This window comes from Pararge aegeria, chromosome 12 (genome assembly GCF_905163445.1).
Source record: "Pararge aegeria chromosome 12, ilParAegt1.1, whole genome shotgun sequence".
NCBI classification, from domain to species: Eukaryota; Metazoa; Arthropoda; class Insecta; order Lepidoptera; family Nymphalidae; genus Pararge; species Pararge aegeria.
The window spans coordinates 13,517,849-13,662,027 of NC_053191.1; the positions used below are offsets into that span (position 1 = coordinate 13,517,849).

At 34.8% G+C, this 144,179-nt stretch overlaps 7 protein-coding genes across 8 annotated transcripts in view; 2 read left to right on the forward strand and 5 right to left on the reverse strand.

The window, feature by feature from the left end:
• The first annotated feature begins 4,229 nt into the window (after positions 1-4,229).
• LOC120627938 lies at positions 4,230-60,734 on the forward strand. Its single transcript, XM_039896066.1, has 24 exons — positions 4,230-4,486; positions 32,710-32,913; positions 33,003-33,160; positions 33,880-33,970; positions 34,987-35,132; positions 35,604-35,713; positions 37,088-37,171; positions 37,823-37,931; positions 39,340-39,416; positions 40,032-40,194; positions 40,742-40,892; positions 41,275-41,381; positions 42,434-42,519; positions 54,386-54,480; positions 54,559-54,675; positions 54,998-55,155; positions 55,743-55,833; positions 56,381-56,526; positions 57,450-57,559; positions 57,668-57,751; positions 58,151-58,259; positions 58,607-58,846; positions 59,546-59,803; positions 60,540-60,734. The coding sequence occupies exons 2-24, from the start codon at positions 32,716-32,718 to the stop codon at positions 60,703-60,705; spliced, it is 3,054 nt and encodes a 1,017-aa protein (XP_039752000.1). The 5' UTR covers positions 4,230-4,486; positions 32,710-32,715; the 3' UTR covers positions 60,706-60,734.
• A 381-nt stretch (positions 60,735-61,115) lies between these two features.
• On the reverse strand, positions 61,116-93,113 carry LOC120628384 (fatty acyl-CoA reductase 1). The gene is made up of 14 exons (XM_039896730.1): positions 92,944-93,113; positions 78,260-78,403; positions 72,708-72,801; positions 68,239-68,405; positions 68,049-68,139; positions 67,820-67,965; positions 67,228-67,337; positions 66,814-66,885; positions 66,396-66,516; positions 65,994-66,116; positions 64,719-64,838; positions 64,040-64,191; positions 62,403-62,508; positions 61,116-61,562 (listed from the first exon to the last, which is right to left on the reverse strand). Exons 2-14 carry the CDS (start codon positions 78,394-78,396, stop codon positions 61,427-61,429), a joined length of 1,575 nt encoding a protein of 524 aa, XP_039752664.1. The 5' UTR covers positions 78,397-78,403; positions 92,944-93,113; the 3' UTR covers positions 61,116-61,426.
• A 4,736-nt stretch (positions 93,114-97,849) lies between these two features.
• On the reverse strand, positions 97,850-103,360 carry LOC120628388 (BLOC-1-related complex subunit 5). Of its 2 annotated transcripts, none has more exons than XM_039896737.1 (7): positions 103,176-103,360; positions 102,451-102,561; positions 100,959-101,128; positions 100,715-100,790; positions 99,847-99,959; positions 98,418-98,552; positions 97,850-98,191 (listed from the first exon to the last, which is right to left on the reverse strand). In XM_039896737.1, exons 1-7 carry the CDS (start codon positions 103,267-103,269, stop codon positions 98,102-98,104), a joined length of 789 nt encoding a protein of 262 aa, XP_039752671.1. In that variant the 5' UTR covers positions 103,270-103,360; the 3' UTR covers positions 97,850-98,101. The 2 variants fall into 2 exon arrangements, with proteins under 2 accessions (XP_039752671.1, XP_039752670.1); XM_039896736.1 differs by having other exon boundaries at positions 102,451-102,564.
• A 453-nt stretch (positions 103,361-103,813) lies between these two features.
• On the forward strand, positions 103,814-106,474 carry LOC120628389 (ubiquitin-fold modifier-conjugating enzyme 1). Its single transcript, XM_039896738.1, has 4 exons — positions 103,814-104,045; positions 104,826-104,957; positions 105,839-106,006; positions 106,121-106,474. The coding sequence occupies exons 1-4, from the start codon at positions 103,923-103,925 to the stop codon at positions 106,205-106,207; spliced, it is 510 nt and encodes a 169-aa protein (XP_039752672.1). The 5' UTR covers positions 103,814-103,922; the 3' UTR covers positions 106,208-106,474.
• A 20,056-nt stretch (positions 106,475-126,530) lies between these two features.
• LOC120627939 lies at positions 126,531-128,693 on the reverse strand. Its single transcript, XM_039896067.1, has 2 exons — positions 128,414-128,693; positions 126,531-128,293 (listed from the first exon to the last, which is right to left on the reverse strand). The coding sequence occupies exons 1-2, from the start codon at positions 128,691-128,693 to the stop codon at positions 126,531-126,533; spliced, it is 2,043 nt and encodes a 680-aa protein (XP_039752001.1).
• Positions 128,694-130,017: 1,324 nt separating this feature from the next.
• On the reverse strand, positions 130,018-134,514 carry LOC120627941 (probable pseudouridine-5'-phosphatase). The gene is made up of 7 exons (XM_039896068.1): positions 134,381-134,514; positions 133,947-134,029; positions 133,322-133,457; positions 132,345-132,475; positions 131,742-131,840; positions 130,673-130,732; positions 130,018-130,188 (listed from the first exon to the last, which is right to left on the reverse strand). Exons 1-7 carry the CDS (start codon positions 134,397-134,399, stop codon positions 130,018-130,020), a joined length of 699 nt encoding a protein of 232 aa, XP_039752002.1. The 5' UTR covers positions 134,400-134,514.
• A 1,115-nt stretch (positions 134,515-135,629) lies between these two features.
• Positions 135,630-144,179, reverse strand: part of LOC120628386 (putative fatty acyl-CoA reductase CG5065) — a 13,223-nt gene continuing 4,673 nt past the window's right edge. The window contains exons 6-12 of the mRNA XM_039896732.1: positions 143,246-143,329; positions 141,826-141,934; positions 141,015-141,091; positions 140,629-140,791; positions 139,305-139,455; positions 137,970-138,076; positions 135,630-136,307 (exon numbers count right to left, since the gene is read on the reverse strand). Of these exons, the coding sequence (XP_039752666.1) occupies positions 136,211-136,307; positions 137,970-138,076; positions 139,305-139,455; positions 140,629-140,791; positions 141,015-141,091; positions 141,826-141,934; positions 143,246-143,329 (788 nt within the window). The 3' untranslated portion in view covers positions 135,630-136,210. The remainder of the gene's footprint in view (positions 136,308-137,969; positions 138,077-139,304; positions 139,456-140,628; positions 140,792-141,014; positions 141,092-141,825; positions 141,935-143,245; positions 143,330-144,179) is intronic.

Genomic DNA, 144,179 nt, shown 5'->3' on the forward strand with positions numbered 1-144,179 from the left:
AGTTTTAGATTTTTATTTATAAATATTATAGCAGATTGGGTTAAATTAATAATCTAGAATTTAAGATATTATTTATGTGAAAATAGTATTTTGTCCGTTATACTAAATCGGTGGTAATTGCTATGGTATGCGAAGGCCTTAAAGCTGAAATAATAGTCCGATTCAGAGCATTTTTTGACAGAATAATAAATCAATGTTATTACTGGCGCGTGCAAATATAGTTTTTAATACGATCTCGGTGAATTAGTGCTGCGCTCCTAGTATTACCTTCCTAATTCATTCAGTTCCGCCGCTGTTCACCTAAACAGATTAACCAGTTAAAACGAGTTCTTGGTTTCATCTTGGACTTTATTTCGGACGTCAACAGATATAATATCAGAGTCTCTGCTTTCTTAGACAGCAAGCTAGGAACTGTGAAGCGCGTCTATTTTAATTTACGGTTCCGGTTGTCCGGTTTTTTTTTACTTGTAATTGTCGGACTAAGCAGATGGCCTACCCGAGGGTACTACTTAGAAAACGGGTAGGGTTTTCTACTTAGAAAACCAACTCTTATAAACAGAGCCGAGGAGCACGACCTGCAACATGCTGCCCTGTGTCCATCAATTTCTGACGTAGTTGTTAAGCTAGCAGGCTTGCTATGTGGTATGTGGCTACATACCACGACCTTCAGATCGGAACACAGCATTGCAGTAATGTTGATAAGCAGCAGAAATAAGCATGGCGATAGTACCTACTTACCCTACTAGTACTTGTAGTAGTACAAAACCGGTTCTTGGAAAGCCTTGACCTGTCCTTGGTAAAAGCAAAACTCAGCCCGCCAAAGTGTGGAGGGTTTATTCTCCATATGAAAGGAAGCATATGCCAACCAGTTGTACATAAATAGGTTGCTGTTATACGATAATTTAAATTTTTAAATAAATAATTAAATATGTATACAAATTTAAACACGTTAAACTGCAGACAAAGAACTCCAAAATGATCACCGAGGGCTTTAAAAAAAATTGCGTGAAAATTGCAAAAAAAAAATCGTCAATTAAAATGTGCCTGGCCAGCATGGATTATTGGCATAAATCCTTTTGGGAGAGGCTTTTAGTCCAGCAGTGTCTTTTTAAAGACTATTGATAAAATTAAAAAAGCCTATTATTTAAGTCTCTTATAAGCATCTAGCACAATGACGCGAACTAACTCACATGCACCTGGTAGTAGAGTTTAAATGTGAATATTGTTTTTTTAAATTACATTACAAGTTAGCCCTTTACTGCAATCATCTGGTGGTAAGCGATGATGTAGCCTAAGATTGTAACGCTAAATCGCTTAGCGGCACTTCTTTGTCGGTAAGGTGCTGAGCCACGGCCAAAGTCTCACACCAGACTAGAGAAAATTTAAAGATTATAAAAAATCCTTAATTGCCCCTCCCAGGAATCCAACCCGAGACTTCCAACTTTAAACCACAGTGGTCACCGCTGCGCCAAAGGAGATCGTCAAATTATTGTACACAAATGCAACGTCAGAGGCGTGAACGAAATGAATGTGCGTCAGTTATCGAACGTGTTCCGAAATAAACAAACACCAGTTTTTAATTCAGTCAAACCTTTTTCCGTGATGCCCTATTTTTAATTCTTATGAAATATTTTCATTAACATACAAACAATTCCGTATTGCTGGGAACGGACAATTATTTGAACAATTTTCTTTTTTTTTTTGCGTCTTTACTATTCGAATTATTGTAAACAAATGCAGCGTCAGAGGCTTGAATAAAATGAACGATCGTCAGTTACTGAACCTGTTCTGAAATAAACAAACGCCAGTTTTTAATTCAGTAACACCTTTTTTACTTGAATAAACAAACAATTCCTTATTTCTGGAAATGGAGAGTTATTTTAACAATTTTCTTTTCTTTTTGCGATTTTTGGCATTGCTTGATTTAATATTTAACGCTTAATATTTAACGCACTTTTTACAAAAAAAAAATTATACTGCTGCATAGGCTTGTCCGGGATTGTACTACCGCCAAACTTGTTTCTGTCGCCAAGAAGCATTGCTGTGTCCGGAACACATTGAAGGGCGTATTTGCCAGTGTTACTAAAGCAAATGAGGCTCAACGCCTACGCCTCAGGTTGAAAGTCCATGCCCTGCATACTGCTGATATGTTTTGCAGGGGATGTTTCTCCACATACATCAGGCGGGTAATCTGCTTGGTCTGTATTACTATAAAAAGAAGACAGGCAAATTATATCAAAATGTCATCATTATCAATTATCATCATATCAACCCATTACCGGCCCAATACAAAGTCAAAGTCAAAGTCAAAGTCAAAATCAAAGTCAAAGTCAAAGTCAAAGAGAAAGTCAAAGTCAAAGTCAAAGAGAAAGTCAAAGTCAAATATTTTTTTATCCAAATAGGCACATATATGGGCACTTGTGATGCTTAAATTATGTAAAATATAACATAGAAGTGAGTTGATGCCCATAGCTAAATTCCTCAACTTAAAACTAAAGTTACGAGGGTTCCAAACGCGCCCTGGTCTAAGAAGCCCACAACAAACTTAGCCGGTTTTTTTTTTTTTGTTATCACCATCTCACATTGTCACTTAAAAATATTAAAGAAGCAACCTGGTTAGAGCAATAATTTACACCCAAAAGCACGGGTTTTGCACATTTCCTCCCACAATTAGAAGTGATGAAGGCCAACCGGAATTCCGTATGTATATGTAATGTTTGAAAATATGTTGTTTACTATGACAACTACTATGACTGATTGGGATCAATTTTTTGCTGTCATTTGAGGAAAAGCAATTGCATATAACACGCAATCAATGTAGTCCAGATTCAACTATCTCTGAATTAGGGGATATGACTGCCATACTCAAGTTTGCCCGCTACCATCTTAGACTGCATCATCACTTACCGCCAGGTGAGATTGCAGTCCAGGGCTAACCTGTAGTGGATTAAAAAAGTGTGGTTTTATTATATTTTTAACAATTTAAAATAAACTTTACACAAAAAGCAACCAAAGATTGTATCTATCTATATATGTAAAAGAGAAAGTGTGTGGGTATGTTCCGTATAGGCTCCGAAACGGCTGGACCGATTTCAATGAAACTTTCAGGGAATCTCCGGATTGACCTGGCGAGTAATCCTATAAAGTTTGGCGACGATCAGAGCACTCCTAATTTTGAACTGTCAAATACAGCTTTTATTAAAAATTTAATGATGTAAGTTTATTGTTTAAATAAAACAAAGCAAAATCTAGCCCGGCGAAGCGGGCTGGGTACGCTAGTTATTTATAATATTCATCAGTCATCTTAGTATCCATAACACAAGCTACTGACGTGTGTATTGTGGTAGTATATTTATTTATTATTATTTATTTCTGCTGCAGCATTGCTGCAATGCTGTGTTTCGGTCTAAAGGGCGTGATTGCCGGTGTAATTACAGGCTTTAGGTTGATGGAAACAGGGCATCATGTTGCGGGACGCGTTCCTTGCATGCCATGTGAAGCTTTGCTCTGTTTACAGGCAACGGTTTTCCACTTACAATCAGGTGGGCCACCTGCTTAAGTATATTATTAAAAAAAAATTAAAAAAAAAAAAACTTCGTTATTATTGTCTTAACATAATTCGCAATTTCTAAACAATCAGTGCACTTGCAGACGTAATAAAGGTAATTGCGTAGTACTTGCGTCGCGCGATCATAGTTAGGCCGCGTTTTCATAGCGCATGCTATTTACATGCAAGTTTATTTTTTTTACAACTACAAGGTAGCCCTAGACTGCAAGTGATGATCCCGTCTAAGAATACACATTGCATGTTGCATCTATTTATTTATTTAAACTCTTTATTTGTTTACCACTACACAGTTAGGAAAATAAAGGACGAATAGAGAGAAACATAAAGACTGGAGTAGAATACAAAATTCGGCCTTAGGATTAGGACAACAAGAGCAAGAAAAGATAGGTGGTGTAAAATTATTATAAACCTACATTCAAATAACTACATACGAATACATAAACAAAAATTACACAAATAAAAAAAAAACGTAACATCTAAGTTGTTTTGGGATTTAAAAAAGTAGCCTGTTTGATAATACAGAATATAAGCTATCTCCATTCCAGATTTCAGCCAAATTGACTTATTAGTTTTGCGTAAAAGAGTTTGTTACATGCAACATGTAGCCTTCGCAATTAACGTTTCCACTACTTAACTTAACTTGCATGCGACAATTGCACATTGGGAACTCGGCTTAAGTACGTCCATGCATTTGCCATTTACATTGACAGGTTAGAATTAAAAGCGGTGCAGATAAACGGTTCTCATCCAGCCATTCAGCCGCAAGACGTCGCGGATCACGGTCCGAATAAAAACAATAAATACATACAATAAATAAAACTTAAATAAAATTTATAATTAAAATAAAATTAAGTGTAAAGTAAGTGTGTTTACAGTGTGTGTTATTGTGTTCATCGTTTCGGTGGTTTTTATTTGCGGGTAAGTTAAATTTAACATGTTTTTATGTATTGTTTACCTGCTTTAATACATATTAATCACGACTTTTTCTTTAATGTAATTTATTTCGAAAATTTTAAATGTTTAATGTTTTACTGCTATAAATCTATAAAAATAAATTCAATCAGTCGTAAATGGGGACTTAGGAACTGAAGTTTCTAATGCACTTATGAACAAAATTAATAAAAACATAATAAATCAACTCTACACTTAAAGTTGAATTAATTAGAAATTAAGATTCGATCATAGTTTTTTTCTTATACTTATTTAAGAAGCTATAAATTGTTAATTCCAAATTTTAAGATTCCAATTGTTTAAAATTATTTGATGTATTTTTTTCCGAATTTCTTTGCAATTATTTCACAAAGTAATTTAAATTATTCAAATTAATATATACGCAATAATGCAAATATTATAACTCAATATAAATTTACATAAGTAGATAAATATAATGCATACGTCCTTGACAAGGTTGCCAAATTTCTCTGAAAATATTAAACTTTATACATATATAATTTTGAATGCGAATACATTGCTGGTGAATGAGATATTTCGAAATTTCGAATAGAGTAAGTTATGGCGAGAAGGATCAGTAACATTTTATTATGCAGTTATGTGATTTCAAATAAATACGTTTCCACTGCTTTTTTGTTATCTACACATAAAATAACTCAAAGCAATATAATTTTATACAATGAAAGTTACAACTAACTTTTAAACTTATTGACTACCCAAATTATGCGTGCGTAGAATATTCCAAAGAATAACGGGTGGTTGTTCTTTTTCGCAAAAAAATAACTTACTGTCATTGTTTCTATAACCGTATTAGCTAGCATAGTCCTACTACAAAACCTTTTGAAAATTGAATATTCATTGTTAGCTGGCGTATTATTAGGCTCTTGATACGATCACTCACAGATATTTTTAAGGTTGCATACTACTGAATTATGAAATTACAAGTGTTGTGTGTTCAGAGTTTCTTGGTATTTTTATTTCACTCGGAATTATATGTCATATGAATATGAGCACGACATTTGAATTTATTTTTGTTGGTCTAAAAGTGTAGATCGCCAAAAGTTTGTGTAACATCTTTTCGTACTAAAAACTATGAATTTATGCATGCTGCGAAATTTAGAGTTTACTAGCTATTGGTGGCGTTCTTAGTCCGCGTTTATTACGGTTTTTTTTAAATCAAGTGGGAACTGTTAGGTTTTATGAAATAAAAATTAGCCAATGTACTGTCCGCCCATTTAGATTACACTATGCCAAAATTCAAATCGTGGCTTAGTAAAGTAAGGACAAACAAACAATCAGACTTTCGCATTCATAATATTAGTAAGGATAAGAGCTGGTGTATCATATTTCCTCACTCTCCCCGAGGCGACGGTTTCAAGGTAGCTCAGTATTGAGCGTTGCACAACGATCACGTTACAATATTTTGGTCATGGTTTAACTGCCGGTCGGCTAATGTAAAGAATTTTGATATTAATAGATATAATCTTTACCTACCTAACTCAAGCGATGTTATTTTCTGATTATATACATTTTTGAGAATCAATTAGGATGATTCAAAAATTTTATAATAGCGCAAGCCGGTAATAAAAATCATTAAAAAAAGAGATTTTTTATGGTAACGTATGTTATTATTATTTTAAAAATATAATTTACTCTAAAAATAAGAAGCGGGATAGCCCAGAGGTTAGGACATCGACTTCAATTTCGGGGGGCAGAGTTCGAATCCCAGTATGCGCCTCTAGGTATCGTAAGTTATGTGCGTTTTAAGCAATTAAAATATAACTTGCTTCAAAGCTGAAGGAAAACTACCGTACTAACTACTACTACTACTACTACTAAACTACTATACTGCATACCTGAGAGTTCTCCATAATTTTTCCAAAGGTGTGTGGAGTCTACCGATCCGCACTGGGCCAGAGTGGTGCATTACGGCGTACGTACTTTGTGGGATGAGAACCGTACCCTGTTGATATGATGACGATGACCTTGTATACAACCCAAAAATTTATTTGCTTTTTGTCTACATTCCAAGGGCCAATATTTTTTTAGTAATCAATGTATTAACTTTTACACACGATGACGCCTAGGATAAGCACGATATAAAAATTGTATCCTCCGATTATATCGCATAATAGAATAGGATGGGAAGGATATAATTTGACAGCCGATTGGCACAGTAACCCTGCTTTCTGAGTCCAAGGCCGTGGGTTTGATTCCCACAACTGGAAAATGCTTTTTTTTTTAAATATAAATGTTTTTCAGTGTCAGGGTTATCTTATTACACTATTATATTTATGTCTATTATATTCATAAAAATATCAGCTATCTTAGTACCCATAACACAAGCTACGCTTACTTTGGGGCTAGATGGCGATGTGTGTATTGTCGTAGTATATTTATTTATTTATATTTATTTAATTTATGTCTCCACCTGCCAAAGAATAGATCATAGGACAAGTTTACTTCCGTTTATAATTAATTATATGTATTTTATTTGGATATTATATCCACAATTGCGCCAATACTCGGAGAGTTGAAGAAACAGTGGGAGAAGATAAAATTGTGTCCTTTACCCGGTTAGAAATATTTTGCCCATGCTAGCAGTGCAGTAATGCGTGTGATGTATATAATAAAGGAACCCGAAGTTTTTGCGAGACAAAAATTTGCCGTTGTCGCGCTCTTATTATTAGGCTAGGAAAAGAAGGTAGCTACTAACGGTCCCGTTTTACCCTTTGGGTAAGGAACCCTAAAAATGTAAATAGAATAAATAAAAAAACAATGTAAAGCCAAATTGATAACAATAATTCTGAATTTCAGCAATATCAGCAGTTTTAAATTACGAATGCTAATATCGCATTAAAATGAATCAGCATAAAACAATTATTTCAGCAAGTATGAAATTTAGGGCATGAATTTGTTATTTATGCTTTTTTGCTAGAGTCACTACAAACATACATACTTGACGTTTCAAAAGTGCTTATAAAGTAGGCCTACTTTAAATAAATGAATTTGAATTTGAATTCTTGATCTTCAATAACGCGAATTATCTTTAATGACAATGACTTTTATATTTAGGTAGGTATATATAATAGTAGGTATATTCTCTGAAAGTTATACCTAATTGTCCAATTCTTCTCCACGACTTTCCTAATCTCTAAGCGGCACGTCTTTATCAGTAGGGTGATAACTAGCCATGGCCAAGACTCCTTCTTGGTAGAACAGACCAGAGAAATTCAAGAATTATATTTCCACTGTTTACCTCGCTGGGAATCAAACCCGGAACCTTTCGCTTAATTCCACAGCGCTCACCGCTGCGCCAAGGAAGTCGCCGTGATTGTTTGAAATCCACTCAATTATTAATAATAATCGTGACATTAATAATATTGGTTGTACCAGATTTATTGAAGTGTACCTTTGATTTCAAGCGGTGATAATCCGGTTGGTCTTCACTTTCGGGGGGCCGAGTTCGAATCCCAGCTTGAACTTTTATAAGTTACGTGCTCACTTGCTTCAACAGTGTAGGACCTCACATTTTGAGGAAACATGCATGTCAACTCTGCATAATGTTCCCAAAGGTGTGTGGAGTCCACCAATCCGCACTGGACTAGCGTGGTGGACTACGGCCTTAACCCCTTCTCATTATGGGACGAGACCCAGGTCTTGTAGTAGGCCGGTAATGATGACGATGACCTTTTATATAACCCAGCTTTTTGTCTACATTCCTAGGGCCAATAATTTTTTAAGTAATAAATTTTTTTACTCTTACAATCGCTCCCATTCTTGCGACGACAAACTTAAAAAATGTTCTTATGACATTATCCACGTTTATTTTTGATTGCAAAACCCCGCCAGAACCTTTTGTTTTCTCTGGGAAATATGTATCCAGTTTATTTCCATGCAAATATTTAAATTTCCAAAATATAAGCTGAAGGGTCAAGCCATGCATAGACAACGAATGCTTTTTTAACACCAGATTTGTTCAAAAATGAGGCCAACAAACGAACAAACGCACAGACGTACTTTCGCAGTTATAATATTAGTACAGATTATTTGCATTCATTGATTCTAATTAAACTTTCACCTAATATATGTTTTGCATAGCAATAATCGGGTAATTTATTGTTTTTTAATCTGGGGTATGAAGAACATTCATTAATTTACATTACTGTACATGAACAAAAGAATTAATTAAAATAATAAATTACACACATATAGGTTAAACCATACATATAAAATAACTTGTGTCATCAACGGCTGGACATATCTGGATCCTGGACCTGGATCTAACAAGTTGAAATCCCTATCCCTACTAATATATCCCTATAACCGATCCTCACGAAACTTTGTACACATATTCTTGGAAGTGTTAGTAGTAATATAGGATACTTTTTATCCCGACATTAAGCTCGGTTCCTTTGGGAGAGGAGATGAAGTGTTTTACGCCTGACACCATAACACCATGACAAATTATAACCGATTTAAATAATTATGTTTGTACTATAGAGGTTATAATATGTGTTTAATTTGGCCCGAACTTTGTGTAGATCTGAATGTGGTTGGAGATAGAGGACAGAACTCCTCAGCGGACAGCAGCAAACCCCTCATTTAAGGCTTAGCGATACTGAATACTTTAATTTTTTTTAGAACTACAACTAAATTGAATGCCACAAAAAACAAAATCAAACGCAGACGAAGTCGCGGGCAACAGCCAGTTATATTATAACCTAAATAACGGTTAGAAATGTTTTTTCCCTTAGAGGTAGAAGAAGAAAGGCTTTTAAAATTGAAGAGATAATTTGAAGTTACAAATTATCTCTTCAATTTTAAAATCAAGAAATCTTTTAAGGAGTACTAGACGGGTTTAGAATAAAGGAAATTTGAATTTGAATATAGCGGTCGATAGCAAAACGGGCATCTCAATTAGTTTTTCGATGATTCTACCTAGTCGTTGTATACTGTTACATATTTTCATCGTACGCATAAGTAAGATTTATGTTTCCTTTAAATTTAAGTTATATTATAATAAAAATCATAAATAAGAATAAGAAACCCACACATATATACCAAATTAAATAAATGTAATATTGATCTATAGTATTACGTATAAACCCATTTTATTAATTAATACCGAAATATCCAATCTATTTTTATTAACCAATTCTTTTTAGTAATTTTATCATAATTCATTTAAAAGACGATAGCCATAAAAAGGGTATACCAAAAAAGGCCTCCGATGACCATGTTTGAAAATTCTACCTTCTTGAAATTATGAGGTCATTAAAACAATTTTTAAATTATATTTATATTGGATTATCCCTAACGCACGCGCGTTGAACTCTTTCATAGGCATGGATATTTCGCACCCAATTTTAATTTATGCAAATTCTGAGCTGAGTAGGTAAGCAACATAACATTAGGATAAATATACACCCTTTTAGAGTTATGTGCGTTTTAAGCAATTAAATATCATTTGCTTTAACGGTCACAAATAGTTGGGAAACCGACATGCCTTAGTGTTCCCAACAATGTTCTCAATGGCAAGTGACGTGGAAGAATCCACACTTAGCCAGCGTGGTGGGCAACGGACTAAGTTCTTCTTAAAGTCTGTTCAATCTCATAGTGTCAGTAGGCATTTTACATGCATGCTTTTATTATTATTTATGAATTTTGCTTTATATGTGTTTTTCTATTTTATTCTAATGGTAGTATTTATTCTAATAAATACGAATATAAATAATGGTTAAATAAATAAATATAAATATACTGCGACAATACACACACCGCCATCTAGCCCCAAAATAAACGTAGCTTGTGTTATGGGTACTAAGCTAGCTGATGAACATGAATGTTTTTCAGGGTCTGGGTGTGTATATATTCATAAATATATATATATTTATGAATATATACACACCCAGATATATATATATATAAATAATATATATATATATATATAAATACAGATAAACACCCAGACCCTGAAAAACATTCATGTTCATCACACAAACATTTTCCAGTTGTGGAAATCGAACCCGCGGCCTTCGACTCAGAAAGCAGGGTCGCTGCCGACTTCGCCAATCGGCCGTCTAAGTTAAAGGAAAATTTAAATTAAAAATATGGGTAAACGAGAGTAAAATAGACACTGCTTTTCATCATTCGAAGTGTTGGGTTAATATATTAAGAATCAAGGAATCAACCCAACTAAAATACTCTCTATGTCTGTACCCATACTAAAATATCGATACCTAGCATAACATCTGTTCGACGTAGGTACTACCCAAAGTACGAAAAAACATTTTCTACCAAAGTCAACAATCAGAAACTTTCACTACGGCATGGCACTTCGACATAAAATGACAAATTCTCCTGCGGATGGACGCCGCAAGCGGCGGCCTTTGATAAAAATGTATAGGTTCTCCAAAATGAAGTTAGAAAAACTTAAACTATTTATGATCTAGGTAGTTCTTGACGGCGCGAAAAAGATATGTTATTCTCGACCAATTATCTAACTAAATGGAAATCCGTTCTGCGTTTTAAAAAAATGACATACTCGTACTTACCAACAACGAAAATTTCAAATACGAAAGTTTCTTAGCTATGGGGTAATAAAACTTTAGAATGACGTTTACTGAGAATTTAGATTATTATAACTTGTTTTTGCTTCTGATATTTTCTCTTAGTGTAGGCTTCACATACCACTCTTTATTCAAGTGTGGTAGTGGTAGGTGAACTGAGGCTGACGATTTGTAGTAATCATCAAAAATTACAAATTGCCACTTGAATAACTCATGATTTGTTGAAAATTACAAATTGCAAAGTCGCATACTAAAATCGAAGCTGATCTTGTTACGCTCTTGAGACAAGTTTCGCAGTAATTGCACAATTCCAATATTGTAAAATTTAGCAAAACCAGCAAAAATTTAGCATGATTGCGATAATCGCAAGGTGCTAAACGTGTCAATCCTCGGCCCCTAGGTTATGAGCACTATTCAGTTTGCAACGTATATTTTGGCACCTCATGATACAAAAACTGTCAATATTAACACTAGAAATTGCAGTAACAAGAATAGAAAATGCCCGTAGCTTTAAGTAAAGCTTTAAGGAAAACAAAATTCGACATTATTATTCTGTAATCTTGTAGGTAAACAAACAGTGCCTTGTAACGCAAGATTTTCGTTAACCATGTAAATTTGTATAGCGGTCATAATCGTTGGGATGAGTATATTATTCTTTTATAATGTATGTATAAATGTAATATGATACCGAAGGTAATATTAGATCTACCTTGAGCCAAGTTTAAAAAATGTTTTAAAAACATTTCATAAAAATCGTGGTTACTACAAGATTGATGAATGTCTTACAGACAAGGCGGCTTGGAATCAGGTCGTTCCGCTCTCAACCCTCACAAAATAGAAAAACTGTGAAGGTTATTAAACTGTAAAAGGATGTTGAAAAAGAGCAATCTGCTGAGTTTCTTGCCGGTCCTTCTTGGTGGAATATGCCTTTCGAACCGATGGTAGAGTCACTATAAACAGACTGACTTGACGTTACAAAATTGCTTATAAACTATACTTGAAATACATGAATTTTGGTTTGCGTTGAAAGGAAAATATTTTTGTGATATAAGCGTAACGCAAATAAACTTCCTATTTATTGTTTTTTATTTAATAATCAGTTGATATATTTATTTGTTGTTCGACTACGGGATATGACAAACATAATAAGTCGTTATCAAAACCCTACAGCTACACCACTAAAGGGCACCGATCTCCTCTCAGAATGAGAAGGGTTTATCAAGCTGGCTAAGTGCGCCTTTGAGAATATTATGGAGTACATACCACGATAATATTTTGGATTTGTTGATATTTCGACCAAGTTACATGGAACGTGGTTATGACGGGACTGCGCAGGTACGAGATGTCAAGTTGGATGTCGTGGGCAGAATCTGACTAACAAACAATAAGAACACGAAAGCGGGTAGTCAGTCCCGTCGTGACCACGATCCATGCAACTTGGTCGAAATATCGACAAATCCCAAAATATTATCGTGTTATGTACTCGTTGAAATCTATTTAAGAAATTTCGATTAACAACGAAAATCTTAGTACAAAATCTCTATTATGGAGAACTCTCTGACGTGCAGGTTTCTTCACCTTTGCCAGTGCTTATTGTAGTTATATAAAATTGCAGATTAATTTAATAAATTAATAATTAATTTAATAAATTAATAATTAATTTAATTAATTTAAAATTAATTATTAATTAATTTAAAATTAATTATTAATTAATTAATTAATAATTAATTCATTAATTATCAGAGACGAACGTGAATTAGAAGAGTTTAGATGCGTGGCGTGCCTGTTAGCGAACTCATACCCCAGAACGGGAGGCCGAAGTAACCACTGTGTTTTAATAATTCATCATTACCTCATAAGAAGGCTCAGAGTCACTCAGCGGGTGACGGAGAGAACTATGCTCGGAGAATCTCTACGTGATCATATTTAGATAAGAAATATTTAGACCCGTAGAAGAACAAGAGTTACCGACATAGCTAAACGAGTCACGAAGCTGAAGTGGCAATGGGCGGGGTATATAGTTCGGAGTATAGTCTACCACGCAAGTGCGGATTGGTAGACTTCACAAGCCGTTGAGAACATTATGGAGAACTCGGGCATGCAGGTTGTGTTAATAACAGGCTTTAATAATTCAGTACTAATTAATTAATTTACAAGTTTTATTTTGTTTAAGCGTTTCACATAAACTTTGAGGAAATAGCCGATTCTGTAATTCTTATATGCATTTTGAAATTATATATTTCATTTAAATAAAGGTTGGTTTTTGAAATGTAGCAGTTTTGTTATATTTTGATTGTTCCACTACAAGTAAGCCAAGTGCTGCAATCTTACCTGTTAATATCTTACCTGTGTAATAATGATGCAGTCAATAAAGGTAGTTAGCTAGCCTGTTGGGTTTATCGGTAGGGTGGTAACTAGCCACGGCCGAAGCCTCCCACCAGACCAGGGAAAATTCAGATATTTTAAGTTCCTTAATAGCCCTTGCAGGGGATCAAACCCGGGATCTCCCACTTATAAGACCACAGCTCTCACCATTGCGCTGCAGAGGTTGTCAAAAATAGAGCCTTTACAAGTCTACTTCCTATACTTCACTTGTAGATACGTTTCCATATAAATATCGTATTACGTTTCAAAGATCAAGTTGTTACTCTTTCAAGTTAAATGTTGGTGGACCTTGACTTAGCGAAGTCCATTAATGTAAGGTCCATCAAGTCAAGGGCTATTCATAAGCGGTCGAGGTCAAGCCCTTTTCCGCCATCAAATTTCTAACATTATTAATTTAATGCCCTAACGTCGGCCAAGGCAATGCCTAAGTAAGTATCGCGTAATTAAAGAAGGTTCCCAGACAAACGTTGATTGTGAAAATCAACGTTTGCAAGCAACTCATATAACCTCACTTATCTATGGTTCTTGCCACTAGGTGTGGTATTTTGTGTTTGTATCATCATATTTTTCATTTTTCGTATGGATTTAAGGTTATTAAAAAAAAAGACTATCTTTCCCCTACACTTTATGAGCCGCCGAATCGTCGTAAATTTAGACGGCACCTAACGTCGTTAGACATCATATAAGAGTTCGTGAAACGTTTTTTTTTCAATACCTAAATCACTAGGCATTTAATTAAGGCGATGACTAGGTTTTGTTAAACGGGTATCATAGTTTACTTGAAGCGGTGATAGCTGTGTGGTTAGAAATTCTGATTCACTTTTCAGGTAGTTAGAACCCCGATGTAACTATTAAGTATTACTTGTTACTCTAATTTGTAAGTGCGTTTTAAAGCTATGTTATTTATTGCTCTAAAACGCATGTTTTAAATGGTGAAGGAAATCATAGTTCGAAAACCTGCACGCCTTAGAGTTCTGCATAATGTTCACAAATGCGTGTAAAGCTATGTTATATATAACCTCCCCTGAATGGAGATAATTAAGGTTTTAATAATTCCTTTACTTAATAATCATTATTAACATCGTTTAAGTTTAGAATACTGTGCTTAAATATATTTCGATTATCAAACAAAAATATCCCTTCAAAGTCTACATAATATTGTGTCAGGCGCGAACTTACGGAATCCTACAATGTCTGTGGCTGTTCACGCTTGGGAACTTTTTTATAATAAAAAAATTGTAATAGTCAGCCACCAAGCTTATATATTATGTTCCTTTAACAAAAAAGTTAATCAAAACCAAAAATTAAACCCTAATTGTTAGATTCGTTTCTCAGATACTTAAGATATATTAAGATATTTTTAATGGATATGAACTGTATTCATTTAAATAAAAAAAATTAATGCAATATTTTACACAAGCAATCAGATAAGATTTTTTTTTCGTTTAGCACTTTTTTTTAGGAAAACGGTTTTCCGCGTGTATTCTTTCTGAAACACACGAAATTATTTATATAAAGATACAATTAATTATATACGAGTACGTCTATGTAATACATATCTGCTCAAATAATTTTGAAATTCCTGTATAATCTGATAAATAATTAGTGCAGAATAATTTAATCATTGCAGTAAGCTAACAACCACCCAATCATAATCAACGCCCGAGCCTAAATCATAACAATAAAATATTATACCTTTTAATATTAGGCAATTGATAGAGGTCGTCGTAAGTTGTGATGAATGAACACATTTTTGTGTTGCCACATCCGTATGTGTGTCAAGAACGATTCGTATACTCAACTGAGTCAAGGAGTGCTTTTGCACAACATTTTTTTAATGCTTAATATAGGCTTAATCATATTGATAGACTTGCGCGAAAAACGGATCCGATCGATCGAAAGCTGTACAGCCTTTAAAAGCGCAGACCTTGAAAAGCGCAAGTCTCATCTCCATCTGTGTAAGTTTAGGATCGAATTCAAGCTTTCCTAAAAAGGTTGGACCAAGATTTTGTTTTTGCGCAATCAGGTTGTACAAGCTCCATCTATTGTGGACACTGAGTTGATGTCGTTATTTCAATAAAAAAAACATCCATCTTTTAGATGTAACTTTTCAAGATATTATTCTCGAAGACAACAGTCTTTTTACATCCCAGATTTAGTAGATAATTTAATAAGGTTTTTTTTTATATATAAATAACCTCAAAATAATATGTTGTGGTAACATTAAAGTTTCCTGTGAAAGGATGATCACTGGTTTTTCCAAGTCTGTGTCACAAATATAAGTATCTCTTGAAGATATTACAAAATAATATTTTATTATTATTTTAACTTGTACTTATTATTTTAACGAACTTACACACGTTTCCTAAGGAGGTGGCAAACGAATCGTGGTAAAGGTAGACACAGTTAGATCGACGAAAGTTGTACCATCTAAAAGGAAATAAAATTCAATATAAATCCTATATAGGAACCCCGGTACTACCCCAAGAATTTTATCATTACGTACAGATTAGATTTATTTTCGAGAGTGTACCTACGCAGGACCTGAGTATTAGACATAGTTCTACCCACACCTTTCTACTATCGAATCGCAACGCAGCGTATGTTACATACGAGTTCATATCCTATAGTCAAGTTAGAAGCTATAATATAACAAGTTTCTTGTTAATCAATAGAGAAAAGACATCCTTTAGACAAGAGCGCACCACTATCACGTTTGATGATGATGCAGTCAAAGGATAGTCATTATTAACAAAAGCATGATTATAACAAAGAAAAGGTTTTCCATAAATATCTTAACTGTATGACGTCATTGCACACTCAGCTAATGAGTTTTAAATAGATCGTTTGTAATCGAATTTCCTAAGAAAACAACACCCAATAATTAAAAAGCAATCAACGTTACGTAGGAAGTGATTACCGAATTACAAAAAAAAATGCTCTTTAAACCTTTAACATGTACTTACTCGTGAAATACTAATGACTATCTTCTACAGCATCTGGAAAGACAGCAAACTTATCAATAAAAACTTACCTATCTTATTCTTGCTTGTATTAATATCTTGTTTGAAAAAATTCCACCTATTCGTAAGCATTTTCATACCCATTTTGTTTTCAATATTTTCAGTTTTTATTCCAGAGTGTGCCAAGTTATAAAGTCATTAATATTATTTTTATAAAAACTAATAATATATGCTAAGTACATAATAATACTATTAAATTTAAACCTTTATTATTTATTTTTACCGCTTATTATGGGGATCATAAATCACAAACTAAAAAGTTATTAATATTTTATTATTTATTTTTAAGTTTTATTTTATTAAAAACTTAGTACATTATGGAAATTAACTCTTCTTATTGGTGTAGACTTTACTATAAAAACAATTATAATTCAAAACATTTTTTTAAATCTCTATATACCTACTGCGTTGTTACAACGTTATGACATTTTTTTTTATTATTTTCAATGATCACATTATCAAAAAGAGAAACCTATTCTTTCATGATACAAACTTGATATAGTAAGTCTATATAATTGTGTGTTTTTTTTCAAAATTTTAACACTTCATTTTTAAAACAGGAACGATGGCATACCTGTTCACCATCTTGTCTGTTTGCGAATGAGTATGTAAATAAACGTGTTTTCAAAAATTATGATTTGAAAGAAGTTCGGCATAAAGATTTGGGTTTTCGTATTTACGTCAGTGATTGGTTCTTAAAAGGCTTTTGTTGTATATTAAATAGGAAAGAGTATCCTGTTTTCGTATTCTATGACGTTATAACTCGTATTATGCGACTTTTAAACTAAACAAGAAGATTAAAGGAAAACCGTTATAAAAATCTGTATAGCATTGTCAAATAGTCTCGAGCAAGTTCTGGGTTTGATTTAGTATCTTGATATTAATTTACTCGTTTCCATTTAAGTACAAAGAGTGAGTGTTCTTCTTCTTAATAAAAATTGTATCTGAGCGAGCGTCTTTTTGTAATAACGTGTATTTTTGGATAATACACGTTATTAAGTTATAAGTTGACAGCCGATTGGCGCAGTTTGCAGCAACCCTGCTTTCTGAGACCAAGGCCGTGGGTTCGATTTCCACAACTGGAAAATGTTTGTGTGATGAGCATGAATGTTTGTCAGTGTCTGGGTGTTTATATGTATATTCTAAGTATTTATGTATATTATTCATCAGTCATCTTAGGACCCATAACACAAACTACGCTTACTTTGGGGCTAGATGGCGGTGTGTGTATTGTCGTAGTATATTTATTTATTTGTTTATTATATTTATTTATAATATATCTACTTGAAATTTAAAACGTTATCTGACCATAAATGTTCATACCAATTATCAACGCCGTTTTCTGATTACCAGATACAGATATAAAAAAACTTATTATGAATATAAGCAGCACTGTTTAAAAAAAAAAAGAGTACTGCAAATTCCTCCAAACTTACAAAACGTTATTTAACAATTTAAAACTTTTTCAAACTATGAGCGAGCATTATTTATAACTACGTCAAATTAAAAGTCGATAGCAAAAATAATTATTATTGTGCTGATATACCGGAAAACAAAGTCACACAAAAACACATAGTAGTTTTATAAAAACCATTTTGTTAACGGACCTTTAAAAATAACATCAAAGGTCACACCCATAAATCTTTGCTATTGAATATTATTTTATTAGGTTTAACTTTAATCGTATGTTAGGCTGATTTCAATTTCATATAGCTATTGGCTATAGTTTTTGTATAAACCACTTATGTATTCATACATTAACGGAGTAGCAGAACAACGCGCAGCACAACTTGGCTCCTCAGCAACACTCCATGAAACACTCGGCGAACAGGGCGCCCTGCTACGCTTCTGGAGTGAGCTCGGCTGGCAGGAGTGATCCAGCGGGGAGCCGCATCAGTGACCATACGTACAACGGACGGTTCCAGACCAACCAAGTACGGAAAAGGCTCAGGAATAGAAGAAAAAGAAGACGTATTCATACAGATTAAAAGATACTAAAACAGTTCCTTGTTTCTCTATGGCCATAGTCAATTTAAGGGTAGAGGTATACAAGGATATATAGCTAAGACTAGAGGTACTCGTAACCGTTAAAACAAGAAAATTAGATTTTAGACATATGATGAGGAATACCAATAAATATGAACTTCTTTACCCTATCATACAGGGTAATGTGACAGGGAAAAAAAGTCCTGGCCGTAGAAGAATATTCTGTCTCAAAAACCTACAACAATGGTTTGGAAAGAGCACCAAACCATTATTTAGAGCAAGGGTCTCCAAAGTTGAGATAGTCATGATTGCCAACCTTCGTAAGACGACGGCAACCTAAGAAGGAGAAGAGTACTTTTATGTGGATTTGTGGGTTAACTCATGTAACAAAAACCTTAGTCAACGATTATTTTAAAACCCCGACTGACGAATTACTGAGCTCTCAGAAGCACTGAGGAAAGGTTAAGGACAAATACGATTTACATTGCTCCACAGAACCCTGAAAAGCTAGGTGGCCTACCCCCACGCGACAAAGATGCGAATCAAGCCATATATCCATCGCGTAATTAATTTACCTCGCATGAAATAGCGCCGAAACCTACAGAACCGGTTCTTTTGTAATATGTACTTAGTGCGTACACCGATGTTTAATAAGTTATACGAAAATAATTATCAAACAGATGGCACCGTTTCAACATTCTTTAAATCATAAGTAAAATAAGCTCTGATAGATCGGTTTATCCTCCGAGTACGGTCCCCGTTACGTACATCAACTTTTCGGAGTTATGTGCGTTTCAACACTTGCATTTACGTTGGAGGAAAAACATCGTGATATCTGAGAGTTCTTTATAATGCTCTAAAAGGCGTGTGAAGTCTACCAATCCACACTTGAGAAGCATGATGGACTACGGCCTAATCCCTTCTAATTCTAAGAGGACATTCGTGCTCTGTGATGGGTTGGTTAAGGGTTGATAATAATTATAGGGTAAGCAGTGTCTGGTCGCCTAAACGTGCGGTCTACAGCTAGGAAACAATAGATACAATGTCAATAACACTACACGTCTTTTTATAGTTGAATATTATGTAAACACACGCAGGCACTTAATGTGGACCTTGAATAATTCTGTGTTTATATAACTATACAACACAGCCTTTATTCAAGCGGAAAGAAAAATAAGTGTCCTTTGTCCTTACAATAGGGATGCGGATTCGAATCCTGTTGATAAGGATTCTTAGGGCTAGTGCGAGGTCGTTCAGAATACTTAAATTCTTACAGATTAGTATATGCCGACGGTAGATCCATCTTTTTTTACCACTACAATCTTTCCTAATGGTAAGCCATCGCTTATTCAGTCTAAGATAGTACGGACTTACCTGTGGGAGGTATGGCAGTTATGTTAAACCCGCCTTAATTGGTTTCTATGCAGCATTGTACTGGACCTACCTTGAAATGTTTATCAAACCAAATATTTTTATTTTTCTGATGACGAGGATAAAAACTTTTAGTATCTGCAATAACCTACCAAGCAAGGCCCCATTTTGCCCCCTTGTCCGTTGCCTTGTGAATTATTTCTTATACAGTACATAAATAAATAAATAATAAATAAATAAATATACCACGACAATACACACATCGCCATCCAGTCCCAAAGTAAGCGTAGCTTGTGTTATGGGTACTAAGATAACTGATGAATAATTTTGATGAATAATATAAATAAATACTTATAATATATAGATAAAAACCCAGACACTGATAAACATTCATGTTCATCATACAAATATAGACAATATTTGTGGGAATCGAACCCACGGCCTTGGACTCAGAAAGCAGGGTCGCTGCCCACTGCGCCAATCAGCTGTCAGACATGTACCAATCGTGTTCAGTAAACGGGCCGCATTAAGCACAAACAGACATAGATCCGCATTTATAAGATAAGAATGCTTTCGCGGTGAACTAAAGCTGTGTAACGCTTTCTTACTCCTGGCCTAAAGAAACCTCCAGCAGAAATGATTATGACCCACTCTAAAAATCTATAGCTAAATAAAACTTAACAATAGTTCATTGTTAAGTCAACATCTGACGAAGGATCCTCAGCTAAGAGACAAGAGGACTTGTCTGCGCGGCACGTGCGTGGAGAGTTAATTGCCGAAAGCCTGTTTGATGTGTAGTATAAGGATTGAAAATAATATAAATGACACCATACAGATTCTCCTGCTTTTCGCGGAATATAGCAAATTAAGCTTAATTTTCATTGTATTAAATAAAACATCATAAAAAGTGGTCATGCATGTTGATGCAAAATATATTGAAGTTAAGAAAGTAAAGATGTTAATATATTTCCATTTTTTTCCTCTTTCACGAATAAATTGTTCATTTTTGTCATTAAAAGAATGACATTAAAGAATGCCGTAAGTTTTGAATCTCTCAAGGACTAGTAAAAGCAGGGAAGTTTGCGACTTCCTTTTCATTAATATGAATTGCATTATCGAGTATCGGTTTAATTTCCTTTATAACTACGTCATAGGGAAACAATGAATGACGCGGGAGGCCATTTTGTTCTACGTCAAGTTCACGTCATTTTACTTCTACGTCTAGGTCACGAACTCCTTGGTAATATAAAACTACCCAAAACAAGATTTGTAAGAGTGAAAGGATAGATCGAACTTTAAACTCTTAGCAAAGGTTTACCTTCAACTGATTTCTGTCAGTCTGAGCAATTTTTTATACTTAATAACTGCATCGTTGGTGCAGAAGTTAGCACATTCAATAACGTATCTCGAGATCTGAGGTTCGATTTTCAAATCTAGCCAAAAACTAATAGGACCAGAAAGGTGTTAGAAAATTGGTGAGCATCCGTTCCTCAGAGGGCAGATTTCGAGCCGTCAGTCGCGTTTATTATCGCTAACATGTGATCACAGAATTAAGAGCATACAGAAACCGAGTACACGACTAATATTGAACCACTCCACTTTAGTAGAGATTCTCGCACAAGCGGTTAGTCACTTCATTCCATTTTACAGTTGACAGTAATTATTTTACCTCTAATGTCCTAAACATACACCATGAAATGGGAAAATGGGAAAATTATGTAAGCTAGGACATTCCGAAACGGGCGCGTTGCGTTTTCACTGTTTTCAGACACAATGCACTGCAAGCAATAATGGCTGAATGAGTGTTCTGCATGTTCTTAACTCTAGGTTTGTGATAATAATCGTTATAGCCTGCCAATCCACATAGAAGCAAGCAGTGTGGGGGACCTATTCTCCAAAGTTCTCTCTCCCATACTTTCATGGGCTAATAATGGGTTTTCTATACCAAGTTTTCAATTATCGAAATCTTATGAAATGTTTGTAGATAAACAACTGAATGATCGCAAATAAACAGGTCTGCTAGTAAAGTAAAAATTGTATTGAATGTAGGCACTTACCTGCCGTTGTATTTCCCACGTGCTGTGAGAAACAGTTTGGAGGAATCCAGAGCGTGAGAATTATTGTTTTTTTTTATAATTCATTATGTGTGTTGCAACTACGCATATATATCTCGATATCATAGATAATGCCCCATATGCCCCGGTCTTCTCTCAGAATGAGAAATGCTTAGGCCGTAGTCCACACGCTGGCCAAGTGCGGATTGCTAGATAGTTGCTAGATAGTTCGTAGATTTAAGTTTAAGTTGACGAACGAAGTTATCCATATAGCTATTGGCAATACCCTTACCCTTACAATTATATAAACATATATCATGTATGGACGCTTTACATAAATAAAGAATTTTTGAATTTGAATTTGAATTTGTTCACACGTCCTAGAAAGCGTTTTGAAGAACTCGCATGCAGGTTTCCTCACGATGTTTTCCTACAAGGTTAATGCAAGTGTTTAAAACGTACATAGCTCCGAAAAGTTTAAGGGGCGAGCGGGAATCGAACTCAGAGAATAAACCGATCTATCGGAGGTTATCCTACAAAATTCTGTGTCAAAATCTACATTTACCTACCAAGCAAACCTACCAATGTAAACTAATAAAGTGCCTAAAAACTTTACACCGTAAAGGATCAACAAAAACTTATGCGTAGCATCACCCATACCGACATGACGGAGTTATGTCTGAAACAAATATATCACGGGAATTTCCGTGCACATCAATTAAATCGTAGCGGAATGCCTCCGGAAACAAGTAGGTATATTAGTTCGCTGTAGACGTAAATGTTTATTTTAAAACTAGCGGATGCCAGCGGATTTCGTTTGCGTGGATTTTATGATATCCCTAAAATTAACAAATTTCCCTGCGGCTATTTTGCCTCCTCCATTATATCTCCTCATCGCACACTGCTTTTCTTTTTGCAAGGCACAAAAATAAATCTTTCGTTGGAGCAGGAAAAGAGCAAAAGGTGGTAGCCTCAGTAAGTTTAGAAGTAGAATATGAATACTTAGGTTCTACTAGATTTCAGATAAAAATGTTAACATAACCTCAAATTTTACCAATTTTTTTTCTGGAAAACACAACACAAACACAGTAGTGAATTTATATGTTTTAATGTATCTATTTATTGTCCCTCATGCCATGCATCTTCAGCTATTTCTTAATACACCTTTTGTTGCCTGTACGATCTCGCTGTGTAGCGATAAGGCCGCTAAATTGTACCTTCTATTTTATCCCTCTCTTGTATTTGTATTTTTTTTTTGTTTTCTCTGAGACCTATCTGTGTTTCTGAGTAAACCATTGCCATAGGTTTTACTGAAAGAAATCAGATACAGCCCTAACATTACATGTAAGAATTTCAATCATGTGACTTCTGTCACTATGTAATGTACGCGTCGCGTAGCGTAGGTACCCATGCGAGGGCGCTTCAATATTTCCGTAGCTTATCTGTGTCCGTCAATCAGGACAAACCGTTTCATAGTTATAAAACCTGCATTATATACATATTCATTATATACATAGAAAATCATTCTCGTGTCCAACACGAATAGTAAGTAGATTTGTTCAAATACTGTGAAAAGCAAGTCTTTTAATTTGAGAATTTTATCAACCCGACCCGATGACAGGCGACGATGAAGTCGCGAAAAAAATGAGTTTACTGACCGAGGTATGCATACCTACTTACATAACTCATTTGTTTTTTAAAACGAGGAAAAAAGCATTTCTATTGTAATTAATGTCTATTTAAAAAAACTTACAATTATGTAGAATTAAATCTTTCCTGGTATATTTTCAGTATTTGTTTGAATATGTGGGATGATAAGTATATGTATCCAGTACATTTATTGTGAAATGAAGATAGCTCCAAAGTATAGAAATTTCCATACAATGGCTGTGATCTAGATAAAAACAATTAAGTTTTTGGCCAGCCAGTGCATCTAGTCCGCTTAGTCTTAACATAAATTAAAAATTAATTACCGATTTTTACACGACTGACCAAAAAAGTAATGATTCAAGCATTATTTATATATGTAGGTACATACTACATATAGTAAATTTTACTAACTTATCTTATTATGTAAACCATCATCCATCAATCATACTTTTTACTGTACAGTATGTTTTAATAATAAAAGAAAAACAAATAACTTAAATAAATTCAAAAATTCGGTACGATGCCATATGATTAGTAGAATGGGTTTAATATAACTGGTATAGCCCTAACAGGTTAACCAGCCATCTACTGAGCCTGTATCATCGCTGACCACGAGGGCCAGTAGTTTGCTTTCTAGATACAGGCAAAAGCATCGCGGGGAAATCTTAGCTCATCACAAGGCGAGATTGCAGGTATAAAAAAACCTTGCCGAATGATAAACCCCACGTATTCATATATTTATGTTGTACCACCGTTGTTTCTGAGTTTTCTCTGGTCTGGTCTGGAAGACTTTGACCGTGGCTTACCACCCGCTTAGCCATTTAGTGTTCCGGTACAATGTCGCGTAGAAACAGATTAGATGCATCATCACTTACCACTAGGTGAGATTGCAGTCAAGGGCTCACTTGTAGGGAACTAAAAAAAAATATATTAATCTATCTTAAATAGCATGTTTCTCATTGGGCGTTAAATTCAAACAATATGGCGGCATAATTAAACGTGGAAATTCGTGTTTGGCATTCATGTTTTTATATTTTTTGTAATTTCGAAAGTAGATTAGTTAGGAGTTTTGCGCACGCTTCTAGAACAAACCAACCAAACCAAAACAACCTTTTAATCCTTGTTTTGCCTTTGTCATGATAACAAACATATCTCTCAAGGTTATTGACCTCATAATACGTGCGAAAAATACATAGGTACAATTTATGAAGTGGGTAATTTAGGTACTGATTGCTGATGCAACGTTGTGGGCGTTTCTGTTTCTGAGCTAATCTTTATTTATAGTGTTTTCATAATAGTGCAGACCGTGTTTCATGCTTAGCGTCGACAGCGTGTGCCTGGAATGGAATCCCAAATAGCTGATCACTACCTATTAGCTGATCAACGTCCTAATGCTGGTGAGAGGGTTTCTCTCATGAAAAACAGATTCTTAGAGCATGGACCCACAATTCCGCTCCAATACTAGTTTAAGGGCTATTCGGTTTAACGGTGCTCAGACGCCATCCTCGGTGCATCCTTGGACCCTCGCGTGGCACGGATCTCCGAGCTAATTACTCAGCTGTAATTTCAGCAGGAAGAGAAACACACAGCGTTCAATAGTTAGCGATGGTCTGGTTGGATCGCTTGGTGTGTAATTGGAAGCAGTCGGATTTCATATGAAAAACGTTGATTTTTGACTAAATCAACTGCTGAAATTTCTAGTAAAAAGAATTTACTTTTTAGTAGAATTTGCATTCCAAAGTGCACCGTCTCAACATTCAACAATACTTAACTCTTTAAAAGGTTTAAATTCAAAGTCTAAAATGTTTTATTTATGTAGACCTATCACCAGTGGCGGGCATTTCATACATGCACAAAAGCACTGCATACCCAAATTATTTAATATAAGTCGTATTGGAGGGGAATTTTTCCATTTTATGCCATGTACCGGCTTTATGCATACCCTGGTCAAAAACGCTGTGCACGCCCACTGCCTATCACAGCCACTTATAAAGCGTTCATTCATATCATATTTTTACATGTATGTTAACATTAATGTTAACATAAATGTTAGGTGATGGTTATAACTATATTCGTTAACTTAAAACCAAAGCTAGGGGGTTCCAAACGCACCCATGTTAAAGAAGAGTCTACAGCAAACTTGGCAGGGGTTATATATGTTATCACTATCTCACAGTCAATTTTGTAAAGTATAATAATCTCTATGTATCTAAGTAAGCATATTGATGTAGTTTTGGTATCTAGGTAAACATATATATATATCTTGTATTCACGCCCGTGCGTGAGAATAAATTTCGATAATAATAAACTTTATTTAGGACCAAAAAAGTTTGTAGGCAGACAGACAGTTCTAAATGAAGTATTTAAAAACATAGTAAGTATATAAGATCTAGCAATAAACAAAACTTCTTAAAACATAAGATTTGGTTGGTATCTGTTGCTTAAATTAGGTTTCTCTGTTTTATCAGTATCAGTAGACTTTATACAATGAATTATACCATGATTATAGGATATAACGGTAGTAACACCTCACTGTTGTAAGCAGATTAGAATAATTTTGCAATAAAAATGTCTACCTCGTACATCACCGTGTATTATATATTCATGCTACTACGCATCATGATACTATTGTATCTGATCAGTATATGCGTCTGTTACGCGTAATTTTATTTAAACTATACGCATGTCTCGATTTGGTCAAGAACAAAATTCAGACATCGACTATAATTCTGGTTACTTCTCGTAAAACCGTCTAATTATATATTTATGTTTATTTCGAAGATCAAACAACGAAGTCCATAGCGCAGTCATGAGGCTCATTTTAATGGGAGGACCTAGGTTCGAGCCCTGGCAATAAGGAAATTTATAATTTCTGAATTTTCTCTGGTCTGGTACCACCCTACCGACAAATCTATGCCGCGTTAAAATCGATTAGTGTAATATCTTAATATATATAAATCTCTTGTCACGATGTTTGTCCGCGATGGACTCCTAAACTACTTAACCGATTTTAAATTAAATTGGCACACCGTGAGCAGTCTGTTTCAACTTAAGAGATAGGATAGTTTAGTTTTTTAATTATAGTCGCAATTTTATTTTATTGCAAATAATTTTTCTATAATTAATTGACAGTCACATGTTATATATATATATATAATACTACTATACTAATTTAAGGCTTAGCGATACTGAATGCTTTAAAAATACAAAATCAAACGCAGACGAAGTCGCGGGCAACAGCTAGTAACTATATATATATATCTGCTATACCCCTTAAAATCCGCTAACAGCTGACGATGTCTGCATCATCACAAGGTGAGATTGCAGGTATAAAAAAAACCTTGCCGAGTGATAAACCCTACGTATTCATATTTTAATGTTGTACCACCTACTAAGCATCTAGCGTTAAATTGAACTTTCTACCTAAACGTAAATTCTAAGTATTTTTTTGTAAATTGTCCTTGTGGTGTACAATAAACATTCTTCCATGCATTTATTCATCCGCCATATAGTTTTTTTAAACTGTGATCTCAACACTCGTTTCGTTCTGTTGCATCGTCAACACACGTTGATCTTACAAAGTCAAACTGCAAACAATCGAAAGAAAAATAATTAAACCACGATAGAAGTTAAAACAAACATTATTTCGTCAATACGCATTCTTAAACGTATGCACCACTTTGTCGACCCATTACCAGCCAACTACAGGGCACGTGTCTCCTCCTAGAAGTACGGATTGGTAGACTCCACAAAGATTTGTCTGCATAGAGCGCGCAAGATGTCGTGACAGATAAAAGAGCGTACTCATGAATAATATAACCATGTGCTGATGTTACTTGCATAATAGATAACATGTCATACCAGTATAACTGTCCGTTGAATACTAAGACCAGTAGGTAGTACTTTATCAATTGCGTATATAGATGCATGCTTTTATCACCATCCACAGGATATTACATCCCGTAGCTGAGCAGTGGGCGAAGGCCGCCTTTGGAAAAAGGATAAAGGAATCAAAGCTAAGCCCCTAAATACTGTTCAAAGCTCTCAGTTCTTTTCATTGATAAGGAAATGGACCACTTCAATTTCGAGAATTTTACTCAGGACCAAGTGATCAGTAGTTGAACAAGCTAAACATTATACCCAATAAAATGAATGGGTAATGGGTATATTTAATTAAAACTATCGACATTTACGGCATAACAAACTTATTTTCTATCAGAGAACTTATTACATAATGAATGTTTGACAATGCAATACTTCAACTTTTATACGGCTCATATACCGTTAACAATTTTGACAACAAACCAGAAAGAAATAAGAATCTTTTTAGGAAATTAAATGTTGATGATGAATAAATGAATGAAAACACTTTTATTGCACACCACACCAAAAAAAAATTACAGAAAAAAAAGTAAAAACAACACTGCGTTGACAGTTTGGCGGCCTTAATGCTGCATAGCGATCTTTTCCAGGCAACGACACATATAGTAACGTCACAACATGGCGTAGCTGTCACTTACACTTGGTGTATCCAAGGTTTATCCTATAGATGCTGATATAAGGTCGGCGTCGAACGAACGTCGCGGTGGCCCGGGTGCCTGAGGGATGTAGTGTGTCTAGTGCCTTGGATGTATCTATGTTTACTTAAATACTTAATAATAAAGCGGCCTAACATAGCTAGCTGAGTTACCCACAACAATTACAGGCAATTATCATTTTATTCTCACAATTACTCAATCATTATTACAGAATCATTACCGAGATATATTTGAACGCGGCTTTGCGCACGTGTATCGTATCCAAACTAAGATACGGTATTCTTGGATGTTATGAATCCGGACAAAAAACTCAATTTATAATAATCATTTTCATTTATAATAAATACCTAATCGATCAGAAAATTGAAGTACAAAAAAAATATATTTATATTAAAAATATATCGTATGCAAGAAAAATAGTACGAAAAGGAGTTTTAATGTTCCCAAAACTATTAACCACTTCTCTTCACGATTAACCTGCTTGATTGGAAAGGACTTGGCATCAATATCAAAAATTTTTACATAACTCAACTACGTTTGGCCGATGATATGATATTTTTGACACTGGAAGAACGAAATACGATCCTCAGTGACCTCAGTAGAGTTTCTCAAAAGGTGGGCCTTATAATTAAAAATGTAATCATTTTTAAATTATGTCCAATGCCTATGTTTCGAACTCAGTAATATATACAAACTAGCGTTTAATTGAAGTTAAGTGATTATATCAGAACTTAGTGGTAGCACCACTGATAGAAGCCGGTTCAACAAGTGGTATGTGTGTGGTAAACAGTTGGTCGAGGAATACGTTCAGTCATCCAGGTAATGGGAATTAAATATGTTTCTGCCATCAGAGGATTCCCGCCATACCCGGTCGAAGGCCTTTATACGGCTATATCCGAAATAACTGCTCGAGCCTCTTCTTTACTATTAATTGCCTCCGTCTAAAGGTGGGTGAGATAGACCACAAGGCTACCATATGATTGACTATGTCAAAATCCATATTAGCGAAACCTATATAGATATAGATATTTATATATTGGTTTTTTTGCGAACCAGTGTAATATATAATAGATGTTTGTCTTATAAGTGTGTAGAAAGGTAACATTATTAAGGTCGAGCCGTTAAATTTATAGTGCACAGTTTATTATTAACAAAGATGCGCAATCCTATTAACTTGATTTGCAGTTATTATTTATGAATGAAGATTATTATTTCTGTTGGTTCCTCAAATATGGTAATGTTTTTATTACAGTACATTTCTGATGTAATTTTTTTAATTTTTACCTAATACTGTTAGAGGTTTATTTGTGTTGCAATAATTTGTTTAACGATGCTATTAAACGAATTGTTAAGCTTTATTGTAACATATATTTGGTTTGATTATGATCATAAGCGTATACGTCTATAAGTTTTGCGTCAGATGTCGTCCGAGTAAGTAATACCGCCATGCTAAGGTAATTATGCCACAAAGTGGCATTGTGTTGCGGTGTGGTAACCAGTAGGACACAGGACGGCACTTTGAAGGGTATGTTTATTTATAATCGACAGTTTTTCCACTTACTTTCCATTAGATGGCCCATCTGCTTTATCACTTAAACCGATTGAAGTCCTACGCTGGACATAGGCCTTTTGTAGGGAGTTCCAAAATCCACGGGCGGCTTGTTTACAGCGACTCCCAGCAACTCGTTTGATGTTGTGAGATACTCCACGCTACTCCAGCTCATGGTTATTATCAGACGTTAGTTATAGTAACCGGGACAATCGGCTTCATACGCTCTCTGTTTGAGAACCGCATGTTTTTAATAGCACCTACTGATAATTTTTGAAGGAAAACTTGACAGTCAGTAAGTAGGTATAACCTGCGCAAGCAAATGATAGATTTATAAAAGATGGCCGATGTTGTGCTATCCCATGAGATGTGGATTTACCATTACATAAGTTTAAAGAATGTATAAAAACAATGATTGTTAAATTGTAAAATGATGTTGTAAAAGAACAACTGCTGAGTTTCTTGCCGGCTTCTTCTAGAATCTGCCTTCCGAACCGGTGGTAGAGTCACTACCAACAGACATACTAGACGTTTCAAAAGCCTACTTGAAATAAATGAATTTTTATTTTTTTTAGTCTCGTTAATTTGCACGTTGGCACAACATCCCGTATGTTGTGCGAACGTTCTAATATTGTAACTTTGGGGGTGCTTGCTAGCCACGGCTGAAGCATTCACTAGCCCAGGTTTCCCAATTTAGAAATTATTATAAATTCCTTTATTGCCTTTACCGGAGTTCAAGCCCTCAACACTTATAAGACAGCGTCCACCACTGCGCTAGTCGGATACCGTCAAACTTATTGATTTATCTTACAAATTGTTTAAGTAAGAACAAGTGAATCCCACGCTGTAATCAACTGGTCTTTTAAACTAAGTACATAAGTCTGTAATCCAAAGGAATTTCCACGCCGATTTCAAGTAACCAGATTTAGTTTAGTTAATGGGTCAATCTAATTAGCCGTCCCTAATTTGCTAACACGTGTAAGTTAACGACATCGTTACTATGCAACACAGTAATGTAAAAGTTATATAAACATGAAATGCCAAGGATATCTTTCGACACGCCGCCGTCTTGTACCGGTCTGGTCAACGGTCGGATATCTCAAATTGTTTGTCGCAGAGATATCACAATGTCTGTGATTTCACGAATTTCCTGGATGAATCACATAATATTTAAAATATAGAATAGGTGCTTAGCTATTACCCGCGTTCTTCGAACGCATTTCATTTTTACAAATTCCATGGAAACCGTTTGTTTTCCTGGAATAAAAATTAGTTTATATTATTTTCCGTCGTTCCGTCCAACTCTATGCCAAAATAGACTAGTAAAATAGAATTACTATTTTATAATATAGCATATAGCAACTTATAAAAAGCGAATCTAGCAGAATGCTAAAATGATTGTTTAACAAAAACTATACCTTCAGAATTTGATCAGGTATCATGGAACAATAAATAGTACCTATTAAGTAAGGTTAGCGCAAAAAATAAATCATTTTATTATATTCAGGTCGTTTAATTACGTTGTGAAGTTTTTTTGTAATTACAAGGGATTTTTTCAAAGTAAATGTAAAATCAAAATCAAATTTCTTGATTCAAAAATGTCCATATATTGTTCTTTTGATGCATTAGGTACATGCAAAATGTGTACATGATAGTGGTAACTTCATTCGTTAACTTAAAACTAAAGTTACGAGGTTTTCAAACACGCCCTGGTCTTAGAAGAAGCCAGTGGCGTGCACCGAGTTATTTACCAGGGCATGCAAACAGCAGGAAGATTGCATCAAATAGCAAAACTCCTCCGCGTATACGAGTTATATATAAATTTTAGGGTAGGCAGTGCTTTTGTGCATGTATGAAGTGCACACAACTGGAAGAAGCGCATAAGCAACTTAGTCGGCTGTTCTTTTTATCAACACCATAACACTTCCTATTGTCACTTAAAATTATTGAAAGTGTAACCTAGTTACACCATTAATTCATACCCAACTTTTTTGTTAATCCTTTATTATTATCATTTCGTGGCTTCATATCCTCCGTGATTTCGTGATTTTCCTAGTTATATCATGAAATAACTGACATTTTCGTATAGCTGCAACAAATTCATACGTAGTTGAGTCGAACTTGATTAATGATTAACAGTTTCGTAAATCTGAGCTACACGTGATTTGGATCGATAATATTAATACGACTGTATGAATGTAATGCCTCGTATTTGTTTATAATTTAAATTAGTTTTAGGTATGCGATCGATTGCTTTATTCTTTTGCGTCATTGGTCTAGTGGTTAGCATGCCAAATTTGCGGTTCTGGGTGCGATTCCCAAGAAACGTTAAGTATTTGGTTGAGGTTAATAAACTCTTAATACAGGCGGTGTCCAATCGCGTACTTCGGAGAGCACGTTAAAGCCCACAAAATTGCATCGGAGCAGCATGGTAGGACTATGATCTGAAACCCTCTCTCCAATGATTTAAGCTGATAATTATGATGATAATTCCATCGATTTTATATTAAGTATCAATGCGTCGCGCGTATTTTTCTTTTGAAAATCTTATTTTGTCTGTGTGTACTATTTTTTAATGTCTAGGTTAATAAACATTGGGTCTTACATGTCATAATTGCGAAATTTACTGTATTTAGTTAGTGAATTTTGGGTGGTGGTTGAAAGAAGTTTTATTATTAAAAATAATCTATATTTTTCTTCACATCGCAAAAAAAGATTATGTTATGCTTAGACGTTTTTCTGACTAAAATATAACTGCAAATTATTTTTCTCGTCGCCTAATGGTCGTATCTTACTGATGTTATAAGTTAAAGGTTATAGGCTAAAGTTCTCGTAAAAAAAAATTATTGCATTTTAATACCCAACTCATATAAAATACAAAAAAAAATTATGTCCGAGAGAAGAAGTAGAGATTAAATGTGTTCAAATAAACTGTTCATAGAAAAAAATATAAAGAAAATAAATAAAATTAAATTAATAGAGAAGCATCCTATATGTAGTGACGAATTTATTTGGCTATAGAACATATAAAATATATTATACTAAATTTTTTATTGTTTCAGGTCAAAATGGCGCCATCTATTGGCGTCGCGGAGTTCTATGCGGGGAAAACAATTTTCATCACCGGTGCCACAGGCTTCATGGGGAAAGTTCTCATAGAAAAACTGCTGAGATGCTGCCCGGATTTAAATAAGATTTACCTATTGATGCGACCGAAAAGAGGTCAAAGTACAAAAGAGAGACTAGATGACTTTATGCATTGTCGGGTAAGTTTATAGATAAGATGCCCTAGTTCATGTTTTACAGCGCCATCTGTTGTTGAGTAGCACTTTATCTACAAATTTTATAATTCCAGGTATTTGATCATCTACAAGAGCAATCTCCTAAGTCCTTCGACAAACTCCATGTTATCAAAGGTGACGTGCTACAAGAAGAACTGGGGATATCTAACCAGGATTGGGATATGCTGCAGAGGGAAACTCAGATTGTTTTCCATTGTGCTGCGTGTGTCAGGTAAAGCTTTATACAAAAACCTACTAATTTGACAAATCAAAACCAATCATATTTTTTTTCTTTTCTATGGTATAATTTTTAATTCACTATTAAATTCTTAATAGATTACATACTAAAGTTTTTTTCAACACATTTTGCTATATTGCTGATAGTGTTATTATTTTTATGTTTTCTGACTACAGGAAAATGTTTTAGTGATGATCACCAATATTTTTTAGAGTCTGGGTTTCTATCTGTATATTATAAATATTAATGTTAATTATTCATAAAAATATTCATCAGTCATCTTAATGTCCATATAACACAAGCTATGCTTTGGGGCTAGATGGCGATGTTTGTATTGTTGTATTGTCGTAGTTAAATTCAAAAAAATTCAAAATTCGTTTATTTCAAGTAGGCCTAATATAAGCACTTTTGAAACGTCAAGTCTGTCTGTTTGTAATGACTCTACCACCGGTTCGGAGATGTCGGTTCGGTTCGGTACCGAGAAGAAGCCGGCAAGAAACTCAGCAGTTTCTCTTTTCCAACATCAAAAATTTACATTTTACATTTAACCATTCATTTTTTTTTCTTGTGAGAGATGAAAGCGGAGCCGGATGCTTCCAAGCAACCTTGTCATTAGTAGATTTCGAAGTATATATTTTTGGGAAACCCATTGAAAAATTGCCTAGGATATTTGGAATAAGCTACAGCAATAAATTGCTAATTTCTGTTCACAGGTTCGACATGTTCATCCGCGATGCAGTTGATATGAACACGGTTGGAACAATGAAAGTACTCAAATTAGCAGAGGGAATGAAAAAACTGGAGGTAATTTTCCATAATACTGTAGTAGTAAATTAAGGACACGCGATGCTGGTGGTTAAAACCTCAGCCTCCCTTGTGGGATGCACATAGTTCGACTCCCGCCACCACTTCTAACTTCTCTAAATGATGTGTGATTTAATCTAAGCTATCATAAGGTATCACTGTGAAGAAAAAGTTCGTGACGTAAGCTGAATACCTGAGAGGCCTCTGTAAAGTGTAAAATGATGCTAAGATAGGGCAAACTGCTGAGTTTATTACCGGCTCTTCTCGGTCTCTAGGTAGAATCTGCCTTCCGAACCGGTTAAGGAATGTAGAGTAATTACACTACATTCCAAAACCGTAATCAAGACTCAAATCAAGTCAAGAATGACTTGACTTGAGTCGTCAAGTCATTCTGTTTGAAGTCTACAAACAGAATGACTTGACGACTCAAAACTCAAAAGCTAAGACTGGTTGAAAAAAGGGATTTGTGGTCAATGGTCTGAAACCTAAATCGTCCACGCTTCTTCAGATATCTATCGGGACAAACTAGCACGATAAGTGACTCTAAATAAATTAGATAAAGGAAATACTTTTACGTCATACCTTTCCGATAATCAAAAACGCTTCGATGATAGTGTGCGTGCAAAACTTTATATCATAGAGGCCTTATTAATAAAAATTGCATAGCGTTGGAATAATTGTTATGTCACGGTATGAAAAAGCACTGCGTTATGCCATGTTAATTAATATTTCACCCCCTTAGGGTACTACTAATCGTAATTTAAGATCTACACTACTGGATGTCACGGTATGAAAAAAACACTGCTTTATGCTACGCTCGTTAAGAGATAAGCCCCTTAGGGTACTTCTAATCGTAAACTCATACACTACTGGACGTCACGGTTTGAAAAAACACTCCTTTATGCCACGTTTATTTAAAGATAAGCCCCTTTGGATACTACTTATCCTAAATTAATACCCTTCTGGAATTACCAACCGTCTCCTTTTAAGTAATAAATTTGAAAACATTTTTTCAGGTATTTCTCCACGTGTCAACGTCTTACTGCCGCTGCGAAGTCAAGGTTTTAGAAGAGAGGCTATACCCTGCGGTGCACAGACCTCAAAACATTATGCAGTGTGTCAAATGGATGGATGACGACCTCCTCAGCTATTTGCAACCAAAGTAAGATTCTTAATTTTAAATTAATTCCAGAAAATTATTAGAATTAAATGTGACAGTTATCTGATAACTTCTTGATAAAGACTTTTATTACCATGAAACAATATTTTAGCAAATTCATACATTTATTTTAGTTATTAAGAAATAGTTATTAGCTTCTGTGAAGCTTTAGAGCTTATTTCTTAGAAACCCAGACAATAATAATTATTGGAGTTGATACCAGAACTTTTGTCTGAAGATCGCTGCAGTGGGCAGCAACCCTACTTTCTGAGGCCAATTACCACAGCTGGAAAATGTTTTTTTCATGAACATGAATGGTTCTCAGTGTCTTGGTGTTTATCTGTAAAACATCGTGAGGATACCTGCATGCCTGAGAGTTCTCTATTACGTTCTCAAGGGCGTGTGAAGTCTACCAATTCGTACTTTGCCAGCGTGGTAGACTATAGCCTACTAAATGTAATTTTGTTTTTTCAGGTTGATCGAACCCCAACCGAATACATACGCTTACACCAAATCACTCACAGAGGATCTAGTGTCACAGCACGCAGGGAAATTCCCCATTGCAATTGCGAGACCCTCGATTGGTAAGCCAATCTTTTGTATGGGATTTTAATTACTTAACACTTACGAATGTACGATATCAAAAACTAATACCTCAATCAATCATGATTGTTTTTCAGTGTCTGGGTGTTTATCGTTATATTATAAGTATTTATTTGTATTATATTCATAAAAATATTCAACAGCTATCTTAGTACCCATATAGCTACGCTTACTTTGGGTCTAGATGGCGATGTGTTTATTGCCGTAGTTATTAATTTATTTATAATCACAATAACCAGTTTGGAAGAGACTCTTGTGATTGGTGGCAAGTAGGATGCTTTTTTTTCAACGTTATAATTGACGGAATAAGCAGATTACCTTTCTGTGGAGTGTTGCTCAGCACGTCCTGCTACATGCCGCCCTGTGTCCATCAATTTGAGGCGTAGGCTAACACCTAACCTCATGTACCTGTAATTACACTGGCAACCACGCCATTCAGACCGGAGCACAGCATTGCAATAATTCTGCTTAGCAAAAATACCTAAGCATGGATATAGTACTTCCCCGGAGGAGCTCTGACACAATAAGCTCTACTACTACAAGAATGTGCTCTGTCGCGGACGCGGTATGACGCTTTAAGGCAAGACCAAAGCGCAGTTCCTAACCTACGTTAGCATTATTCAAGATTGCACTGAGCAAGCGACCAATCACACGAAGCGCCTGTTCGGGCAGGTGTCTTGTAATTGGTCGCAAGTAGGATGCTGCACTCTACCGGGTACGCGGTAGGACGCTTAAAGGCAAGACCAAAACCCGATATAGATATCGGGTTTTCGTTGTTAAGAGTGTTCAAAAGTGCAATTTTGAACACTCTTAACAACGTATTTAAGAGTGTTCAAAATTGCACTAGTGCCAAATCACAAGAAGAGCCTGTTCGAGCAGGATTCTTGTGATTGGTTTGCAAATGTGATGCTGTACCCTACCGGGCACGTTATAGGACACTTTAAGGCAAGGCTCAAACCACGGCGTACAACCTACCTCCTTAGTTGAGGTCCAGGTTCTGCCAAGCTTAGAACGACCAATCACAAAGAGGGACCTTTGAAGTTTCATACAGAGGTGAGCGCTGTGGTGTGTGGTTTAAAACCTGGCAGGGGATATTTGGGAATTTATTATTTCTGAATTTTCACATAAAACTACTTTTGGGGATGGTTAATGTAACTGCCTTACTCCCTAATAGATTAGACCGCTCGCATTACTGACTGCATCGTCACCGACTACAATGTGAGCTTGCAGTCAAGGGATAACTTTTGGTGGTAATAAACACGCCACTTGAAAGCGTACGAGCAATAAAGTAGGTAACAATATTAAACTTATTCCCTGTGAGAAGATAATTGTATAGACTATTTGTTTTCTTTTAGTGACTGCTGCATACAAAGAACCTATGCCAGGCTGGGTGGACAACATGAACGGACCCACAGGGCTACTCGTTGGTGCTGGAAAAGGTAAGGACAATTAATTAACTCTACCCAAACTAAAGCCAACTTAAATAAACAAACAAATTAAAATAAATAAACAAACAAATTAAAATCGTCAATATTTAATTAACGATTAGGTATATTATTCTAGCTGCTGCCCAAATCTTTTTTCGGTTTTTTTAAATCTTAATCAAGTCGTGAGTTGTTTTAAGTATAAGAATCATGTTCATAATACACTTGCGCCTGCGACAGAAATAACATGAAATGTGTGCTGAAAATATAATTAATCAACTCTGTTGTAAACGTGCCCCAAAATATCCACAAAAAAACAAATAGTTCGTTGTCCTTTATTGTGACACTGTTGCACGAAGCATGGCACCTATGCCACTTTCACTGTCGTCAACGCGCTCTTGAACAGCAATGCTAAATGGGAGTTATTCCATTAAGGATGGACAGCATTGTTCCGAGAATGGTTGAGATACTCTGAGAATATTGAATGACATGTATATCAATATTCGCAGAGTACCATTATGGAACACTATATTCTTCTTTTATAATGTATAATGTCATCTTTCATTCATTTGTGATCTAGTTTTCCATAAATTATGTAGTTATATCTAGTACCTAAGTGTTCCTGCCGTACTAACAAGATGTATAAATAAATAAATGTTGTTACAGGCGTAATAAGAACTATGCATTGCAACGAGGACTATCTAGCTGACGTGATTCCCGTGGACATGGCGGTGAACGCTTGTATTCTCTTAGCTCACATCACAGCTCTGGAGAAGTGAGGACCAATTTTCTTTTTTTTCTATTGATGGACCAAGCAGATGGTAATTGAAAAACCATCGCTTATAAACAGAGCAATACTTCACAGGTCATGGAAGGAACACAGCTTGCAAACTGTTGCGCCGTGTCCATAAATTGAGACCTCTTGTGCCTTGTTCACGCCCTTCAGACCGGAATACTGCATTGCGTCAATACTGCTTATTTTTGCACAAATAAGTATTGTGGTAGTACTTCTGCGGAGGAGCAGTCACAAAAAGCTATATATATATATATCTATATTATATATATACTCGTAAAAGAAAAAGTGTGTGGGTATGTTCCGTATAGGCTCCGAAACGGCTGGACCGATTTCAATGAAACTTTCAGGGAATCTCCGGATTGACCTGGCGAGTAATCCTGTAAAGTTTGGTGACGATCGGAGCACTCCTATTTTTGAACTGTCAAACTGTCAAATACAGCTTTTATTTACTATAATGATATTCTATTGTTGGGTGTACATGGGTGTAGATAATGATCTTCACCCGCTCGAGAAGAGAATAAAAGAGAATGAATACGGAGAGAAATAAATAATTTAATATATTATAAGACTTAAATTAAAAATTTAATGATGTAAGTTTATTGTTTAAATAAAATAAAGCAAAATCCAGCTCGGCGAAGCGGGCTGGGTGCGCTAGTATTTATATATATTAAACCGATAGTCATTTAAGACAGTCTCATCGTATAAAATTGAATACAATTCAAAATTCATTCATTCTAAGTCGGACTAGTTTATAAGTAACCTAAAACCTTGCTTTTGAAACGTCCAGTTTGTCTGTTTGTAGTGACTCGTAATACCATCGGTTTGGAAGGCAAATTCTACTGGGAAGAAGCCAGCAAGAAGCTAAACACTTGTTTTTTTCCAACATCAACATTTACAATAATTTTTCTATCTTGCGGGAAATGAGAGCGGAGCTGACTGCTTCCATATAAAATATAGATAGGCCGATAATGTTGTGTTTGCATTGTTCCAATGCTGGGCAGAGGATCTTATCAGAACAGGGGAATACTGAGCACAAGCCCACCACGTGGTTGAGTGCTCCAACGATTTTCATCAAGTTCCGTTCAGAACATGCTTCTTGCGGTGACGGCAGATCAGAATATAGTTGTCAATTTCTCTCTTCTACCTGAGTGTGAGTTGAAATATAACGAAGAACATGCAGCGTTTTCTGTGCTAGTACGTACTGCATGCCCAGCTTGTGATTATGACTTCTCCCAACAGGAGGCTTTCAGTCCACCAGCGAGTTTTTATAGGCTATTGATGAATGAACATCTAGCAAGTAAACATACAATAATCGTAAATACTTTACGCGTACTTTCTTTGAATCTAGATACGGTGATTAAGAATAGTCTTGTTTTTTTTTTTTCAGACCAAAAGAAGTCAGAATTTGCAACATTACGCAGTCCGGCCAGAACCCTATAACGTGGGGGCAAGCACTCGATATGGGTAATTATAATATTTAATACTAACATAGCCCTGGATAACACAAATTTCATTGAGTGTTTTCCTGGAGGCTGGTATATTTTCCTTCATTGAAAATTCCTTGCAATAGCATCCCATCTCTCTGCATGCAAAAGATGAAAAACGCTCTCCCAGCACCTGTTTCTTTTCATTACAATCTTGTCAAGGCAAGATTGAAAATGGCTTATCAATCTTGTCTAGCCAAAAGTGTCAGCTTAAGTTTATCAATTTCTACGATTAGCCTGGACAAATAGAAAGGCAAAAGAATTAAGAGGTTGTTTAGGTTGTGGGAAACTAACTGACAATTATATTATCAATTGGCACACAATTCACAAAAAAATCCAAAATAAATAATTAAAATTAGTGTACTTTGCAGATTTTGCACAAAGTATTGCAAAGTATCATCTGCAGCACTTTGCAGATTTCTTTTTGACACTGTAAATTGGTTTCTATTAATGAGAAGCTAGAAGGAGGCTTGATTTTATGATTGAATCAATATCATCAATAAAATGTATAATCTAATCTCGTTATAATAAAGTAAGGATCATATTATATCGTATTTTGTAGATGATATTAGAAAAACACTTATTTTATTTACAGGTCGAGTCCACGTTCAGGAGTTCCCATTTTCAGTGTGCCTGTGGTATCCAGGAGGCTCCCCAAAAAGTTCAAGAGTTCAACACTTGCTGTCCGTCTTCTTCATGCACTTACTTCCCGCATATTTTGTCGATCTTCTTTTATTCTTAACGGGCCAGAAGACTTTGTAAGTTTTGACTTGAGACAATTGTTAATTTAGTATTAGCGTCACAATTAATAAAGGATTTTTTCTTGCACACTTGTCCTCCCTGGTGCAGTGCTTAACCCTGTGGTCTTATATAAATCTATAATTTCTGAATTTTCTCTAGTTTAGTATGAAGGCTTTGGTCGTGGCTAGTTAGCTAGCCACCCTACTCCAAGTTCTTATTTGCTACAAAATGTGAACGAGCCAGATTGACCATATTCAATCTCGAAGGATCTCGTGTACAAAGAAAAGGGTTAAGGCCGTAGTCCACCACGATGAGCCAGTGCGGATTAGTGGACTCCACACGCTTCTGAGAACATTATAGACAACTCTCAGGCATGCAGGTTTCCTCGCGATGTTATCCTTTACCGATGAAGCAAGTGATATTATTGCTTAAAACGTACAACTACGAAAAGTTAGAGGTGCGTGCAAAATTGGCCCCCCGAAAGTGTAGCCGAAGTCCTAATCACTAGGCTATCACTGCTTCTGCTTCGAAAATTTATAATGAGTCTGAATACCTTATTTTTAGCATGATCAAAATACAAAAGCGAGTGAACTACGGCTTAGAAGTACTTCAATACTACACAACAAAAGAGTGGTTCTTCGAGAACGATTACTATAGATCGTTAAGAAATCTTATATCCAAAGCAGATGATGAGATATTTTATACGAATATTGAGGTAAGTCATGACATTGCTGAAGCAATAACTGTGTGCGTGTTTTTTTTTATTTTTTACTCAACTCATTTAGTAGAAAGTGCGTAATGATTTAGTATTTTATTTGCGCGAATGGACTTAGATATAAACATTTTGTTTGAGTAAAAATTTTATTTATGCTAAATCGCTTAAGAAGCACATTCAAAGTAACGCGTATAATGTGCCATTATATCTCTTAAAATATTTACACATTGTGCTCTGTTTGTTACGTAACTCTTCCGTACTGGCTGGACCGATGTGCATGATATTTGTGTGTAATTCACTAGGTTCCAGGTCCACTATTATATAAGCTCTTTATACTGCTATAACACTGCATACTTAAAGTTTGCATCAATTAAATTGACAGGTGATTCACTGGAGTTCCTATATCAGAAACTATATGAAAGGTGCCCGTGAGTATTGCTGTAAGGAGGACCCTGCAACTCTACCACAAGCAAGGCGGTTACATAAACAGTAAGTACTAACTATATTAGTTATAATATTTCATCCACGTTAGTAGATAAGCATATAATTTGTGCTTTCTATTTGAGTTTCAGTTTCACTACGTTTGTCAATATTATACTTTAAAATCACTGGTCGGATTTTGCTTTGAAGTTTTGTTAAGGATACCTAAGTGTAATGTAAAAGCTTACCAATCAGTGCTGTAGCAATTTATTTTCGTCGTGGGTTTCTAAATTATTTATTTTGTTACTTGTGTATAAAGAAAACTGAAAAGATCCGTTAGCACATTTACTAGATGAAAGCGTTTTTGCAAACGTCTCAGATCAGTTTCTAATCAAACGCAAGCAAAAATAAAGTCTTTAAAATGACCAACCAGAATTTCTGTTGATAAGTAATAGTTAACCACACATATAAAAATTGTGTATTCGTGTTGCATAGTTTCTGCGTAGTCAATCAAACCGAGGATGCAATTAATGAATTCACTTACAATCAAGGCCCTAATTCTCTATGTAACTGACATCGTTAAACGCTACGTTATGTCGTAACCATGCGTGAAATGCATCGTTTGACGGAAAGTTTGCCATACAAAGAATTACGATACTATATTACGATTTTACCGTCTGGGTGGTCCCGGATAGCTTTGAATAAGTGAAAATTAATGATTTATAATGCTACTGAACTATTGTCTTTATCTCTAATTTTTTTGCATGATGTTATGAACAAAGACAGGTATGCCCATTAGTTTATTGCGGGATTAAATTATTACATTTTTAAAAACTGGAAACAAAGATTTTTAAACCGCTCATTGGTAGAAAACTGTTATGTTTACAGTGACGATTGTCTGTCAACTTAACCGCTTTGTATGAAAGAGAGTGCATTTACAAACAACGGGCTGTTTTTATTGCGATACAGTCAATATCAACGAGATACAGCATAACACCGCCTCAATGCGTGGACTGTGGTCTGGAGCCATTTTTCTCTGCTATTTTTCTAATTTCTCAGGTGTTTAAAATAAACTCATTCAATGCATTATAATTAATAAATGTATGTTTTCTTCTTTGCAGATTGTACTACTTGGACAAAGCCGTACAATTAACGATCTACGCGCTAATCGCCTACTTCATATATTACTATATTATTAGGTTTTTCAGTTAACTTATGTAAATAACTAGAAGCCATTTTAATGTAATTATTATGTTTGAATGTATACTCAAACTGCCTACACATTTGATATATACTTAATTTACTCTATCGTGCAATATTATAATATATTGAATTTACAAACAGTTATTCGTTAAAACTACGATATATGAATTTTTAATTATCATCTCGTATCAAAATTTTATCGCTAATTCATCCCTGGCGTATTTTCTATATACCTTCATATGCTCTTGATGTCCGGTTCAACACAATACTAACAGAAAAAGTGTCTGATATTTCATTTATTTAAAATTATAGAATAAATCTTATATAATAAACTTACTTAAAATAAGATTTACCATCTGTTTTGTTGTTTTCGGTCGTTTCATCACGCACACTTTTAGGTGAAAGAAGTTGCCCAAATCAAAAAGAGTAGGTATATGTGAGATATTATTTTCACAAATGTTTTTGATGACTGACATTATTTTTCTAGTAATTGTAATATTCATCGCAGCATATCTTATTCCTAGCGAAAATTTATATAAAAATCAAATAGGTAGGCGGTTACTGTTACTATTTTATCATTAGTCGCTAATTTACCATTTATTGATAGTAAATATTAACTTATATGTTGTAAAAAATATTTAGTTTTAAATTAGTTCACCACTTATGTTCTTTTTTCATAGTTCATAATAAAATAAGGTAAATGAATACGTACACCTTATTGCAAAATACGTTTGCATTTGTTATAAAAATAAATGTACAATATAGTTAAATAAATTCCGTTCCTAGTCAGATTAATGTAAAACTTTGCTTTAAACCGAATTATGAAAATGTGCTTTGTGGAATTTCAAAGTCACTCAGGTACGAGTATTTGTATTACTTACTTAATCTGACTAATTTTGTTGATGATTCGCCAGATAATAATTTAGTGTGACATATATTATTATTATAAGTGTTTTTTACTATAGGAGCTAGATGAATATATGGTTTGTGATATCTTCCAATTATCTGCAAAATTATGCAAAGTTCCGAAATGTTGCATAATAAAGAACGATCCACAGTTCCTATTTCAATACAAATTTCGCAACTTTGCAAAATTCCGCATCGGTATTTCAATAATTTGACTTTGTTTCTCTTAAAAAATTTATTTCGCGTGTAATAATAAAATAATTTTATAAAAATATTATATTCAATGAAAAATAATTTGTGTTTGATTCTTTATTTACCTCATATTATTTGGCACACATCAATAAATTTGATTCGGTCCATTATGGTTCGACCATTATTAATGCTTACACAATGCGAGTTGCTGACTCTTAAGTACGAGTAGAGAGTTACTAGCTTGAATGATAGGACCATTCAAGGCAGTAGCTGTCATAAGAGTATAAGCCTCTCACGTTATACGGAAAATGTTTAGCGTATTACTCACCTTAATTGGATAAGCATGCAATCTGTAGTATGTGCAGGATATGAATCTCTTTCTCCGATGCTCAGCAGTAAGACTTTAATATGAAAATGATATTGATGTTTACATAGCTATGATTAAACTCGCACAGTGTAACTGTACCTTAACACGCCTTTTTGATAGTAACAAACAATTTTACATTGGTTCTCAATTCAGTGAGAAAAACCAAATGCATATCGCATAGTTTAGAATTGGAAATTTTTGAAATGAAAAAATGATAATGACAATTTATGTTAGTAACAGTCCGGAGTTAGAGAATTTGTGTTACCCACCCAAGTAGTTAAAAGATAATCTATATGTCAGGCCCGGTTAATATCGTGATAATAATTGTAAGGGTTCGCTAGCCTTCCTATCAATGAGGAGGCATTTGCCCAGCCGAGAGACAGTAAGGCGTTAAATGACAATCAAACATAATGCTAACCTATACTACACTCAGTTGCTGGCTGACTCACACAGTGTAACAAAGCCATAAGGTTTGATGTGATGTATCACTTAACTGGTATTGTATATCATATAGAGAGAATCACATAGTGGGTGTTCCTGGAAATAAAACATAGTAATAGCTCGGAGTAATTAGCATTACTATCTCAATAAAAATCGTTAGAACCGGCACAGCTAGAAGAAAGGTATTCACACCTTTCTTTTGTGAGAGAGCGTGCCTGTGCCAAAGATCCCGATTTTCTATGGAATTGTATCTCAACTTCTAGATAAAAATAATAACAATATTACGTCTCAAAGAATAAATATTATATAGAGTTGTAATAGAGTGTGTTAAAATTTGATTGCAATATGGAAACAGGACCAGGAAGTGACATATTCATTTAATAAACGGAGGATGATCATCACACTCACATGCGTATGCAATCATACACACATTATTCTTATTTACATAAAATATAACTTCTTTTTTACTTGTTACGGAAAAAATCCCTTCCTGAGAGTTCGTCACTATACTACAAGTAAAACCCTGTTGTGGAGTTTACTCGTAAGTAGTTTAAACTTGGTTGCTTAGCTTATGTTTCTGTAATGTCATAATTTGGTGTTCAATCAAATTAAAATAGTATGGAAAAAAAATATGCGCATGAAACCGCCTTCATTGGATTTGAATAAACACAGTTTTTATACATAAGCTACAGAACGACTCGCACAGTGTAACAGAGGCATAACACGCCTTTTTCACAAGTTTTACATGAATTAATATTTTTGCATCGGTATTGCAGTTTGCCGGTTGGAAACCCAACCTATCCATATATCGCGTACAGTGTACCACATAGTATTCGCAGTTCAACGCCAGTGGTCATCACCACACGCTTGACTGATTATAAACAATTACATATCTTGTTTATTATTATTTGATAGTTTTTATCGCTACTATTGGTGAGTTTTTAATTTAGCTACTAGCCAATTACGCTCCTGAAATGCATGTGAAGCTGTTATACCTATCTGAAAACTGCTATGAGCAACTGAACATAAGTTTTGTGTGTTGAACATAACATACCTAATATAACTGAAAACCTAATAAATATTAATAAGAGCAGTGCAATTTACTAGGCTACATAAAATTTGTAATTCATTTATTGAATTTGTATATTATTTTACAAACTACCGAATTGAATCCTTGAGATGTCTCTCATCAAGTTCGAAGTATATATTGTGCGAACTAATAAAACTTTTAGCGGTTCAATAAAAGTACCAAAATCAAAGGATGAGGTGAAATTAAAGAAAAATCCTATTATAATATTAAGGATTACTTAAACGCTAAAAAGCTTGGGTGTCAACTGCTCTAACTGCTTAACTAAATATTAATTGACTGTGAGATAGACCAGGACGCGTTTGGAACCCTGGTAGCTTTGCGTTTTAGTTGGCGAACGTAGTTGTCATCATCACCTTACAATTATGTAAACATATATGTATGAACGCTTCATAAGTGCCTGTGATAGGCCTCCATGAATAAAGAATATTTTAATTTTAATTTAGATAACGTAGGATTTAATAAAATAGTTTGTAACCTTATATAGTTGTATTGCGTCGTACTAATAGAATGACAGCTCTTTATTGTAAAACTTTTCAGTAGTTACCGAAGTACAAATACAGATTTTATATAAGTATACTAGCTGTTGCCCGCGACTTCGTCTGCGTTTGATTTTGTTTTTTGATGTGGCATTCAATTTAGTTGTAGATCTAAAAAAAGGATCTTAAAGTATTCAGTATCGCTTATCCTTAAATGAGGGGTTAGTTGCTGTCCGCTGAGGAGTTCTGTCCTTTATTTCCAACCACAGTTTGGGCAAAATTAAACACATATTATAACCTCTATGGTACAAAAATAATTATTTAAATCGGTTATAATTTGTCGGAGTTATGGTGTAAAATCGTCAAACACTCATCCCCTCTCCCAAAGGAACCGAGCTTAATGTCGGGATAAAAAGTATCCTATATGAATTCTAACACTTCCAAGAATATTATGTGTACAAAGTTTCATGAGGATCGGTGAAGTATTTTTTACGTGAAAGCGTAATAAACAAACTTACATTGACATTTATAATATTAGTAGGGATAGGGATAAGTTTAAATGTAGCTACAAACTATAATAGTTAGTTATTAATATTACACAGACGTTTGTCTGCAATATTTAAAAGAAACACAAAAATTTAAACATTTTTAATTATGTAAATCGCCTGCAAGAACGACGGTTACATTTACAATATTGTATGTTAATATTGCTGGAATGGCAGCCCCGAACTGGTAAGCGCAGCGTTGGTCGACCCCCAACGAGGTGGACAGACGACATTAAGCGCGTCGCAGGTAGCCCCTGGATCCAAGCGGCTTAGAACCGTGGAACTTGGAACTCCCAACAAAAGACCTATGTCCAGCAGTGGACGTCTATCGGTTGATATGATGATGATGATGTTAATATTTATGTAAATAGCGGTGATAGCCTAGTAGTTAGGGCCTCGGCCTCCCTCCGGTGGGGCCCGAATTCGGTCCCCACCACGCGTCCCTCTAATTCAAGCAATTAAAATACTACTTGCTTTAACGGTGGATAAAATCATCATTTTGCTCAAAGCCACACGAGTCCACAAATCCGAACTGGGCCAGCAGCGTTGTGGACTACGGCCCGAAACCCTTCTCATTGTGGGAGGAGACCTGTGCCCTGTAGTCAGCTGTTAATGGGTTAATATGATGATGATAAGAAAGTAGGTTTCAATAAAGAAATGGACGCCTTATTTGCTGAAATATCTTTCTCTAGACTCTATAAATTCATTTTCAGCTTAAGGTCATTAATACACACACAGTTATGTGTTAATTCGAAATTACTGTTGCGACGGTGAAATCATTCAAAAAACCAATCGCTCCCCCGACAAACATAACCCAACTCTACGATATTTACTCTTCCAATTCTTTCTTGAAATTTAGAAATAGTTTACATTATCAAGGCTCTTAAGAGTATGGCAATGACGACAGCATGTAGCAGTTATAATTTTATTAAGAGAAAACAGTTACGTCACAATAAAACAATAGATACTGACCTATGAGGCTATGACAGAAAAATTTACATATAAACTAGCGGACCCCAGCGCCATCTGTCGGGCTAATTTGTGAATCTATACCGTGCCACCCAAACGTTTATAAAAAAAAAATCAAATCGGTCCAGCCGTCTAGGAAAAGTTCAGTGACATACACACGCACACAAGAAATATATATATAAAGACTAGCGGACCCCAGCGCCATCAGTCGGGCTGGTTCGTGAATCTAAACCATACCAAATAATTCATTAAAATCGGTCCAGCCGTTTAGGAGTTCAGTGATATACACACACAATGTGTCTTTAAGTGGTATTACCTACTTGTTTATTTGGTCGGTGATATAGTATGTTTATTGTTCATTAATAAGAGTATTAGCAAAATACAAGTAGTTAAGTTAATAGTGTAAATGTTATTTAATATTTGCATTGTAAATTATTATACAAGCAGGTACTTTGGTCGATCGTGAATATTATAACAGCGACGAAACTAACACTTGTCCCACTTGACAATAAGTACTAAAACAGACTAAATGTTTTCATACTTTGTTTTACTTTAATTATGACTTTTTTTTGAAAAGTTCGAAGTGCGTGCTGTGATTCGAACTCGGCCCCCCGAAATTTAATTCGAGCTCCTACCCAATGCGCTATCACTGTATTTTATTTTATATACTAATATTGAAGTATATATATAGGTAATAGTAGTAGTGATTCCTAGTAGGTATATCAACAAAGTATTTTTTTACAACGAACATCTATCCGATCTACTAGTTGAAGTTACTTCAAAACTGTAAAAATGACACCGTAATTTTTTATGAATAAACTTATAGTATACTGATTCCCAGACACTAAAAAATATTCATGTTCATAGCACAAACATTTTTCAGTTTTGATAATCGAACTCACAGCCTTGGACTCTGAAAGCAGGGCCGCTGCCCACTGCGCCAATCGTCGTCAATAAATAATTTGAGTTTGAGAATGTTATAACTGCCATGCCCTATAAGGTTAGCCCTCTACCATTTTAGACTGCTATAACATCTTAAATTTCAATCATAAGCTTACTTGTCGTGTTTTCGGGATGTAAGTTATCTCTATACAAAATTTCTAAGATCTGTGAAGCCATGACTCTTCATAAATCTTAGAAATTTAATATAACTATATCTACAATAATAACTAGCATCCCTAAAACGGACGTATTTTAACTTCTTAAGAATGTAACAAATTAAATTTTCTTAGAAATATAACAAATGGGTAACCAGGGTAACGCTACCCGGAGTTATACTCCGGGTAGCGTTACCCTGGTATTCTGGATATATTTCCGGAATAAAAAAAATTTAGATCCGTGCAGTAATTAAGATAAAATAAATAAACAAACAGACAGACTTTCGCATTTTTAATCAAAGTGCGGCCAATTTATACGCGGACTAAATTTAAAGAAACAAACGTAAGGCCTTTCGCTTAGTGAAGGGGTTTTTAGTATTGTGCAAAAATTTGAATTAATGTTAATATAAGTCTTCTGTAAAAATTTAAAAGAAAATATTATGTAGTTTACTTACCTCTAAAATACTGAAATAACCTTCTCATGTAATAATTTTCTCATGGGGAAATCCTCATGGATACCAACGCGCTACGGGGAAGCAGGGTGGTTATCATTGACTCGTAACAACTACACGGTGTTCCAACCCGTCACCTGATGGCTGGGTTTGGGGAATGCTTTCGCACACATCCCCAGCTAGTGGTGCCCGCCTTGGCAGACCCTAGGACTGGAACATGCTAAAATGGTCGTAGTCCTACTGTCCTACAAATCGTCAAAGGCGCACCGGGAATAAAGGGTGCGCATTCCAACCCGCTAACTTATATTCGGGATGGGGATTCGCCCCATCCATTAACCGGAAGTCCTCGAAAATACTAAAATAGCCTAATCGAACGTCATCTAAAATGTTCACAACCTTTCATTTGTTTGGGTAGTATTGCTGGATTTGTCCACAGATTACATTCTTCAAAATTTAAATTAAAAGTAAGTAGGTAGGCTATAACTTATATTAGTTTTGAACGTCAAGTGCAGATAGATTTCGTAGTGACTCTACCATCAGTTCAATCGAGAAGAAGCCAGGATGCAACTCAGCAGTTGCTTTTTTCCAACATAATTTTACAATAATTATTCTATTTTGTGGCCGACGAAGGCGAAGCGGGCTGCTTCCGAACAAATTTTCAATTAAAAAATACATTAACAGTGTCAAACACGATTTATTAAATGTGTTTAACACAACACTTTTTAGTAGTAGTTTAAAACAGGGTAGGTATATCTTATATTACCTTCAAGAAATTTAGTAATTCACAAGTAATTTTATAATATATGGTAAGATAAAAACCCTTTGTTCCAAGTGTGTAGAAAGAAATGTTCGTGAAGTTGCACATTGCGGGATCAGACGGGACAAAATTTAAAGTAGCTACATATTATTTATTTTTATGATTCAGTCACACGTGCAGTATTACTGAATCATAAAAATAACTTAACTTAAAAGAAAAGTTCTTTTTCAATTTCAGTTCAAACTCGAAAATTAAATTTTATCTCTTTCTCTCATAATATGATAATTACTATCATATTATTTATTAGTAGCATGTACTTTAGTGTGTAAATTTATCCTAATTCCTCCCTTCTACTATCTCTTGCAAATATATAATTATAAATATTTATATTTATTAATGGGGGTCGAACATATTCCTCATTTTTTAAAGTCAGTTAAGTTATATGTATTTACAAATCATCATCCGCGGTCCATTATCGTCCCTCTCAAAGGAGAGACGGTTTTATAACATATACCCACAACGCTGTCCAACCCAATGGGGGTTTAACAACTTTTACCACAAGTTTGGAAGAATAACCGGGTCGTCGGCTTAAGGTGTTCTCCAAGGCACAATGGTTGACACCGTCAATTTCCTAATAGAAAATAATAGAAAATACACGATACCTAAAATATTTTTTGGCCCGATACGGTATTCGAACCCAGGCACTCGTGATCCGTTGTTCAACATACTAACTACTACACAAAAGAGGCAGTTAACGCATCGAGGTACATTACAATTTTTTAATTCCAAAAAAAACCAAACAGGCGAATTCGAGAGCGATACTGCTACATTAGTAACATAACAATTTATAAGTGATATGATTTATGCCTTTGTTACAGAAATTTAAATCACTTGTACCTTACACTTGTTCTTTTTTATTTATTTCTGTTTTGTTCTTGTGTGCAATAAATATTTTTAATTGATTATTTAAAATGAACTCGCTAACACTCGGTTTTTCAATAGCAGGTTTTAGGTCTAAAGCCCGCACTAACAAACTGACCTCCAGCTAAGAACCTGCTATCATGCATGCATGCATGCATGGTCTTAATCCTAGCTTGTCCTATACCTGAGAACCTGTTCTTAATTCGATGTCAGTTTATAAGGGTGAGCGCACACGAGAAAGGTCAAAGTCAAACAGATAAAACATTCATTAATGGCCGTCTTGTTTAATTTCGCGGTTTTTAATTTTGTGGATATAAAGAGCTGACGCATAGCTGTAATACCTTATTAATTTAAATGACCTATATTGTCACTGGGGTTACAATTTCAATATTATTATTTCATTGTTACGAGTCAGTTACCTATACGCGAACCAGCGATGACAAAACAAATCTTTACCGACTTGCATATCATCCATGTTTACAACAGTCAAAATAAAAAACATACATAAGTACATTCCTCAATTAAAAATTTAAATCACGAGAAATATGGGTGGATCCGATCAGATTATTTTCATTATTATCAACACGGTAACCGATTGACACCCACTGCTGGACATAGGTCCTTTGTAGGGCGTTCCAAAAATTAACACTCCTGGGCTACTTGTTTCCATCGGCTCCCAGCAACTCGCTTGACGTTATCAATCGACCTCGTTAAGGGTCCACCAACGCTGCGTTCACCACTGCAGATTCATCATTCTAGCACTTTTGACTCCCAACTATGTGCCCCACTCATTGCCATTGCACTTCAACTTCGTGACTCGTTGAGTAATTTCGGTAATTCTAGTTCTTCTACGGATCTCCTTACATCTGATTTGATCGCGTGGACATTCTTTCACCGCATCCAAAATGAGACTGATCAGAAACATATAATGTTATAGAATTAGGAGAATTATTTATTATAAGGAGGAAGTACCACTGACCACGCTTATTTCTGCTGCCAACGTTGAAGGATACAGGGCGGCGCGCTGCAAGACGTTTTCCTCGTATACCCTGCGAAGTATTGATCTGTTTATAGACGCTTTACTTACAATCAGGTGGGCCATCTGCTTAGTCTGTCATTTTTAATTATTATTATCGTCGAGAACGTCAGCTCGTTTTAGGCGTTTATAATGACAATTAAAAAAAATGCAAAGCACAGTCATACTGGTTATTTCACAATCCGAGCAACGAAAATAGGTTCCTTGCCAGTCTTTGGCAACTCATTAATATAAGATACTGAATCGGGATATTATGATTTGAAAACAAAATCGTCACCCACCGCATAGGTAATGCCTACCGCGAATTTGCTATACTAGAACGATGAACCCGTCACGGTACATATGTTATTATTAGCTAACCCTGACTGTTTTTACTTTAAGCGGACTTTAACCAATACCGGCATTTGGATCGCCGCCTGAAACAAGTGCCGGTTGTATTACAGTTGCTAATCGCATGTCGAAATTTTCCTTAGCAAGTAAACAGTACAAAAAAGCCGGCCTAGTGCGAATAAGACTCGCGCAACTTTGCAGGAAACGTATTATAATCAATATATTTGATAATATATCTATTAGTGCAATTATTGTATTAAATCCGATCGAAACGGTAGGCTGGAAGAGATCACTATTAGTGATAAGGTCGCCTTTTGCTTTTTATTTATGTTTATTATGTTCTGTACTTTTTATCTGTTTTTAAATAAAAAAAAATCCATGTATATAGTGACGGTCAACATTTTTATTCAATTCCACCTCAAGTTCGCCCTAGATTTACTTACGCTACGCCCGCAATCTTACCTGATGGTAAATAATAATACAGTCAGAGTATGATAGTTATTTCGAATGTACAACCATAATCAGTATCTACGCGGCATCGTACCTGAACGCTTAATAACTAGGCGGCACAATTTTGTCGGTAGGGATTAACTAGCCACGACTAAGGTCTTCCCCCGACCAAACCAGGCAACGGAAAATTAAAAAAAATTATAACTTAAGTCCCAAATGACTACTGCTGGGGATCGACCCCGGTACCTCGCTCTTATAAGACCACAGCGCTGACCACTGCGCCGGGGAGATAGACAAAATTTCTAACTCAGATCCTTTATTATATAAGAATCGATTTACAAGTGTCTGCCAAAGATTCGAAGTAACGACTTGCTAAGAATGAGTATTTTACCACTACGCCACTGGTGTTCCATCGCTTGATTTTATCGTAAACACTATTAGAAGTACCTGTATAAATAATTCGAAGCGCATAATTGTGGTTGCATCATTGTTCATTATTACTGAAACACGTGATTAGTTAAAGTTACTACGAAATGCAACGAAGTTTGAGTGAAGCAGGAAACATATTTGTAAAACGCCACGTCGCTCTATATGTTTTGAATCCATTGATTAATATGTTATTGTCTAGGTCATTCAGTATTCAACACATATCTAGTGGCTTGCATTAAGTGAGATTATCTACCTACATCTACTTATTCGATCTCCTGAAATGGCGCCATCTAGTGACTATACTATTTCCCGGTATTGTAAATAGATGGCGCTCTTTGGATTCCATACAAATCGTAGCTAAGTTCCAAACGATCGTATAATATTATCGTGATTATATCCCAAAGAACAGGCACAGGCCTTATCACTTTAAAAAGTGTTTCTTTTTAAATCACGCGGTAACCGTTGGTTTTCCCGTGATTTTTTTTAAGTTTCAACAATCATTTCGTTACATTTTAGCGTGTTTGTAGTTTGAGTATGTTTTGAAAATGTAAGTAACACAAATGTGTTGAAATAAATAAAATCAATACAAACCAAAAGAGGTATCATTATAACTGGACGCTTTTATTATTTTTTACTTATGTTATGTCTAGTAATTGAAAGACTGTGTAATACAAAATGTAAGAAAATATGGGGTGTATATCATCATTTTCTGGTCGAATTTGTAAGAGATAAGAAAAAAAATGGCATACATAGTTATTTGGAGCTGTTATTTGGCTACACAAACAGAACTGCGTAATTGCGGTTTTGATGCAGTTTTTGTAGGGTTGGAATAACTGTATTAAAACTGAATGCAGTCGGTGTGCAGTTTCATCTTCTGTACGTTGAGTGTACTTTAACTGCAGTCACACTGCATGGTTTTGCTCCAATGCGAATGCAGTTAAGTACTAAAGCGAATAGTGAATGGGTAACAAACATAACTTTTTAAATCTCGCCCATGCTTTACCGGGATCAAAAGTATCCAATGTCTCCAGACGCGAGAGAAATTGTATCAAGATTTCTGCCGCAGTTAATCCAAACTATGGTAGCAAACAAAGAAATAAATAAAGGAACAGGCACACTTTCGCCTTTATAATATTGGAATGGATTTAAATTATATTTCTTAAATATATGGACCATGGATCGTGGTCACGACGGGTCTGGTCTCTGTGGTCACGACGGGACTGAGTCTCGAGTCGAGTCAACCACGATCCATGCAACTGGGTCGAAATATCGACAAATCCAAAATTTTATCGTGGTATGTACCCGTTGAACTATATTCAAGAAATGTTGATTAACCACGAAAATCTTAGTTAATTATTAATCTTAGATTTAAATTAGTTTTTTATTTTATTTTTGTATTATTTATTTTTCAGAAGCTGCACTAATAAGCAAAATGGCACCGACGGTCGAGGAATTTTATGAAGGAAAAAATATATTTATAACAGGAGCTACTGGTTTTGTGGGAAAGGTAACAATAGATAGAATTTACTAAACTGGAATTTCTACATTTTTAAGTGTACGAAATATTAAAATTTTTATTTTTCAGGCATTAGTAGAAAAATTTCTAAAATCATGTCCCGGTATTCAAACTATATATCTCCTGATGAGGCAGAAGAAAGGTGTATCTGGAGAAGAGCGGCTTAAAGAACTTTGTAACAATAGGGTTGGTACATCTTTACTTAATTTCACTTCTGCCATGTTATGAACTAGCCTGTCCTTGAATGAAGGCCAAAAAGCATACCCAAGCTTCTTCGTTGATTATGAAATCTTTTTCCATCGATATCGATGCTAATAATGAAGCTGTGGTTAGTTCATTTTTTTAAACCCGCTAATCTCAAAATTCCAAGGGGTAACTTTTTGACGAATAAAAAATATTTTTTGTGGAAAAAATACTTATCAGAAGTTGCAAGCAGGGGAAGTTTTGAGAAACCGCCATCCTTGATATTTGATATGTTTTTTATATATAAAAACCTGTCAACTTCCAGATATTTGAATACCTAAGAGAGAAACAACCGGAATGTTTCGAAAAGGTCAAATTGATTGCTGGCGATATATTGGAAGATGAGCTGGGAATTTGTAATGACGACCGTCAAGAACTGCAGAAGAATTGTAATATTGTGATCCATAGCGCCGCGTGTGTAAGGTAATGTGTGTATCTAATAAAGCAATACATGATAATATAGACTTGTTACAAAATCACAAATCTACAATGAGGTTATTACCCATGTAAACATGAATTTGACTTCAAAATCTTAGTACTCGTGTGACGTAAATTTCTTCAAAAATTTAAAAATAGCTGACCTACTGACTATTCATTTTAATATTCTTCTTCTTAAACTTTCTTCCTTGCTGCACCCTATTGGTCGCAATTACTATAGGGTGTTTCTATTGCTCCGAAGCGTTAGAGCAGCTAGTTCTCCCCCGCTTAAATAACCTACCACCCCACACAAAGATGTCAAGCAATTTAGAGTTGCGGTACGATTTCGCGTAGAAACCGATGAGGGTTACCAAAGTAATATCCATAGAATGTCTCAATATAAATAAGGAGGTTGTTGTTGTTCAAATTATGAAAATTTTAATCAGGTACTTATGTCACATATTCCATTAAAACCATATTACACATTATAATTATTATCTGCACAAAACGGTTGTGATATAAATTCATCGGAAACAATTTTTACTAAAATGTGTCCGCAGGTTTTCCTGATCATTATAAATGTTTGCTTACAGATTTGACCAAAGCCTAAAGGATGCTGTGCATATGAACACCACGGGAACTCTTCGTGTTTTAAAATTAGCTGAGACTATGGAGAAACTAGAGGTAACTAAAAATTTTGTTTGACGTTAGTTCGTACTGAGTGATCCGAGGAGGAAAAAAAACCATTCCGTTATCATCTTAGTCAGCGCCCATCTTTTATATCCCTCACTATTGCTCTATCCAACTTAAAAAAAAAATTACACCAATTCAATTCATTAATAACTACACGGTACTGCGTAAATCACGTCACTCTGCTACTTCCAATGACAAGAAGCAGTCGGCTCCGCTCTCATCTCCCGCAAGATAGAAAAATTATTGTTAAATGTTAATGTTGGAAAATTGCAACTAGTCAGCTATTTGCTGGCTTCTCAGTGAAATCTGCCTTCAAAAGGGTGGTAAAGTCACTACAAACAGACTTGTCGTTTCGAAAGTTCCCGTGGAAATAGCTGAATGAGTTTTGATATTTTTTTCTTATTTAAAAAATTCAAATTTCAAATTCAAAAGAAATTCAAATAATTATGACCAGATGACCAGTTGACCAGAGGTAACCAAGACTACTACTACGGCTACCATAGTACCTTTTTATGTATAAAACATTTTTGTTTCTCAGGCGTTTGTTCATCTATCAACAGCTTATTGTCGATGTGAACTAGACGAGCTGGAAGAGAAGCTATACCCAGCCGCTCATGACCCTGAGAGGATCATGGATCTGTTGGAGTGGCTGGACGATGATACCCTGAAATACATGGAGCCAAAGTAAGTACCCTGCCACGCATATGTACTTATACCTTTCTACGTAGGGAAAAACTGCAAGCATACAATTTCACATTAAGTTGAGAGAATCTTAAATTATTTACTAACACAGCATCTAAAAATTTTAGGTGATTCAATTAATTTTGTAGAATACTTAATGATACAATAAATATATTCCCTTGGTTCCTCTACATTATTTGTTGGTTTAAAATCCTGCATTATCCAATCAGAATACTCCAATTATTATCTATTTGAATTTAAACGTAAATTTGTTTCTTTTCTCGATAATCGTACCAACAAATCATGTGTTATTAATGACATCTTGGACTACTTTTAGTTGCTTCTTCTTCATAATATAACTCTCCATTTCTTCCAGAAGGTTAACTGATTTTTAAACTTATCATTTTCAACAGAATATTCAATTGACCATCTTAGTTGCAGTTCACTGTTGTATATTTCGTAGCTTCCAATTCGCTCTTTCGCCTTCCCAATATTTTTTAATCGGCAATCTTCCCCATCATGTATGGTTTAGGCAATACCTATTTGGATGCTAGATATGTCCTGGGTTGAAGATCCTAGCTTATAAAACGTATCCATCTATACCTTCGACTGCGATTACCAAAACATCTGCACAGCGTGTTGATTATGGGCAAACCCTCCCATTGGTAGAGGCCTTGTCCAGCCGTGGACAGTTGTAGGCTATTTTTCTTTATTATATTGTTCAAATCATATTTTTTACACACATTTTATTATATCATCAGGCATCCTCTTAGAAACTTGACGCTTATGATGAGGACTACTACGAGTTCATGATGTTACTTAGTACATATGTGATTGATTGATGTGAATCATATTTATTTATATCTAAGAGGTCTCCATTAGTCTGTTTTGATTTAATATATGACATAAGAATAAACTAATTTCAGGATAATATCATCTGAACCCAATACATATTCGTACACAAAAGCCATAACTGAGGATTTAGTGGCTAAATACAACAACAAGTTTCCTATTGCCATAGGACGGCCATCTATTGGTGAGTAGCTAAACTTTATGAATGTTTTTTTTGCAAGCACGTATTTACTATAAGAAAGTATTATTTAATAGTAATCCATTGTTATAATAATTATTACTTTAATTTTAGTAACCGCTGCTTGGAAGGAACCAATGCCAGGATGGGTCGATAATTTAAACGGACCAACTGGACTTGTAATAGGAAGCGGAAAAGGTAGTTATTTCTTCATTTGTTATTTTATTTCTGCAATTATTGTTATTTAGTAGTGAAAAAATATTTTACCATGCTAAAAACCTGCTGTTCTCATTACGAGAGAACAAGAGGATAAGAGTAAGAAGTAAGATGGTAACAGTAAACGCACCTCTTCACTGGTCCAACGTGATGGACTACGGCTAGAACCCTTTTCAATGTGTGAAGAAACACGCACCGCATCCGCACTTGGCCGGTAATGGGTTGGTCTGATGATATTAGTTTAGTAACTATTTAAATTCTAGCTAATTAAGCTAGCACAGGTAACAAATAATCTTTGAAAGCGGCTAGCAAAGAATCACTACGTTCATGCTGCTTTTAACATGCTGCTGAATGCTGATGGCAAGCTAAAATTATTTACAGGCGTCATTAGAACGATGCACTGCGAACCATCGTATATGGCGGACGCCATACCGGTCGACGTGGTTGTCAATGGATGCATACTGATAGCTTATGTCACCGCTCTTGATAAGTAAGTAGCGATATTCTATGATAGATACATAAATAAATATACAAAAACAATACACACATCGCCATCTAGCCCCAAAGTAAGCGTAGCTTGTGTTATGGGTATTAGGAGGACTGATGAATATTTTCATCAGACAAACATTTTCCAGTTGTGGGAATCCAACCCACAGCCTTGGATTCAGAAAGCAGGGTCGCTGCCAACTGCGCCAATCGGCCGTCAAAGGCTCAGATGGCTCCGTATTTTTATTAGAAGAATATAAAATTTCAAAAAGCTTTTTTGAAATTATAGAAATTGTTATTTTTTTATTGTCGCAGTTCTGTACCTACTGACCTTTATTATTTTTCTTTTAGGCCTAAAGATATGCGAATATTCAACATTACTCTATCTGGAGTTCAAAAAATCACGTGGAGGGAAGTGATTGAGTTAGGTGAAAAATGGGTGAACATATACCCATATACTGTGGCTCTGTGGTACCCCGGTGGTACAATAAAATCTTACTGGTTTACTCACCAGCTTATGGTGATACTTACTCACATCCTGCCTGCTTATTTCGTGGATTTGCTGCTATTTTTGTTGGGAAAAAAGACTTTGTAAGTAATGTTTCCATTTCACTCAATTCTGGTTAATCTATCTATAGTGAACGATCTGGTGTCGTATCAGTAGAAGCCGGGACGCTTCGATCTCCATCAGGGGTAATTTGGGAATTCATAATTTCAAAATTTACTCTGTTCTAATCTGGAAAAGACTTGTTACCACAATATCGCCAACGAAGTGCCGCCAAACGGTTTAGCATTTTACGCTTATAAACCGGTGCCCTCAAAAGTTACACTATTTTTTGATAATTTGGATTTGGATTTATGTTTGATATTTCTGTTATCAAACTAGTTTATTCCGAATTCTTCGTCCGCGTTCGTTACGGTTTTTTTTACAAATCCCGTAAGAACCGTTTCACAGGGATTTACGCCGTTATGCCAAAAATCGAGTTGACTGGTCAGTCAGTTAGGGCGCGAAAAAGACAAACACTTTCGCATTTATCGATTATTATTAATAAATGCCCAAATATAAATAAAGATTGAGCCAAAATGTTTATTGAAATTTGTGAAGAGTTGAATTAAGAGATATTGAAATTCACAACCATGAAAATTTCGATAACGATGCTAGAAGGAAAGATCATATAATATAAACTTTTATCAACAACGAGGCACTAACGAATTGACGACCCATTTTTGTCTGTTCTTTAGAAAAAAAATGCTAAATTAAACCGTTCTAGAAAAACATTTCTTTTGCAGCATGGTGAAAATTCAAAAACGCATAAGCCACGGCCTCAACATCCTGCAATATTATACAACGAAGGAATGGCACTTTAGGAATACGAATTTCCTGTCTCTCCAAAAACGTATAAGTGAAAAAGAGAACGACGTATTCTTTACTGATGTATCCAAATTGGATAGAGATACATATTTGAGAGACTATGTTATTGGGACCAGAACTTATGTGTTGAAGGAGGATCCATCTAGTTTGCCTAGAGCAAGAAAACTGCATAGAATGTGAGTAATAATATTGAGATTCAATATAAACTGAATATCTGGTCTAGTTAGACGGTAATTTCGGTCTATATATCTGGTCTAGTTAGACGGTAATTTTTTTTAAACTAAATAGGCTTGCGCTTGACAACTATCATGCCTGATGTAAAGAAACATTTCTTTTGGTATTAACATGTTCTGCCTACCTACTTAAGGTAGAACATGTTCTAGGAAGAGCAGTTTTTTGTAAAGCGTATGTAATTATATAATGGACATGACGTGTGTCGCCCATGATACGTGGAGCTTTTGATATTAGCGAAACTATCTTACAAGTGCATATATATCAGATAAGGGTGAAGGTTGCGTTTACAATAGAAAAGTCTAGGTAATACTGGTGTTTCAAGACCTCCAAAGCCGCTTCTCCAAAAAACAAATGCTGACCTTTTTTCAATCTGCAAATTTTGCGGCTTTTACAATTATAGTTGGGTTGCATTATATATTTGAAAGTGAATGCTTTTAAGCCAATGAATTCACTTATTGTAGCAATAACGTTTGTTACCGTTACGTTTCGACAGCACTTACAAACATTGTAATAACTAATAACACCAGTATTTGAAGTACAGATTTTTTTACCTCTTCTAGTTTGAGAATTACAAAATCGCGGTATGCATTAGAACTATTAATCCCGGACTCGAAGAAAAAAGTAATATTTTGTCTCTTAATTTTCGTCTATCAAATAATTATTTCTCTTTTTTTACAGACGCTATGTGGTAGATCTCATCACGAAGTTTATCTTGTATTCTTTGTTCGCCTGGTTTTTATACTCAAAATGCGGAATTCTAGAAATAATTACTTCTGTAGATGATTCAGTTAGAAGTTGGCTGAACATAGAAAGCGTTAAAGCCGATGTCAATGAAGTGCTATGATGTACTAAAGTTCAGTTGTATTATGTATAGAGTTTCATCTGTGAATTAAATGTTTGTTTTTGCGTCTTTTTATGTAGTGTGTACGTATCTGGGATCATATTAAAATAAGTTTTAATGTTTTGAGTTTATGATTTTTTTTGTATAATTTCGAAGAAAGAATATTTAATCAACGAAACTATAGATCAAACTAAAATGTAACATTTTTTTTTGTATTTTTTTTTTTTGAGTCTCGCTGATAATAGAAATGCAAATGGTTAAGTAGGTATAATAGAACAATTTAACCTTATTAATAAAAGTGAGTAAGTTAAGATAAAAGTGTCACTTTAATAAATGAATTAAAGTCAGGGTATTGAATATTTTTTTTATTAAAAATAGGAAGATATAAAAATAAATCTATGATTACAGAATTATTATATCAAGTCTTTTAATTATTTGCTGGGCTACCGTTCCCCTGGAACCGTTATCCAGACTGGTTTTAAAACTTAAAATTAATGATTTACTATTCCTTCAAGACGGTGTACAAATATACCTATATTACAAAATCGTCGTAATCTTATACAATTTAAATTTTATAACTAACCTAATTTCCTATCCTGAAGCAAAAGAAGCTTCGCAAACTTTATTTATACACAACGACGTTATCTAAATAATACTTGTGTTTTACAAATAGTCTAAAGTTTTCGACTTAAAACTCTTGAGTTCACACTAATGATATCATAAACTATTCCACAATAGCTTGATGAGTTATTTCACTAGATGTAGTAAGAAAACTATAGAACGTTGATATCCAGCCACTGATCCAGTAGAATATGAGTGCCCAGAACAAAAATCTCGTTGCAATATCCACGAACCACATTCTGCAAATAAAATTGTTTAGTTAATTTTATTCATCATTAGAGTATTACGTTTTATTTCTATCCGATGCCCTGTTTTCACCCGATTCAAAAATTCACTGTACAGTACCTTTATATATTCCTCCCATTTCTTTGAAATTTCTACTGTTTTAAACTAGTTTAATAAATTAAAAGGACGAAAGCTAGAAACAGGTGAGCGGAAACTGAATTTTGCAAATAGATGTTTCAAAAATGGAAACAGTTTATCAGAATAATCTATAAAAGCCAGAAATTCCATAACAAGATCTGTTAAACGTGCAAAAACATATTGTACACGGGAAAAACCGCACAACTGGCCCTGCGTTGAGGTTTTCAAAAACATAATTTCATTAGAGGCTACTATTATCCCCCAAAAGCGTATCTATTTTTTGTAAAAAATCCACGACATTAAAATCGAAACAAACTTGATTAAAACCCGTTATGACGTTAACTGAATTTTATAGAATAACGATTTCAATAAATGTAAAATGCTAGCAACTATCTATCGCATGGCTTCCAGAGTGCTGCGAATTATTTTGAAGGCAAATCTCTAAATTGACAGGTGTAAAAGTATTACTGTGCCATTCACGGAAAAATATTATAGTCTAGTTCTGTAAAACAGATTAAGCCCTATAGTATATACGTAATTTGGGCAAGAGACCCGTAATTCAGCCAATAACAATTATTGCGGTAGTGGATATGTGATAAGCGTAAATTTGGCAATAGATATCGTCCTAGAGACAAACTGCAATGTAATCAATAGGTTTTTTTTAGGGTTCAATGTATTCAGAAAAGAATGTTATATTAGATTTAAATTATACATACACTTTCATATGCCTTCTGGCAGCAGGTAGTGTGTCATCATATTCCTTTAAAATGAAGATCCGAGCTGCTCTGATACAATCTTCAAAATATTTTAATATGTCCAAACCTGAAATGAAAAATAGAAAAATGTATCAGCTTGAACAATTCATAAATCATGCCAATTCAATAGAACCACAGAATTAAGAACATACAGAACCCACATTCCGCCATTATTGCATGCAGTGCATTGCAGTTGCTAGCTCACAAGTTTTTTCCCATTTTCTCCTTTTATGGTAAACTACGATACTATACACTTCCACGACAATACACACATATTCGCCAAGCGGAGCTTGTGTTATGGGTACTAAGATAGCTAATGAATATCTTTATGAATAAATACAGATAAATACAATACACATAAATACTTATAATATACAGATCAAACGAAAATATACGAAACAAAGATAAACGTTTCGAACATCAGAGGTCAACTGCTAAATGGTATGAAGTGACTAACCGCCTGTTCGAGAAACACTACTAATGTGGAGTTGTTGTTGATGCTAGTTTATTATTTGTGTACACGGTTTCTGCATGTTCTTAATTCTGTGAGTAGAACTAAGTTAGTAAGAAAGTAAGAAAGTAAACTTTACCTAAATTTCAATTTCTTGCTTTACATTTTCGTTGTTTACTAATTCAGCAACTTAGCAATACTGTTATTTCTTTAATTATCACATTAGTATAAATTAAACTTTAAAAATAGTTTGATAAGCCCATACCATAGTTTTACATTGCATATTGGATAGAAGCTGGTGTTACTTTGCGATATTCCATGATATATTACAAAAATTAAGCTTAATTTGCTATACTCCAAGATCCTTGCTATTGTGTACACAATATAGATTGCTTGCTTTTTGTGAGTATAACAAATTAAGCTTAATTTTCATAATATATCATGGAATTCCGAAAACTGACCCCTGTTTCTATCCAATAAGTAATGTAAACTTATGGCATGGACGATAGCCCTGTAGTTCCGGCTTCACTTTCAGGGGACCGAGTTCGAATCGAACTGAGGCCCAGCACCTCTAACTTTTCTAAGTTATGAGCGTTTTAACAAATTAAAATATCACTTGCTTCAACGGTGAAGGAAAACATCGTGAGGAAGCCTGCTTGCCTGAGAGTTCTGCATAATGTTCAACAAGGCGTGTTATGTCTACCAATACGCACTGGGCCAGCGTGTTGGACTACGGCCTAAAACCTTCTCATTGTGGGACGAGATACGTAGCCGGTAGTGGGCCGGTAATGTCAAGACAAAGTCAAATATTTCTTTATTCAATTAGACACATAGATGGCACTTTTAATGCGTAGATTACATACAAAATTTGTAGGTAGTAGTGAGTAGTGATGGCGATAACTTAATTTCGTGAACGTAAAACTAAAGCAACGAGGGTCCTAAACGTACCCTGGTCTAAAAAGAAGCCCACTACAAACTTAGCCGGGTGTTCTTTCTTTTTGAAATAGGTTGATATGATTTTGATGATGTGGCGGTAGACTCACTACACACAGACAGACTTGACGTTTCAAACTGGCTAATACTAGGCCTACTTGAAATAAATAAATTTTGAATTTTGATGATAGATTAAACTTTTACGATTGCTTACCAATAGCGTCTACTTTATAATCCCGCCTCTCTCTAGGGTTAAGGCTTTTCCGAAGTGACTGCGCGATATCAGATTTGAAGTCCCACTGATTATTTGTGTAGTATTCAAATACGTCGAATCCCTTACTTATACGTCGGTGGACGCGCATCAAACTGTGAAAAAAATACTTACATAAATCATGTTTTACATTATGTAGCGTTTCTATCTTTTTTTTTTATTCCCCTACAAGAAAGCCCTTCACTGCAAGCTCACCTGGTGAAGTGATGATGCATTCAATGCATATATGGTATCTAGGCTCGTTAGGATGTATGGTAGTCTTACCCCTAACCGGTTTCTATGCGACATCGTACCGGAACACTAAATCACTTAGAAGGAGGTCTTTGTCGGTAGGGTGGTCATAAGCCACAGCCAAAGCTTGACCATAATCCAGAAATTATAAGTTCCCAAATTCCCTTGCCGGGAATCAAACCCAGGACCTCCTGCTTAACTTCACAGCGCTCACCGTTGCGCCAGGGAGATCGTCAAATATTTCACATGATGTTAAAAATACTACAATTTTTTTAAATGGTTTAAGCAATTTCCTATTATGCTCAATCTTTTAAGATATTCTTGATTGAATATTAACATTATCAGCTAAAACTTGTGAAGTTGTGAGCTGCTTTTTAATATTAATACTTACACAGGTTTATATCCGAGACAGAATAGAAGTGTGTCGATTAGTATGGCTGGAATCCAGTGGAAGAAAAGTGCACAAATGTTGTGGTAAAACCGAGAATGTTTCATCGAACCTCCTGGATACCTGGAAATTATTACTTCTTTTAACAAAATATTGTACGTTTATTTATCTTTTGTTATTTCCAGGATATAATCCGATATATGCTAGAAATAACAAAAATACACTAGACATTTTTTGATCAGTATTAACAACCTAGTGTTACAGTTAATTTATAAAGTGGGTAAATAATTAAACTTTTGATAGCTATAAATTCATATTTGCCAGATATTTATGTTCATGACATTGAGTTGGGGGGTATTTTTAAATACGACCGATTTATCGATGCACCGCAGTCCTACATGGACTCGAAAATGCAAAGATACCTTCCGGTGTCTTAGTTGTTTATCACTAGTTTATAACAGTCCACTGTTGGACTAACAAGCCCAACCGGCAGACGTAGAACTGAGCAGACGGGTTGGTGGTCACAGTAGGTGACAGTCGTAGCACAGAGGACGCTGCCGCTTGATGTCAGTTCTGCCGTCAAAAAATCCATGAATGGGCAAGCCCGACTCCTTTGGGTATGTAGCCCAACGAACTACAGACTACAAAACCTCCTTACTTCTAACTCCGCTCTATCTTCCATAGATTGCTAAAGCTATCCATAGATTGCTAAAGCTATCCATAGATTGCTAAAGCTATCCATAGATTGCTATCTGGAAGGGGGCGGTTACCTTTTTTTTGTTATAATTTATGGACCAAGCAGATGGGCTATGGAAAAACATTTTAGGGTCTTACAAAATGCCACTATGTGTCCATAAATCTGGTGTTAAACCCCATTTGCCTATTATCACACCGGCAATCTCGCCCTTCAGAACGGAACACAGCATTTGCAACAATGTTGCGTGGCGGTAGTATTTCCCCGGGCGACCTCTGTCTCAAAAAACTATGTCCACTTTTGTCTTCAAGATATATCCTTTTCCAAGTCTAACTCATCTTTCTTTCAAAATACCTCGAACCATCCAAAGTATCATAGATCCGACTACTAGCAACATAATAAATATGATATCTTGTAAATGTCTAGCAAGGACTTAACACTCCATTGTTGTCTAAGCATCGAACAAGCGATGCTTCCACTTTCTAAGTTCCTAAACCCAGAAAGATCCCTCCTAACCCTGGCAGGCCATGATTATAATGTGTGGTATCGAATAGTTTGTCTTTTCTCCTGTCAGCCATACTCACCACACAACACCATTCAATGGCACCCTGTTCATAACGATTGCCCTTCCGGCGTCGATCATCTCCAACCAAGTCACCTTGATCTCAGCAGATGATGTAAAGTTCACAACATTGGTACTTGTTTGTCTGAAAATTAAACATACGTAGATATAATGGTTATTACAAAAAATATTTGGAGACTGAATATATCTCAAGTTTAAAAAACGTTGAAAGATGTTTAAGTACATGTTTAGATTGAGATTTAAATCAGATGAGCATTGATTTCACTCATTGCTTCTTATGATATACAACTTTGAGGTTAATGTTTAATTTCTCAAGATACATATTTTGTAAGAAACAATAAACTATGCCTACAATGAGAGAGTTAAAAGATTAAAATAGTCTTTTATCTATAATTATAGTTACCCGTTTTTAATGTAATTCCACGCACAAATCATGATGCCATTGATGAAAACATCCACAGGCAAGTAGTCAGCATAACTGTTGCTTTTGCAATACATCGTCCGAATAACTCCTTTGCCAGCCCCTAAAAATTTAAGGCTGTGGTCAGATCATGTGTGGAAAAATTTAATTACTTCATCGACAGCCAGCAGTCATGTTGTTTGCAGTAAATGATAGTAGCAGTAGCACAGACTACTGCTACTATAATATACTAAATATACTAACTGCTGCCATTATGTTATTTAGTCGCCTCGTACGACACCCGCGGGAAACGGAGTTATGGCACTTAAATATTTATTTTAAGTGAATAAAAGTTTAATAACGAGACACGAGAGTAACTCATAACTCAAAATATAAGTATTTAGTATCATATATAACTTACCAATAAGAAGACCAGTAGGACCGTTTATGTTGTCTGTCCATCCAGGTACAGGTTCTTGCCAAATTGGAATTACTGTAATGAGTTTATTTTTGTAAGTTGAAGTGGGATCTAGTACATGTAATTACGAAAAAGATTTCCTTTACATTTTCTTTCTATAATCATATTTTTTTTTAAATCTTTACTTAAAGTTAGATGCAGATCATTCTGATGGGAAAACTATATAAAAATCTAAAACTATTTCTTTGTCTTTCTGTTTCTGCATCCCCAAAAAAATGTTGTATACTTAAAGGTTATGCTTGGGGTTAAAATTTAGGGTATTTTTTAACTGTAAAACAATAAAGCTCCGTCGAAGTAAATCGAAATAAGTCTGAGACAGATGCTCATAAAACTTTTTGGCCTTTAACATTTACTTACCAATAGAAGGACGTAGGATCATTAAAGGTATATGCTCCATAGCTTCAACGGCTAAAGCTTCTCCCAAAGCTTTTGTAAAGGCGTATGAGTTTGGCAGTTTGCTAAGTAGTCTGTAAAGTAAAGGTAAATGACAATATGATACAGCAAGTGTTTCTCATTATGAATTCTGGTATAGCAAGCAGCGTACTATATTCGACATAAATTTAATCTGTGGTAACATTATCTATCCCACTCACGGGATATCACAATATTATCAACATATAACACTCTCACAATAAAGTCTTATCTACTGCTCCGTAGTCCGTAGATTTAAAAAAATCCGTTATATTAATCAAATTAGAGGGCTCCGACCATTTTCAATTTATTGAAAAAAGTAGATACGGGTAGCCTTACCTAAATATGGAGTTCTTAACACTATTTGGTCCTGCAAGCCCGATGAACTGACGGAACTAATATTGAGTATTAATCGTTCAGTTAATGTTTTTTAATTCTGTTAAAATAGGTAACTATGATTTATTTAACATGTTGTTAATTTCAGTGAACTACAGAAGATTAGATTTTTTTGTTGCTTTTTAAGTATGTAATAACTTACTTTGGCGTAATAGTAGCAATGGTTTCTTCGTCCATCCATTCTACGGCATCAATGATCTTATGGGGGTCAGCTGGAGGTGGGTACGGTCTTTCTTCCAAAAGCTTTTCATGTAAGTGACAGTACGCTGTTGATATATGGATGAAGAGCTAAAATCCGAGTCCGACAACATTATTCTGAATATTGAAATTTATACACAAAAAAAATTAAAAAATATATTCCGGTAGCTCACCTTAAGGTTTTTACATTTTTTAGCTAATTCCAGCACAAGCTTTGTTCCTCGAACGTTTAACAACACAGCTTTTTTCAATTCTTCATCAAATCTACAAAGATAAAATAGTTTAAGTATAATGATGAAATAATAAAACGCCTTCACTGACCTGATAGGTAGCCAGAGCATGTATGACATGTATGACACTGACCTGATAGTAGCCGCAGCATGTATGACCATGTGAACCTCGTCGGTTATTATCTGTCTATCGGCGTCACTTATGGCCAAGTCTGGAGCGCTGACGTCACCATCAATGATCTGAATTTTCTCAATCAGTGGAGCTGTACCACCACGAAGCCCGCGGAGTTTCTCGAATAACTGGAAGTATATATCTCAATGGTTTCGGTGCCTGCTTGCATTTTAGGTTTAACTCCCATGATTTTTTTATTCCAGTACTATCTACTCTAAAATCTAACCCGGTAGTAAACGATGACCCGTTAGCGGTATGGCAATTATAAGCCATTATCCTATTCGGTTTCATCGCACCATCGTACTGGATGCTAGATCGTTTGGCGGCAAAATTGGATTTCAAAATTGGAATGAAGAAACCTACGTATATACATATATGATACACTTACCTATGTGCACGTACCTCTAACTTTCAAAATACTACTTGCTTCAACGGCGAAGAAAACATCGTGAGGAAACCTGCATGCCTGGAGTTCTCCATGCGTGAGAAGTCCACCAACTTGCACTGGGCCAGCGTGGAAGACTAAGGCCTAGACTCTTCTTATTGTGGGAGGAGACCCGTACTCTGTAGTAGTCTGGTAATGGGTTGATATGATGAGGCTCAACACCTACCCCTCAGGTTGATAGACATAAGATGGACGTATTCCTTGCATTTCCTACGAAGTGTTGATCTGTTTATAAGCGATGGTTTTCCACTAACCATCCGCCGGGCTATCTGCTTTATCCGTCATTAGTACTATTTAAAAAAAAATTATGAAAAATAAACAATCCTTTTTGGGCAGGTTATAGCAACTTGCCGGTTGCCGCACTTGACCAAACAAACGGTCAATAAATATACATTGCATTTCAAAAATTACATTTTAAGTTCGTTGCTTAACTTTGAATATAACAAAGATGGCAACTTATTGCTACTCATAAATATCTAGCATTGTATAGGTCAATTGAGATTGATCAATAGATGAAGAAATAGTTTATGATGACGATAATTATTGATTTTGATGAGATCGCTTGGATAGGTTGCAACAGAGAAAATGAGGATGATCGGTCGATTTTTGAGATACTAATTTGACCTTTACCTATCCTTCATGCCTCGAACAACTTATTAAAGCTTGTGATCACGCCAATAACCTTGAGCGTTGATCCTGTATTTATTTTATGGTTGGCATAAAACATCAAGCCACCTTTTACTTGTTCAGTTCAGCAACCATGCAAATTATTTATCTATTTTCAGAAGAACAAAAATTTTTTTTAATTCGTATCAAAACAAAAAATTAAAAAAAATATTTAGTATTAAACACATTACCATCCTGCCCCAAAGCGTTACTTGTGTTATTATGGGTACCAAGACAGTCATCTTGGTACCCATAATAACACAAGTAACGAATACAGACCCAGACACTGAAAAACCTTCATGCTCAACACACAAACGATTTCCAGTTGTGGGAGTCGAACCCACAGCCTTCGACTCAAAAAGAAGGGTCGTTGCCCACTGCGCCAATCGGCCGTTATTATATAAGTATATTATTTGGATAATAATTCCATTCCTAAACTCACTCTCAAATCTCGAAATATCGAAATCTCGAAATATTCGTTGAAACTTTCGTGTAGGTGAAGACTTGTGAATTAGAGAATGAAAGAAAGAAATAAAAAGTGTTTATCTGTAAACCCTAGATAAAAAGAACATTTAAAAAAAAAAGAAAATAGTGGAAAAAGTGTGGGGACCCAAATTGGTCTCCACTCAGCATTAACTACGCCTTTGGAGGGAGCAAAGCTAAAGCGCTGGTCTTCCGGTTAATTACAAGTATCCAGAATGCTGCGGTTATAATCCCCGTTTATCGCAAAGACGATATCATGTCGATTCTCATTGAGATTCTCATTCCTTTGAACCGAAAGATAGTGGCTATACGACCCAAAATATTCCCCAGAAGGTTTGACATTAGACAGTTGATCGGTCGTAAAAAATACGCAAAACTAAAACAAAAAGTCTGGTTTCTTTGAAAAAGATAAGGTGTGCCGACCCTACATAAATTGGAGAAGAAGAGGAAGAAAAAGAATAACTAGCTTTCTAAGAAACAGGCAGTTCAAGTAAAAGTGATTTCGCCAAAAACCTTCTAAATACATTCAGTACAAGTAATACAAGTTAATGTCGACACTAGCTAACTCAAACGGTTAGTTTCGTAATAGTGCGCAAATGTTGCTAGGTGCAACTATGCAATATTAAGCCGCGTATAATTCGTGCGCTCAAATAGTGTTGCGATTTGGAAGTGGCTGCCGGTACATGCCGAAAATTGGGCGTCGGCTAATTCAAAGACTCGGCACGTACTTACAGTACACTTGCAGTCATTATTGGGGCGTACCAATTTGGAGGATTCAGATTACTTAAGTATTAGGATTTTGAATTGTTTTTTATGGTAATTTAAATTTTGGATAATAACAGGCATAAAATATATTTACCTCCTATACCTTTACCTATGGATACTTTGTGGAATTCCATGATATGCAATGAACATTAAGCTTAATTGGCTATATTCCGCGAAAGGCAGGAAAATCAGTACGTTACGTGCGTGTAATCCCTTCCCTATCCCTATCCATAGGGATAGGGATAGGGAAGGGACTACACGCACGTAACGTAATATTAGTAGGAATAGGGATATTATTAATGTGAAAGTAAGTTTGTTTGTTACGCTTTCACGCAAAAACTACTAAACCGATCATCATGAAACTTTGTACACATATTTCTGAAGGTATTAGAATTAATAAAGGATGCTTTTTATCCCGAAATTAAACTCAGTTATTTTGGGAAAGGGGTAGAAGGTGTTTGACGATTTTAAACCATAACGCCGTCAAATGATAACCGATTTAAATAATTACTTTTGTACTCTAGAGTTTATAATGTCTGTTTAATTTTGCCCAAATTTCGTGTAGATCTGATGGATGTGATTGGAGTTAGAGGATACAACTCCTTAGGACGGCAGCCAACCCGTCATTTAAGGCTTAGCTATCCTAAATACATTAAGTGCGTAGAATCACACCTAAATCGAATGCCACATATCTTTCGAAAAACAGAAACAAACGCAGAGAAAGTCGCGGGCAACAGCTAGTCATTTATAAATTCTTCAATTTTTATATTCCGCACCAAACGGATTGCCGCAATGCACTAAGTATTCATGTTTCGCTCCGACACTAGAATATCTTCAGGAAATGTTAATTTTACAGTGAATAAATGCTAATTTATAAATAATAATTGTAATATATGTAAAAATAAATAAATAGTTGATTAAATAACATTGCTTTTATTTATTTTCACTTATTAACTATTTGAGCACAGTACAGTACACACCTGTGATAGAAGTCTATAGTCCATGACATCTGGTTCCTGCGATTGTGTAAGTTTTTGCATGGATCGTTAATCAATAAAATTGGTCATGGATCATTAAATATTGCTGAAAATCCTAGTACATAACATCTTTTGAGTCGAACCACTACTTGGTTGCATGTTCCTCGGACCAACATGTCACTTTCTAGATCAACGATAAATAAATTATTCAGTGTCTCAAACATACGCGGAAGTATGAAAATTACATTCGAAAAAAGAATTAAGCACTTCAAATATTTTTTTTGAATAAAGCGCGAAAACAATTTCGTTAGAAAATGCATTTTTACCTTCTACATTTTTTTTCGACGTATACTTGTTCAATATAAGTTTTGATAAAGTTTAATCAGAGTGTAATATAGATACAAGGATGTTAGAAAAGTAATCATTATTCTTTGCACGCCACCGCGGAGAAGGCAGAACGATAGTTCGACCTTGCTTTCAAAGAATAGGTCTAACGGTGGTGGGAAAGTATGGCGTTTTATGTAGCTTAGCTATTGAAATGTTGCAAACATTATCGAAATATGTTAACATAAATGTAGCGCCTAGCTATATGTACACACTACACAACCAGTTGCTATAAAATTTCATAGATAGCAGCAGTTATTAAATTATCTAAACAAGGTCATAAAAAGAACCTACTTACGGGTATAACTAGTCATCGATTTCGAGAAATTTTCACTTATCTTTTTGAAGTTATACTTCTTTTGGCGCGTTAGGGAAAAATGATGAGAGTAAGTTTTTAAGATGCGCGCGCACACCGTCCCAAAAACCCAAGTTAGCTATAGTCAACATTTTAGTTTTTCAACAAAGGTTTGACAGTGTACACTTTCAATTGCCAAAGTATGCGAGATAATTAGATAACTAGGTAATGCTTTATAATAAAACTTCATATTTATTAAATACCTTTTAATTATCTTCTTACGCCAAAGAAATATAACTTCTATCGCGTGTACATAAGTACACACATGTTTTTTTTTATTTTAACCATTGCCTATTTTCACCTTTCTTTCCCTATTTACATATTATTAGTATTGAAAATATTAATTTTGACATACCGCATCATTTAACATTTCCTCGAGACGCTGTTTCGGGTTCTTGCCTTTTTTCGGACGAACTAGTAGCATAATTTTTCCAATATCAGGAACTTTTCTGTGAAAGAGAAAAAAGTTTTGTTCATGAAGACGAAATAAAAATAAATATACTATGACAATACACACATCACCATCTAGCCTTCATAGTAAGCGCAGCTTTGTGTTATAAAAAAATAAAATAAAAAAATAAAAAAGCCTTTTATTTCCTGTAACTTACATTGACATACCTAAGATAGTTTAAAGTTAGTATTTTATTTTTCGTTTACTTAATATTTATTATTATGAATGTTAGTTTATTACAAGAACCCCAGATTGGGTAAAGGCCTCCTCCAACGATGTCCATTTTTCTCTATCCTTTGCTACTTTAGCCCAATTTGGGCCGGCTATTTTTTTGATCTCGTCCTCCCACCGTGTCACTGGTCTCCCTCTGGCTCTTTTGCCTTCCGGGCCTTTCCACATAGTTGCTCTCACGGTCTACCTCCGGTCTGTAAGCCTCGCTATATGACCTGCCCATTTCCACTTCAGTTTTAATGCATAGCTCAAGGCATTTGTTGCTTTTGTTATGGATCTTATTTTTGTATGGCGTATTTTATCAAGTTTTTTTATGCTGAGCATGCTGCGTTCTAGTCCTCGCTGGCAGGTGTTGATTTTTTGTTTAGATTTGGCCGTAAATTTCCATGTCTGGCAGCCGTATGTCAGGCAAGGTAGGAGGCTAGAGTTCATGATCTTTGTTTTTATTTTTACAGGCATGTTACTTTTAAAAATTTATTTCAGGCTCCAATATTTATTCCACGTTTGTTGAACTCTTCTTCCTATCTCTATGTCATTATTTGTTTTATCAAAACTAATTGTTTTTCCCAAATATATGTATTTTTCTGCGTATTCTAGTGGGCTTCCGTTAATTAATATTGGTATCTTGCAACTGTTTGTCATCGTCATAGTCTTTGTGAGATTGATTTCCAAACCTACATCTGCGCTGGCTAACTGTAAAGATTTTATCATATATTGCAGCTGTGAGCTTGTCTCGGATAATATCACTATGTCATCTGCAAACCTCAAATGACTTAAGAAAGCGTCATGTATATAGAGTCCTAGTTTGTTCCAGTCCAACTTGCTAAAGATTGTTTCTAAAATGGTTATAAATATTGTAGATGAGAGCGGATCACCCTGTCTTAAACCCCTCTCTATGGGGAAACTTGGGCCCAGGTTTTCTAACTTTATTTTAGCCGTATTATTTTTGTATATGCATCTAATGACCTCTATATACACCTCGCTAACTTCTTGTTTCTTTAAGCTTTCCCAGATACTTGCGTGTGTTACAGTGTCGAACGCTTTTTGGTAATCAATAAATGCGAGATATAGGGGTCTTTGATGTTCCTGGTATTTCTCAATAATTAACTCAAGGGTGTGTATATGGTCGATTGTAGAGAAAGCCTTCCTGAATCCTGCCTGCTCTACAGGTTGTCTAGCTCCAATTGTGGGACTAATTCTTGCGTTTATAATCGTGGAGAACAACTTGTATAGAGTCGGTAGCAAACTTATGGGTCTGTAGTTGCCTATGTCTTTGGGATCGCCTTTCTTATATAATAAAATGATGTTAGATTCAGACCATTGTGTAGGCGTTTCAGATTTTTGCAGTATCAAATTGAATAGTTCAGCTAATGGTGTAGCCAAAATTGTGTGTGCTGTTTTTAATGCTTCGTTTGTAATGTTGTCGGGTCCGGGTGATTTTTCTAGTTTTAATCTCTTTATTGCTTCTATGATCTCTACTTCGCCCACTGCTGCAATGTTTTCAAAAGTGACATGTATGTTACTGTTGGATTTTCGAGTCTTGTCGCTATAAAGCTTTTTATAAAAATCAGTTGCTGTAGTGATGATGTCAGTTCGTTTGTTCGTATCTTTGTCTAAATTTTTCAAACCTTCTATCCAAGTTTTATTAGTTCTGAGTTCTCTATTCGCTTTCTTTGTGCTTCCGGTGTGATATAGGTGTTTTTCTATGACATTCTGTCTGTATTTTTCATAATCTTTTACTATGTTTTTGTTGACGAGTTTGTAGAGTGCGGAGAGTTCGTTTTTCATAGACCGCGTTTTGTTTTTTGTTTTCTGTAACTCTCTTCTTCGCTGCAATAAAGCTGATGTTCGTATCGATAATATTTTATGAAGTTTTTGTTCACCTCTCTTTCGACGGGTTAATTTTAAGCTGTTGGTGATAGCGTTTGTAATATTGTCGTAGAAGGTTTGCACTAAGGTATTTTGTTGGCGGACAGATGGATCAGATAGTAATGACGACAGGATATTCTTGTATCTTGTAATCTCAACTTCTGTATTTAATTTAATTAATTTTTTATTTGTATAATTGACTCTACTTTTTTATGTTTTGTTAGTTTAATTGTTGCTCTGATTATTCTATGATCTGATGGATAATTTAGATTCATAGTACCTATATTCTGGAATATTCTAGGTTGGTTAGACAATATAAAGTCGATTTCGTTTTTAACTTCTCCATTTGGCGACCTCCATGTCCATCTTCTGTTTTTCTTCTTTTGGAAGCATGTATTTATTATTGTGAGTTTATGCTCAAGAGCGAAGTCGACAAGTCTCTGCCCTCTATCGTTTCTTTTTCCATAACCGTGTTGTTTCATGATCAAGTGCTCTTCCTTGTTGGGTATTCCGATCTTCGCATTGAAGTCTCCCATTATCATAATATTATTATACGTATTTTCCAATGATTTGCCTATTGCTTTGTAAAATTCGTCTATTTCATATTCGCTTGCTGCTTCCGTCGGTGCATATACTTGTATAATGGTGAACATGTATCCTTGGAAGTTCATGTTTAGTACTGCAACTCGTTCTGTTATACCAGTGAAGCTCTCTATGTTGTTTTTGTGAGACTTTTTTACTATAAAGCCTACTCCGTATTTTCCAGGCGTTTGACCAACGTAGCATAGTATAAAATTATTGTGTTCTTCAATTTTTGTACCAAGCCTTCTTATTTCCGAAAGTCCTATAACGTCATATTTAATTATTTTTATTGCTTCTTCTAATTCTAATAAGCGCTCGTATGAGGATAGAGTTCTGACATTATATGTTGCAATCTGAATTTGATGACATTTGTTCTTCTCGCTTTTTAATAGTTTGGTTTCGTTTGAAGGGTTTTCGCCATAATCCTCCACGAGGGCCAGTCGGGTTGGAGGATAATATATGTTTTTTGCTTTAGTACGTTTGTTTGTCACATCTTTGCTGGAGGAGGGGATTTTCTGCTACAAATTATTGTCTTGATTTCTGGTTATGTTGGTTGTATCTTTATTCACTAAGAAATTTAGTATACCCGGTTTTTTGACACCCTCTGAGATGCTGTTTGACCTTTTTACTGATGTGCTCCGTTGTTGTATTTTGTTCTTTTTATTTGTTTGTGTATTTGTCTCTATATTTGATGCTGTGACATTTTCTGGTGAAATAGGTAGTTTTCGTTTAGTGAAGTTTTTTGAAATAATTAGTTTATCATACTTAATTCGGGCTCTATTTCCCTGTTCTCTTTCCAACTGCAGTTGCTCTTGTAGTTCCTTTCTTTTTTCCAGTACATATTTTGGATAATCCTCTTTTATATAGTATTGTGTTTCTTGCAGTGCTCTTTTTTGCTTTAAAACTTTGATTTTCATGCCGAGTGTTAAGAAAGTAACTATTACTGGGCGTGGTCTTTTCTCCTTCTTTCCTACTCTTTTTACTTCCTGGATGTCACTGTACGTGAGCTTGAGAGCAAAATATTGATCTATCCATTTCATAATATTAGCTTAGCTTTGTGTTATGGGTACTAAAATGACTGATGAATATTTTTAAGAATAATAAACATAAATAACAATAAACATAAGTAATAAACATAAGTAATAAACATAAGTAATAATATACACATAAACACCCAGACACTGAAAACCTTAATGTTCATCATACAAACATTTTTCAATTGTAGGAATCGAACCCACGGCCTTGGACTTGGACTTTCTCCAGGCCCACTGCCCCAGCCGGCCATCATAACTGACGGAAAATTAGTGATAACTGAATACTTTAAAGTTAAAGAAATGTAAGTTAAAATAATAGTTATGTCCAACTTTCAAAGTGTTTATGTATATTTTGAAGCAGTGATAGCCCAGTGGATAGGAGTATGACTTCACTTTCGGGGGGCCGAGTTCGAATCCCAGCACGCCTAACCACGCATTCCACGCACCTCTAACTTTTCTCAGTTATGTGCGTTTAAGTAATTAAAAATATCACTTGCTTCAACGTTAAAGGAAAATATAGTGAGGAAACCTGCGTGCCAGAGAGTTGTAGATAATGTTCTCAAAGGCGTGTGGAATCCACCAATCCGCACTGGGCCAGCGTGGTGGACTATGGCCTTAACCCCTTCTCATTGTGGGAGGAAACCCGTGCTCTGTGGTGGGCCGGTAATGGTATGATGACGATATGCATATTTCGGGGGAGAGAGCTAGTTATTCTTAACACATTAAATCTAGCTAAGATAGCCAGTTCGTCAACTGATAATATTTACAATTTTAATAAAAGAAATCAACAATGTTATTATTATGTATTAATATAGTTACACTAGCTGAAAATATACGCAGGATTTATTTTCATCATCCAAAATAACACATATTATCCTATATAGATACTCTAGGATACAATATACTCTAGGATTGATGAATTCCTTCTGCTTGGAACCACTCCGCTCTCATCTCTCAAATCTACCCCGATGCCAAATCCGTAAAGATCAGTTCACCGTTTCAGCCTTGCACCGATAAAAATTCACAAACAAAAAACACACATATTTTTAACATCAGCAGTTCAATTACTAACGCATACTTAATTATGATTAGTGCCGCGGGGGTTTTACCGCTTATGCGGTAGAAAATGTATAGATGAGAATTGACCTATACTGCAGTAAGAAGCAGTATACGTCACTTCTTAAAGACCTCTCTGAGAGAAACTCGTCTCGCCGTGTACTGGCGACTACCCGCTATTTCATTCGAGTAGATTAAGGTTTTTTATTCCCGCGGGAACTCGATATGGGAAGCCTATGTTCTATTCCAGGCTACAATCTATCTCTGTAACAAATTTCAGCCAAATTGCTTCAATCGTTGCGACGTGATTGAGTAACAAACATAAATACCTTCGCCTGTATAATATTCTAGCTTCTGCCCCCGTCTAAAGCTTCGCTCCTTTACAATTATTAGTCTTACAACGGCAACTATTTGAGAGGTCGTTATAGAAATTACATGTCCTTTTCCATAACGTGACGTGCATATCAAATTTCAAAACTGCCTTACCGCGGAATCGGGATAAAAGGTAGCCTATGTTTTTCCATGTAAAATTTCATCCAAATCCGTTTAGCCGTTTTTCTGTGATTGAGTAACAAACATCCACACTTTCACATTTGTAATATTAGTAGGATAGTAGGATAATACGTTTGCAAAGAAGCTTTTCCCAGCAATCTCTACTAACGTAATAAGGTAAATTCTCCATACCTGAGCAGTTTCTCCACCAGCACCTTCCCCATGAAGCCCGTACCGCCAGTGACGAGTAGATTCATTCCGGAGAACGTCTCCGCTATCCTGTCCGGCATTGAATCCAGCTCCGAAGAGGAATAACCTTCGGAGGACATGGTGGCACTGGAAAATTATAAAACATTATTATAAAATAGAATCCAATTAAATAATGTAATTGTATTTTTTTCATGTATATGGCTGCAATAACACCTGATGCAGTGGCGTGCACTTGAAACAAGCACAAAAGCACTGCCTACCCTAAAACTTTTGTACATAACTCATAAAATTTAATATTCCTACTTGGGGATTACTTAAACGATAAAAAAGCTTGGGTGTGAATTTCTCTAACTTCATAGCTTAATATGAATTTACTGTGAGATGGTGATAACAAAAAAATTTCCCACCTAAGTTTGTTGTGGGCTCTTCTTAGACCAGGGCGCGTTGGGAACCCTCGTAGCTTTAGGTTTAAGTTGGCGAACGAAGTAATCACCATCCCCTTATAATTATGTAAACATATATATATGAACGCTTCATTAGTGCCTGTGATAGGGCTATATAAAAAAGAAATTTTGAATTTGAATGAAGGGGAAGGATTTTTACACTCTCTCCACCTTCCTTCTTTCAGGTCAAGAACCCTGTGCACGCCACTGACCTAATGATAAGTGAGGATGAAGTCTAAGGTGGAGCACGCATGCCTATTTTATTCACTCTGTATTTTGAACGTCCACGGTAAATCAACCACGTAGGGGTGCAGATCCTTACGGTGCCTGGTGGTTCTGTATTTCTTTATTTTTTTAATTAAATCTTATACTAGTATATAAAGCTGAAGAGCTTGTTTGTTTACTTGAACGCGATGATCTCAGGAACGACTTGTCCGATTTGAAGAATTCTTTCAGTTGGATAGCCCATTTATCGAGGAAGGCTATAAGCTAATATGATCACTATATGGCCAAAAGGAGCATAGCACCAATAAAGAAGGTTTCAAAATAGTTGTTTTTCTTCTGAAAGATTAAGCTGCGTGCACTGCGTAAACTGTTAAACTTTCGATGAAATATGACAAAATTGTTACCTTTTAAAAGTTCTAGAAACAAAGCCCCGCAGGGTGATCACGTATCTCGCGACAGGCTTGCGACAGGCATACATCTTGCAATCACTGCTGTCAAATGACACTTTTTTATACAATAAATAAACAAAAGTGACGTTTGACAGCAGTGATTGAAAGTTTTACGCCTGTCGCGAGATATGTAATCACCCTGCGGGACAGCATAATATGTCTATTTTTTAAGGTTGACTTATAAGCGGACGAAGTCGCGAGGGACTGCTAGTATTTTATATTCCTGTATTTTTTTGTGTGCTGTAAGATAAGAGTGTACACATTCTTCATCCATTAACTCCGTCATTGTTTCATTAATTGACTAGACCTATTCCTTTAATTTTATTTATACTTGCAGCGTGATTGGTAGACTCACAATTACACAATCTTATTTTCCCATTCCTATTATTATTAGGTTTTTGGGAATAGCAAGTACCTAAGTGTAATTTTTTTAAGGTATTTCATGTTGTTATTAGGTATAACTTACTAGCGACCCACCCCGGCTTCGCACGGGTGAAATATAGATATTTATTTAGAGCAGTTAAGATTTATTAATTATATCATAATTGTGATTAGTCTTACAATTCCGTGGTACGTAAATTTAATCTATCTCGCAAGGTTTAGCCAGCGTTTGTAATGTAAGCGCACAAAAATATATTTCTTATGACATCATGACATCTTTGAACGTCTTAGCTTTTCTCTCATATAATATGCTTGTATACAACATATAAAGCTTCCTCTTGATTCACTCGATCTTTTGCTGAAAACCGCATTTAAATCCTTTGCGTAATATAAAAAACCCCAGCGTACAAACAGCTGGAACGACTTTGTTTTATACTATTTAAAGATTAGATCTCTCTTAAGAAATTAACAATATTTTTTATTACTTTTATAAGAGGGGCACTAACCTCTTTCCAACTAGGTTATTTTTGCCATACGTTATTTAGTGACAGAAGCACTCATAAATAAATACACAATAGTTGTGTTCAAATTATCAAAGCTAATCTATCGAACTTTCATAGTTTTGCTAACATACTAAGGATTAAAAGATCTTATATTCCATCCTACTCTGAACGGGCTTGCGTAAGATTGCCCGTTCATTGATGAACGTTATAGGCTATTATGTTATTACGCTACTACTCGTGTGGAACCTTGAAGCACTGCTAGTAAGCAGTTACTTTCACGTCAAAAGTCAAGAGACAATCAAACGGTTAAAAGTCCTTATTTAAATTGTATGCGTACGCTGTTTTGTTATGGCTTTATACAATAAAAGTATATGAATTCAATCATTACCTACATAAATAATTATGTGTGTTTTTCTAACATTTATTTAAAATTTGAACTCGTGATCTCTTAATTTTCCGTAGCAAAGATGAACCTACGACGTGCGAATAACAACACTTTAAAAGAAATAATAAAACAATAGTTTCCCTGATCTTCCAACTACGCGGGAGATATTATAGTTCCCAAGTATTTGTATGAACACAGAATGCACTTTCTATTCCCTTATGCTCACAGTCCGATCGGACGGCAGCTCCGACACCGGTCTGGAAGAGATCAGGACAAAAAGCTTAACGTGCTACAAGACACGGGGGTGAATTACGAATCCGGGCCGGAGAATTTCTGATAGAAAAACACAATTACATCGGCCCGAGATAGTCGAATAGGAATAATATGCTTGATATGGACGTACGGTTGATATGCAAACATAATAATATACAGAGTGTACATTATGTGTGTAATATATGATGTATAATTACGATGTCACAATATTGTAATAACACAAGCTGGTACCCGCGAAATTATACGCGTGTTTACTCATACTCGAGTATAAAAAAAACTTTGAATACCTACTTCACTCGTCCGTTCCAATAGTTTTTGCGCTTCGAAAGCAGCCGTCGATTCTAGCGAAAACTCTGGCGTCGGTTACTACAAAGAATCGGCACGTACAACACTCGCGGTGTAAATTTGGAAGCAGGCCGCTTCATCTTATCTCTCACAAGATAGATTCGAAAGATAGTAAACTGTAAAATGATGTTGAAAAAGAGCAATCTGCTGAGTTTCTTGCCGGCTCTTTTTATACTTAGTCTGCCTTCCAAACCGGAAGTAGAATCACTACAAACTGACTAACTTGATGTTTCAAAAGGTCTTATAAACTAGGCAAACTTAAAAAAAAAAATATTTGTGATTTTTTTATTAGTGCTTCGCTATTTAATGGACTATATTTTGTATGATTTTTTTTATCAAATTACAAAGATTTTGACTTTGATTCAATTAAAAATTAATAATTTCAGAACGTTCTACCAACCCTATCGACAAAGACGTGCCGTCGAGCTATTAAGCGTTCCGGTACGGTGTAAAGAAGAAACCAAAGCTGTATAAAACTATGATTCTTCTAACAGGTTAGACTGCTACCAGCTTTGACTGCGTCTTAACTTATGAGATTGCTGCCAAGTGCTAACTTTTAGTAAAATAAAATAACCAAAGAATCTGAGACTTAAAGGCATAACACACAGATTGCGTGATACTGTAGTAGCTACTCTGAGAAACCGGTTATGCAATGTAGGTAAATTATGTGTAATGGTGTTTGCGTACACTTAACCTTGAATATTATCTTTTGAAAGATAGAGGTTAGCAGGTCAAATTGACGGTATTGTTTCGTTCTTTTTGCGAATTTAGTCATAACGCAATGTTACCTAATTAACTAGGTACCTAAACTGCCTATCTAATGTAACTTTATAATATTTTATATTATATAAAGTATTTTTTTTCTGTAAACAATCTTATCGTTTCGTGTAAAGTTAATTTTAAATTGTTAAGAAAATAATAAACACACACTTACATAAAGAAATTCTCTTTTAATTTTATTCTAGCTACTTCGTATTATCTAATTATAATATCCAGTTCGATTTATGTTCAATATGATAGCGCATTTATCTAGGAAGGCTATATATCATCACGCTAAGACAAATATGAGCATAGCGCAATTGAAGGACGTTTCAAAATCGGGTTTTTTTTCTTTTGAGAGCTTCCGCTGCGTGGACTGCGTAAACGGTTAAAGTTTCGATAAAATCATGTATGACAAAGTTGTTCCTCTTTAAAAATTAAAAAAAGACCGCGAAAGCACATTCATGTCTTTTAAGGTTTACTTCTACGCGGACAAAGTCGCGAGTGACTGTTAGTCGCTATATATTTTTTTTTGGAACAATTGTAGGAATTTCTGCATTGAGTGTTTAAAAGTCACAAATAATTGTAAGACCAAATTATGTAGGTACCTACCACATTCCAGCAAATAAACATATTACATTCTAACTCTATTATAAAAAGAGATTTTATGCTATAGTAGATATTTTGCGGTTTAAGTACCAATACACGCCTCACTCTCTCACACCCTGAGGAAGAGAAGTATTAGTTTCGCTTTTTAAAAAGAATAACCTAATTAGGTGCGAAATATTTATGTATATCTATCAACACTCTTGGCACTATTCAGTTCTCTTGCTGTAAGTCCTATCTACAAAGGTTGCTTGTAAGAGATTACTTGCAGCAATAAGGCAGCCTTTGCTTGTCTACTTTGTTTACTGTATACTCCTTATTACTCCTGTTTCTTTTCCTGTATGTTATACCTACGTGCAATAAAGTGTTTCTTCTTCTTCTAATTTAAGGCCGGCAGTTTTTTTTGAAACTATGTACTGTGTACTTAGATACCTAAAGCAGGCGGGTCAACTTAAACATTGCAGCACGGCCAAAACGGACAGGAGACATTCTTTTCAGTGGGAAAAGGATAAATTTCTTATCTCTCCTTCATCTCCTACCAAAGCTTTAGCGAGTCAAGTCTAGTCAAGCATTAGCGTACGTGTAAAAATAATATCCAAATACTATTCCTAAAATCCATAAAATACATTTTTAATAATAAACGGGAGCAAACTTCTCCTCTTAATCTTTATGCGTGTGTTCAAATCCCAGCACGCCCTTCTGACTATTTTAAGTTTTGTGTGTTTTAAGCAATTTAAATATCAATTGCTTCAACGGTGAAGGAAAACACCGTGATTCTTCACGGTGTTTTCCTGAGGAACCTGCTCCTATTTCCCTCTGTCGTGCTTTGGCAGGTGGATATGTTAATTTGATCCCTTGAAGGGGATATAATCGGGGGATATAATTTTTACCATTTGCTTATGCTATAAGGTAGGTGTAAGGTAACTAATGTACCTAACATACATATATATGAAGAACAAAATAACACTTTGACATTATTGGTGGCATATAGGTCGCTAAATTCATGATTTTTCTAAGAATTTTCGTTGGTTACAAAAATGGGGTTTTGTCCTTGACCTTGAATTAGATTCTAATGATGATTTGAGACCCATTGACATAAAAAATATACGCTGTAACTGACGCACATGAGGTAATTTTTGCCGTATAGTTGACGTCTGACTACAAGATGACGGTGGTTAAACGATTAGGTTTTTATATTTCATGACAAATGTTACAGTAATTTTATAAAGTGGGTAAATAATTAAACTTTATGTAACAATAACTTTATTTTAACCAGATGTTTTATTAAATTCATTAGCAATGTAAATGTTGAAAATTAAATGTGCTATAATTCTTATTGAATTAATAAATAGTTACCAAGAAACAGTTTAATTAAATTATATTTGATTCATAGTCAATGTTCATGACATTATGCCGGTGAGTATTTTGATATAAAAACGGGTGCATTTTCGATAATTCACTTGTACGGCTTTTCGTGTAGATTCGTACCAAGCGTCCTGATAATTGCTATACAATCCTTTTCCCTGGGTGAGCACTGTAGTTTTAAGTAGGAGGTCCCAGGTTCGATTCCTGACAGGGGCAATTCAGGAATTAATAATTTCTACATTTTCTCTGTTCTGGTCTGGTGAAAGGCTTTGGCCGTGGCTAGTTACAAACTTAACGACAAAGACAAACTAACAGGTTAGCCCGTTACAATCTTACCAACAGGTATGACCGTGTGTTTTAGATTACCCAAACCAGAAACATAACTAACATCTTATTATTAGTCCAGAGACTAATATCAGGTAGACAATTAAGAAAAACAAATTGTAGTGAGATAAAAAAAAAGAGTTACTTTTTAAGTCATTTGAGTCAATTTTGACCACGCTAAAACTACTGATACGTTAATTCAAACGTAAAAATTCAAATTCAAAAGGCCAACCTAACCATAGAACCGCGAGTCGACGTTGACTTGCACAAATTATTTTTCTCCCACGTTTTTGATCGTAGTCACTGAAAAACACATTTCAGACGTTGTTATTTCCTGAATCTTATTTTCTGTTGTGAAATGCTTCATTGAGCATAAAATGTTTTTCAGTGTCTGGGTTATTATATGTATTTTCTAAGTATTTATGTATATATAATTCATAAAAATATTCATCAGTCATCTTAGTACCCATGACACAAGCTACGCTTACTTTGGGGCTAGGTGGCGATGTGTGTATTGTCGTAGTATATTTATTATTTATTATTATTATTATTTTGTATGAATGCGATATACGTCACGAATTGCAAATCGCGAGTAGATGTAATGTCTTGCACAAAATGTTCTCTCAAGTTTTTATAGTAATTGCTGATTTGTAACACCTATCTGGCGTTCTTATTTACTCCCTTACTAAACTTGAGTACCTTAAAAGAAAATAGTGAATAGGTACCTTCTAGGCGTCCTTCACCAGTTCCCATATTTGCTTCCTAAGTTTGCTGGCATCATTGTTATGCAAGTGCAAATCTATTAATCACACAAAAACTGTCAAGTTAAAAAAAAAACAATCTTACAGAGTTTATATTGTCACTGTGTATACAAGCTTTCCATACAAACACGGTGATTGGCACATCATACGTAAGGTTTGCAAATTATGTCGACAAATACAGACACAAAATGTAGTAATATTATCATCACGAAATATGTACCTACGTATCTACACATTTATTAATCTGTTAGAAATCGAATACATAGATAGATTTACGCTGACCGTACACAGTCCATATTATAGGCAATAAAAAAATAAGTAAGTAAAAGTAAGTCAAAAGTAAAATAGGTCACTATACACTATGCCAAATGTCAAATCAAAGATGCGAACGATGCTACAAAAAAATGGCGAATTTCATTTTTGTTTTCACAACTCCCTTAATTTGGGTAGCAAGTGTAAGAGCTTGTCTAATGAAATAATGTACCTTCACTATATTGAAAGTAGGTTTTTTAAATTTGTAGTTTAAATATTTATTGTCGCCGCATTGTGCAATGACCGATTGTCACACATTATATTACAGCAACCCTCGCATATACTCATGATATATCCATATTATGCACGCCAGGATTCGGCAGCGATCAGGCCATTGAAGATGGGACCCGCCATGCATTGGGGGGTCAAAACCTTGGCGAAAGTGCGGTGAATACGCAAGTGAACCCCGTGCTCTTACTTATAGGTCTATCGAGGGACACACAGAGTTTTTAGAAGGTGCATAACTGCCTACATAACTACTCCGTTTTCCCCAACGAAGTGGTATACGGCAGTAATTTTCTCTGTATAAAAAAAAATTATATAGCCATATTAAATCAATACAGAGGGTAAAATAAGTACTTAATTAAGTAGGTAGGAATACATATTAAACATTACAATAATAATATTAAATACGTTTAATTCCAAAGTAACTACGAAACCATGCAGTCGAATAGCTTAAGGTTGGTACTTAACCTAACGCTAAGTATCAGTAGGTTAAGTACCTACCTAAAAGCTTGTAAAATTGTAAGGTTTAGTAGAAATTCTTTCCCAATATTATGAAGTCACGTTCTTGTCAATTTACGAGCACACAGCCTTGGTCACGACGAAGCTGGTATGCCTATTGCGTAAAAGCAACATGCTTTAGTGACATGAGGAGTATTTCACATCATCCGCCATCCGGTTGTTTGGATGAAACGATACGCCCCGTGCGTTCCATTTTAGATTTCGAACTTCGTTCACAAAACGAATCTGGAATCTTACAACAGATTACCTAATTATTTTTTATCTTTAATTTGCATTTAAACGTGTTCTAAAATGCTCCTATATTTCAAGTATGCTATAGTTATATAATTAAAGGTGTGCCCAGAATTAAAATATTAAATTGTTTTACGTTTATAATAAAATAGGGGAAATAATATTAAAAAATGAAAAACTGACTGATAAATAATTAAAATACCATCACAGAAAAAAATGTTATCTCTATCATATCATAATAATAATAATGTAAATATTAGATATTTACCGCGAAGTTAAGTTTTTGTTTCGGTTTCTAAATAATCCGATGCCGAAACCCGTCCCGAAAAACGTTTTTTTCCATGCATTTCGGTTTAACTGTTAGTATACATAGGCTTTTATTATAATATTTTTGCTCGACCCGGAAATCGACCGAGTGACCTCGTGATCCGTAATTGTACAAAACAGCCGAGAAATTAAAAAAAAAATAGTTAACTTTATAAAACATTTGAAGTAGGTAGGTACCTAGATAAGGAGGTACTGAACCTGTATGCATCAAAATTGCCCATACCGACTTTGAGCTAGATATCTATTGAAGCAGATCTCGATTACACCTACATTGCTCCATACTTAACGCACGGCACATTTCATAAGAAATGTTGACTTTACACACAATCTACAAGTACCAACATAGGTAACTTTAATATATCGTAGCTATAATACCTGTATCCTACATTTTAGCTGTTGATCAATTCTAGGATTATGATGTGCTTCTTGCATCATTGCAAGCAGTTGCAAGTCCCTTTACTACCATAATTAACTCGAAGCAGTTAAGACGATGGTACAGCTCGGGCAAATGTGATGAGCAGGTATTTTAAAAAACTATTGACGGCGCGCTGAGCCTGTCTCCCCCCGTAGAGTGGTCAGACGGATTCAGTTGTGTCGAGTCCGTTTTAGTTCAGACCGATTATACCTATAAAAATTTGACGAGTTCGACGTTTCGTATTCCCCTGTTTTCTCATTCTGAATTGTTTCTATTTTTTCTCGTATAAACATTTATAGAAAGATATTAAACTAGGTTTCTCTTTTTATATTTCATATTATTTTGTTTTTTCAATTCTTCTTATAGTCCTCTGTAACGTGGCGGTAAGAAACGTGATTTGTCGTTCATTTTGGACGGTCAGATTTTCTAAAGTATTTAGCATTGCAAGAATAAGGAATGATAGCAACATGTCTACACAAAACTTTGATTTTACGAAAAAAAATGATTGCTCTTATGATCCAGGGAGCCTTGGATCATGAAGTGTGTGGACACCTTTGAGAACTTTATTGAGAAATCTCAGGCATGCAGGTTTCCTCACGAGGTTTTCCTTTATCGTTGAAGCAAGTGATATTTTAATTCCCTAAAAACGCGCATAACTTAGAAATATTAGAGGTGCTTGCTACTTCAAAAGTGCTATGCATCAAGTCCTCCATTTACGGCCGGATGCTGCGCCATTTTTTTTAATGTATATAATACATACTTATCTACATATCAGACACATTTAAATTTTAAGAACAGAATTTTAACTGCCGACTGCCGCACTAAGTAGGTAAGTATAAAAAATAAAATAAAGTATACTTATTATTTTATCATAACGTACAAATTATTATAAAAGTGTATTTATTAACGATAAAAAGGTATATTAATATGCATTATGAACAATATTTGGGTTCTCGAATGCGAAAGTTTTTTTGGTGATTTATCCTTCTATGACGCAGAAACAGAGCCATGTAATGACGATATTATTTGCAGACCCCCATATGTCGACATAGGATAACCGCTATAGAATAAATTTAACTATTGACCTCTATTTCCCAAAGTAGCGGGTAATTACAGAAATAAAACCAATATAGAAATTTTTCCTGAAAATAAATATAGATTTAGATTTTTTATCAGATGTTAGTTTAAAATTCGGATAAAAGATGACAAAGACGGTCACGGAATAGTGCACTTTTAGAAAGCTGGGACAGAGAAATTAAAAAAACTGAAGGATTAAACTGAAAAACTGTAGCTCTAGACAGGAAGTTGTGGAAAAGTCTAGAGGAGGCCTGTACTCGGAGATAGATCCTTAAACAATAATATATTTGTTAATTTGTTACTAATATTATCAATAAATCAATTAATTTAATATTGTTTTTATTGTAATAAATAATAATGTATCAAGAAAATTACAAACCCATCCAATTAAAATGTTTGTCAACCAGAAAGATTTTGAGGATAAAAAAAAGCTTTTTTAAATTAAAATTAAATGTAAATCTACGCTCCTCTAAATGAAATGTTTTTGTTGGCATGTTAGTTAGTTAGAGGTTTGCGATGCAATAAGTAATGCGCGTTTTTCTAAACTTCATTTTTTTTTTTTGTTTATATGTCTACATCTTTATTCAGTACTAGCTGTTCCCTGCGGTTTCTTCCGCGTTAACTAAGAGTGTTATATTAACGCAGATGCCTTACTCATCCCCCTACAATACGTCGCGTACTATAAATTTTTCATTATATCCATATTAGTTGTGGAAACTATATTGGTTTATGTTATATAAAAATGCGACATTACTTTTATGTGAAATGGTACTGTTTTTTTCCCCTGAAAAGTTAAAATAAATAAATAAACAAATTGACCAATCTTAGTGGCTCCAAAATTGCCCAAGAAATCTTGTTATCAAAACATATCAAACCCAGCAATAATTTATGTACCTTGGTACCTTACGCAGAAGATATGCAATTTTCAATAGTTTACGACCATTTCTGAAAAGACGATTGTTTAAATATCTGTTCTGTAATATAATATACCCCATGCCAAAAATAGTTTGTCCTCTTAGTGAGATCCGAACATATAACCTTTTCGATTGGATACCGTTGAACTATTACGACTTCCATTGTTTTGTATTACGTAGGTACAGCGAAAATAATAAATTCTCAACACGTAATATGACAAGGTCAAGAACGTCAGTATACTTGATTACCTATCATTAATTTAGCCGGTAAGTACAGAAGGGGTTATCCCCCAAAACATATATTTTATTCACAAACATATATTTTTGAAATCGTCACGTAAGGAAAACGTGTTATGCGTCCGATGAGATGGAGATTTCTACTAATAAGCACATACTTCTGTATTAGCTGTACCAGTACTTATGAAACTAAAGTGTAAGATTTATTATTTTGCTTTGATTGATTTGATTACTGGAACCATCTACCAGTCAGATTTAAATTTTATTTTGAATTAACGCCCGTCCCCATTTGTTTAAAAGCAATTATATTGTTATATAAATTGTTTTAAAATAATAACAATGAATGAATGAATATATGAATACAATATTATTGCACATAACAAAAAGTGCATTAAAAAAGAAATGTACTAGGTATACAGTTTGGCGGTATCTATCTGTTAAGTGAGTAACAATATTTTTACTTAACAGATAGGTATACAACGTTACGTAATATTACGTAATTACGAAATACCTACACTTTTATACAAAAAAAACTGGTGGTACTAATAAGATGTAAAAAAAAAGCTTACAATGCATAGGTAAGTATAGCAATCTTGAAAATAGTGAGTTACACCGCTTTAGCACGTACTGAATAATGAATGAGGTGAATTATTATGTCCGTGTTTCCCGACGTGATTATTGAATCTAAAACAAGTAGCGATATAGGTAAGCGAACGTACCAACCAATCGAAATATTTAAGTCATAAGTGATCTTTTTGTAAACCACGTATTTATCTGTCTGCCTGTCTGAGCGCCAGACATCCAGTAATAAAAATGGCATGAAACTAAAAAACTAGGTACCTACTAGTTTTGCGCAATTAAAATATGATTTTTTTTATAGAAATCTATAAATTGTCACAAATTGTATGCCGACAAAGTACCGGAGAACCGCTTACGCATGTCAGACAAAACACTCGTACATGATACAAAACATGGAGGTTAGCTATAAATCTTTTCAGCGTATTTATAACACGAGTTAAAATTTAGTTCGAATTTGATTTCTGTTATTATATTATTAATTTCAGTTTTTTTTTTGTCCATGAAGGTCTAGGTTTTTATTTGATATAATAATTGACAGACTAAGCAGTAGACCCACCTAATGTTTTAAACCATCGTCTAAAAAAGGAGCATCATTTCGCAGGTCATGCCTAGAACACTTTTTGTAACGTGTCGCCCTGTGTCCATCAATTAAGGTAATACCTTAATTGATGGACACAGGGCAACCACACTCTTTAAGACCGAAGCACAGAATGGCAACAATTCTGTTTTGCGGCAGAAATGGTGTACCCCAGACGAGCTGTCTTAAAAAGATCAACTACTACTAAAGTTTATCACTGACACTCATAGGATAGGATTTAAAGCAAAGTTTATTTGGTAGGTACCACGCCATGGAAATGCGGAATTTTTAAAAAAGCTTGGTAACCGATAGTCGGGCCTGTTACTCTCTGATAAATAACTCAGCGTTCTAACTGCTAGCCTATAAAACGACCTTGTACTATCATTATCACGGCCTACTATTTTAATCACGCAACATAGGCGGTTTAAATTATAACCATCTACAAAACTAGGTCGAAATATCAACAAATCACATGGTTGGCAATATCAGATTTGAAATAAAATTTTAAAGGTTGGCCATACCTATCTGCAAAAAGCTGCTTTCACGTCAAAAATTTGCAAGAATGCGTTGAAAAACCCTCGCTACACATGTACCAATAGGTGTTCTGCAATCTTTAAATACTTGGTTGATCTAATATGACTATGGATCGCGTGATCCTGAACACCACGGCCACTAACTTTAATTATTAGGTTTTTTGTCAAAAAAATCTGAGGTAAAACGTGTATGGAGTTAAAAAAGTCTTCACCCTCGGACGTTAAAGAGTACACGCGTCTGTATCGGGTTTTAGATCAAACTTTAAAAAAAAACATATCTCTGACTCGCAGTAGCAGTAGTTACTTCGGTTATGTTAAATTCAATTCAAGCAAATTTGGCCTTTTCCATTTTAAATTGAGGGCACGTTTTAGTATGCAACGGTCTGGAATCAAAACCGATCATGTTAACTAATGCAATAATTATATTAGTAAATAGTAAAAATTTCCACTATTACGTTATAGATAATTGTTTACACTTAAATAAATACAGACACGAAAAATATTATCTTTAAAACCCTTACTTGGCAGTCGGGTTAAAAATAAGCTTTCGTATGTTTGTGTTTACGAAACTCACAACTTTTTTTATCTTTAATCTACGCCAGAAGGGATTAAAAAGAGGACGATAGTTTGCATGAAAATCGGTAAATTTTCAAGTTTTGGGCATTTTGTTAAAATTAAGAAGCATATATTTCACAGATTTTGAATATACGGCTAGTATTTCCATAAAGTGTGAAATAGGGAATAAAAGTTTTTATGTAAGTCTTTTCTTTTTCACGATTTTTAAATTTATATTTACGAAAATTGGTATTTTGGATCTCATATAAAAGTAAAAGAGTAGGTTGGTACATGTTCTGGATATTCCGCTCGAAGAATTAAAAAGAGGATAGAAGTTTGTTGAAAAGTCTTACATTAATCAGTTATACGTACGTACGTACGTTGGATAACCAACAATTTGGTATAATTGCTTTCAGCTTGGCCTGAAAAATTTCGCTGACATCCGTGATAGTAGTGTCCTTACTTACCTATAATACAATAAACTAGCATAATATTAAGTTCTTAACGAATCTTATTAATCAGGTACTCACCTATTTATAGTTAAGAAAGGTTACCAAGGGAATGTGGTTTAACTACAAACAGTTTACCTAATTCTAGTTAATTTTGAGAATTGACCCAAGGTCGTCTTGCAGAACGCAGATGTCTCTGAAAAGTCGGTCAGGTTACGTAAAACTTAACTTGCAGAATTACTTAGGTTAGTTAGGTTCCTATCCTCGCATTTAGTTATCTATATATTTAAGTGAAAGAATAAAATGTATTGTAGTGTAGTAGTGCGTATGTAGGTACTCATAAAGTATAGTTTTTACATATTATATTGGACAACTATTTTAGTTAAACATTTGTAACTCACACTTCAAGTTATGTTTTAAAGTTATTATTCCCTTATGTATTTAATTATTTAGGTACCTCACCATACATTAGGTAACTTTCCCATAAGTTTATTTTAAGTTTAAATCTTAAAACATTTCTTAATGTGTCAATCTGTATTAATTCCAATGAAAATATGGATGAGTTTTTTATTACATGTTGGCGAAACTTTTATGATTTAAATCTTGAACTTTATGTTAAATGGGTACAGGGCTAATATATATTTTTAAATATTTGTGATAATTTAAAAAAAAACCGAAAATATGTAAAAACCTAGATAGAATACGTAGGAACAAGCCTATCTTAAATTATCACTAATTAAGTATTTATTCCTTTTTAATTTAACGCAGAACCAAAGGACTACGAAATGAAAATCATGATAACTTTATGAAAATATTTTAAAGAAACACATCTCCAGTTTCTCGAAATATTTGTTTATAAATATTAAAATAATATTGTATATATTTTTAATCACTTACCGATAATATTTCACGGGAAAAACAAAAACGCGTTAAGGCCTAACGTTGGAAAAACGTGAACTGAAGTGTGGACCGACAAAGTTTTGCAACTCCTCGCTCAACCGCTAACGTAATTGTGATTGCATTAGAATTTAAATTCACTATTTCTTACTTAGCCGGCAAAATGGCCCACGTTCAAAAAGGGAGTTCTGTATAGTCCTGGTAGGCTTAAGAAGTTGCAACATAAAGTCGAGAAGAAAAAAACTTTTTTTTTTTTGGTTAGACAGAAAAAAACGCTCTGACCTCAGTAGATTGTAGGATCATTACTGAACTCAACTTTACTTCCATTATGTATTTAGTGTTTTTTTGTTTATTAAAGTCGTTTGTCCCGAATAAAGACTTCGCGAGAAGGAAAACTTGTAACTTTCCGCGTCACGCCATCTATCGACTGATGCTATGACTAGAAGGTGTTCATACTTAACCTTATTTTCATGACCGCCCTGGCGCAGCGGTAAGCTATGTGGTTTTAAGTTGGAGGTCCCGGTTTCTATTTCCGGCAGGGGCTATTTGGGAGTTTATTATTGCAGAAATTTCTCTCGTCTGGTCTAGTGGGATACTTCGGCCGTGACTAGGTACTACCGTACTGACAGTAACGTGCCGCTAAGCCATTTAGCGTTCCGGTAGGATATCACGTAGAAACCGATTATGGGAATTTTAACCGTTATTGGTTAAATATACTATACCTACCATACTCCATAACAGGTAAGCCCTATCATCATAAACTGCATCATTACTTACCACCAAGTGAGAACTTGTAGCGTAATAAAAAAAGAAAAGAATGGTCTATTAGTCTACCCACGCTATAACTACGTGACTAAGAACTTAGTCAAATGTTCGTTGGTCATAAAACTACAATTATTTATTTTTAAAGTATCTTAGAAAAAGTTTGTGTGCCAGATAGGCATACAACCACCTTCCCTCTACCTAGTACCTACCTACCTTTATGTTATGAATGTTAGTCAGTGAATTACACTAGGTATACACTTGTATTTTCCAATAAACACGTTAATGCGCAAGAGCATAAAAACCAATTTAAGACAGCTTACAGCATAACTTGTAGCATAAACCAGAACTGAGAGCTGGAAAGTTAAAAAAAATCTACATACCCGCTGGAGCGTGACCTCTTTGAACAGATTTTCGGAAATAATAAGGTAGGTTAGTACTCAAGGTGAGTGTTATGACGTGAGTTGAATGGCCGTTATCCGTTCTTCTAATTCCTAACCTGGTAATAGCAATGTAATGCTATTATGCAATACTGAGATAATCATGACGACTAAATGTCTGGAATTTTTTACTAGTATTTTGGCCTTCTTTCTACATTGTTTTGCTTGGTAGAAATCAGTGGAGGCTTTAGACTGACACAGGTACTCACTGGGCATGGTTGTTTTGGGGAGTACTTGTGTCGGATCGGTCGCGAGGCAACACCGCGATGTTACCATTGTGGGGAGAATCAGGACACAGCACAGCATACCCTTGCGGAGTGTTCTGCATGGAATCCAGAGCGCGTTGCCCTAGTCAGTCACGTTGGGAGCGTTGCTCTTGCCGTTTAACATCAATTTCATCATTTACGGGTAGGACAGCAGCTTGCCGTAGCCATAGCGAGGCAAATGAGGTCGGGGGAATATAATATTTCTCCCGGGACGAGCTCTACATGCGCTGTACGAGGGAGGCACCGGTGCGTTCTTAGGAGATCCCGGAGCCTCCCAATTATGTGCCGAGGATGGCCACCGAGGGGGTTTTAGTGGGAAGAAATCCCACATAACCCGATCTTCCCTGAGGTCGGGTAAATTTGAAGATTTGCCCCCCCCGATAACACAAAAAAAAGGTATGTCTATGTACCTACGCATATTATTAACGGAAAATGGAATGTGTATAGCGGCAAAAAAGCTGCGCGAATCCTGACGAAATTTAGCAGTATAGCTAATAATAGCGATAGCTTGCATTCATAATCATCACGGGTCTCATTCCACAATGAGGAGAGGTAAAGACCGTAATGGCCCTGTGCGGATTGGTGGACTCCACACACCTTTGAGAACAGTATGGAGAACGCTCAGGCATGAAGATTTCCTCACGATGTTTTCCTTAACCGTTGAAGTGATATTTTAACTGCTTAAAACGCACATTACCTACTTTGAAAAGTTAGAGGTGTGCTGGGATTCGAACTCGGGCCCCCGAAAGTCAAGTCGAAGTCCTACCCACTGGGCTATCACCGCTAAATATAGCTTGTATTACAATTTTTTTTTTTAATATTTTTTATTACGCGAAAACTAACTTTCCTACAGGATTTTCAAAACACATTGGTGCCGATTCTGTTGTGCCTAGACAAACCTCTAAGCTCATTTACACGATGTATACTTACTAAAAGTTACAGCAAACAAAAGTAATAAGATATCAATAGGCGATGTCAATAGTTTTGGCTTCAACCTCACCGTTTCGGCGATCACCGGCGCCTCACCTTTAATTTTTCAGGGTTATGTGCTTTTTCTTGCGTTACGGTTAAGAAAAAACGTCGTGAGGTAAACTACTCGCCTGAAAGTACTCTCAGTGTTTTCAAAGAGGTGTGAAATCTGAATTGTTAAAAAAAACAAAATTTAGTTAAGTATATATTTTTTATTGAGCGAAATAAATATACCTAACATAGTAACATAATTTTTCATACATAGTAAACAATGTAGAATCGGTGATAGCCCAGTGGGTACGTACTCGACTTACCTTTCGGGGGGCCAAGTTCGAATCCCAAACCTCTAACTTTTGTAAGATATGTGCGTTTTTTTAAAACTACATGCCTGAGAGTTCGCATAATGTTCTCTAAGGTGTGTGGAGTCCACCAATACACTGGACCGGCGTAGAGGACCACGGCCTTAACCCCTTCTCATTGTGGGGAGACACGTGCCCTGCACAGGGCCGTGAATAAACAATGTTTTTATGCATGTATAAAGTGCCCGCCACTCAAAATCAGGTTACAGGTTAAAAGACAGCTTGGTCGAAATTTTATAAGGTTAATAAGATTTTTAACAATTGTGAAAATAATTATAACTTCATTGATTAAATTTTTAAAATAAATAATTAATATTACAATAAATAATTAATATTATATTTGACTTACCACGGAATGCTCATGGCAATTCATGTCAGGGGATAATATGTATTTTATTATCAATACAAAATTCGGTTCAAATGACTACTTTCGGAAAAGATTCAACAGCTTTTGAAATTCATGGCGTTATAGTCCGGTCAAATAAGCCCCTAAGTGAAGCTACAATACAATATTCGCAAAGCTAAAAATTTGTATCAATGTTTTTAACACCATTGTTTTAAAGCTCAAAGTTTAAAATTCCACGGCTAATGCTTTTAGCAGAACGTTTGTGAATCTTCAATACGGAATTTTCTACTTTAAAATTAGTTGTGTAAGGTAAATTTGCTATGACTGTATAATATTAAAGTTAGATAGCCACTGCGGAAAGTTGCCACTAAATAACCTATGAAATAAATATTTCTCAGTCTAAAACAAAGTTTTTAATATATTATTAGTATTATTAAATTCTTTATTGCACACACAAAAACAAATTACAAAAGAAACAATGGAGAAAACTTTAAAAAAAGGCTAGTTTAAGTTTGCAACGGCGGTCTTATCGCTAAAGCGATGTCTCCTAGACAACCTTTTGAACGGATTGGTGCGTCAATAAACTTCGAATACTTAGTGTACAAAAATGGTTTGGGCGTTACTTGATGTCAACTGTGGCTAGCTTATAAAGAACTAGCGGTTGCCCGCAACTTCGTCTGCGTTTGATTTTGTTTTTTGTTGTAGTTCTAAAAACTAAGGAGTTTGCTGCTGTTCACTGAGGAGTTCTGTCCTCTATCTCCAACCACATTCATTAGATCTACACAAAGTTTGGGCAAAATGAAATACATATTATAACCTCTATAGTACAAAAACAATTATTTAAATCGGTTATAATTTGTCGGAGTTATGGTTTAAATCGTCAAACACTTTCATTCCCTCTCAAAAAAAAGTATCCTATATTACTTCTAATACTTCCAAGAATATGTGTACAAAGTTTCATGAGGATCGGTTAAGTAGTTTTTTCGTGAAAGCGTAACAAACAAACTTACATTGACTTTTATAATAAAGTCAAAGTCAAAGTCAAAAATATCTTTATTCAAGGTGGCACTTTTGATGCGTACATAAGAACCACACGGTAGTGAGATGATGGCGATAACCTAACCTAACCTAATATTAGTAGGGATAGCTCTGTTATTTTAGCAGTTCGTCTAGTGATCTTATGACGTAAATCAAAAACCCCCCCAGCACGGCCAGCATAGGCTGGAGACAATTATATCCATGGGGAATGGATAATAATTTATCTTCTCCCACAGCTTTATCAACTCTCAGAGAAATGGCGCACAAGTGGAAATAATATATGTGTAATAATAAAGGGGGGTAAACTTCTTCTATTCCATGTTCCCCTGCTTTAGCAGATGGGCACGTTAATTATATACCTTGTCAGGGGATATAATTTTTGTCTCCCGCCTGTACTAGCCGTGCTGCAATTAGGAAACGCTTCTTTCGGAGCATTTATTACATATATATAGATGACCGATTGGCGCATCGGGCAGCGGCCCTGCTTTCTGTGTCCAAGGCCGTGGGTTCGATTCCCACAACTGGACAATAGTTGTGTGATGAACATAAATGTTTTTCAGTGTCTGGGTGTTTATCTTATATATTACAAGTATTTATGTATGTTATTCATAAAAATTATTCATCAGTTACCTTAGTACGCATAACACAAGCTACGCTTACTTTGGGACTAGATGGCGATGTGTGTTTTGTCGTAGTATATTTATTTATTTATTTTAAATAAAAATACCATAACGACATATATTTATATTTTACGCCATTCACTTCGTATTCAGAGCGCACTAACAGATTTACGGATCCTGTATTCGGTAAGAATGTATCGAAAGATAATTTTGATATCGCTTGTCTCAAGCCGCACTTAAAACTACATCTTATATACATAATAATTGAATACTATTATAAGCTTAATGAGTAAATACATTTCATTTAATAATATTTTTTTTTTATCTATAATTGTCTAAGAGAATTATTGTGACATTTCTATGAGCCTTTTTGTTCACTCCATACGAACGGTTCTAAACGCTTGTTTTCTGGTAACAGTTGGTTCAACTCTTCTATATCTTGAAGGTTCTGAAACAAAAATGTTAATTTAAGATAAATGTTATAAAAGGGAACTACCTTGGTTAGTATTATCGGGGTCCTTACTACAGTCATTTAAAACAGTATTATAAATATATATATATAGGTACTAATATGACTGATGAATACTATACATAAATACTTATGGCATACATATAAACACCCAGACACTGAAATACATTAATGTTCATCACACAAAATTGAATGGAATATTTACCTGATTCAGCAAGGAATTACATCTGGACAGCTGGTGAGCCACTTCTCTCACTCGGGACAATCTCTCCGCGTTTCGCGCGTTGTTTCTCTGTTTCTCTACCGCGATTGAATAGAGACGGGTGATTTCTGTGTCCGCCTACAAAGATAAAGGAAGTTTTATTTTTTTATTCCTCTACAAGTGAGCACTCGAATGTAATCCCACCCGATGGTAAGAATCTAAGATGGTAATTGGCTAACCTATTAGATGTATCGCAGTTAAATTCTAGTCATACTCCTAATCGGTTTCGACGCGACATCGTACCGGGACGCCAAATCGCCGTCAGTAGGCTCGTATGGAGCCACGGCCGAAACCTGCTGGAATGTGAGAGCAGAGAAAATTCAGCAATTTTAAATTCCAATGCCTACTGGGGATAGAACATAGACATCGGTGCAATGATCCAACACCGCCAGGGAGGACGCAAAATGGCTTGACGGCGCGTCGTTGACAGAAGAGTCGTAACTAGCCACGGCCGAAGCCTGTTGGAATGTAGGACGAGAGCAGAGCAGAGAAAAATCAACAATTATAAATTCACAAACTGCACCGGGGATAGAACAGACATCGGCGCCTAAATCCACCACTACGTGACTATATCAGCTTTATGATTGTCCCACAACTGGCAACCTGCCTAGTAGCAGTGAGGGATATCTACAGAACTAGCACTGCTTCACCATTACTAGGTGTATAACTGTATAGTGTACTCACTCTTTATAGTCGTAAATATAATAGTGTTATTTAAACACAATAGTACGTGGAACGCTATTTGTTGTAAACACTGGTGATTACACATACAAAGTTAATTTATCCACTACGTGTTGCTTCTACCGCTGCCGATACTCAACTGATCCCCGCTCTTTCTTTCTTTTTCAGTTGGACACTTGCCGAAAACCCTCTGAGGGGTTGCTACGGTGTCACCGGGGGAGTGGGGCGAGCGCGAAAGCTCGCCATGAGAAGAGCCCCAGGGCTCGACGACATCGGGGGGAAGGTGGGAGACGTCAACCCGACTCGGACCTCGGCTCGGTTCGATGTTTATCTGACTGTTTGTGTACTTTTGGACTTATCATTGTTTAGTCCAAACGCTACCGTGACCGTGGTAAGGGTCCACGTCGGGCCCTCGATATCCGGCGAAGACGCTGTGTTAGCTGTGTGTTGTGATGTGTGTGTGCGTATATGTGTGTGTGTGTGTGTATATGTGTGTGTGTGTATGTGCGCATGTGTGTATGTGTGTGCGCATGGGTGTGTGTGTGTGTGCGCGCGCATGTGTGTGTGTGTGTGTGTGTGTGTTCATGTGTGTGTGTATGTATATGTGTGTGTCCCAGTGTTCTTTTAAAACCTTTTAATTATATTACACAAAAATGTAAGTTTTTTTGAAACCTCAGATACGTCTTCTTACCTCTTTAACTTTATTTGCAAGACTACTCTCCTCGGCAGCTAGGGGGTGAGCGCAGGCGGCTAAATGTGCTTGAATCCTTGTCGCCAGGCGGACCCAAGGTCTGCAGTCAAGACCTGGAAACGTATATTAGACATAGAATACCTTTTCCTATATATACAGCGTGTTAATGAATACAGAAATATTACTTCATAGGCTTTAAAGTTACATTATTTACTGTCTCTGAGACTTATCTGTGAAACCGAAACGATACTAATTTGAGACAACCACACAGTAGTTTTTGCTGAGGGAAATCAGATACAGCCCTAACATCACATGCAAAATTAAAATCAAGTGACTCCTGTCACTTTATTAGGTACGCGTCGCGTAGAGTAGGTACTATACGCGTGTCGATCTTTAATCTTCAATAGGGTTGTCATAAATAAACACTTCAATTTTGAAAAATGAATTTGCTTCTTTTGTAATACTATTTTTACAAAGTTTTTGATTCCTTATAGAATATACTTATGTACTCTTCAACTGTATTTTATTATTTGGTTACACGTTATATATTATTAAAGATCGGGACCGGACCGAACCATAAGACATAGACATATGCTGTCGTAGACAAGAAAAACCCCCGATTTTTAAACATTCTGCATTTATGCTATGATCCTTTTGGTCTTAGCTTGATGATAGCCTGAGGGCTATCCAATACTGAAATAATTTCTCAAATAGGACCAGTAGTTCCGTGATCATCACGTTCAAGTAAACAAACAAACTCTTCAGCTTTATATATTAGTATAATATTTATAAAATAGTAATAATAATATTCCTTTAAATATTAATACGAGCACCTATGAATTTAAAAATGTATTGAATTTGTACAAACCTTCCAAAACCTCAGGATCTCTTGCACCCGGCAAACCAAGTGTACCTCTCATTATTGGTAAAAATGTTGGTATTTCCTAGTTAACAGAAAAAAAATAATTATTTAAAAATTAAAGCTTGAGTTCGTTACAAAAACCAGTATTGGGGCAAAGAAGGCATTGCATCACTAAACAAGAAGGTATATTTAAAAAATAACATTTTCTGTACATGTTTGACTATTTTTCTGTAATCTATGATTTTTTTACCTGTAGCCTCCTAATATCCTCATCTAATTGAGTATCAGTTGCTGGTTTAACAACTACAATATCCCTGGCCCTCTTGTTTTTCCTAGCTTGAAGACTTAGCTGTCTCCTCTGCAGAAGTGATTTCTTACTGTCCACAGTTCTCTGAGATTTACCAGAGTTTTTTGGTGAATCTGGACAAATCAAATAATATTCTGTTAACAATGATCTGAGAGTAGTGATAACCCAGTGGGTAGGACTTCAACTTCACTTTCGAGGGGCCGAGTTCGAATCCCAGCAAGCACCTCTAACTTTTGTAAGTTCTGTGCTTTTTAAGGAATGTGTTTTTTTTTTATAAGTATGGAAAGTTTGTATCTGCTATCAAAAAATGCACTAGAATGTGTTTTTTTTTTTCTTTCTTAGATTACCTTTTTGAAAATGAGCAATCTTTTTTGCGTTATTAACTTATTGTAACTAGTATTACTTAGTAAAAGTTACTTTTATATAATTAAACAAAACTCCCGTATCATTATGATAATTTTAATTAATAGTGAAAACTTTATTGGCATATGTAAGATTTATAATTAAGTTTGTCCATTGTAACAATGTATTTGTAGTAAATTAAAAAAAAAAAAAAAAAGGAACTAAAATATTGCATGCTTCAACAGTGAAGGAAATCATTGTGAGGATACCTGCATGCCTGAGAGTTCTCTATAATTTTATCAAAGGCATATAGGCACCAATCCTCACTGGGCCAGCGTGGTGGACTGTCTCATTGTGGGAGGAGACACGTGCCTACTCTTTAGTTTCACTATGAAGTGAAATAGTAAAGCAAAACGTAAACCAAAAAGTAATTGAATAATAGCAAAAATAGTTATCAACATTATTAGCATATATACTGTGTATTAGAGATGGATGCATATACAGCATAGTAGTATGACAGCCGATAGGGGCAGCCGGAAGTGACTGATTCCAATGACTGATGATTGATGAACATGAATGTTTTTGAGGGTCTCGGCGTTTATCTGTATATTATTCATGAAAATATTCATCAGTTATCCTAGTAGCCATAACTTTTGGGCTAGATAGCAATGTGTGTTATTTATTTTATCATCAATCAATATTTTTGCAACACTAGAGTGAACCCACCACACACACACACTAGAGTGGTGGACAAGATTAATAACAGGATGACTTTTTTTTTAAACTGTAGATTAAAAAAAAAGACAAGAATAGACAACAATCTTACCTGATGGAAAGTAAAGATGTGGCCTAAAAAGGGGACACGCTTGAAGATGCCTGTTCACTCTTGTTTTAAAGATACCCAGGTTGTAAGAATTAGGAAACACAGAACTCGGAAGGGTGTTCCAAGCCCCAGCCATGCATGTATGAAAAGAAGATGCAAATTGCTTTGTGCGAGTTTTTTGGTGTCTAACTCAACCAAGTGGTAGTTCACCTGTCATGATAATTATTTGTGTGTATTGTAATATTATGAAGTTTTAATCAAAAAGCATACCTCCAATGGGTCTGTCCACAGTGTATGATATGTATGGTAGCTCAGAGTCTGAACACATACTTGCACCCGGAGAGTTATTACCACTAGCTGTCGCCTCATTTCCTCTCCTTGCTTCTAAAACAAAACAATTTAAATATACAAAGACACTGCCGGAATATGTAAACCGCATAATCGGTCAAATTATTTGGAATACAGTGGAAAAGATTCTAAATGCACATAATATGGAATACCAAATGAATATTCTGTGCATCTCCAGTGATGATGCAGTTTAATATGGTAGCGGTTATCCTGTTAGAGGTATAGATATACCATTAATCATTAACTTTATTGGTTTATAGGCATACTGAATGCTAAATCACTTGTTGGTACACAATTGCCAGACCAGAACAGAGAGGAGTCAGATATAATAAATTCTTTCCACAATGCTTAGATTACCGAAAAGATGTCCTGGATTCGATTACCGAGTCAAACAAAAAAATGCGGGGTAAATATGGGGATTTTCTGGAAATTTTCGGTACCCACGAATCAGGAGTTGGGAGGTTGACGTCGTCTACACCCGTACCTTGGACAGCTTGTTACAATGTCAGTGATTGTTATGATATGGATCTAATATGATAGAGGAGCCCTGTGCCCAGCAGTGGGACATAAGACGTAGCCATAGATGATTATGATTTATGATACAAATGAAACTCTTAGGGTAATGGGAGTTTTAAATCATGCATTACCTGTGAAATTAGAAGTGGCTATTGTGTGACCTCTTCGGACCGGAGGAGCACGTTGGGGCTGTTTCTTTGGAGGCATAGACTGTTCCGAACCCATGATATTTTTAATAAAATTCACTTTGTCTAATATTATTTATTGTGTTATCGATTTGCAAGATGTTACCAGTACAAGTTACTAGTACCACAGAATAGACTAACAGCACAGAACAGTAAATAAATAACTAAAAAATAAATAAATAATAAAATTTGGAATTAAATATAAAGATTTTTTTCTGGTCATTAATCTGTGGTAAATAGATAGACCACAAGGTAAAGACATAAGTACGGTCCTTTCATCTTTACTTGATGCGTGAACTAATTTGCAGTAAATTTAAAGTTAAGGATGTTTATGTTTATTTATATAAACTTAAAGAATAGTTTGTATTTTAGCTCTTTCGAAAATTAAAACCATATAAAGTTATGAACGCACAAATGCAGAAACAGCAACCAAAGTATAGTAGAAAAGCTAGTAACAAATTTACCAATACGACGCATCAAGGTAAGTTCAACACACTATAGCTTCAGCAAGTGCTACATAAAAATAAATATAAAGTCCACAGATTAAACAAAGTAATTCAATCGCAGTTTGTACCATAGTTTGTAGTGAGTGGTCGACAGTAAACGTCATCAATAGTAACTCGTAAACTTTCTATTTCTTCAACAATATTTTTATTTTTACTCTTAAGAAATCTATGAACAAATCGTCCAAAAATGGTAGATGAGGGCACAAGGAAGACTTTAAGCAGCATACCTTTAATGAAAACGAAAGCGGGACCCAGGGACAAAGAGTTATGGACGACACGGTTAAAAGAGGAATATCAGGCTTTAATAAAGGTAATTACTTCATTCTAAGCCAACCGAACCCAGTGGGTAGGAGCTCGACTTCACTTTCAGCGTCCGAGTTCGAATCCCAGCACGCAACTCGAACCAAATATCACTTTGCTTCAAAGGTGAAGGAAAACATCGTGAGGAAACCTGCATGCCTTAGAGTTCTACATAATGTTCCCAAAGGTGTGTGGAGTCCGCGCCAATCCATCTATGTCCTTCTCATTGTGTGGGAGACCCTTCTCTGTGGTGGGCCAGTAATGGGTTGATATGATGATGATGATGAAGCCAACACATAGGCTTTATATAAAACAATAATAGGCATTATCTTGGTCAAGTTTTGGGCTGCTTGCTTTGGTCTCTTCTTTGTGAAACTAGAACTTGCAATTAGAATACATTTTAATTATAAATGCAGTTTGTTTGTTAGTCTGTTTGCTATTTTTGTTTAACTCAACAGCTGTATCAATCTTGACAAAATTGGTACTAAGAAAGCTTACATGCTGGCGACAATGAACTAATGGATAAAGGAAACTCTTTATCCACTTTTACCATTTGAGCAAACATTGTCAAAAATTTGCATTTGTATTAATTAATGAAAAAGTTTGGCTTTTACTTCTCTTAATTACAAATTACTTTAACACCTGTGACACTTACCACTAATTACAGCTCAGAAGATGAAAACAAAATTTACTTTTTGGTTCTGCAGAGAGTAAAAATCATTAGATTAAAAATAATTAATATTATTTTAAAATTTTATGAATAAGACTAGTTTGTAACAATTTGTTTCAGTATGTTCAAAACAATAAAGAGGCAGACAATGACTGGTTCCGGCTAGAATCTGATAAAACTGGCACACGGTGGTTCGGCAAGTGTTGGTACGTCCATAACCTGCTCAAATATGAGTTTGATTTGGAATTTGATGTAAGTTTATACTTTTATTATAATAACATAATAATATAGTGTTGGAGTAACCTGCAATCTTAATTCTTAAACCTTTGGCACATGTATGTCACATGTGCCAAATTATTACTTTTGATCATATTTGTAATGTTTAGCTTCTTCTCTGGTCTGGCCTGGTGGGAGGCTTTGGTTGTTGCTAGTTACCGCCCTAAAGACAAAGATAAAGACCGTGTGCTGTTAAGCGATTTAGTGTCCAATGTGATGTCGCGTGGAAACCTATGAGGGGTATGACTACCATACTCCCGTTACCACCTAGATTGCATCATCACTTACCACTACGTGAGATTGCAGTCAAGGGCTAACTCATAGTGCAAAATAGAATGTGATCTTTCAGATCCTACTTAGTCAATTATAAAAGGCTAAATGTTAATGGAATGCACATTGCCAGATAAGACGGGTCTCTCAAAACAACTTCCAAGGACTTTTCATTAAAAGCTCTTTCCAAAATTCCCAATATTGAAGTATGTTCACAGAATCATATTTATTTCTTTTGTATAATGATTTTGTTGCTGCAAATGTCACAGTCCCTTTCCACCAAGTCAAAGTCCTTTTCCAGTATGTCCCAGACCTTTTCCAGTATGCCACAGTCCTTTTCCAGTAAGTCACAGTCCTTTTCCTAAGTCATAGTCGTCCAGTAAGTCGCTGCAAGGCAAGTTTGAAGTATCTATGGCTCAGAGCATGCCATTGCAGAGCAGACAATGGTCTACTCCATGATGAATTCATCAGAGCCAAAAATTTAAATGAAACTGCTAAATCCCTAATCCAGCTTTTGGATTTTTCAAACAAACAATCCCACTTTTGAGGTAAAACCTTCATTATGAATAATTCAGCTTTTTTTTTAGATACCCGTCACTTACCCAACTACAGCACCAGAACTAGCTTTACCTGGATTAGATGGCAAGACTGCGAAAATGTACAGAGGTGGGAAAATATGTCTCACGGACCACTTTAAGCCGCTATGGGCTAGGAATGTGCCTAGATTTGGTATCGCACATGCGATGGCTTTGGGTGTAAGTATATCATTTAGTTTTAGACAGACAGAGAAACGCATTCTCTAATTAAAATTTACACATCTACATTCTTATAGAGTAGTTCGCTAGTAAAATACTTTTTTCTTCTTTTAGCTTGGTCCGTGGCTCGCTGTAGAAGTTCCAGAATTAATTGAAAGGGGTGTCGTGAAGTATCAAGAGAAAAGCGAAGAAGCGAAATGAAGTTTTGTATTAATTAAATACTCAATGTTGTAAATATTATACATAATGTAATTTTGTTTTTGTTATATTATGTTGTTATACTTATTTGTATATAATTTTTTTTTTAAGCTTTCTAGAAATCCCAATCTGTGTTACGAAATTTTTCGCAATGTTGCCTGTTGACGAATTTTTACAGTTTTAGAAGAACAGGGTTCCATAAATTTAACCAATAACAACTAAAAACAAACTGTTTATAACCTTTGTTGTTATTGTTCTCAAAAACATATTATAAATTTTTAATATAATTGCTATGTAAGTTTTTAAACTTTGTTTTTTTTTCTTTACAACAGTCCCCATGGTGTGCGCTACACGAATATAGATAAAACACTAAAACAGAATGACTGTTCCAAACTAAGACTTCAAGAATTGTTTTGCATGCGAGGCTATTATAACTAAATTAATGTATTATACAGTGAGCTTACAAATAGTAACATATCAAATCAATGAACTAACATGTAGTTAAAACGTCTAAACAAAAGAATTTCTATATAGATCATATGAAATGGCAAATGATTGATTTTCACCATACTAGCTTGTACCAGCTATAAAGAAAAGCAGTGAATAACGTTACTATCATAATTCTGTTTAATTTTATTTGCATTTTCATGCAATAAAATGGGAACTAAATCGTTTGTCGTAAAAATAAAATCGAACTTTCAGTCGTAAAATTATAAATTGAAAAGGGATTTTTAAAGCCTTCGTTTTACACAAAATTATTTTTTCACTAGACATTACTGACCTAGGTACCCACATAATAAGGTGTTCAGGTTATTTTTTTAATTTCTTTATCATGTAAAGGATTAATAAAAAATACCAGAAAACTCTCGGTTTGTAGTTCCTATCTTTAAAACTAAAAAAAAATGTTCCTAAACGATTCAAAATTCAGTATTAATTTTTTGCATACAAAAAACTTAACATTGCCCTGTGAAACGAAATACATGTGATTCGACAACGTCGCGTAGTCGGGTCAATGACCGCGCGATAGAGTTGTGGTTCGCGAACTGTTGCTGTTACATTACAGAGTAGTAACGAGTAGAGTATGTTAAATATTGAACATTTAATATTTCACAAACTATTGAGTTAAAAAAAAGTCGTAGAAAAGTCGTTGTTAGTTTTAATGCAAACATCTACAGGCTGAGAGATTTCTGGCATTTTTATTTAACCCTGTATATTTTTGCCTTCCAGCTTAGAAATAATAATTTTTATGTGCCCCTTACAGAATGCTACTTAAAAGTCTTTCTGTCATAATCACTCTCGCGTCTTTATTTACCGTAGGAGATTTATATCCATACGTAAGTATAATGTACTTTGCACTTATTTTTTCACTATAGGGGTCAGTGCACTCAACGCTTGCTATGGTATTTTCGTCATTATCATCGTTGCATCGCTTCAACAAACTGACGTCAATCTTTTGTAGGGAGTTCAACCACGATCCTGGGCCGCTTGCTCCGAGCGACTTGCTTGTTGTCTGTCCATCTTATTGGGGGCCTACGCAACGCTGCGTTTACCGGTGCGAAGTCGCCATTTTAGCACCTTGGGGTCCGAACGTCCATCGGTTCTCCGAGCTATGTGCCCCGCCCATTGCCAAATGCCATTAGGATAGTAATTAGCCACGGCTAAAGCCTCTTATCTTTTTCTTCTTCTAAAATTAGACAAACTGTAGAGTCTATTCTTTATTCATTATGCAATTATTAAACTTTTGGATTTATTTGCAGCCAGATGAAGTAAGTTAATTTTAGTAAAATACCCTTTGAGCTTCGAGAGCTGACTTTCAAATCGAATAATCCGCCAGAGGAATTAATTTGATAGATTTCAGCATAACGAACCAAATTTTAAAACAAAACAGATCCTTTCGAGGTCGAGGATCAGCCGTCATAAGCATTATTACTCTTGTGTATTTTCTATCTCTTAGGTTCACTGAATGTTCACTTATTAACACATTTTTTTTTTCAAATTGCCTCACTGATATTTCTGCTTAATGAAGCCTATACGCACATTTCTATGTAATACATACCTATACACTATACAGTACATTTATGTACCTACATAAAAATAAACAAACGTATCAGCCTATAAGTACGTGTTGAATGGAACCTACATATCGAACCTATTGCAGGCTGGTGAAACTCCTGAAACTCCAGTAAGTACCTGCTTACTAAAGTTACTTCCAATCAAATCATTAATTCTTCTATGCACCCTCCATCACCAAATCATCACCTTAGGTCCCTCGCCGCGAACAATAAATGATTTAAGTAAAGTCCAAGTCCATAATCCTTACTAATACTATAAATGCGAAACTGTGTTGGTATTTTTGTCAGTCCTTCACGCAACAAAGCAACAAATCGATCTGATTTTCGCAATAGAGTTGAAAGCATGACATACGCTACTTTTTACCTATCCTAGGAAAACCATCGGTTCCCACGGTATTTTAGAAAACCCGTAATTTACGCGAACGAAGAATTCGGGCAACCGCTACTAATAATAAAATAATGCAACGCATATTTCCAACTAATATTATAAATGCGTAAGTTTTTATAGATTAATGGGTATTTGTTACTCTTTCACGCAAAAACTACTGAAACAATTTGACTGAATTTTGGAATGTAGATAGATTATACATTGAATTAACGTATAGGCTGCTTTTTATTCCGGGAAAATGTACGGTTCCCGCAGGATTTATGACAAACCAGAAAACCGCGTACAAAGCCGTTGTCAACTTAAAGCAATAAATAAACTGAGTAGTTGTATAAACTTGTGTTGTGCGATATTTGTAGCTCACCTATTAGATCTCCGAGATCACTTGAGATATAGGTATTGGGACCGCTAATATCCCAATACACTGCTAGACTAGAGGCCTCTCACAAAAAGAGGGTTTTAATCACCACGCTGCTGGGCAGATGGGTTGGTGATTGCAGTATCTACTGCACCACCACTGACCATCTGGTCCGTTATTCTCTAAGTCACCTCGAACGATACCCACGGGTATTCAAAATTAAAAAAAAACTAAACTACCTCATTTAAATAAATCAGTCAGCAATTAACATATGAAGTACGAGTTACACAAAAAACTTGTCATTGACAACTTAACTACAACTATATCAAAAAAAAAGTAAGGATCTTAAAATTAGGTAACAAAATAAACTTAAATAAACTAAAAACAAACAAATATAGTTCCAAGTAGGCCTAGTGTATAAGCACTTTTGAAACGTCAATCAATCTGTTTGGAGCGACTCTACCACCCTACCGACAAATTAAGCGGTTCGGTAGTTCTGGTATGTTGTCACGTAGAAACAGATTAGGGGAATGGGTTTATTATAACTGCCTTACTCCCTAATAGATTAGCTCGCTACCACCTTAGACAGCATAATCACTTCACTAACAGGTGAGATTACAGTCACCGGCTAACTAATAATAGATTTTTTTTTTAAATACAGAAATATTTAACAACACAAGTCACAAGAAATGTGCCGCGAATGAGACTCGAACTTAGCAAAACATTCATACCTAACAGTCAGCGATTTTATTGTAATTTTACAACTACGCCAGTTACTCAGTCCTTAAAAACAACTAGTGTACGTTGTGAAGAACAGGAATGACTAACAGCGCGTGCCTGCCAGATACGCTTAGTTGTACGTCCGCTGGGAGCCGTCGTTCGCCAACAAGCGTTTTATTTACTTAAAGTACTTATTTCTAGTATTCTGTTTTTTTCTTTTTGTTTTCTTTTGCAATGCGACGGATTGAAAGAAGGAAACGCGGATTAAGGCATTTTGACCCCTTAGGGTCTTGCTGAAATTTGAAGCGATATTAATATAATTATAATTTACCTAATTCAAACCTGTACAGGCTGGTGATACTTCTGCGACGACTGGAGCTTCAGTACGTATCTATGAAGTTCTATACTTCGCAATAATATTTATTTAATTAACAAATTTGGGACCCTTGTACCGCCCGCATCGCTAAGTTTGTTCGACTTTGCGCGAATAAGTACTTCGCGATAGGACGAAGTTCTGCGGTGCGGCGGAGCAGAATATACCCAGTTGACCTCACCTCCTCTTTGCGCGGTTGTCATACGAGGAGACTAAGGGAATATAGCGGGCAGTAACCTCCTCTGGGCAACTACTATGATCAACTGCGTCCTCGTTTCTTCGAATCTTCGTGTTATGTTATAATAATGATAACTTTATTTGCAAACACAATAATTACTAAGTTGCTTCACAAAAAATATTTCGAAATAATATTGTTCAGTGATTTCCACACTAGGATTACTTACCTGTATCTTGGAAATTACATCCTTCCAATTATGAACCAGAGCTTGTGCAACGCCAATAAAATTGGTAATGGTGGCTGCTTTATAACTAACATTGGAAGATTTCTACTGAACCACTTAAGCCACCTTCAACACATATTAGGAAGTCTCTGGACGTCACTGCCTCGTGCTTCATCTATCATCATTGACCGCCCATCAGTCTATCATAGTTTCACTGCTGGGTACCGGTCTCGTGTCCCATAGGCCTCCTCTCACTCCACGCTGCTCGAATAGCTACGAGTTCATGTGCTTTCAAAATAAGTATCGCAATATCTTAATAAAAATAGCCACGATTGAAGGCTTAACGTGCTGAGGCGGAGCACTGGGATGGACAACACATTTTCGTAACTCCATTCATAAATCAAACATTAGTCGGAAATTAAACCCTCGTCATATTATGTAGAAGAAAGAAGAAGAAACACTTTATTGCACGTACCTATACCATAAGAAAGAAACAGTAATGAGTATACAGTAAATAATGTGGACATTCAAAGGCGCCCTTATTGGTGCAAGCAACCGTTGTAAAAAGGACTTACAGCAAGAGAACGGGATAGTGCCAAGAGTGTTGTAATATAAATACCTAAATGTATACATACAAATATATAGGTAACTTAAATAAATATACCTAATATATAAATATAAAATATACATAATATATATAAGTACATTTTAATATATAATTTAAAAACAATGATAAAGCGACAACTTCAAATGCCATCACTCAAAAGAGAGGTAGTAAGTAGTCTTTCAGGCGACTCTTAAATAGGAAATTACTTCCACGGATTTTTATCATGCTTACCACTTGACCGATGGGGCTTCCAAGATTAGTATAGGCTCTAAACCCCACCGTTACCTATACATCTGCAGTCGTTAGGTAACCCCTAATGCTTGGAGTGTCAACTGCTAAGCCGCATTAACCCAGTCAATACCACTGCGTGAAATAAACTTCCCTGCAACTAATTTATTTTCTTTTGGCAGGAAGCAGCAGCAGAATCAAGTACAGTAAGTACCTACCTAGTTTTTTTTCAATTATGACAGAACTGAAACATTTTAATAGAATTTTAACATTCACATCCGAATTAACGGCGCCAATTGCATCACTTTTTCAAACTCACAACTCAAATTTATGCCTGATTCTTACGCGCCCTTTGTAGCTTACAGAGTTGAATAAACACTGGGAACTAATAACAATAAACAATTATTTAATTAAGATCCAAGGAGCTCTGAATACTACTTATCTCAGTTCCTTGCTACTAAATTATTATATGATACTTCTGTCTAAATTATTATTTAATAGTGTTCGTTCTAAATTATTATTATATAGTCTATGCCAATTTATGCAGGTACCAAGTATATGAAGTTAAAGGAGATCTCGTACAATGAAATTACTCAATGTTACTAGAATGCGTATAATCCTGAATATGGCTAGTGCATTTTTAAAATCAGCTGCCTTTAAAATGTCTGAAACAGTAGGTAAGTAATAAACAAGTAATTATTAGGTCCACAACAGTTGAGTTGATTAACTCTGTACTTATTATTTTACAGACAGAAGCAACGAACGCTGTAAGTTGAAATCTGTATAAAACCTTTTCCTCTTCTGTTTGTTTCAAACTTGAGACATGTTGCTGTGTGCTAACTATATTTTTTTTTCCTAATCTTTTCTTTTATCCTAATCTAACCTAACCTAACGTAACTTTGATGACACTTACGAGAAGATATGGAGCAGTCTTATTTTTTCTTTATTGAAGTTTCGTAAACAGATTCAGAAACAGTTAAATAAGTAGATTTTTCTTTTGTAGGCAGTAGAATCAAAACCGGTAACTGCGAGTTCTTTAAAAGTACGGTACAAATCTGAGTTATTTTATTATCTATCACGCTCTTCTAAACAAAATAAAATACCTATCTTCTACCCACAAATCTCTAAACTGAACTAAAATAACAGATAATAATAAGCTGCTCTGAATGAAATTAAATTGTGTTGTAATACACATAAATCTCTGATTGAAATTAATTATTGAAAAGGATAGCACTAATTTTCAACACAATTGTGTTGAAAATTAGTGCTATCTTTTTCCACGAGGATCATTCCGAAAAGGACAGCACTACTTTAGCCTTGCCAATAATTTAGTTTAGAGGTTTTTCTACAACAGAATTAGCACCATTGATAGATTTTAGACTGTTGTCGATCAAATGATTTATTTTATACACATTATTTTATAGACAGAAGCAACGAGCCCGGTGAGTGGAAACTTGTATAGAAAATTTATTCATTTTATATTGCATTCTGAACAGGCCTGAATATTATTAGATCCTTTGTGTTTAGGCGGAAGAATCTAAGCCGGTATGTATTTTTGATTTGAGCTCTGTATGAGTATTTTTATTTATTAACTATTTCACGATCAAGTGGGTAATAAATTATAGTGTTCCATGAGAGACATGATGTTATTCAAATATGAGTTTCTTGTCGGCTCTTCTCGGTAGAATTTACCTTCTGAACCGGTGGTAGAGTCACACAAACTAACTTGCTTATAAATTAGGCCTACTTGACATAAATACATTTTTAATTTGAATATAGAAACCTAGCTGTTGCCCGTTTCAATCGCGTTAATTACGGTTTTTTTTACAAAATCTCTCTAAAATGCTTTTTATCTCAGGGAAACAAACGGTTCCTACGGGATTTTGTTACGGGATTGCCTATGTTACTTTCCCTCCTTTCAACTAGCTCTATGCCAAAAACTAAGTGGAAAAGTGGCTCATTTAGGCCGTACAGTAAGGACAAATTAATGAACATTTACACATTTATAATATTAATATGGAGAATGGACTATGGACTAGTATGGATTACCTTTTATAAAAACATTCTATTAAGTTTACGTATATGCGAGGGTTTTCTGATTTTCTTTATTTCTGTGCGCAAAACAACATTACTAGTTACAAGTAAATATTAAAAACGTGTTATTTTCAGTAGACAGCAACTTCGTTATGTTTAATATTAGATACTTACTTGTATCTCAATAATTATTGAATAGCTGCTAAAAATTCAGCTCCTTTTTTAGGCTGACGAAACGAAACCTGTAAGTGGATAAATTATTTGAATTTTAAGTTATTTTGCAGCTAGGTTTAAAAATGTATTCTTATTTAGGGTTCCATAGTTAAGCCAAAAATCTTCAGGATCTTCATTAATTTGAGATATCTACTAACGGTAAACATTTTTTGAGCAAATACAATTGGTGATCAACTTTGCTCAGAATCTATATAGAAAGTAACCGTATGAAGTTTACAATGAATACAATGTAGACATGCAAAGGCAGCCTTAATGCTGCAAGCAATCTCTTACAGGGAACCTTTGTAGACAGGACTCTCAGCAAGAGAACGGTATAGGTCCAAGAGTGTTGTAATATATTCATAAATACGAAAATGTATAGATACAAATACATACATAATTTAAATAAATATACGTACCTAATATATAAATATATAACGTACATTAAAAAAAATGGTATAGATTTTAAGAGTGTTTAACACTCTTAAAATCTATACCATTTTTTTTTACATGTTAAGAAAAATGTTAAGATTCTTCGATTTTGTATTTAATAGCCCTTACAAAACAACGTGGTCGAATAACTTATATAATATTTATATATAACGGACCAAGATTATTATAAGAGAGCTCCACGTCTACTAGGCAGAATCTTTAGTAATACAGCCAAACCTCAAAAATATGTTACTTTGTTTAGTTATTCTTCATTTTAAACGGCTATACCTAGGATTTTTACTTAGCCTGACTTCCTGCTAATTGAAATTTCTATTCTAAGTTTCTACGCACGATCTAGCGTTTTTCCACAATGTTTCCCGTGGAATAGGAAAGCACTATTTTAGTTTAGCTTAGAGATTCGTGAGCAACGGAACTGATACTATTTAGATATTGAAACTGCTACGATGTAGCGCCCTCTACGAATAAACAAATCTTATTTTAATCTCATTTGGTTTTAGAGTGAATCGGTAAGAATTTGACCTAAATACATAAGTTTGGCGAACGTATTTCATTTAATGAATATTAACCAAAGCCCGGTCGGTAACGATTTATCAATCTACATACCTACTATTAATAATTACCTACCTACACTACGGTAACCCAAGTCTCCAAGAGACCGCTCGTCCCGATGAGGTAACCCCGACAACAATACTTCGATAATAGTTTTGGGGCCTCGTAAAGACGTGCATCTGTGTGAGTGTGCTGTTTCCATACTGCTTTAATATATTTATTGTGGCACGGGTCTCAGGCTTGTTAAGGTCGTAGTCCACCACGCTAGCCAAGTGCGGATTGGTAGATTTCACGCGCCTTAGAGAACGTTGTGGAAAATTCTTAGGCATGCAGATTACCGCACGATGTTTCCCATCACCGGTTAATCAAGTGATCTTTCTAACCAGTAGACTATCACCGCTTCCATTTAAATAACACAACAATTAACAGCATTTTCTGTTTTTTTATTTTCAGACCGCAGAAACGGAAATGCCCTCGTCAACAGTGGTACATTTTGTTAATTAACTTACGGATAGGATGATACAATTTGATTATTATATTTAGTACACTTTATCTTTTATTAACGGTAATTTATGTTTTTATAGCCAGCAAGTACAGTTACGGTAATTATTACCTTTTTGAATTCGTCTGTGCGGTTGTCACCGGTTCCGTGTATTTCAAAACGCGAAAAATCTTTAATAAAATCTATCGCAGTTACAGGTTAAAAATGCAGTGTCTTTAACCTTTGCTGCGCTCAAATTTTATCCAAATCAAAAGTTAATTTAAGTAAACACATTAAAATTGCAGCGCCACTTATCGGCTCCCACTATGAATCCATACCTCCTACTATCCTATTACACACGTGTGCAAAATTTTATGAAATTCGATTAAGTGCTTTCGAAGAATTTCGAGACAAACGGACGGACGGACGGATAGACAGACAGACAGTTGTACGCTATTGTCTTCGGGATAAGAAATAGGCTTCATAATAACCCAAATCAAAATCAAATTGCATATAAATCTATTCAGTAGTTTCCCCCCCACGCGTTATAAGATATTTTTTTACTTCCGTTCTTTAGATTTTTCTTTTACACAAACCTTGTCCTGACAAATACGAAAACAAAACAAAAATTAAAACAAAAAGATTTATCCAACATGTCAAACAACAGTCGTTTAGAAATTCTGCGCACATACATTTCTTCGATTCATTTTTATTAATACAGATTATTATTTCAATATCTACAGCTTACTGTAAGTATCAAATAATACTATTTACATTAGATTGATAGATAGATTAAGTACTTATTGCACAAATTAAAAGAGAAAACAAGAAATAACAAAAACAAAAAAATATATATAAAATGCGCAAAGGCGGTTAACGCTTTAAGCGATCTCCTTCAGACAATCCTTTACGGAACTTGTTTATACCTTAGTGACTCAAGTCTACTAAAATTAAATTCTATTACTTATACTATTAAGTCTTATAATTAATCTCATTTTAAGTGATAGTAACTAAGTAATATTATAATATAAAATATTAACTTTGTTTCAGATTGCGGTAGTTATAAACATTATTTTATTCTTGTTTTAATTATAATAAATATTAATATTAATGAAAAAAAACGACTGAACCTACCGACTATAGTCGACTATAGTCTTTGCCTTGAAGGCTTTATTTACCCTTATCTGTACTCTTATTAAAATAGTTTAAAAAAAATTTAAAAAAAAATTATTGCAAAGTAAGCGTTAGGGTGCATGGTGTCAATATTTATAAATATTTTATTGACAGATATGAGTAGAGTTATTATCATTTTGATAATATCTTAAAAAGCACCTCACGCTTTTTTTTTTAATAAAATATTTTTGTTTTTATTCACTATTATTAATTTATATTTATTGAAATTATTAACACTATTTTTAATTTAAATTTATTAAAATTTATTTTCTATTTTTTAGTTCGGGTTTCTATAAAATGCGTGATTTTTAGTTTTTTGTAAACTATTATTTATTTTCTACTTTTTAGTTTGGTTTATTTTAAACTGTTATTTGATCTAATCGACTATAAATTCCGTGATAACTCTAAGTAACTGTAATTGTTTTCCAAAATATTAATGTGTACGGTAAGAGTCCCATTACCCGCTCAGGAATCTATATTAAGACATAACTACCATAACAGTCCCTACGCGGGTGCTGCTAAGCTGAGTGTCCGGTCAGAGTGTCTCTCGAAATGCAAGTTCTAATTATTATTTAAAACAGCCCATTAAAAAGAAACAGCTAACGCCCTCTACCATTTAGTAGCTTAATGTTTTCTGTGGAATTAGTATTTTACCTTAGATTTCTCTGTTAGGTACGTGAACGCCACCTGTTGGTAACGCCATAGTTTTTTTTACATTTGGGTCTAGATGGCGCTGTAGTTATTGTAATTAATAGTTCGAAAAAACTAAAAAATCTTATTTTTTATATTGAAAATTGGAATAATCTTCTCAAATTAGTGTATTGTCATCGGTCCTCGATATGTCTACAAAGTTTGAACGAAATCTGACCGTTTAAAGTGGGTTAAAATAGCGCCCAAAGAAGTCCGTTACAAACATACAGGTGAAGCTAATAAAAGCGTGTTAAAAAAGAAAGATTTATTGACCGCTAGTAGATATATCATAATTTTAAAGTACCTAATTATAGTAAAGATTTATTGACCGCTAGTAGATATATCATAATTTTAAAGTACCTAATTATAGTTATTTAACTTCCATGTTATCAATAAAAATAAATATATATATTACATAGAATATATTGAATTTCTGGTTTCAGCCTAATGCCGTAAGTTAATTTTATAATGTAAAATTAAATTTAACTAGGGAATATTAAAAAATAAAAATTATTCCAACTATTATTTTAAGAAATACGGAACATTAAGTAATTTATTTTATATTTTTCAGACGCCAGTAAGTATTTGTATACCTAGCCCCGAACCTAGATTCATGTCACGTTGTTTATTGTGTTTTTGTACGGTTTTCTTATGCCAATTCAAGTTAGCCCAAGTCTCACCTGCTGTTAAGTGAATCCTCACTTAACAACAATACACACATCGCCATCTAGCCCCAAAGTAAGCGTAGCTTCTATTATAGGTACTAAGATGACTGATGAATATTTTTTATGAATACATAGATACTTATTATATACAGATAAATACCCAGACCCAGAAACACATTCATGTTCATCACACAAACATTTTCCAGTTGTGGGAATCGAACCCACGGCCTTGGACTCAGAAAGCAGGGTCGCTGCCCACTGCGCCGACCGGCTGTCAAAAAGCAGTTGTCACCGGCGCTCCTCTTATTTCAGGTGTAGTGGGTAGCGACTAAGGAAATATGACGGAAAACCTAGTAAATAAGTATGAAGTAATTAACATATTTCTTTTTGTTTGACTAGCCAGAGGTATACATTTTTATTTGTTATAAGATACAATTTATTACATAATAAGATTATTTAGTAGCCTACCTTAAAAATCATTAAATTTATCTCTGCCGGTAATATTGTTATAATTCTTTAATTTTTAAACAAATTTATTTTATTTAACAAACAGAACGCGGTAAGTCCCCATATTTAAATGCCTTATATTTTTTTAAGACCTTTTTATGATAGTCTTTTGACCATAATTTGTGTCTTAGGAATAATTGACAGTACTCTGTCAAAATAAAAGTAACAAAATAGCAAAAATACACTAATTTTATTTATTTAAAATGCCATAGAAGCCTGACTATGATAGCCATAAAATCTATACCATTTTATACTGAATAACAATTTGACACAGTTTTATATCAAATAACCTGTACCTAAAAGGTACTAGGTCACGCTTCGTTATTCGTAACCTAGAGATAAAAAGTATACAGAACCTCCCCATCGGTATTGAGATCGGTGTGAGACACGCACAGCATTTGATATATAATTCCAAATAGATACAGGAGGTTTTCATTTACTGAAATCCAAAATAATACTTCACAGGCTTTAGAGGTACATTATGTGCTGTCTCTGAGACTTATCTGGGAAACCAAAAATATAATAGCTTTTGAGTAAACCACTGGCCATAGTTTTTACTGAAGGAAATCAGATACAGACAGCTCTTTATTAGGTACTATGCGACATGCGTGTGTCAGTCTTTTATATTCAATCATAAATAAACACTTAGAATATTTTGAATTCGTTTGTATGGAAACATAAATATGCTTCTAATAACTTCTATTCTAATAACTTCTATTCTATAATAGCTTCTATTGATTTAATTTTATTACAGGTTGATTCCTTATGAAACATACTTATTTTAATTATTTTGTCATTTGATTAAACGTTGTATGTTTATTGTTTATGTAGTTTTTTAAAAAGAGGCGAGACCCCACTTTCGTTTAGGTACCTAATTAAGTTTGAAACTAACTTAAAATCATAGTTTAATTTTATAATATATACTTATAACAAACGTTCATACTTGTTTTATTATACATTTTCAGGTTACGGTAAGTTATATTATTTATTCTAGTTTCATTAAGACAATTTTATAGAAATATTTGCAATTAATACATTTGCAAATGATCTTTTCAGAACAAAGCTGTAAGTTAAACATATATCTACTTATTGAATACAAAAGCAATTTTCGTAAATAAGATTTTAAAATTTAATATAATTTAAAAAAAAAGATCATAAAAAGAAATGATCTAATTCAATATTTGAATAAACTTCAAACATCTTACTTTGGGATACAAAATTACTTTTTTTTTTCATGACTTCAATTTTCATCATTCAAACACTGCCGATGTATATATACTGGTAAGATTTACAAACTATTTAAAAAAAAATTTTCATTATCTATAGCCGGACCTAAAACCTTTGTTAACGGACTACCTCTATATTAAAAAAACGGTTATATATATTTTACGTTACGATTACGTTAAATTTGTATACATTTATCGTTTACAAATTTAACGTAATCATTCAAAAATAAAAAAATTCATTTCAAAAAATCAAATTTAAAATATGTACCTACTTATAATATATCGTGTACAGTGAAGTTGCATTTATTATATTTCAGAAAAAGGGGGTAAGTTTTATTAAAAAAAAATCTCATATATAATAAATATTGTACTTTTTAAATATATAATATAAAAACAGTTGTCCTTAAAGAATTTCACTTATAAATAATTTCATACAATTTCGTCAGTTTTCTTAAGTATGCAGTATAAAAATATATACTAATAAGTTACGTAAAATAAAAAAACTGTAAAATTTCAGCTACCAGTAAGTATTAATATTTCAATTTTTTTTTAATAATGAAAGTTTTAAAAGGAGTTATTTCATATTTAAAAACATAATGTTAACTTTTTAGCTAAAGGTAATTTCATCTAAACCTACATTATATTTTAAGATAACATCAAGTTTTATTATATCTTATTTTATAATTACAAATTTAATTCTCGAAACAATAATAAAATTACAATATTTTAAAACGCGTTCCAGGCGACGGTAAGTATTTTTATAAAGTTGAACAATCTAAAATTTAAATTTTATAAAAAAAAATATGAATTCGTATTATGAATACAAATAAGTCAAAGACTAATTTTTTTTTTTTGTATTTCAGGACATAGTAAGTATTCAATTGTTAATGCATTGCCATATTAACTTATTAAGTGGTTATAGTTATTCTAGTTTTTTTGACGTGACAACGTCTTATAATTCGATGGAGCCGGCTGCACGCACGAAAAAACATGACGTATGCGGCGTTACCTCGCTCTGAGGTGTTCCATTCAAGGCTTGAAGTGCAAGCGAGAGAGCGGAACACAACTCCGCGTCGACATCTGTCTCTCTCCTACTTGAGTGAGCGATGCGTCCGCGTGGACAGCTTCTATACAATAATACATTTATATGTTTTCGGCAAGGATGAAGTGAAAAGTGAATGTGGTGTCAATTGTTTATAGCAACGATAATATCGATCAAACAAATAAAATTAAAATTTTCTTTTGAAAAATGCAACCATTCCATCAGTATTTTCTTACGACGTTGTCATGTTCAACTATCGTGAGTAAGCCGACTTTACAGACAACCAATTTTTTTGCTGTTTTTTGTGATATTATTACCGATACCGATTAACCGATATTAAACTGTTTTACAGATTGATGTACGTATTATTCATCAATACTTAATCAAAGAAATATAACCATCAAATAGTGAAAACTAAAATAGAAAGCTAGATTATTTTTCTCTTTTCTATCCTACGACATGGCAATCTGTTTTTTGTTTAAAAAGATTTATTTTATTTGTTATGAGTAAATATACAACGACAATACACACATCGCCATCTAGCCCCAAAGTTAGTGTAGCTTGTGTTTAAGATGACTGATAAGTATTTTAATGAATACAGAATATTAATTAAAATATTCATCATCATACATAAATACTTATATAATGCATATAAACAGCCAGACACTGAAGGTTTGTTTTGTTTTCCAGTTGTGTTAATCCAACCCACAGCATTGGACTTGGAAGAAGTGGGGTCGCTACCCACTGTGCCAATCGGCCGTCTTTTAGCCAAGTAGCCATTCGGCTGACCGAGGCAATCTATCAGTGGGAGCTACATTAATACTATAATAATTTATTAACTACATATTTATCAATAATAATTGCTGAAGTTGGGGGGCTTAAATGTATTCCTAAATATTACAGTAAAATTATTAATTATCATAGTTATACAGTTAATAAAGATTTTTCAATATTTTCTTTTTTCAGATTCCGGTAAACACATTTTTCAATTATAAATCCTTTTCAATAATTCTTTTAAATACACAGTTATTATCGATTTTATTAATTTAGAGCCAATTATAATATTGATTTTTAATTCCTTTCAAGCTTAAGGTTTGTACTAAATATTACCTCAAATTACTTTATGTTTAACTAAATTTAATAAAAGTAATAAATAACATCTTTAGAAAAAGTAAATAAAAAATTAAATTGATTCAGTGGAAGTAGTGGAACTGTGGATTTTAGCATTTATTTGCAAGATTTTTCACTTATCAATATTTTAATCTTTTGCAGGAAGGAGTGGTAAGGGTATATTTTATACAAATATTTCTGAAAATTTAAGATCTTTTTATTAAATAAAGCACTATTTTGTTTAGATTGTGGTCAGTATACTTTTTATTTACTAAGTATTCACACATAATGATTGGTTTATATATGCTTAAAAAAATACTACTTACTTCACTTTTAATTTAACGATCAACTTAAAACTTTGTAATATTTTAAATATAGATCAATAATTATTAAATTAAACTTTATAAAATATTCTGATTGTTTTTAATAAATTATTCCTTTTAATATACAGAAACTAGTGGTATGTAAATAGATTTAATAAAAATAAGGCTGTTGATTATAATAAGGTTCATTTTAACTTGCAGATCGGGGATAGTTAAAAAAAAATGCGTTTGTATTTTGTCAAGGTTTAATTGCGACTGGTTATTAGTCGATTATGATTTAATTGTGATTAAATTTATAATAGGAGAATTTTTGTATGTGTGTTAGCTGAAAGTATGAAAGAAGTCGTGTAAGTTGTATGACGAAAATTTCTGCGTTCTGGTCTTATCCAGAGGTTTTCAAATAGGGGCCTGAAAATGCGGCCAAAATGGTTGCAAAAAAGGATGGTACGGCAGTGTTTGCTTCCCGCTCGACTTGGCGGGGGCCCTGCCGTTTCCCTATTTATTATATTTTCTTTATTATGTATGATATTTTGTATATTATGTATGTCTCTTTGTCGAATAATCGAGATACGAGTAGAGATAGAGAGGAGGAGGAGGTTTTTTATTCTGTAGGCCGTTGGACATTGGCCGTCCATTCCCAATGGAATCGGACTTGCACAAGTTTAGTAAGTAAGGATTTTAAGTATTTAGCCTTATTTGACCCAACAAGCCATTATTACAACATAATCGTTTAAGTACCATCGTATTATGTATTACATAATAACGTATGATTATTCAACGTGCAACTGCTAACAGGTCAGTTATTTTATTATGAATTTTGTCTTTTCCAGACTGAGGTAGACTTTATTTTATATTATTTTACAATGTTAGATAAATTGGAAAACTATAAAAATTAAAAATGAATGCAAATGTTTACGTACGATTTAAATAACCTATCCAAATTGTTCATTCGCTTTCTAAGAATCCACAAAAATATTTAATTTTTACCAATATCATAGATATTATTTTATTTAAAGCTTTATTCAAATACCTGATTAATTTTTGGAATACCTATTAATTTTACAGAAATGGGTGTGTATAACTTTTTATGCAATTGTCATGCGTTACTGGTAAAAAATAGAAATTATTTCATATTCATAATGAATGACTTTTTATTTTGTTTTTAGGTTACAGTAAGTTAAATTTATATTTTTAGATTTTAGATAGGTAATAAGACGCGCCTTGGATTAACATATTATAATAAAAAAAATTGTATTTCTTAAAACTTGACAGAAATCAAATATATCTTCTGACCTCTTACATTTTTTTTCCTTTTTAGTATCACGTAAGTGTACTTGATAAACGTGTTGATCATTAAAAGTCCTATTATAAGCACTTTTAACACACAAGGCCGTGGGTTCGATTCCCACAACTGGAAAATGTTTGTGTAATGAACATTAATGTTTTTCAGTTTCTGGGTTTTGAATAAGTTAATGTATAAGTATTTATGTATATTATTCATTTAAACATTCATCAGTCATCTTAGTACCCATAACACAAGCTACGCTTACTTTAGGGCTAGATGGCGGTGTGTGTATTGTCGTAGTTTATTCGTATTATTATTATTAACAATAAATCAGTATTTAAACATCCTCATTTAACTATCTATATAATCATACTAGCTGTTGCCCGCGACTTCGTCTGCGTTTGATTTTGTTTTTAAAGTATTCAGTATCGCCTTAAATGAGTATAGTAGTATATATATAACATGTGACTGTCAATAAATTATAGACAAATAATTTGCAATAAAATAAAATTGCGACTATAATTAAAGATCTAAACTATCCTATCTCTTAAGTTGGACCAGACTGCTCACGGTGTGTCAATTTAATTTAAAATCGGTTAAGTAGTTTAGGAGTCCATCGCGGACAAACATCGTGACAGGAGATTTATATATATTAAGATAGGAATATTACTAAAATTTGACTTCTTTTATTTCAGACTAAGGTTTGCAGTTATTTTATCAACTTATAAACCAAAATGTTTACTGAGCATACTATTATAACATGACATAAAAAATGTATTTCTAATTTTTCTAGCCACAGACGGTAAGTTTTTGAGTGAAACTTCCTTAAGGAGATCGCAATGGAAAAGTAACCGACCACCATCCAACATTTAAACGTTGGGACATGGCTATAGCGTAGTTAAAACTAACTTACTTACTCTCAAAATAAAATCGTATTAAAGTTTTGAGTAGAATTTTGATATATGGCTTTTTTATTTACAGATTGTAAGTAACACTAATTAAGTATTTTTAAGCAACACAAAAGATAGTTCGATAAATTATTTAATGCTGTGTGCATTAAGGGATAAAGATAATAAATATTGAAAACAGTAATTAAAATATATATATATATTACTTATTACCTTAAAACAATTTTATTCAGCTATGATGTTCGAGAAATAGTTGAATTAATTTAGTGAAGTATAGAGACTTTTTTTTAAACAGTATTATTGTTGTGAGCTAAAGTTGTAAGTTCATAAAGCATTAATAAATAATTAAAATTAAATCCATGTTTTTTAAAGTCAGTAATTTATAATTAATGTAACGATAAATTAACCGCATTTATTTAATTTATAATTCAATATTTATGTTTTAGCCTGGTGTAAGTATTATAAATTAGCTCATAATATTAATCATATACTTACACGTATTATACACGTTGATGTTATTTTATAAGCAGACAGTAAGGTATTTATGATACTATGTACATAAATGAAGTGTAAGTATTTTTTCAGTGTTCATGTGTCACGAGAGGTCCACTGACGAAGTTTAAATTGATAGGAAATCTTCATTTCCCAAAGATAAAGGTAGGTTTATATTAAAAAAAAATTAATACCTACTTACCTTATTCTTTGAAAATGTTAATTGCACACTAGTCACTACATCACACTTGCTTCAGAGTGTATACGCTCTCGCTACACGCTCGCTTCTCGTAAATGCGATATGCGCATGCGCGGATATGTTGAGAGGTATTATGAAAAGAAGCATACAAGACGAGTAGGACAGGTAAAAGTCTATAACCTAAAGAGACAGCCCATACCTATGATGTGCCAGATGTAATGCATAAGTGGTTCCCGGAATGCGAGTAGAGATAGGGAGGAGGAGGTTTTTTTAGTCCTTAGGCCGTTGGACAACATTCACAATGGAGTCGGACATGAACAAGGCATCCATAAGGATTCTTTTGTTTAATGGTGGTTTGCTTAGGTACATACTAAAAATATTTTAATACAGCCTCCCAAATTGCTTAATCGAGGAAGCCAAAGCTATGGCGACTGACAAGTGGCGGTATAACCACTTCGTCTAAAGTACTCTCAGCGGGCGAGAGCTATGCTTGGAGTACATCTACGCGATCAAATCAAAAATCCGTAAAAGAACCCGAGTTACCGACATAGCTCAACGAGTCTCGCAGCTGAAGTGGCAATGGGCGGGCCACATAGTTCGCAGAAAGGATGAACGTTGGGGTCCCAAGGTGCTGGAATGGCAGGCCTGCACCGGTAAGCGCAGCGTTGGTTGCCCCCCAAATAGGTGGACCATCAAGCCCGTCGCAGGGAGCCGCTGGACGCAAGCTGCAAGGAACCGCAGAATTGGGAACTCCCTTCAAAAGACCTATGTCCAACAGTGGACGTCTATCGGTTGGTATGATGATGATAATAATGAATAATATTTTGTTTTATTTTTCTCAGGTGGTTCCAGTGAAATATGTTACAATACCAACGGAAGCAACATCTACGATATGTCCGCCGTGTGACTGCCCGTCGTGTCCAACAATACTTAGAAACAATATAATAGACTATGAATAAATGATAATTACTTACATATACTTTGGAAATTCGAACTCGCACCTTCTGAAAATGGCTTGCATGCTTGCATATAACTGGTTTATAATTGCTTTAGAGGTTAGCTAGTTCAAACATCACGAAACCCTAGGTTCAAAGCCCGGATTGGGCAACATTATATAAGGTGTCGTGTATTTTCCATTAAAGAATTTTCGGCACCAGCTCGGAGTTAGTAAGTTGGTGGTGTCATCCCCCGTGGCTCGGAGAGCATGGAATGCTGTCGGTCCCGGTTATTATTATTTAATTGTGGTAAAACCTACACACCCGCTTTGGAGCACCGTGAGAGATAAGTGCTGTGCACATCAGTGGGACGTTAATAGTCTTAGGATGACAAATGCTTGCAAATTCCTACCGGAACAAAGTAATGCTGTTTGGCGGTAGAAAAACACGTATTTATTACTTCCTTCCTCGTTCTGTCACAAAAAGCTTAAGGTACTATTGCTCAATTTGCTTATGGGCTAATCTGAAACTCTCTGCTCTGCATCCACTGATCGGTAAAGCCGGTAGTTGCCCAGAATATACCAACCTTGACATCCCCCCCCTCGCTTCACCTCCAATTTAAATAAATTATCGTCTAACCTAAAATTTGAAAATACTGAATTGATATTTACGTGAACTTTAAGGAAATTATCAGTAGGATCATATTTAGCCCTTTCAGACGTGCGTCAAACAGCTTTTCTCGTTATCCCCGCTACTTTAGCCAAGCGGAGTAAATATGCAGCTAATCTCTAATTAAATTGAAGTCAATTGTAGCCAGAAATTTTAAACATAAGCATGAACACTAAAGTATTTAATTAAGCCTTATAAATACAATCTATAAAATAAAAACCTTACAAATTAGAAAGAAGTTCTAGAATCTTTCCTTTTGAAATTTTTCGTACATTCGGAATCATTAGTGGAAGAATAAACAGAGGCTCTTGACATGTGGATTAGTTCGAGGTTAACGTCTTTATTTTGACCCGGGTCCGAAGATGGGCTCTGTTTAGTACGTTTAGTCAACAAGGAAAATACATTTTTAACAAAGTTTTTTGAAGTTTTGCTCGATCCTGATGACGTAACTGATGGTTTCATATCATTGGAACCACTAGAAAATGTATACTTTGACATATTTTCACCAGCCAAATAAATCATTCCTCTTTCTGACAAGAAATCATCAATTGAGTCGTTTGAAAAATAGGCTTGTGCGCCTTTTCCAGATGAAATAGGTGTAACTTTTTTAGATTTTTCGGTATCAAAAAGACCTGCTGTATTTATCGCTAAGTCAGCTCTGTATTCAGCAACATTCGCATCATAACGATTATAACTGTGGCATTTTATTTCCTTTTCTGATGATAAATTTTCTTCGAGTCCTTTAATATCTGTCCTCTGATTTGAAGTATCTTCGTCTATAAGTTTATTTACTAATTTAGTTGTTATTTTGGAAACAGGTTTATTGGTTTTTTCATCTTCAAAAATTACTTTTGTTTCATTTCGTATTGACCCTTTTTCATCCCTAGTGAGATTATTAGCTTTGTCATTTTCAGGTCCAAGTTCTTTTGTCTCTTCAAAGTGGTTTTCAGGTTCAGGTTTGGCCTGTGATTTAAATTTCCTCCAATCTCGTCTATTTAAAAGCTTAGACAGCATATCATCAGACATACTTTTCTTTACAGTATTTTTCTCTTTTTGACACGCTTTATAACATTTTATTTTCTGATCTATGTTATTAGAAGACTCAGTCATGAATTCATATCCCGTAGTCTCGGTGTCCATATTACTTGTATTAATTAATGGAGTGGTTACAGACACATCTTGCCGATAGTTGTAAAATTTTCGGACTACTTTCTTTTCTCTACAACAAGAATAGGTTTTTGACAAACAATAAATCATTGTGCAAATCATAAAACACTGCACTATAATTACTAAAACAAGAACCAAAAGAGTCCATTTGCTGTCCATACAATATTTTTTAAGGAATATTAATAAACAATTTGTTTCTTCTGAAGATCTTTCAGATGATTTATTTTTCGGTATAAGATTTGAAGCACGTAATTTTTCAATGTACTTTTTTTCATGTTTTTCTGTTGTAGTTGTTTCTATGTCATCAATCAAAATATCATTTTGATTGTTTACAAAATCTGTTGTGTCTGGATGAATTGCGTTTACCGTTAAAACTTCCTTAGATCTTTTTATTTTACCGTTATCTTTCCCCAATGTTTGGATATATTCCAAATCTTCATTTACCAATGAATCCTCTATGCACCTATTTGTTTGTGGATTGTAGATAACACTAGGATATTCATAGTCATCATCTTTAGCACAGGGTGGTATAGCAACGCATCTTTTTATTTTCCTGCTGTAATGCGGTTTTTTACCATTATAATACGTATCACAATTTACTGGCAAGCAATCGTTAAACGGATCATCATCTTTATATTGACAGTGCTCATAATTATCCGAAAAATCATATTTATTTTTATATAATGTTGTATCAAAGCTGATTTTAATTGTGTCCCTTTTATTTTGGCCATTACTTGTTTTAGAATCAATATATAAAGCACATATTCCTTTACGATCAAATTGATTTAAGATTGGTGCAATTAATAGGACAATCTTGGTTTCACCTGTAAAATAAATATGAGATACTTTTTATTATCAATGAAACAGCATGGTCGTGTCTATAAGTATGCAGTAACAATTCTATAGGGTAGGTAACTAAAAGAAATGGGTTTTAGAGATTTTACCTTTCGGCACATTATCTGTACATCCCCCGATAATTTGTAAAGATTCACAATCAACGTTATCTCCTTCAAGACAGCATTCATCTGGAGTTATCACAACATTGTAATCGTTTCTGTCTGAAGTATTATTAATTTTTACGTAAAATACCAATCCGATTGATTCTTGAGATGGTGTAAAAAGCCCACATTCGGGATAAACTAATTCTGTGTTGTTATCAGTAGTTGATTTATGTAAAAACGTTAAAACCAAAGCTGTAGCGAAAAAGTAATAGTAAAAATTCATCTGTCAACATATTCTAAAAATAATTGTCAAAAATTTTCAGGTTATTATGAGTGATTTTTAAACATTGGATTGGTTGATTACTATCATAAACTTCTAAGGTCTAAACTGAGATTAACATAAATTTCAACCCTCAATCCGCAGAAACATAATAAGTCAATATCCAATGAGTATACAAGCACTATCAATTTTCTTGATTTTATATGGAGTATAAAACTTATAATTGCAAATTATGGGACCAGCATCCAAATAAGCGATCAGCAATATTGTCCTAAAAAAAGAAGTCTAAATCAGGTCTAAATCTGAGAAACTTCGCTTATCAGTAATGATTATTGATAAAAAATATATTTGACTTTTTAAGTTTTTTTTTCACCACAAGTCCTCAATCATCATCAACCAAGGGCCTGCGTGTTTGTGCTCATTCGAATGCTCTCTATGAGTGATCATTCGAATGAGTACAAACACGCTCTATCTGTTAAAGCGGGTTGGGTAACCCTTGGTCAATTTGTTTGGGAGCTGCGATGCTATAGTGTGTATCTACACACAAAAAAGTTTCCGTTAAAAAAGGTACCAAAACACGGACATGTGACATTAGAATTCCGTTCTTTTAATACAGATATAGCCTATTGGTTAGGTTAGGACCTTCAGACCTAACCGGTATTGCACGGAGTCCTAATTTTAGTTTTTTTTTTATTTACCTTAAAACATTACAAAGTATTGTATCTTAAGAGATTCACCCTTAAGAACATTATGTTCTAATATTTATCAATTTTTAAAATTACTAGATGTGCCCTGCGGCTTCGCCCGCGTAATTTTGGGAGGCAGCGTACTGCTACATAGTCTACACCTATAGTCATATATGAGATTTTGAGATTTTGTCACAAACATTTTTTTTATCTTACGTAATTTTTTTTTTTCAATGAAAAGTATTCTATATTATTTCTAATACCTCCAAGAATATGTATACAAAGTTTCATGAAGGTCGGTTTAGTAGTTTTCGCGTGAATGCGTTATAAACAAACTTACACTCACATTTATAATATTAGTAGGGATTCTCGTATGAAACACGAAGTCTCGTGTCAGTTTTTAATTTGAACCTAATGTTTTGGTTACTTGTTGTAAATTGCTAAAAATTGTATGTGATGTTATAACTTATAAGTACTTACAAATATCTTAAAATTTGGTAGGTAGCAACTAAGACGTGTATCATAAAAGTTATTTTCTTGGAGGTTATTAGGTTTGTCTGGATTTTTCTTACTTTGTCCCTATGCATTAAAATTGCCTTCAATAAATTAATTTCAATAAAAAGTATTAAATTAATCCGTATTTAATAATCTTTCTGAGACTCAAAATCTTCAATTCTCTTGTATTTTCTGGGAGCGTCATCAAAAGGCGGCAAGCCGAATAACTCTGGTCTGAAGTCAAGGAGTGAATGGATGACCAGCGTCGCGTGGCGTGTGTGCTCGCGGTCTAACCGCGCGTCTGGTATCATGACAACCTGTGGATTAGCTTTACTTTTGTAATCTGATATCAAATAGGATAGTTTTTTTTTTCTAATTACATTAGTAAATAAAGTAAATACCGGTGCCCGGGTTAGTGATGATTATATCTCGGTCTTTTGGCTAAGATCAAAGTGTTATGGCGATTATATTAAACCTATATTTCTGAACGACGTCGTATAAATCGTATGGTGACACGTTTTAATCGGTAGCGTGGTAACTCGCCACAGCCGAAGCCCCCCAAGCCGAAGACGTCACGTTATTCTTAGCTATTTTTACTTTCATGAACTTGTTCATGAAGAAAATTACTAATGTAGCGCTACAGAGGCTATGTCTTGATTATTTTGGAGCTAGCTAACTGTTGCCTACAAAGTCGTCTAAGTTTTTTGCTGATGCTTAAGAAAAGCGGGGAAACTGCTTTTTATTTTCTCTCGTGTATCCAGGACACTAGCTACCTCTAGTAGAATTCAAAATATACTTTACCTGCATGCCTGCTTCTTTCGCTGATTGCACCCCAACTGCCGAATCTTCGAATACAAGACACTGTTAACATATTTTTTTATTAGGTAGCTATCCATCAAGTGTGCAGTCATTGTAAATGAAACACTTTTTTTTATTATTCCACTACAAGTTTACCCCAGATTGCAAACTCACCTGGTGGTAAGTGACGATGCAGTATAAGATAGAAGCAAGATAACCTGTTAGGGAGTATGGTAGTTATAACCCGAATCGGTTTCTACGCGACATCGTACCGGAACACTAAATAGCTTAGCAATACGAATTTGTCAGTAGGATGGTAACTTGCCAGGGCCCCAGCCTCCTACCAGACCAAACCAGAGAAAATTCAGAAATTCTGAATTCAAAAATTGTGCCTGCTGGGAATCGAACTCGGGACCTCCTACTTAAATTTATCACTCACTAGCAGTAGAGCTTTTTGTGACAGAGCTCGTCCTGGGAAATACTAATGCTTTGGTTATTTCTGCCGCCAAGGAGCATGAGGTTTAACGCCTCAGGTTGAAGGCTGCATTTTGTTAGATGTATTAATTTATTTATTTGTTATTTATATTCTTATTCCAACACTATCATTACAGAATACTTAAACCTAATGCGATAGTGTAGCTTTTTTTTTTTTTTACATAATCTTAACATTATAATATTTAATTACCTATTCGGGTAACAAATAACCCACATTGCGATCCTCGTGAATTCACTCAGAGCGCAACAATACAAATCACATTGCTCTGATATGACATTGAGGATGCGGAGGGCGCGCGTCATTGGTGCCTCTTTTAATAAATTTGTCCGCCCAATCGGACGAATATTGTTTGCATGTCTTGCGAACTGTAGTTCTGTTTACAGGCTATGGTTTTACACGAACAATCAAATGGGCCATCTGAGTGGTCTGTAAATTTTTACTATACAAAAAAGTCCGGAGATAAGTGCCTAAGAGATTTTAAGGTACCCAGGTTTGCATTCTATATGTTAAGCTAACACATTTCTGGAATTACGACATCTCAAAAGGGAACAACTCTGCATTCATGAAATTTCTGACCTGTCTTGGTGATGGTTTATCTGGAAATCTTGAAGCAGCTACCAGAAAGATATCCGGATTTGGTTTACCCCGAAACACTTCTGGGTCTGTAACGCTTATCTGGTATCAGAAAATAGAGAATTAAAAAGAGGAATCCGAAAAGTTACTACAAATAATTAGGTAGATTTTATTTGAGTTTGTAGGAAGATACACTTTATCGCCCGCTTAGTTACAGAAGTTTTGTTTTGAGGTATTCAGACCACGCTTGAAAGGTTTATTAAAATATTTTACTGAAGAATTTCGACCTTTTTAACTTAACCGTTAGTGTTCTCAACAATTGTTACTTGGTGGAGTCATTAGCATTCGTCATAATCTTCATCCAGATTCTGTTCTTTCTCAGGGCCACCTGTTGAGAAACTCAACTAAGGCGTTCGCATTATTGAGGTCTTCCAGAAACTACTTTAAGTACCACATTATTGGCAAACTCCAGTCGAACTATCTATGAATAATAACATATGCAAGAACATATGATATATTTGAAGAATCGCCATTTTTAAATAATAATGCAAATCAATTGTTTCAAAGTGTAATGTAAAATGCTACAAGTTTGGTGCAAGTTCATACTTTGTGATGAAATAACCCAAACAGTTTTGGTCTGGCCGTGGCATGGAGCCTGACCGATTGTTCCATAGAGTTAGTCGCTAAAGCCATTGGTATTTTGTAATCGTGAAGATGAGTAAGTAGGCGTTCGGCTCCTGAAAATAAATAAAGTACAAAAAACCTATGACTTTACAATTTAAGCACGTCTGTAAATGTAAACATAATTTCAAGATTTAATTGCTCAAAGTTTCATTTCTCCAGCTTTAGCTTATGCTATAAATACCAAATCAAAGATGACTTTAAACATAACCCAAGCACAGTATGAGCAATGACAAAGTTTACTTTATATCTAAATCTTAGCTTGAGTTGGAGATCGTAGAGTTTCTTTGCAAGCTCTCTTATAGACAGAATCGTTATTAATTGCATTACATTCAGGGGCAAACTTATTAAAGTATTATCAATATTACTGATTAATTTTATACATCAATGCTACTTTGTGGTTATTTTGAGGTCGCACGAATGTTTGGACAGTTATTCTCTTTGAAGGAAGTGAAAAAGGGCAAACCAGTTCTATTTTTTGATCGCCTTTTAAGGACCGATGCGGAACTTTAGGAAGTCAGTGCACCACATCTATAAATACTTATAATAAGACTGTAACTGGATGATTTCTGTACATTAAATATATTATTTAGAACATTTTAAGTGGAGGTTTGATATAGATATAAACTACAAAATATTTTTATTTTTCTAATTTTTCTTTGCCTGTCTGTCTGTTCGCGCGTCACACAAAAACGGCTGAACAATAAAAATAAGGGCCTCGTGTACCGTAGTAAAACATGCGAACCACTAGACCAAGTTACGACATTGAAATAGTAGTTTTTTTTTATATAGCAATTGACGGAACAAGCAAATGACCCACCATGTGGTAGGTTAGTACTAATACTTTTGGAAGTAATTCCCCGGATGACTATTTCTAAACATACTTCTAGAACTTCGCTAACCTTTCTGTAAGGGTGCACTAGGTAACATTTTTTGAGCCAAATCATTTAACTGTCTCTCGAATTCGTCAACTGATATTGGTATCTTCACTTCTCTTACAACCAGTGAACAAAGCTCCCTGTCAGTTAATCCATACACCTATCAAAAATAACATTTATGAACCGACTAATTGTTGCCTGCGTTCTTCGTCCGCGTTTTTTACGCCAAACACAGGACACTGGACACAACCAAAAAACCGCGCCTTTTCTGTGTTTTTTACAAATTTTAATACGACTCGTCGCACACGTCGCAGGAGACCGCCACACGGTACAAATTTTCGAAGTGCGCACTACAAAAAATATGCTTGTGGCAGCGACGCGCGACGTGGCATTTTGTAGCTGTGGCCAGTTGCACATGGTAGCCAATTCGTTATTCGTTCATTCTACTTGCACGAGCTTTCTGAGAGGCCGCATCACGTTGCAAACAAGTCAACGCGATCGATCGCAGCGACCTAAGTATTGCACGGACTGGAACGGCTTGAAGCAATGAATTAATCGCTGGTAATTTGCGATCGCTGAGTCGAAACACCCTTAAAGCCCTCAAAATATCATCTCTTTTCATTTAACAACTATATTTTTAATAACTTACTTGCAGTTGTAAATCCTTAGGATATTTCCTATTGTATTTTTCACATATTTGTTTAATCATTTTATGATATATTACTTCTGAATCTGAAACGTGTATGCAGAATGAAAAAAAATCTGTGGCTTTTCCAAATTCAGTATTAATTTATTTCATACAAAAAATTAATAAATCATGTTATTTCTGTAAAGTGACATTACACTGTAAAACCAAATACATGTGATTCGACAACGTCGTGAAGTCGGGTCAGTGACCACAGAATAGTAAAAAGTAGAGTATTTATGTAAAAGATTGAATATTAAAATCGCAAACTATCGAGTTGAAAAAAGTCGTGGTACAAATGTTGTTAGTTTTAATGTAAACCACTACAGGCCGAGAGCTTTCTGTTACTTTTTATTTAACCCTGTATAGACTTACTACAACTCGGAATATATATTTACCTAAAACTGTTCCATCCATATCAAACAGACAGTGTGTTACCTTAATGTATCGTCTCACACATCCCAACCTTTCTCCATTTTTAAAGGGGTATCCGTCCTCAGTTTTGAAGAAACTGAATATTTTCTGAACAGAATTCTCCTGAACATAGCGGTACGGTATTTTTATGAATAAATAAACACACTATAACTGAAGTAAGGTTTGATATGACATTTCTGTTTTTTATGACATTACCTACTTTTTTATTGTTCTGCATAATGCATAAAGCTAACGTGTATTGCCAGATAAAATAGGTTTCTGTTAAGATGTCCTATCTGATCGCCTTACAATTATTTAGATCATAATTACTCAGGGTTCTTTTTAAATCTTTTATACCTACTTGTATTAAATTTTGTTGTGCAGCCTGTTTTGTTCTATGATTGCTAACGACTTGACGTGCTTATTTATTTGATGGCTTGCGATAGTTTTGATTAATGGCATGATATAAATAAAAGTCAATATTTAATGAAGAAAAAAAAATGTATTTTTAATGTAAACGCACATTTTGATACATAAATAAATAGTTATAGTTCGTATTTATATAATAATATGAAACTGTACGTACCTATTTCCTGTCTAAAGTCATTGAGATGTCTAAATGTAATAAATAAAATAAGTAAGTAGTATTATTAAACCGAAAAAAAGATAATGACTAGACGATTTGACAATTGTTGTCATCAAGTGCAAAGCGCGGGTTATTTTACTCACAAGTAACAGGATGTTTGTGATAAACTTGAAATAGAGTACAATAATTATTAATTATCAAATAAAAAATAAGAGAATCCCAGCTTGCACCTCTAACTTTTCTAAGCTATGTGTGGCGAGTGTCGCAGTGGGCAGCGACCCTGCTTCCTGATTCTAAGGTGGTGGGTTCGATTCCTACAACTGGAAAATATTTGTGATGATTTTTTTTTCAGTGTCTGGGTGTTTATCTGTATATTATATGCATTTATGTATATTATTCTTTAAATTTGTATAATATTCTTCAGTTGTCTTAGTACCCATAACACAAGCTACTCTCACTTTGGGACTAGATATTGTATTGTCATAATATATTTATTTATTTATAGTATATTTCATTTCCGCGTAGCGTAGGAGTAGACGCGATGAGCTTTGCGCCGCCTCCGGCTTGTTATATCTCCATGCATATAAAATAGTAGTTGGAAAGGAGTTACGATTATAATGAACAACTATTGTTATAATACTTTTTCCTGAAGTACATAGTTTTGAAGAAATAGCTAGGAATATACAGTTTTCATAAGAAATACTTGGTGACAGTCATGAAAATAAACAGTGTTTGCATTTATGGTCTGTTGGGGTATTACAGTTAATTTCCAAATCACCTAGTATTTCGGCGGTGTTAAAATGTATTTTTTATGAACTACAAAATATATAAAAACTATTTTCACACCGTTACAGATCAAAGGCCCAAATAAATATTAAATTATTATATCTTAATACCCAAATATATTAAAAATAAGGAATTATTAAAGAAGTACGATTCTCTTACGAGTTCTTCAGTTTCTCGGCCTTGTGATGCGAATTTCTATTCCGGATCAAAATTGTCTCTTCTGGCATTCGATGCTTTTTGCCAGGACCACTCCAACATGATAGGTCGTACGTGAATAAACAGTGAATTCTTCCAGCAAGCTTGCTTGCCAGGTAGGCAGATATTGTTTAAAACAAAAAGGCCGCTTCTAGAATCCTAGAGTGATTCTCTTTGTGGTTTACAAGATATACAAAGTATAAATAAATAACAATGCAATAAATAACTCTCTGATTCAAAGACAGCTTTAAACAACTAATGAAACTTTTTTGACGATCCAATATAAAAAGTAAACGCATAGTGCATAGAAAGCAATGTTCACGATTACATGGAGGTAGTACAACCTGAAACAGAAAGTACATTTTTAATAATAAAAAATAGTCACTAAGGTTAAAACTACTTAAGAGTTAAATGGACAGGAGAATATATATTTGATATTATTGACCTAGAATAAGATAAACCAACGAAAAATATATTTTTGAAGGGAAATAATAATTACAAACTAAAATTAATATTTACAATAAATAAAAACCGTCTAACTGTTCCTTTATGGGCACTTATGGGCTTTGAATAGCTAGACTTAGCCGTTGGGCTAAATAAGCGCCAGCCAGGGTCACCAGACGTAAGGACCAATTTTTGGGACACTATGTTAATAAAATTTTTCGTGTCCGAAGACCATGGATGGCCCCAGAGTCTCAAACGTAAGCGCCGCAAAAACGTAGTCATTACTGGAGTTAAATGGTTTGAGTGCCAATTATGAGATTGTCTAACTAGATTTACTGAATCGATTTCGTAAAAGTCAACTACATAGAAATCTATGGTATCGAATATGTGCCAACTAGTGATTGTAGCTTTTCCCAATATTGTAACTAGTTGCGCTCTTTCCATACCATATAAATTGTCTATCACGCGACCGAATAAGTAAACGGAGTTAGAAACTACTAGACACTCTGATGACCTAAGTCTTCAAACAGTGCGTTATCGCTTACATTGAATCAATGAACGATTTGAGAGAGCTATGCTCGGAGTAATAATGGAATGCGTTGAGTTAAAATTACTGACATCGCTCAACGAGTAGCAAAACTATAGTTATAATGGGTGAAAATATAGCTAGGACAGCCTCTGGGCGATGGGGCTCTGTTTCGGTTCTGGGGCCTACCTTCACTTAAAACTGTTTCAGTGTAAAATTACAGTTTTTTGGCGTTAAACATTACGATTATAATACTATAACAAAACGTCAATCGTTATAATATTACTGCTTGAAGCAGTAGTGGGAAGGCGTGCCATGGTAATGTGGCTTCGTACCATAAAGCGCAGCGTTGGTAGTCCCGACTAGGAAGACAGAAGGCAACAAGCGTTCATTGAGTATCATAGGCGAAAGACCGTGGGGTTCGGTAGACATTATGGACGACCCAAAATGCCTGCATATTTAGGAACTTGTCAGACAGTTCCTAAATGGTGGTGACCTGTGTACCGGCACCAGAGTACAGATCTGATTCTTAGGTAGGAAACATGCCTCGAGATAGGAAATTAGTTCTGCACGCCCATATCTCGGAGTTTGGTTCCGGTTATGTAATAAGCAAATATCTTTATTAATGTGTATTATTTGTATTTTTCTTCTTTCATTATACAATTATATATATATATATATATATATATATATATATAATTATAATTATAATTATAATTATAATATATATATATAATTAATATAATTGCACTATCCCGCTCTCTTGGAACTTTTCCTTCTGCCAGAGGTTGCCTGTAAGAGATTGCTAAAAGAAATAAGGCCGCCTTTGCATGCCTACAATTCTTGTTCTTTTGTTTCTTCTTTATTTTATGTATATTTTGCTGTTTGTTTGCAATAAATTATTTCTTCTTCTTCTTATTCTTAGCCCGCCAACTCGCATGGCCAGCCAGCGTTGCGAGTCTTAGCTCTTCTCTCAGAGAGAGAGAGAGGACTTTACCTAGTAGTGGTACATTAATAGGCTGAAAAACATACTGACCGCTTGTGCAATATTTTGGCTTGAGGTATAGTGGAGGGATCCTCTTTGCAGTAAAACTCCCTTATGCCTTTCACGTAGTTCTCCATATAAAGATCCAGGTCCGCGTTCTAAATAAAACATGTACAAAAGTTATTTAACCACATCATCAATCTAAGAACCTGTTGTGGAGTAATAACTATGTTTGTAATGCAAAAAAACGACATCAACATTGGATGGTAAGTTTAATCTTTATAGCGATAATCGACTCTGATGGTAAGTAGAAAATTATCGCGTATAAAGAGAGCAACTGTTAAACTCTGCATTCGAAGAACATGTCGTATAAAATGCTGTGCAATGTCCATTAAACAGAGGGTTGGTGTTAAAACGGTGGTACTTTCCCGGACGAGCTCTGTCACAAAAAGCTCTACTAGGGCTAAACTATCAAAACGACTACTTCGTCATTAACCTTGAAAGGCAGGTTTAATCTATGAATAACTACACTTGCTTAGAGTTTATATATAGGTGTATCATGAAAATTAAGCCTTATTTGCTATACTCCGCGAAAAGCAGGAGAATCTGTATGGTGTAATTTATAATCTCTTCAATCCTTATACTCCACACCAAACAGATCTTCGGCAATGTACCCTCTACGGACACAGACATTTTGTTACTTAACCGAGTGGTATTGCACAATGCAGATCACGAGGTCTGGAATTAAATCATCGGGTCTGGCCAAGGAAAGGTATTGGGGTTTCTATCAAGAAATTCTTAGTAACATCTCGAAGTTAGGAAATTGGAATTCTGCCGTCCTAACGGACGATGAGAATGAGGGAATAGAGAGTGCACCTGTGTTTCCCAAGCGCTTTAACGTTCCAGTACGATGTCGCGTGGCAACAGATTAGGGGTATGGATTCAATATAGCTGTCAACAGATTAGCCCGTTACCATCTGTTACATACTAACAGATGTTACATACCATCTGTTACATACTAACAGATGAGATTGCAGTCAAGGGTTTATTTGTTTATTTTATTTATAAATTTCATTAGATATACCAACAATACACTGTATTATCATTGAATGAAATGAAATGAAGAAATGATTTATTGTGGCCACATGATTACATTAAGTGATACACAAACAAAAATTATGGACGGTCTATGCTGCCTAATTTAGGTAATCCCGTGCTATAGGCATCAGCGACCCATTAATAGTTTATAGTCCGAGTCCAGTTATCAATTACAGGTATACAAAAAATAATTCAATTAAAAATCAATATTAAAACAAATTATAAAAAATTACCAAAAACTTTTAGTTGAACTCCATCTTTGTGTTAAAGTGAATTAAAAAAGCTTACCGAGAAATCTGTGAAAAATGTTTCGTCCTCTTCTCTCGTGATTCGGTGTTTTAACGATTTGAAGTATTCATTCTTGAACACCCAATTCCGTGTGTTATAGTATTCCAACACCTCTAAGCCCAACGTCAGTCGATCGATTATTCGGACCATGCTGAAATATGTCATCATTAATTGCAGCCTGCAGGCGTTACAGCGTTGATTTGTAATGCTTTCAAGCCCTCGCTTTCGGGTGACCGAGTTCATCCCTTGCAACAAAGACGCAAAAGGACTTAGCGTTCCGTTACGATGTCGCGTAGAAACGGATTAGGGCGAGATTACTGTCAAAAGCTAACTTAGCTAACTGAGCTAAATTAAGTGCATAAAAAAAATTCAGGGCAGTCTTCAGGGAATGAAAACTAAATGTATGTATACAGGGCTAAATAAGAGATATCAGAAAGCTCTCGGCCTTGTTAGTTCCTATCATTAAAACGACTACACTTTTTAAAACTCAGTATTAGTGTATTTATACAAAAAAAATATATAAATCATGTTGTCTGTAAAAAAAAAAAAAAAACACCAAACTAATAAGAAAATATTATGACAATAATATTTAGAAAACTGTGACAATATAAAGATATTAAGTAAAAATAAAAAAAATAGTGACATGAAAAACATGAAACTTATGCAAAGTAAATGCCAGATAATCTAAGACTTATCTGTATATTTTGTATAAAATAGAATTTAACGTCAAAGTAAATTTTATATATTTGTGATGATAAATAAATGGTTTTTTATTTTATTTATTATGTCTGTAAAGCAACCGAATTAACCAGGCGTTTTGGTCTAGCTATAAACACCGATTGGCGCAGTGGACAGCGACCCTGCTTTCTGAGTCCAAGGCCGTGGGTTCCGATTCCCACAACTGGAAAATGTTTGTGTGATGAACATGAATGTTTTTCAGTGTCTGAATGTTAATCTGTATTTTATAAGTACATATTTACATATATTATTCATAAAAATATACATTCTCCTCCTTAGTACCCATAACACAAGCCACGCTTACTTTGGGGCTAGATGGCGATGTGTGTATTGTCGTAGTATAGTTGTTTATTTAAAATCAAATTCAAAATTTCTTTATTCATGTAGGTCTATCACAGGCACTTATGAAGCGTTCATACATAATATATTATGTTTACATAATCGTAAGGGGATGGTGATAACTTCGTACGCCAACTTAAACCTAAAGCTACGATATTTATTCATAAACGGCCTTTAATCCAATTATAAGCCATTGAATATCTGCGTCAATAGGTGCTTTATATAAATACAAATAAGTAATACTTACAAAGTTTTCTTTCCCAGTAAAAATAACAGCAAATCAATTAAGTATGCTGGAACTAAGTGGGTGAAGAATTCACATATCTTGTGCTCCCATTTGTAATTTTTGGCTGTCGCCGATGGGTACCATAATACCAAAGACAAGGGATACTTGCTCAAATACTTCGACCCTGAAAATAGACTTCAATTATTATAATTCACTAGCTGTAGCTTCGTCTGTGGGATTAAAAGTAGCCTATAATATTATAATAAAATTTAACATCCGTCAACAAGTACTCGTACATCAGTTACGAAATAAAATTAAATGCAATTAAAATAAATACATGTCAACAAGGATTACAGAACAGCAAGATACGATGGCGGTCGATTAAGAGCTAAATAAAAAATACTCACAATGCTCTCTACATTCAACCCAAGTGATATCTTTGACACCATATTGGGATAAGTTACAGACCCGAATATCTTTAGGCCTAGAAAAGAAAATTAAACAAATAAAGTTAATATAGCATGGCATAAATTTAACAAGTTATGATTAACTAAAACTGTGTTGGAAGTTGGAATTAAGCCTGTCTGTGTGTCTGTTTGATGAACCTTTATACTCAACTTAATCTTTAACTTTACCTTTTTCTTGCTTGCCGTTTTTAATAATTACGTACTTATACATACATACTTTTTTCACACTGCTCTGCTCAATGCTTTTAAAATGTTTACTATTGTAAATTAATGTCCTGTTTCGGCAATGTTTAGCCTATATAATAAGATTTACTTCTAGGCAATGACTGTTTTTGCACAAAAAAAAAGAATCATGCTCGAGGGGAGAGTTAGGCATAAAGCCGAGGTAGGCACGCTGCCTACCTCGTAAAATCATTGTAAAGAGAGTCCTAAGTTGAATGGATCGCGACGAAGAAGAGTAGGTATTTCTAAAGTATTCATCGTTACCAAACCTTTACCGGCCCGCTAAATGGCACAGCTCTCCTTCAGAATCAGAAAGGAGTAGGCCATGATCAACCACGCTGTCCTAGTGGTAGATGTCCGGATTGGTAGAATTCACGCGCATTTGCAAAATTTTTAAAGCAGTCTCAGGTATGCAGGTTTCCTGACGATGTTTCCCTACAAATTCAAATTACATGCACACTTACATACATTGCACCGTGCGAAACCTGTATAGATAAATAAATACAACTATATAAATATGCGGTCTTACTTTTCAATTCCAGTCAAGAAGGTTAAAATGATGATAGCATTTATTGCTAAGTCAACACAAATTGTGTCCAATTTTGTAGTGTCTTTGCAGTATATTGTCCGTAGAACACCTGCAATAAAAGTTTTTTTTATTTAAAAAAGTTATTCGGTAACTCTTCCGCTTTTAAGGCTGTTGTAAAAGTCAATCCCTTTCCATATTTTAGTCTTAAAGTCTACTATCTTTGAGTGAAGTAATTTGAACAAATATCGTTATTAATGTGTTTTATTTGTATTTTTCTTCGTTCATTATATAATTATATGCCAGAGGTTGCCTGTAAGAGATTGCTTGCAGCAATAAGGCCGCCTTTGCATGCCTACAATTCTTGTTTGTTTATTCTTTATTTTATGTATATTTTGGTGTTTGTGTGCAATAAAGTATTCCTTCTTCTTTTTTTTATATTAAATTTTATTATATTTTTCTTCTTTTTATATTTAATTTAAAAGCCAAAAAAATTCCTTAATTAGGGATTTCTATAAAGAAGAGACTTGCTGACCATTCTAGACATGGGAAACCACACGGTAAACAAAATTTAGTTTTTCCTCTACAGGAACTACAATCTCACCTGCTGGTAAGTGATGATGCAGTCTAAGATGGTAACTGGTAGCGGCATGGCAGTTATACTAAACCATACCCTTAATCGGTTTCCACACGACATCGAACCGGCGCGCCAAGTCTTTAGTGGTATCATCAATAGACTAAAACAGTCCACTGCTGGACTAAAGGCCTGTCCAACGGGAAGGTTTGCCATAATCAACACCCTGGGCAGACGGGTTGGTGATCCCAGTAGGTGCTAGTAGATGTACAGAAGACGCTGCAGCCCGTTCTCCGATATATAACTTTCACTTAGTCACCTCGTACGACACCCGCGGGAAAAGGCGGGGTGACAACTGTATTCTGATCTGCCAGTACATCGCACGGTAGGCCGGTTCAATTATAAAAAGAACAATCTCTTAATAAAAACTCCAGTACGAGTTACAAATACTTAAGGGTACGCTTTTTATAACTCTTACAATGCCTATCCTTAAGTTTTTATAACTCGTAATGGAGATTTTCTTCATTTCATACCCGGTGCATACCCTCGTTCCAGTTTCGTTTGCTTTTCCAGCAGTTCGGTAATGGGAAAAAAGGCGGGGTGGTGACAACTGTGTTCTGATCTGCCACTACATGGCACGGTAGTTTGGTATAATTATAAAAAAAGAAAGCTCTTAATGTAAACCATAGCGGCTCAGGCAATCGCTTGGTTATGTCTTATTGAAGTTCTTGAGCTGCAGTATGGTATATTTTGGCAACGAATCGAACGAATCCTGTGCCGTTTGCTTTTTCAGCAGTTCGGTAATGGGAAATGATGACGACACATTTAAATTTAAGAACGTAATATTACCTCTGGAAGCAGCATAAACCACTCCGGATGGCCCATTAATGTTATCTAGCCACCCCGGCATAGGCTCTTTCAAAGAGGGTACAACTAAAACAAATAGAAACAAAACATATCACTTAAACATACTAATGGTCAATTTATGCATTATAATTTGTACCTTTACAAAATGGTTCCTTGAGATAAGGATGAGAATATTGGACCTGCCACTGCATAATTTAAAACCATACAACGTGTAACATAATTACGAAATAATATTGAAGGATGCATAAGTACCTACACTTCATAAGGTATCACTCTGTAAAAATATTAAATCACAAGAAGCAAATTTATTTTTCCATACAACCGAATTCAAAACATTTTAAGTGTTTACTTGTGACAACCCTATTGAAGATAAAAGATCGACACACGCATAGCACCTACGCTACGTTGAGCGTACCTAATAAAATGACAGGAGACACATGATTTTAATATTGCAAGGGCTGTCTCTGAATTCTATCAGTAAAAACTATGGAGGTTTACTGGTAAGTCTTAGAGACAGTGCATAATGTACCTCTAAAGCCTGTGAAGTATTATTTCAGTTTTCATTTACACGTTGTATAAACAGCCTAGTCAACAAGTTCAAATATGTATTAATTACTAATCAAGCTCCTAAAAATATGAACGAAAGCTCATTCAATGCAGAATATGTTCTAAAAAATGTATAATATACAAATATAACATTTTACACAAATGTATGACAATTATAACATTTTTCCTTTCTTTATTTCTTTTAAATAAAGTGTTAATAACCGTGGTACGTTCATGGTCGTTAACTATGGGCCTCATAAGAAGGCTAAGAGTCACTCAGCGGGCGATGGAGAGAGCTATGCTCGGAGTATCTTTACGCGATGAAATCAGTAATGTGGAGATTCGTAGAAGAACCAGAGTTACCGACATA

Bases quoted from the DNA above. Each gene is read 5' to 3' on its own strand.
- LOC120627941 (XM_039896068.1), bottom strand. The intron at 131,841-132,344 runs GTATGAACTTGC...TTCTGATACCAG, and splicing joins TTGGGTTATTTCATCACAAA to ATAAGCGTTACAGACCCAGA. The intron at 130,189-130,672 runs GTAAAGTATATT...GCTAATCCACAG, and splicing joins CGAAAGAAGCAGGCATGCAG to GTTGTCATGATACCAGACGC.
- LOC120628389 (XM_039896738.1), top strand. From the start codon at position 103,923: ATGGTAGATGAGGGCACAAGGAAGACTTTAAGCAGCATACCTTTAATG. The intron at 104,046-104,825 runs GTAATTACTTCA...AATTTGTTTCAG, and splicing joins AATATCAGGCTTTAATAAAG to TATGTTCAAAACAATAAAGA. The intron at 104,958-105,838 runs GTAAGTTTATAC...CTTTTTTTTTAG, and splicing joins AGTTTGATTTGGAATTTGAT to ATACCCGTCACTTACCCAAC.
- LOC120628388 (XM_039896736.1), bottom strand. From the start codon at position 103,269: ATGGGTTCGGAACAGTCTATGCCTCCAAAGAAACAGCCCCAACGTGCT. The intron at 102,565-103,175 runs GTAATGCATGAT...GTTTTGTTTTAG, and splicing joins AGCCACTTCTAATTTCACAG to AAGCAAGGAGAGGAAATGAG. The intron at 98,192-98,417 runs GTAAATATTCCA...TTTTTGTTTCAG, and splicing joins GTAATTCCTTGCTGAATCAG to AACCTTCAAGATATAGAAGA.
- LOC120628384 (XM_039896730.1), bottom strand. From the start codon at position 78,396: ATGTCCTCCGAAGGTTATTCCTCTTCGGAGCTGGATTCAATGCCGGAC. The intron at 67,338-67,819 runs GTAAGTTATTAC...TTTACTTTACAG, and splicing joins ATTGCTACTATTACGCCAAA to ACTACTTAGCAAACTGCCAA. The intron at 64,839-65,993 runs GTGAGTATGGCT...AATAATTTCCAG, and splicing joins CCATTGAATGGTGTTGTGTG to GTATCCAGGAGGTTCGATGA.
- LOC120627938 (XM_039896066.1), top strand. From the start codon at position 32,716: ATGGCGCCATCTATTGGCGTCGCGGAGTTCTATGCGGGGAAAACAATT. The intron at 35,133-35,603 runs GTAAGATTCTTA...TTGTTTTTTCAG, and splicing joins CTCAGCTATTTGCAACCAAA to GTTGATCGAACCCCAACCGA. The intron at 55,834-56,380 runs GTAACTAAAAAT...TTTGTTTCTCAG, and splicing joins AGACTATGGAGAAACTAGAG to GCGTTTGTTCATCTATCAAC.
- LOC120627939 (XM_039896067.1), bottom strand. From the start codon at position 128,693: ATGAATTTTTACTATTACTTTTTCGCTACAGCTTTGGTTTTAACGTTT. The intron at 128,294-128,413 runs GTAAAATCTCTA...TTTATTTTACAG, and splicing joins TACAGATAATGTGCCGAAAG to GTGAAACCAAGATTGTCCTA.